We start from the raw sequence: 143,531 nt of genomic DNA, 5'->3' as shown, positions 1-143,531 counted from the left end.
TATCTGTCGTGAACAGGGTTCATGCGAAGCTTGCCCCTCGTTACTATGGGCCGTATCCCATCACTGAGAGAATCGGGGCAGCAGCGTATCGACTGAAGCTTCCTGAGGGCTCTCGTGTTCACCCTGTTTTCCATGTTGCGTTGCTCAAGAAAGCTGTTGGAAATTACGCTGTTGAAGAAGAGCTGCCAGAGCAGTTGGATGGCGATGAGTTCTCGAGTATCCAACCGTTCCACATTCTGGCTCATCGTACAGTGTTACGCCATGGAATTGATGTGGCCCAAGTTCTAGTTCAGTGGCAGGGCCAACCTCTTGAAGAGGCCACGTGGGAAGACAAAGTTACTATTCAAAGCCAGTTCCCCGCCTTCAACCTTGAGGACAAGGTTGCTGTTGAAGGAGAAGGTATTGTTAGGCCAGATAATACAATTGGGCCGTTAGTGCACAAAGGGAGTGGGCCTAAGGTTTGGCACGTATATTCTAGAAGGGGGAAAGGAATCTCCAAGGAGCCACCTGTGATACATTCCCAACAGATTGGGGAGTGAGAGAATGAGACGGTTAGTGAGCTGTTAGTGATTGTAAGAGAAGATGTATAAGAAGGCTAGGAGAGAGGTTGAGGGGTATCTTTTGATCATTGAATTCTGTGAGATGGATAGGAAGCTCTGAGCTTCCTATAAGGAGCATTGCTCTTGTCAGATTAGGGACCTTTCCCACTCTGTGTAAAAGCCAATTTCAATTCAATAAACAATCACATTTCTTTTCCTTTCACTGCAAATTACTTACTGTTTCATTGCTAGGAAATAGATTCCTAACACAAGTCCAACATAATATAGTGATGTTGCATGACAGTCAAACTCCAGAAGAGAGCTAACTCAAAATAACTAACGAACATTTAAAGATGTGTGTCTTTATCGAATAAATATGTTGCATTATTATTCTAACTCTCCCGCCCCACTCAATGCCATGTCAAAACACAAAAGAGTAGGTTACAGAATTTAAGATACATAAAGATCCAACCATACCAAACACCCTTTGGAGAGGAACCAAGAAGACAGAGGCAAGGTGTCATTAGATTGGCCACATCAAGGTGAGAGGAGATTGTGGCCAGAAAAAAGGACTTCAGGCATTTGCATGTGCAATGAAGAGCTAAACTTGTCAGATTTGTTGGTGTGTTAGGGCTTCAATGACGGTGTGCAACTTTAGTACCTGCTGATGTAGACATGCATGGGCTGATGACGAACCAAATATTTTAAAAGCTTAAGCTATTCGATGAAAGCACGTGAGTGATGTTTTATATAACACCCTTTTATGCAAGAACCCTTTGGCTTGTGCTGAAATTTAACTTCTTTTCTTTATTTAAAAGAATGGGTGTAACAAGGATTGGATTCTTGACCACTTTGTTACAGAGGCTTTGATACCATGTCGTGAACCAAAATTGTTTTATATTTATAAGCACGAGTGGGCCCAATAGCGAGGTATAAAGATGCACGCTTAAGGATAGATTTGGCAATCCAAGTTGCGCAAGAAAGAAACAGAAGTGACATCCTATGGAGTTGGTGGTAGAATTTGTGCACAGCCATAGTAAAAAAGAATGATGGAGATGGCAAGAGTTCCATATTTTAGGGAACTCAGCAACAATAGTGATGAGATAGGGCATGAAGTATGGTGCCACTTTGATACTGTGCTCTGAAATTATGAAAATGTAAGGACTATGGAATAATAATCTATTTTTTATAAACGTATCATACAAATACAGCACTAAGCTTTATTTATATTGATACTAGACTCTTATCCTAATCAAATAAGGAATAAATTGGGAAATATAATTAGATATGTGAATCATTGAAATTATCTAAGATAGTAAAATACTCTGAAGATGCAATCAAGATATTATGAGATATTCTAGGAGATATTATGCTGTATTTTTCATTGACTTCATACTTTGTGCTGAAGGTCCTTAACATGATAAGTTGTTTTAGGTATCAAGACCGTACAAACTAGCTGAATTTGAGATTATATTTGGAGAGGGAGTCAATAAGCTGGTGAGTGCTGCAAGCCTGCAACATAAAAGCATTTTTGAATTCTGACCTGAAGTGTTTATCATCATTATGACTTTTCATTTGAATTCAGGGTTGCATTTTAGATTGTGCGGAAATGATGGATATTGTCTTAAAGAAGGGATCTTGGTACAGCTATGGGGACCAACGGTAATGTCTCAACCTCTTTTTGAAGCTTAGTATTTATTTATTTAGTTATTTGATGATCTCTTTCATTATTTTGCTTTGCTTTTTACATCCTCCAAATTAAGGACCTGACAAGGAAATTTTGGTTCAGCTTAATGGGAATTTGATCAGGAAGTTAATTAGATTTATGCAGTTCTATGATCTGTCTGTGAGAGAATAAGTAATAACTAACAAGAGATCAATTGAAATAATTATTCAGAAAAGACAGACATTCAACTGCAGTAATGTGTGACTTAAAATTTGATGAGTAAAGAGATAGAGGGACTGGGGGACAAATATTAGATTTCCATCATCAACAAAAAAACTAATTTATTGTTTTGTCATGTAACTTTATATTGAAAAAGAAAAGAGAGAATATGGTGTAATCTGCTGTTAGGTTAGGAAATAATCCAACAGCAAATATAAAAAAGATAGAAGTGATGAAGAGAGATGATAGACGACAACAATCCTAATGGATTCAAACAAGGAGAACCTTCTTTCCAAGGGTGAAGAGAAAATCCCTTTACAAACTGTAATGCTCAAATCATGCTCTAATGTAAGGAGAGTACTCCTATTTATAATAAACTAACCCTACTAAGTTAATGACACTGGCCCAACTAAAATCAGAAAAGCTAACTTAATACCAAAGCAAACAGATAAAACCAAACCCAGGTCCCAACACAACAGGCCCACTGACTCTAATTTATAACCCTAACATCTGTGGTGTAACGTGTAACTACATAGCTGAGAGCAAACTGTATCGATGTAAAGTAATAAATAAGAAGACCACAGTTGTCCTAATTACCATCATCATGTGTTTATGGTTAGCTCATATACGACGAATCTTGTATACTAACACTCCCCTCAAGCTGAAGCTGGGTATATAGATCATATGCACCAAGCTTATTACATTATTAACTTATCTGGAGATCAAGGACTATGTGAAGACATCCTCGTCATTTGAATTGAGAAATGAGTGGTTGTCTCAACATTAGATCATCGCTCACATGTAATGGAATGTATTTCAAGTATTTAGTCCTCATGAAATGCTGGATTATAGATACATACACACAATGTAGATTGATTGTCGCAAATAAGTGTCATTTGTACAACTTTCCCGAATTTGAGCTCTTGAACTGATTGTTTGATCAAAATGAGTTTACAAGTAGCTGACAACCGTGGCTTAATGCGCATAGTATCCAGTCCCCAATAAGGTAGTTACCTTACTAGTTAGTTAGTTGGAAAACTTGGAATATTAGGTTGAGATGGTTAGGCCGTTAGGGAAGATAGGATATATTTATATAAATAACAGGCGGGAATGGAAGGGAGATCAACCAGTCATCTGAGTAGATGTTTACATTTAGGAAAAGTGCAAATCCTTGAAATTTACAACATCAATCGATATCTTTAACTAAGTGGCTTTCTATCAACTAGTACTAGAGCTATGGGTATTGCATCTTGAAGTTGATCCAGGAGCTGTTTAAGGGTTCAACAAGAATGGATAAGAAAATTCTTGAAGAACTGGGGAGAGAAGCTGCAACTTTCAGGAGAGAACTCAGGGAGCAATGTATAGGAATTCCCAATTCCCACGTTACCCTAGCATTAATGACCTCCCACTGTTGATACCAATGGTAGGCACAGTCTTCCAGTCCTTCCATAGTCAGTGATAGCCACCCTCCTTCGTATCTTTCATTATAAAGTGCCGCCCTTACTCATTATCCCCTTGAAATCCCAGAATTCCAATATGTTCCTCCTTCAGTTCCCTCCTGACAATCTCTCCGCAATTCCTCAAAAATTCACTAAGTGATGGAAGATGGCATTATACTTAAGAGAAATGGAGTAGTACTAGTGCTTGAAGCATGCACTGATATATATTATTTTGGATCACTAAGTGATGGTAGATCAATCACTAGGCACAGCCGCACAGGATACATCAAGTTTCTTGGGTGAAATCTTGTGACTTGAAGTAGTAAAACATGTAAGTGCTGAGACAGAACTTAGAGGAATAGCTGAAGGTGCCTGAACTACTTTTGTTAAAAACCATATTTGAAGATTTGAAGATCATGTGCCAATACCATTGGACTTAGTTTCAAGTGGCACCTGAAACAGAAGATATTGGAATTAAAACGTTATTAAATGAGTGGCTAGTTCCAGCAGCATTGGAACCTTAGTTTTATAAGGGAAAAAAATCAGCTTGTTTATTTTTATTCCTATAAATAGCAAGATGGTAATGTATGTATAAACCGAAGATGCTGTGTTCAATTGATTCGAGTGGTTCAGTAAATAATATTTTCATTTTCTTAATTTCTGAAACCTATCAAATTTGTTAGGTGAAAACACATTAACGGTTTTGTTCAATATTTTTAACATACCTCCCACGAAATGGCCTTTTGGGTTTGAAGCCTGGGATATTACCAGGCGCACGGCCTAACCAAATTGTGCTGAAATTTAACTTTTTATTAAATAATGAGAACAATTAGGATTGAACTCTGAAACTACTTGGTTGCAGAGGCTTTAATACCATGTAAATTTTGAGAAATTATGTGACTAATCAGTCTACAAAAGCATCTAGTTATTTCCTTACAATACTGAATGCAATTGAATGTGATGCTAAATCTAATCCATACAAATCAGTAATAGCTTATAATCAGTTACAACTAATATTTACTTGTGATTGATTCTAACATAGATGAAAAGTAAAAAAAATGCAAAAATCATAATTATCCTAATTAGTGTAAAAGCGTGATTATGTTTAAGCATGCATGTAATGAACCTTTGACACTATTTACATACATTTCAATACTTTCCATCTGATGTCATGTCACATGCTTTTAATTATAATGAACCTTCTCCCTTCTGTGTCTCCTTTTTATTCTTTTCTCATTCATGTTACACATTCTTCACAGTTCAGTTATGAAGGAAATTCTTGAATTGAATTTGTTTTTCTATGTCATCGTTGTCTCACATTTCTTTGTCTTTTCCTTTGTCTGTCTCTCTATGGTGGGTGGGGGCTGTCTTTACATGTGAGTTCTCACAATCATCGAATTTGTGTCTTGAAACAGGTTAGGACAGGGAAGGGACAAAGCAATACAATACTTGAATGAGAACCCACATCTTCTACACGAAGTTGAAAAGGTCTGGTGATCTGAACCTGCTATATTGACTGTGTATTAAATTTGATGTGATGCTGTATATTGTTCTGTTTCTTGCGTGCTTGCTCATTCTTGGGCTTTATAGGAATTCGTTCAATTGTCTGGACAAAACTGGAATACCATTTAAATGATCTTGGACAAAAGATTTCATGGTATAGGTGGTTTCCGATTTCATTTTGTGTTTAGTCTGTCATTCAAGTACATCTGGTCACCAAGCAATGGATACTTGGTTATAGCCCAACTTGAAGTTCTTCAATCTGACCCTAGCTATTACGCATTACCTGCATCAGTCATGCTAATGTCTTATTAAGAATCAGATCATGCTCATTTTTAGCTTGAAATAGTAACTTTTGAGTCCACTTAACCATGCTGTAAGTTGCCACTGGTTTTGGCTTCATATTTAGAGTTATTCTTTGGTGAGCACAAACCTAACACATCGTATTTATGCACATTCAATCAGAACATTACACTTCAGAAAATTAAAAAAATTGAAACACGTTTAGCTCTTCCACCGCTCCCTTTCCCTCTTCTGCTTCTCACACCTCTTTGCTTCCTTCTCATTGAAAATTACCTAGCCACCGCTTCCCCTTCACAAGTCATCGGCCAACCTCACACTCCTTCTTAACTTCACAACCTCTCAGGCTCGATCCCCTTGCGAGCCATCAGCTAGCCGTGCATGCCAGTATTCCTGGCGTGAGAAGCGACAAAGGGAACTGTAGCTGGTGACTGATTTTGACACGGGATGGTGGAATACTGATTTCTCATGCCTGGTTTCCTCCCTCATCATTTCTCTGCTTCTCACACCTCGTTTCCTCCATCCTTGTTGGAACCAAACACTGCTCCCCACCATAGTTGTGCTTGGCTGCTTGAGTCCGTTGATGAAGTGTTTAACTCTTTCTCTTCCACCACGTTTCAGAGAGGAACTGATATGCAGGAAGAGAAAAAAAAAAGAGCGAGTTAGATTGAGTAACAAGGGATCGAGAGTCTAGATGGTGAAAAAAGTGAGATTGAGTTGAGAATGACACTAATGCAATTTTGCAGGTTGAAGAGCTTAGGACAAGAGTTTCTGTCAATGTGTTTTATTTTAACTGTAAATTGCATTTTGCTGAGTTGTAATGTTTTGATTGGGTGTGCCTAAATATGATGTTTAGGTTTGTGCTCACCCAAGAATTACTCTCATATTTTATGGTTAACTGGTTTAAAGTTGCAGATTTTTTAGCACAATGGTTACTTGAGATTCACAATCTGTCATGTGTACAAGTTATGGGTGATGAACAAATTTAGCTTTTGTGAGCACAAATTTAACTTTTGAGATTTAATGTCATGACGAAATCTTCAATAAACTAATTTTCAGATAGTTCGTTCTTCATTGATTGATGGAACTAACCAAACAAGCCTGGGGTACATGAAGTTTAGTCCAACGCTCCATCAAGATGACGACGACACATTTGAGGAAGCTCAATGATAAGGAAATTGTTTTCTGATAGTTCGGGCGATAAGTCACGAGTTGGAAAAATTCTTTCTACAACACAACTTGAAATGGAGGTGGTTTTGATGATTAGATAATTTTTTTGGTTCATCTTGTTCCATTTGAAGTGTTGAAGAAATTGATGGCATGTGATTATGTGAAGCATGAGATATACTACAAAAAAAAGGGTGTAAGTGAAATTAAAAGGGGGTTTGAATTATTGTTTCTCCCACTCAAAATGTGCAGTGAATTGCCACATCATGTCATCTTGATTATTTGTATATTCGGTTCTCATCTAGTGCTTGAATTATTTTCCATTGCATGTGTTTCTGTTAGCTTTCTTTTTCTTTAAGGTCATTTTGGTTGCTGAGCAATACTGTTGATGATTCCTAAGGACCAGATTACCATATCAAACACTAATTAACGTGATTCATCAAGAGGAGGTGACATTGCAATGTCCAACTTGTAGAGTTTTATTATGCTTAATATGTAAACCTTTCCTTAAGTGGCTGGTTATGATGTCCTTTGATAATAAGTGATACTGAAATGATTCTCATGATTTTTGGTTATTGGATGATGATTCTTTAGGCCTCAACAAAAAGTAGCTTGAGTTACTGTGTCTCAAGGTTATAACATAAATATTAAGAAATATAATTAATATTTTTAAGTTATAAAAATTAATATAATTATCGTCCTAGTTTCATATATGAATTCCTCTAATTTTTCTTTCCTAAAAAAAGGAAGGGTAGAATTGAGAAAAAAAAATATCTAATTCTTACATAGTCATTTAATCACAACCATTTATTTCCTATTTTAAATATTATTAAATTTAAAATGGAGTGATGTGATTGAATGATTGTGTAATACTTATTTACACTGTTAGTGCATAGAAATTAATCTCATTATTTATTGGCATTACAAAATTGAGATTCAAAATACAAGACGGAAATGTTAAAACGTCATAAAATGGGATTGAAGGAGTATTTTGATGTCCAAATGTTGCTATGTGTTAAAAACATCAATTTCACTAACCAACAAAATCCTTCTCAACATGCCAAAATCTTAAGTAATCTTATGGTTGTGCAAGGTCCAAAATTCATTTATGAGCTTTGAACACATTAGAATTTAAGACCCTTGTCTTTTCGAAAACTATGTAATTAAACACAAACATATAATGACCCTGTCATAATTACACCGCTCGAAATCGAATGCAATTAAGTGAATGAGTGCAAATTCCAAATTACCCAATTAAAGCAACAATTTGACAATTTTCCCTTGCATTAAATGCTCCTACCTATCAATTTAAACGCTGACATCAAATGAATCGGTTCTTTAAGGATCCTCATAAAGATCGACTTCAAGGGATTAGTTAATCATGAAATTAAATTTACTCCAAATTCAATTTTCTTTATAGTAAAAATATTTTATTGTGCTCCTAGTTTCTCATTAGATTTTCCATTTGTAACCAAAAAAAAGTTTCTCATTAGATTATTTTTTTCAATTATTATTTTTAGTTTATCTCTTCATAATAATACTTCGATTCTTATTTATCTGTTTTTTTCTATGATGGTACAGATGAAAGTGAGTCAGATTGCCGACAAGAGCCTATGATTTAGCCTACATAAAACACAGATCATGCTGAACCAAATTAATAAGTAGATAAGACTTATATTTTTTTAAAAATATATATAAAAAGACTAGACTTAAGTCATTAATTTTTTTTAAATCTAATACGCCGACCAATTTAAATTAATATAATTGTATAAATTTATATATTTTTATTATTTCTAAATTATATTTTTATTATAATATCTTGACATTTATACTTATTTAATTATTTATAAATTTAGATATATTGACCTATATATTGAATCAAGTTTATAAATCTACTTAAAAATGAAATAATAACATATTTCAATACCTCATTATTCGGTACTCCCTCCGGTCCTATTTATAAGCAAAAAAAAAAAAATTCACATAGTTTAAGAAATGTAGTTAAACTAGGTAAAATGCATTAAATATGTCTTGAATCAAAATAAACTTCCAAAATTACCCTTTGTTATTAATGTTGGAAAGTGAGAAAGAGAGAGAATAATTAATGAGACACATTTTACAAGTTAGAATTAATAAGGGCATCATTGGAAAAAAATAATTAATATAGCTCAAACTTTCATTTGGTTCTTATAAAAAGGACCAAGATTTTTCTTCTCTTTCATGCTTATAAATAAGACCGGAGGGAGTATCATTTTAAATAAGTTCCATGTCTTAAGAAGTCTAACACCACCTCGCGTCAACTATTCTGACACTATCTATTACTAACACATACTCACTTTGTCCCTAATTATAAGACTCTATGACGACAATTACGTTTATTAAGAAATCATGTAATGAGGCTAGTTGACGTATTTTAAAAAAAAGCTATACAATCTTCCATATTTAATATTAACTCTTTCATTGCTTATAAAAAAAAATTCTTTCATCATGGTATTAATTGTATCTTACTGAGTATCTCTTTAATGTTATCTCATTCTTTCTTAATAAATGCAATGGGTATAAAGAAAGAATAAATTTTTTCTGAAATTAGAAGGGGATCTAATATTAAGAAACACCAAAAAAATTTTAAAGGGTTTTATATTTAGGGAAGAATTGAGTACATAATTGGGGGTTTATATTTTGAGATTGGTATTTTATATGAGAATAAGAGAGTAAATTATTTAAAAAGTCACATGACAAAAAAAAAGACACATGACTTCATGCTTTAATTTTGACCATTAATTATTAGATGAAGCAATCATGATTTATTTTTTACGCTCCCAAATAAAAAAAAAATTCTCATGATACATCCCCTATATAACCATGCTGACCAATTTTTATTTTAGCTCAATTTTATTTCTAAGCTCAATTATAAAATTGATATGAAAGTATTTTTTCTTTTTAAATTAATTGATATGAAAGTCATTCTTAAATGTACACATATTTTTCGGCTTCGGAAAATCTTAAATGTACATATTGAGATTAAGGGATTAAATTGTAACTTTTTATAATTGAAAAGGGAATTACTGATTTTTTCAATAGATATAATTAAGGGATTCGATTAATATTTTCAGTAATGAACTATTAATTGTTTCAAAGATTTTTACTTTCCGACGAATATTTTCCTTTGTAACAATTTTTTTTTGTTTTTTTCGAAGATGAAATTAATATACTTTGAATGTACTTGATGTTGATGGATTAAAATTTCCCAAAAACCAGAGTTCAAATATGCTGGTATATTTCCATAAAAAAAATGCTGGTATCTGAATAATATTACTTTTTTTTTTGAAATCTGAATAATATTACTTTGAATGTCATTAAATGATTGGAATAGATTCAAAATTAAAGTCTCACGCGTATATAATATAAATTAATGAAAATCACATTCACCAGCATTTTTATTGGTGAATAAATATTCACCAACATAATTATGAATCTCGCCGAATAATAATAAATAAAAACATGCATTTATTTTATATTTAATTTTGAAACGGACTATCTATCTATATACCAATCTCTATTCTCTATATATATAGAGACACACTCTTGTGTATATAGGAACGAAACCATTATCCATCACTCTTACATCTCTCTCTTTTTTCTATTTAAAGTGTTGAAGAACAAGTGAGAAACAAACATCCATCAATGGTTATAGAGCAGAATCAGAGGATGATGAAGAATGAATCAAACGGTGAGAAATCAAAGGCTCTGATGACTCGTGACTTGCTTGGTGGATCCTCCATTGAATCCCAGGAATTGGACCTTGACATGCGTGTACCCTCAGGCTGGGAGAAGCGCTTGGACCTTCAGGTGTGTGTGTGTGTGTGTGAATTTCTCTGTTTTTAATTCTTACTATTTTTTTTTGGTATATATGGTATATTTGTTTCTTAAACTTCAATGAAATGAAATTTGGTGGTGTTATGGAATGCTTGGTTTGGAAGTTCTGCGATTTGTTACCATGGTTCCGTGGTTTGGTTGATCATGATTCATTGATAATCAATTAGTTGTAAACAATCATTGCTTTCATAACTGCAATAGCTTATCCCTTTTGTTCTGACTCTCAGATATTTTAGCTTTTTATATTACATATATCAAGACAACAAATCAATTTTATCTACTCCAACAAGTGTTGGCCGCAGACTGCAGTGATTAAATGTGACTCTATGAAACTCTAGGTAAAAGCAAGACATTTGACTTTCACCATACTTAAGTTGGAGTTGCGAAAATAATTTAGTACATCGAAAGAAAAGAGTTGCACACACCACAAATTATAGGTCTCGGATATCCGTCACTATTAAGCGGTTCATCGATCATTTTTGTTATATTTTATTTCTCATAAAAAAAACAGAGTCTTTAAGATCTCGCTTTTCATGTGGGATGATAACAGTCATTTTAACACTCTTTTTTAACACTGACTCACTAATTTAAATTGGATGTGTGGCTCAGATAGTATGTTTTTAGTAGACTCACGTTAATTTTAATCAAACAATGATTGAGTTTTAAAAAAATAATATTAGAGTGTTAAAGTGACTGTTACTCATTATTTTTGTTCAAGATTTATGTGTTATGATACCAATCTCACAAATCTCTATAAGAGTAATTTTCTATGTTGTGATCTCCTCTGTACAAAATAGTCTTCTCTGACACATTGTACATTTTTGTTATTGAATTCACAGGAAAAAAGCAACCTAAAATGTTGACATTTCTCCCATATTAACGTGTTTTTGTTGGTAATCATTGCAAATGTTGCAGTCAGGGAAATTGTACATTCAGAGGCACAACTCATTAGCTTCACCTGTGTCTGAACACAAATGTCAACAGAATCAAGCAGGTCCACAACTTAAAGACCTAAAATTCACTCCTCCTTCATCAAAAATTCCCTTGAACCTTTTTTATGACACAAGCTTGGATTTGAAGCTGGTTTCATATTCATTGCCCTTATCAAACAATTATGAAAGCGTGTGCACTCTCGACAAGGTGAAATCAGCACTTGAAAGAGCAGAGAAAGAGCCGGCAATTTTAAGGAAGAGGGCATCATCATCATCATATTTGTCATCATCACCATCTGCTTCATTTTCCTCTTCATCCTCTTCAATAATAACCCAAGAAGAAGAAGAATGTGAAGTGAAGATCTTGGCTTCACCGGTTGCTACAGGGTGTCCTGGTTGCTTAACTTATGTGTTGGTAACGAAGAACAATCCCAAGTGTCCAAGGTGCAACACTAATGTTCCTTTTCGTTTGATGAAGAAACCAAGACTTGATCTTAATTTGTCAATTTGAAATTTTGATGTCAATTAGTAGTACTCCATTTTGTAAATTGAATGATGTGTAAATTTAGGCTGTTTAAGAATAGGGTGGATCGCTTGATAACCAACTTTATTACGCAATTGGAAATTTACTGTCGGAAATATACTGACATATGTAGCTGTTGAAAAACTTACAAACAGTTAAACTATCTGATAAATTACCCATAACTTTTCAAACAACTGTAGGTAATTATTTTTTATGAGCCTACAACCGAAGATTTTGAGTAGACAGTAGGCCATCGATAAATTAACATTAGTCACGTTTTTTTGTGATTACCAATAACTTATAGGCACAAGTAGTAATTGGCGTTCTTCATATACTCAGTATAATGTATAACAATAATTTAAGACTTGTTTAGCGCGCCGTATTCGGCAAGATAGTATAAGCTTATATAATACATCATGAATTTATTCATTGTTTGGTGCTAACATTGTATTGTATAAGTTTATGCATCAATTCATTGTTTTACATTAAAATGATGGATTATTTACTCTACCTTATAGATGATGAATAAGGAATGATAAGAGTGTGATGTATAAGTTACATGAAAACACTTAATCCACCACCACAACCACCATACTCCACCATCGCCACCACGACCCTCCACCTCTTCCACCACGACCCTCCACCTCTACCACCACCATCGCCTCTACCGCTGCCACTAATACCGCCTCAACCACTACCACCACAGTCGATGTTGTCATCATTATTTCTACTGCCACCATTGCTGCCACCCCCGTAACCACCATCGCCCTCCACCTCCACTGCCACCACCCTTCACCTTTGCCACCACCACCGCCTCCAGTAGCGTCACCACTGTCGCCGCCATCGCTATTGCTACTACTACCGTCGCTACCACCACCACTACCACAACTGCCACCACCATCACAACACCTTCAACATCACCACTACACCCACCGCCACTCGAATCACCACCGTCATTACCGCCACCACCACCTTATGAAACTGTCACCACCACAATACTCTCCACCAACACCATCATCCACCACCACTAGCTAGCACCACCACTCTCCACCATCGTTGCCATCGCCATCGTCACCACCACTACCATTACCTATCGCCATAACCACCACCCTCCATCACCGCCACCACTAGCACTGTTGTCGCTGCCCCCACCGTTGTGGTCGCCACTACCTATCACCACCAACTTCATTACCCAATAACACCATCATCATTTTATATTATCTATCACTATTCAATATCTCGCAAAACATATTATTATATTAATTTAAACGATATAATAAGTAATACAGTGTATGACAAAACATCTTATTGAATTAAACTTTTATTAGGTATTATCCTAGATATCAGACCTAATATTATCAAGTATTATACTGTCAGACCTGATACCATACAACATACCAAACAAGTCCTTAGGCTACGCATAAATACATTATGTATGATGCATTCATAAGTCACTTTTACCTAATCCTATAGGATTAATAAAAGTAGTTATTAGCAATACATTTGTAAAATATTTTATTTATTTTCTTACATTACTTATGAATTTCTCTCTCCAAATTATTATTATTTTTCAAAATCACGTCATCTGTTTCATATTAAATATATGGGTAAAGTGAGTATATTTTGGGGAAAAAAACTCTTAAAATGACTAATAAATGGAGACGAATGGAGTATTATGAAGGAAATCAGGGACCAAGTAATTTTTTCTAAAACTTGTAAATCAAGTCTCAAATTTATCTAAGCTATAATTATTTCTATTCGTTATGAATATTTGGATGTCCATTTGGGTTAGGAGTTAGGAGGCAATGAGTCCGGCCCACATGTATACTTGTTCAACACTCTTAATACAAGGGGGGCTACAGCTAGCAGAGCAACTCCATCAGACTATTTCTCTATCTCTCATATCTCTCTTCTCCTCTTTTTATTTACTTGTTTACTCTTTATTCATAACACTATCTAAATATGAAAAATAAAAATATGCCCCCAAAATCCTTCCAAAAAAAACCTGCAAAAACTAACTATCAGATAAACAAATTCAACGTTAGGCTACATAAATGTTCTTTTTCTTTTGGTCCAAGTATATGAATATGAATGCTCTATGGTGGCCTTTTTTCCTCTCCCAATAAATAGGCCTCCCCAATTTGTCATGCTGCCACTGAAAAACATGTACAGGTACGGACCTATATGAAGAACAAGAGGGCCCATAATTTATGGACATTGTTTTAAAGAATAGCTAGGTATTAGAAACCCATTAATTTCAGATTGTGACTAGTACTCAATTCCGATTTGATTTTGTGTATGAGTGTTTTAAACTTCAGCCATTTTTCTTGCTCGATCGATATTAATGAGGAGTGTTAACTCACATGATAAATTATTTCAATGGAGGCGTACAAAATGTAGTTGTGTTTTAAATGTTTTTAAAAGGATCTACCTACACCATATCAAACTTATGTTAAAGGATTGGATGCTACTGTTTGCAAGAAACTAATTCAGAGCATTTACTAGACCAATTAAATAATAGACCAAACAAACATTTAACTAATGGTCAGGTTAATGTATGGTACCCTAAATAAGTTAGCATAGTAATAAAGACTCATGTATCACATGAGTTAGCGATTGTATTTTCTCAATAATGTGTCTTAAGATTAATGGCTTCGATTAGATAGGTGTTAAGTCTCTTCCTTGATCGAAATCATGTCGCTCATACTCAATGTTAAGGTCGAGATTCACTGCAACCTTTACAAGGTCGTGGTGGACGTCAACAAAGGTCGTCGGGTGACAGTTGAGTTGCCCAACGAATGAGAGTACTATTAGGACTAGCATTATAACATTGAGAATTATAAATTCAATTACAACATGTCATTAGTCTACTGAATCACCTAATGTGGGTATCACACCCAAAAAAAATTGCGGGTACCATAGAATTCACCATTTATTTTTATGTGTAGAACCAATGACCTCTAGGGTGCCTGGGTGCTCGATGGGGAAATGCTCGGAGAATTGCTTTTTGGGTGGATGGCCTTGATGAAAGCGGCACTATGTTTGATTCAAATGTATTTTATTACTATATATTTTCATAGCTCCTAAGAAAGTGGTTGGGGAAGTTGAAAAAAATTCTTCGAGACTTTCTATGGGGAAAGGAAGATAATGGCCTGAAAATAGTTTGGATTCTGTGAGCTCTAATTTGTCAATTCATAAAAGGTTGGAGGGCTAGGTCTTGGTTTTATAGGGAGGAAGAACAAAGCTCTTCTCCTAACATAGGTTTGGCGCTTTGGGGTGGAGAATGACGGCTTATGGAGGAGGGTTATCACGGGAAAGTACGATAAATGATTTCACATCTGAAAAAACTAGAAAATTAATATAAAAATTTGATAATTTATATAACATATGAAATCTCTTTAAGATTCTTATCAAATGAAAATCATTTTAATGTTTTCATTTTAGGCCCCAAAATGTATATGCAGACATCTTAAAGAAATTAATTATCTAAATAAAGGTATTTTATTGTTTTAAAAAAACAAATAGGATAGGCTTGATTGACCGGCCGACTCTGTTTTCTAGCTAGTAGCTTTTTATATTTTTGGTGAAAGCTGAGATAAGCTTTAAAAAACATGCGAATTGAAAGAGGCATTTATCATACCAATTCTCATAATCAACAACCCAAAGTGAGATCTGATGACATTGCCCACCCAAGGAAGAAACATTATTGGTTCAGTTAATTGTTTTCAAATAAAAATAATACGATTATTATTTTAAATAAAAAATAATAAACGAATCGACCAATTTACGTAGAATAAGACCATCAAGTCGACAAGTCGCCATAGGAAATTAAGAATACAGCACCAACTTTGACGTAGAAAAAGTTACATTAAAGATAGTTTTTTTTTTTTTAAACTAAAAATAGCTATTCTATATCACATGATATTATTAATTATATGTTTGTGTTTATTTTTTCTCTACAAATATTTAAATGGTTTCTGCTCTTTGTTTTGTAACACAATCTCACAATATAAACATTGCCATGTAAAATAATTTTCACATCACCAAAGCTATTTGATTGACACACCAAATCAAAAACAAAAATGCACGACAAGTTAATTAGACAGTGGATGCCATCCATTGTGCCATCTAGTTTTTTTCTTTTCATCTGTATGGTATATATGGTCTTATATTCATAATTTCTTCACTATATTCGTTATTTCTTGATATTATTGAGATGCATAATCAAAGTACGTACTTTGCAACTTGAATATGTGCACCCTTTCCACCCTTTTCGTCTATCCAATAACAATGGCGAATAAATGTTAATTTACACAACAGGTTTAGGATGTATATGGAAACTGAGTCAGAAATTAGTTAGTCTATATCAATGTGTAAAGAGATTATTCCATTGTCGTAATAAAGTCCACCACGTGAGAACACTTGAAGTACTGTCCAAATGAGTGATACCAATATACTACCTATTTCTCTTAAAAATGCTTGTCAATGGTCAAAAGAATCATGCAATTCATAATCGTACCTAATCTTTTATATGAACTTCAATATCTCAGGCTATGATTATGTCTCCAAGAAAAAGTATTGCTTGCCACTCAGTTTAGTTGGCTTTATTTTATCTTTGTTATCTTTTAGACTTCATGTTGAATGGATATGCACGTTAATTTCTGGCCTTTAACAAAATTATTTCTTTTGATGTAAAAATACAAGTTGTTTTAGCATTTGTATTATGTCCCAAAAGATATGTTGTTTTGCAAATTCAAAGCTTTTTTTCTCATTTTCTTCATTTTATACCTTCATTTTTTTATTTTATCTCTTATCTATTCTCTCAATTTTCACCTATGATAGCTTTTTATATGCACTTAACCAATAATTCGAAGATGAATGCTATGAAAATGGCAACAACTGTGATCGGGGCAGGAGTGACCGAGACAAGAGCAGTAACCCGAGCTTAGTTAAGCTTAAGGAATTGCTTACTTATTTCAACTATAGTTTGCTTTGTATATAAAGTACTCCATCCGTTCCAAAATGATTGTTGTTTAAGATAATACACATAGTTTAAGAACTCATTAGTTGGTACAAAATTTACCTAAAACACCCCTATTTAAAGTTGAATTTTATTAAAGTGAGAGAATGATAGTTATTGGTTAAGTGATTTGTGAGAATTATGATTGGTGGGAAATATTGAAGGTGATATGTGAGAGATATAATATTAAATGAAAGTATATGGAAGAATATGTGATCATAATAGTTTTGATTTTCTAAAACAACAACCATTTTAAAAAATATGTGAGAAGTTAAAACAAAAACCATTTTTAAATGGAGGGAGTAACACCTAAGACTCATTCTAGCAAAGTTTATTCAATATTCAAAACAATTCATCACTTTTTGATATTTTTTCATCTTATACCTTATATTTTAGATTTTAATTTGTCTAACATTGATCAATAAAAATTAGCTCACTAGTTAAAGAAGCTTCTTTAGAAATCAATTTTAATAAATGAAAATCATATTATAAATAACCCATGCACTAAATGTTAGTAAAAATTAGTTCATGAAAAAGGACCAGATACTATTTCTCTATAACTAGAGATTCATGAGGTCCTATTGTTATCTACACACTTGCACTATTTCTCTTTATAGGCTAGCTATACCTAATCACGGGCCAGACCAAAGTCCATAAAAGATCAACACCACCTAACAAGCCTTCTATGAAATGGGCACCACCAAAATATATGGTGTTCTCAAAAAATAAAAAATAAATTATGTGAAAGCTTGTAGGATAAACAACAAATGAATGATTATTTATATAAGAGTTAATTTGGAATCAAAGTGTGAACAGTGCACAAATCCACCTATCATCTATTAAAATTCAACTTTATAAGTTTTATTAGATAAATTGAGGCAGCAACAATCAAATTCTAAGCTGCTTGCTTATAATTTCAAAAACTTATACTGTTAAGTTGAGTAATGACTCATGAATTATTATATTTCTAACTTATATAACCATATATACATAATACATGCAATTAACTGAAAACGGTTGTTAATTAGCTCTATAGGATAATAGGAATAGATATGGAAATATTTCCTTCTTAATTAGGTTGTCTAGTTAATTGACACGTATATCCTAAATGGTGTATCATACATCATGATTTGTAATAATGTACATAACCCTTTCAAAATTATTTCAAAATATTATCAGAAATATCTTTGACACAGCAGGATAAGAAATAGTACTATTCTGGTGAGGTTGGTGGTGGTCATTGCCATGCTCACCCATCGAATCAATAATATAATTATACGATACCAACTTACACGAAACGTGAATCCTGATCGTGTAAGTGAACTAAGCTAGACTAAAATGATGAAGTATTTGAAACGATACATGACGCTACGCACATATATAAAGTTCCCGTTTCGTGAAGTAATAATATACATATATATGTGGGTTCATATCCTCTATTTTTGTTTTTATCAGTATCTATAATCATATCTAATAGAGACTTTTTTTAAGGTTTACAACCAAATTAATTAGCTAGTATGAGAGTGAAGATAAGAGAGAGAAGTTGTACATGTAAATATGTAACATAAGATGTAATTAACATTTTATTGGTGTTGTGCAAAATGCCAATTGTGGAACCAACTGCATGATAGGTTTTGAAAATAGGTAAACAAATTTATCAACTCAAAATAGAGTAGTTTCACACAATTTACTCTAATTTGCCATGATTCCTGATCTGGGAGAGACCAAGCTACCCGCTGACCAGGGGTAGGTGAGGAGGGATCTGGACGTGATGAGGGGGCTCCAAGTAGGCAAGGTCCCGGGAGGGGCTCCTGCAAGACACTCCGATGCTAAAGTCAGTGAGGGAAGTTGTAAGAATGGTGAAGTTGGAGAGAATACGTTACCTTTAGATAGAATGAGTGTTCCCTTTATATAGGAGAGGCAGGATTAGGGTTGGAGCCATGCAACGTCATGCATGGCTCGTACATGAGGGCATGGATCACCGTTGGATCCCCTGCAGAGGAACAGTGATCCAACGGCCTGGGGGCCCTACGGACCTGCACCAGCCAACCTACCCCTAGGGTAGTTGGCCTAGGTCAACCCCTATGTAGTGGGCCCCGGGTTCCTTGTCCTCACCCTTAGTGGTGGGGCTCGGGAGTAGGGGGCTCTTGGCTTCCCCCAAACGGCCCCCTATCTGGGACTTTTGGTGGGTCTGGCTCTGTCCTAGGTCCCCTGTCCGTCCCCGGTCGGGGTTCCCGGAACAGTAGCCCCCTAGCCCTGGTCGGCTGTTCCAGCGGAGCGTGAGCTAATCGCGTCCTGGGCTGGTGGTGTCATGGAGGTGCTCGGGGTCGTTACGTAGAGGTCAAATATTTAAACTTTTATTAATTTATTCATTAATGGTGGGGCCGTTTGGCCATTACATTTAGTACCCCTAGAAAGGGGGTGTTACTCGCATGGCGTTGTAGCGGAGGCGGACGACCCTTAGGTCCCTGTCGAGACCCTCTCGTACGGCCAGAAGGGAGGCCAGCTCGGCTTCGATCTCGCCCATCGTTCCCGTCTCTTCGCCCCTGTGTTCTGCGGCAGACACCTCGAGGCCCCAAATTAGCATGTTAACCTCCAGGCGGCGTCGGTGCAATTCCCACATCTCCTCCGTCCGCCCCAAGAAGGTCAGCAAACCCGCCTTCAGTTGGGGGTCCAGATCCTCTGTCAGAAGCCTGCTGACCAGGGATCTGATCCTATCAGGGGTGGTGACCTGCGTTTGGTAGGAGTAGTATAGGTCGCAATCCAGAGCCTCGGCCCTGAGTGCCTTCAGGTAAGTCTCCGTGGAGATCATTTTGTCTTTGGGGTGAGCGTGAAGCCTGCAAGGGGGGTGGTTACTATTTATAAACGAAACGTTCGTGGGAGGTAACGCCCTTTAGCGTTTTCCCATGCGTTTCTCTTGGGAAATGAGAGGGGCATTAAATGCTGAGGTCGGTGGTCAATGCGTGCCCCCTTAGGTTGGATACACAGCCTCGACCGACCGGGTGGGGCTCGGTGTTAGGACGACCGGGTCTAGTACCGAGCGGGTTGTTGCATGGTTTGAATCTGAGAAGTCAAAAAGACGCGGGAGGATGGAACGGTGTGAGGTTTCGGGCCCACTGCATTTAATGCACCTGACTCTTGGGATGGTACGTGTCGTTTTCGGGTGGGTCGCGTCGCTTCGCGAGTCCTCTCCCACGTGCTTTTGGAGGCGTGTGTCGCTTCGCCGTCACTGCTCCCTTTCTGACGTGGCAGGGCTTGATTGGACGATGCCCTTTGGTTTCCCCAAGCGTCATGATTAGGGAACCTAGGGCTGTCGAAACGTCACGTCTCCCTCCTCATCTTCTATAAAAGAGAGGGGAGGGGGATTCATTTGCACTTTTGCATCTCCGAATTCTCTAAGCCCTCTCCCTTTTCTTCCTCCAAGTTCCGGCGTTTCACGGTGGTGTCTTCTTTCGCACGGTGGTCGTTTGGAAGTTTTTCCAGTTTGTTCTTGTAAGTTCTCGCTTCACTTGACTTTCCTTCTTAAGGTTTTAATTTTTTCTTTCTTCTAGCATAGAGGGTAGCTTGCTCCTGGGGGAGTTGGGAGTTTCCCCTCCCCTGGTGGCCCCCTCTTGCGGCGGGGGAGATTCTCTCTGAGGGTCTGCGCCGCCGCACGGTCGGGTTTTCCTGCCTAGGGCAAAGATGGACTCCGGGTGGGTCCTTCTTTGAGCCGATTCCAACGACCTAGGTGTTGATACGGCGTTTTCCCTTGTGCAGGTGTCATTATGGGGAAGCCTACCCAGAAGAAGAAAGGCAAGACCGTAGACGAGGCTTCGGGCGGGGCCTTAACTTCTAGGCCCCGGTCAGGGGCCCCCAAGAATAAGAAGATCGACCGGGAGAAGTACCCGCATCTGAAGGGGGACGAGGCCGTGTATGACAAGTGGTGCTGCACCATTCTCGCTCTCCCGTCGGAGTACGCAAACGAGAAGGAGGATTATTTCTGGAGTCAGCGTTTTATGTCGCAGACTCAGATCGGTCCCGGTCACATGGTGTATTCGCCGGGCAAGACGGAGCGGCTACCCCACACCTCGCCGTTCGGGGTGTACATGCATATCTACACCATGAAGAAGGTGAGGGTGAGGATGCCACTGACGGACTTTCAATGCGACGTTCTCCGCCATATGGGGGTCGCGCCGTCGCAGCTCCATCCCGGCGCTTGGGGTTCCGTACGAGCGTACGAGGTTGCTTGCGTCTTGTTTGGCCAGAAGCCGTCGATTCCGCTCTTTTTCCATTTGTTCGAGGTGGCCCACACTCAAGGATATGGCGGGCACGGGATTGTGACCCTGAGGTCGGGTAAAGATCTCTAGATCTTCCACCCGTTCGCAGAGTCTTACCGGGACTTTAAAGATCAATTCTTCCGGGTGGCGCCTACTACTCCGCCCCCTCACTGGTGGTTCGAGAGGGCCCCGAACGGCGGTAGTCGCGCCCGGTTCCCGCTGACTTGGAACGCCAAGCACTACGATGTGAAGATCAGTGCTGTTGGCTACGAGGCCGGGGCCTTGTCGGAAGCGGACTTGGCCTTCAAAAACCTCTTGGTGGCCGCCATACGGAAGGAAGTGAGGGGTAATCCACCCAAAGAATTCTGCATTCGGCCGTTGCGCTGTTACGACCTTTGTACTTATAGCGTTCGTAGGAACGCTTGCTTGCTGCGCGAGAGGGGTAGGTTTTTTTTTTATTACTATGTCTAAAGCGATGCATGTTTCTTTGTCTGACTAACTTTCTTCTTGTGATGTTCATGCAGGAGCTAAGATGAAGGTCAACGCTGCTTTGGTCGCCGCGCTGCAGGTTCCGATCGACGAGGTCGAGACCAACAGTGAAGCGGAGCAGGAGGTGTCCCGAGACGAGGGCGAGGGACTTGGCAACCAGGGGCAACCTTCAGCCGGGGCTAACCCCGTTGGGGCCGGTCAGAGCGTCAGCAGGAGGGCTCCCTTGAGGGGGGCAGGACCGGCTCGGAGCGCCCGGTCAAGAGGAAACGCCACTCCTCCGGCGAGGGGGTCCGTTCCCCTGAACGAGTGACTCCGATTGCTCAAGTGTGTCCCTCGGAGCCGATTTCTGTGTGGGGTCGAGATGCGGTGGACACGGACGAGCACAACAACCAAATCGATGATTTGGTGTACAATGAGCTCGACCAGTCGTTCCTGAACACAAAGGAACCCTACAATCTCTTGAACTTTGCTCTGAAAGCAGTGCTTCAGACTGCCTCCATCATTCGTCATGTTCAGCAGGGGCCGGTGCTCGACGTGGAAGAAGTCAAGGAGCAGTTGAACGCCGCCGAGGATAAGTTCGCTAAGGCGGACAAAGAGTTGGCTGACTCCAAGAAATCGGTTCAAGAGTTGACCTCCGCTAAAGCGAAGTTACAAGGGGAGGTTCACGAGGTGACGGCCGCGGCCAAGAAGTTTGCGGAGAAGTTGGAGCTGAGCGAGAAGGATAACGATTGGTTGCGCTCCCGGGCAGAGAAAGCCGAGCAGGCCCTGAAAGACGAGAAGGCTGCTCGAGAGAGTGAAGTTAAGGAGATGGAGGCTTTGAAAGCAAGCAATGCCGAGCTCAAGAAGAAGGTTGCCGATCTGGGGGCTGAGAGAAAGAAGCTGAGGTCGAATCTGAAGGAGATTCACAAGGCTTCTTTTGACAATGCTTTGTCTCAGCTCGAGGTGGTCCATCCGGGACTGGATGTGGGCCCTCTTCACTATCGGAAGGTTGTGTTGGGGGGAAAGATCGGGACTCTGGACGACCAGAAGCAGTTTACCCCGACCTTCCCAGCCGAGCCAGCTCCTTGAAGTTCTTGTCTCTTTATTGTATTTTGATGTGTTTAATGACCGTCCTGTGCTTGTTTAAACTTGTTGTTTTTAATTATTGTTCCGTCTTTGTAAAGACTCGTTGTTCCGGTGTTTGTAAGAACTTATTATTATATTTTCTTTTTGGGTTGTATTCTTCTTTCTTTACTCGTCTTAGAGATATTTAGTGCCTGAACGGTCTTTAATGTTTTTGTGCCCGACGGGTCCGTGTGCCCTAGGGGTCTTTAATAATTTTGTGCCCGGTGGGTCTTAGTGCCCTATGGGTCTTGGTGCCCTGAGGGTCTTAAATAATTTCGTGCCCGGTGGGTCTTAGTGCCCTATGGGTCTTGGTGCCCTGAGGGTCTTAAATAATTTCGTGCCCGGTGGGTCTTAGTGCCCTATGGGTCATTAATAGTTTGTTGATGCGGTCGTCTATATTGCTAGTTCAATTAATTCAAATTCAACATAGGAAACTGCTTCATTTCTGCGCTTGGAGCTCGTGGCTCTAGTCGTCTACAAACTTGGACGAGGTGGGTGTGTACCCTTGATTACAAAAGACTAAATTAAAAGAAAATGCTTGAACAGATAGCGGGTGCCTGGTCGGTCGTGGCTTAGCTATAGTATCTTCTCAGGTTGGCTGCGTTCCATGTACGGGGGACTTCCTTCCCTGCTAGAGTTTCCAGTTTATAAGCTCCCGTGCCGGTTGCTTCGACTACCCTGTAAGGGCCTTCCCAGTTGGCCGCTAGCTTTCCCCGTTCGGTTGATCGTGCTCCGACGCTGGCCTTCCGGAGGACCAAGTCCCCTGCGGTAAAGGAGCGGAGAACTGCTTTCTTGTTGTAGCAAATGGCTGCCTGCTGCTTTGCGATTAGCTCTCTGCAGTTGGCTACCGCTCTCCTTTCTGCCAGGAGGTCGAGGTCTTCCCCTATGAGTTGATCGTTCTGGTTGGGGTCGAAACCCGCTGTTCGAGCGCTCGGTTCTCCTATTTCAGCCGGAATCACAGCTTCTGTGCCAAAGGTGAGGCGGTAAGGGCTCTCCCCCGTAGTCGAGTGCGGAGTGGTGCGGTATGCCCAGAGGACGTGATCGAGCTGTTCGGCCCAGTAGCCCTTGGCGCTCCCCAATCTTTTCCGGAGGCCCCTGAGAATGACCCGGTTGGCTGACTCTGCCTGTCCGTTCGTCTGGGGGTGCTCGACGGAGGTGAAACGATGTTTGATGTGTAGCCCATCCAAGAGGTCTCTGAACCCCTTAGAGGTAAACTGGGTCCCATTGTCTGTGATCAGGACTCCGGGGACTCCGAACCTGCTGATGACGTTCTTGTAGAAGAAGCGTTGTATTCGAGCTGAGGTAATCGTTGCTAGTGGCTCGGCCTCAATCCACTTGGTGTAGTAATCCACCGCTACCACCAGGTACTTGAGTTGGCCGGGTGCGGTGTCGAACGGGCCCAGTAGATCCATACCCCACTGATGGAAAGGCCAAGGACTGACCAGTGATGAAAGACGGGCAGGGGGAGCGTTGTGCAGATCAGCATGCCTCTGGCAGGGGTCGCATTGCTTAACATGATCTGCCGCGTCTTTCTCTAGGGTTGGCCAGTAATAGCCGGCCCGGAGCACTTTCCGGGCCAGGGAACGTCCACCTGGATGGTGGCCGCAGCTGCCTTCGTGGACTTCTGCTAAGACATAGGCTGCTCTGTCTTTAGCCAGGCACTTCAGAAGGGGGGTGGAGAACCCCCGCTTGAAGAGGTCATCGTTAACGATGGTGTACCAGGAGGCGCGCCTTACCAACTTTTTGGCTTCAGCCTTCTCTTCGGGTAGCCAGCCGGATCTGAGATACTTGATGATCGGGGTCCTCCAGTCTTCTTCGGTACCGATCGGCATCATAGCTTGTCCCACCGGTCGTTCGGGGTCAGCCACATAAGGGAGGGCTAAGGTCCCCTGAATGACGGTTCCATTTAGGCCAGGTTTTCCAGTGCTGGCCAGTTTGGCCAGGGTATCTGCACGATCATTCTGGGCTCTAGGGACGTGGCGGAACTCCACTTTGGAGAAGGTTGAAGCCAGTCGCTTCAAATGGGCCAAGTACTGCTCCAGGACGGGGTCTTTTGCTTGGGCTTCTCCGTTCGCTTGTGAGACGACTAGAAGAGAATCGCAGCAGACCAGTATCTCTTTAGCCCCCAGGTCTCGAGCTGTGACCAGTCCCGCAATGCAGGCCTCATACTCGGCCTGGTTGTTCGTAGTTGGGAAGTTAAAGCGGAGGGATTGCTCGACCACCATCCCGGTGCTACTCTGTAATACGATCCCAGCCCCGCCACCTTCCTTGTTGCTCGAGCCATCGACGTTGACCACCCAAGTGATCTCAGCAGGGGGCTCTTCCTCATCGGTGAGTTCGACCAAGAAGTCTGCTAGGACTTGTGCTTTAATGGCTCTTCTGGGTTCGTAGCGGATGTCATGCTCGGAGAGCTCGATGGACCAGCTAACCATCCGACCGGCTAGGTCGGGCTTATGAAGGACCTGTCGGACCGGCTGATCGGTTCGCACCACGATGCGATGAGCTTGAAAGTACCTCCTTAGTCGCCGCGCCGTGGTCAGTAGGGTCAGTGCTACCTTCTCCAGCATCTTATATCTGAGCTCCGCACCCTTCGATGAACGACTAACAAAATAGACCGGTAGTTGGATTCCCTCTTCTTCTCTGACCAGGACAGAGCTCACTGCTTTTTCTCGCACGGCTAGGTATAGGTACAGAGTCTCCCCTGGCTTAGGGCTAGCCAGAATAGGGGGGAAGAGAGGATCTCTTTCAGCTGAGTGAATGCTGCGTCGGCCTCTGCCGACCACTCAAAAGTTGCTCCATTTTTCAGGAGGGTGTAAAGAGGTAGGGCCCGGAGAGCAGCCTTTGGCAAAAATCGGCCGATCGCAGCCATTCGACCAGCCAGTTGCTGGACTTCTTTGACCGTGCGCGGGCTCTTCATATTCATGATCGCCTGACATTTATCAGGGTTCAACTCAATGCCGCGGTTGGTGAGCATATACCCCAGAAACTTCCCGCTTCGAACGCCAAAAGTGCACTTGTCAGGGTTCAGGCGCATGTTGTGCTTCTTTAGCTGCTCGAAAACGACTGCGAGGTCAGCTGCGTGGTCTCCTCCCTTCGGGGTCTTGACAATGATATCATCGATGTAGACTTCGACCGATTTTCCCATTAGGTCCCCGAAGATTCGGGTCATCATCCTTTGGTAGGTTGCCACTGCGTTCTTGAGGCCGAAGGGCAGCATAGTGTAACAGTAGGTGCCCCGGTCGGTGATGAAGGCGGTTTTCTCTTCGTCGTCCCTATGCATGGGAATCTGGTTGTAGCCTGAATAGGCATCCATAAGAGAGAGGTATTCGTATCCCGAGGAGTTGTCGACCAGCGCATCAATGCTCGGTAGGGGAAACGGGTCCTTGGGGCAAGCCTTGTTGAGGTCAGTGTAGTCGACGCACATGCGCCACTTCCCGTTGGCCTTCTTGACCAAGACCACATTTGAGAGCCAGGTTGTGTACTTGACCTCCCGAATGATCCCGGCCCGAAGCAATTCTGTGGTCTGTTGCTGGATAACCTGCTGCTTCTCGGCGCTCATTTGCCTTTTCTTCTGAGCGACTGGTTTGTACTTCCGGTCGACTGAAAGTCTGTGGCTGCAGAACGCGGGGTCGATGCCAGGCATATCTTCTGACGACCAGGCAAACAGCTTCCCATTGGAAAGTAGTAATTTTTCCATCCGTTTGGAGAGGTCTCTGGGAAGACCCCGAGCTAGGTTGGTGGTGTTTTCTGGAAGAGGACCGACCTAGATGGGGTGGGACTCCCCGTCGGGTTTGAGGCGATGATCGTCTCTGGACGGGTCCACGCGGGGGTCAAGGTCGGTCAGGAGATTGGCGTGCTGAACGTGATAGTTGCCGTTCTGGTCGTGCGCTTTGGACTTCTTTCTCTTTCTTTCCTCCCTGGCCAGTCTGCAGCTGGAGTTGTAGCAGCTCCTCGCCATTTCCAGGTTGCCGCGTACGGGTACCGCCCTTCCTGCCCAGGGGTACTTAAGCATTAGGTGGTGGGTGGATATGATAGCCCTGAAGGTGTTGAGGCTTGGACGGCCAAGAATGGCGTTGTACGCTGTTGGACACTTCACCACCAGAAAGCGGGCCTTTATAGTCCTGCAAATTCTATGATCTCCCAAGGAAAGGCAAGTATCAAAATATCCTAAGGGTAGGACTCTGTCCCCTGTGAACCCGACCAAATCATGGTCGTAGGGGAGCAGATCCTTCACAGATAGTCCTAAGCTCTTGTAAGCATCATAAAACATAATGTCAGCAGAACTACCTGTATCGATGAGTGTCCTTCGGATCTTACCGTTGCCGATCAGGGCTTCAATGACGATAGGGTCGTCTTCTTCGCCGGTGTCCTCGCCGTAATCGTCCTCCGTGAAGGTTATGGCCACCTTCTGCCTTGGGGGGTGGAGGGACCCTGGTCGGGGCCGTCCAGCCGCGGACATGATGACGCGGGTACTCCTCTTCCGGCTGTTGTTGGTGGGCCCGCCTGCGGCCCATCCTCCTGCTATTGAACCGACGTCGACTATATTGCTTCCATGTTGTCTTCTGACTTCATCCCGGCCGTGGCGGTCGGGGCTTCTTCTCCGTTCTCGGCTTCGTCTGCGACGCTCGGGGCTCCGGCGACGCGGTGGAGTTCTGTCTCGTCGTTCTGCCGATCGGCGCTTGGGAGGAGTCTGGTCTCGGTGCCTCGGGGGGGTCGGTGTCCGCCTCGGGGGTGGCGAGCGCGGGCGCGGGAGGGCCCCCGTTGACACAGCTACATACCTGGACAGTCTTCCTGCTCTGATCAGTTCCTCCACCTTGTCCTTGAGGTTCAGGCACTCGTCAGTGTTGTGGCCCGGGCTGTCGTGGAACTCACAGAATCTCTTGGAATCTAGCTTGTCCCCCCTCGTCAGGAGTGGGGGTGGGCGGTCTCTGAGGTCGGTGGAGGCTTTCTCCCTCAAGATACGTGAGAGGGAGGAGTTCAGTGGGGTATAACTATCATATTTCTTCCGTTTCGGCTTTCGTTCGTCCTGACCCTTCCGTCGGGACTCCCGGGTCGAAGGTTGGTCCTTATGTTCCTTCATCTTCTGCGGTCCTTTGATTGCGAGTGTCTGACTCGCGGCTCTTAGGGTCGCGGCATCTTCCATATTTATGAATTTCTCTGCTCGAGCTAGAAATTCCTCTAGAGTGTTGGCTGGCTTGCCGTCCAGCGAGGTCAGGAACGGTCCTGGTGCAAGGGCTGCAGTAGCCAGGACCAATCTAGTGTCGGGGAGGAGACCGGTGATATCGCCGGCCTCTTTGTTGAATCGATTGAGAAATGCTTTCAGAGATTCCTTCTCTTTTTGTTTAACCAAAGCTAAAGTCTGCGCGGTCTTCGGTATGCTGCGCACCGAGGAGTACTGGGCTAAAAAGCAGGTCACGACCCCGTTCCAGTCGTGCAAGGAGTTGCTCGGTAAATTCTGGAACCAGTTCATGGGTCCTTTTCCCAGGCTCATGGGGAAGCATCGGCAGTATAAAGGGTCGCTTGCCCCAGCATACTGCATCGCGCCCACGAAGAAGTTCACGTGTTCCTGCGGGTCGGAGTCTCCCTCGTAGAGTTTCACTTTGGGCCGTGCCCACCCCTGAGGGAAAGGGAACGCCATGATCTCCGGGGATAGAGGACCTCCGATCGGCGCTGGATAGGTGACAAGCGCGTTGTTGGACCTGGGGCGGTTGTACGTCCTATCCCGAGTCGGAGTTGGGCTCCGGCGCCTGGATGGGCTCCGGCTGGGGGAGTAGCGTCTCCGTGGCGTATGGCTGGCCACCCGCTCGGCCGCGGGCGCCCGGTGGCGTGCTTCCCGGTAGTAAGGGGGTGGGATCGGGCCCCCGTTCGTCTCCTCTTCCTGGGAAAACGCGGGCGGGGGGCGCGATTGAGTTTCCTGCTCTTCAAGTTGTCGCAGGCGTGCTCGGAGCATGTTAATCTCCTCTTGAGCGTCCTGAATCCTCATACTATGGGCCTGCTCTCGCCCCGCCCCATTGTCCTCTTTCATTGCCCGGATGCGAGCTTCCAAGCGGCAGAGTGCCTCATGGGCCGCATGTGGGGTAATGGCCGCGGGTTCCGGCGAGCGAGGGGGCTGTGGTTGAGGAGTCGGGGGAGGAGGGTGTAGTGGAGGAGGAGGGGTTCTACGATCGGTAGTTTCGTTGACAGTCTCCACATGGCCTTCAGGAGTTGGAACAGGACGGCGTGAAGTCTGACGTGTCTCTACCATAGCTTGCTAGTTGATGACTTGAGGCGACGGCACGCGGTGCTGGGAAGAGTTTTACCAGATCCCCACAGACGGCGCCAATTGATCTGGGAGAGACCAAGCTACCCGCTGACCAGGGGTAGGCGAGGAGGGATCTGGACGTGATGAGGGGGCTCCAAGTAGGCAAGGTCCCGGGAGGGGCTCCTGCAAGACACTCCGATGCTAAAGTCAGTGAGGGAAGTTGTAAGAATGGTGAAGTTGGAGAGAATACGTTACCTTTAGATAGAAGGAGTGTTCCCTTTATATAGGAGAGGCAGGATTAGGGTTGGAGCCATGCAACGTCATGCATGGCTCGTACATGAGGGCATGGATCACCGTTGGATCCCCTGCAGAGGAACAGTGATCCAACGGCCTGGGGGGCCCTACGGACCTGCACCAGCCAACCTACCCCTAGGGTAGTTGGCCTAGGTCAACCCCTATGTAGTGGGCCCCGGGTTCCTTGTCCTCACCCTTAGTGGTGGGGCTCGGGAGTAGGGGGCTCTTGGCTTCCCCCAAACGGCCCCCTATCTGGGACTTTTGGTGGGTCCGGCTCTGTCCTAGGTCCCCTGTCCGTCCCCGGTCGGGGTTCCCGGAACAATTCCTTTTGTATTATATTTAAAAATACTGAACTATCTCATTTTTAAAGGTACCGCAAAGCAACTCCATTTCAAATAAAATCACTTTAGTAGTTGCATATGCTCTACAATTTCCAGGTTATCTCTCATGTTGCTGTTATTTTTCTTTGGGGGAAATCTTTGATGCACATGCCTCTAACATACCATTTAGCGGGGTTTCTAAAACATTAGCAGCGACGACAAACATTAGGAGCTAAAACAACACAAAATTGATGCAAAGAGAAAAAAAATTCACTCAAAGTTGACGTCAGCCTGGCCACAGAACTTAGTATCAGCAGCATAATTTTGCATCAACTATGGCAAGTATTAAAGCACCGACTAACTTATCGTATGCCCAACAACACATAGCGGCGACATAGGGCGGACACCATCGGCCTATTTTGCATCGATTTCAACTTACGCTAACTCTGCGTGTGTATGACCTACCTTGTGAGCGAGAAAGTTAGCGTCGGTTTGCACTGACGCAAAGTTCCGTAGATTTCTTTGTCTATGCTTCCTTGGAAGCATCTCTTTGTTATAGATCTAAACTTTGTTTTCACTCTTTTCTTCCTTGTTCGCGCATCTCCCATGTTCACTCCCTCTACTATCAATTTCTATCCTCCTCCAACTGCACGTCACTGTTAGAGTCTCACATTGGCTAGAGATGTGGCCAAGCAATTGCTTATATATGGTTGTGCAAACCTTAACTCTTGAGCTAGCTTTTGGGTTGAGTTAGACATCTTTCAGTCACCTCTCTCTTGTTCGCTACTCGTCCTCGTGAGTTTCTCTGCCGTTTTGAGTCTGTTCTCCTCGGCCAACCTTGTACCTCAAGAGAGCTAGCCGCCATTAAACTAATATGTTTTAAGAAGTCTAAATATGTACCAATTATGTTGAAGTTTGTTGGTTCTTTGTTTATTAATTTATGAATACTACAATTTTTTATTTTTCGAAAATTAATTATGAATTTGATATTAATATTATAAATCATCTATGAGAACATTAATATTATAAAGCTAGCGTTACGAAAGTTGGACATAGCAAACTCAGCCGTACGTTTGATTTTGCAGCGTTGGCGTTTTCTTGTGTTTATCTCAGAAGAAAATTCAAGAAACAAGCTAGCAAAGAGTATTATGAACTTTATATATATGTATTTACACAAATCCAAAAAGAAGGGGAAATTAAACAACAAAAAGTTACAAATGGATCTCATGAATGAACTGGTTGTCCGAGTCAAGACCGAGTCGGATCGCTTCAAGAACTCGTTGGAAGGCGACGACGTGGCAGGGGATTCGGAGGCCGCCTTTCTGTTCGTAACCGTATTCCTGGGCGGACCGGTTGAGAAGGTTGATGAAGACCGGGTGGTTGAGGAGGTCCGCACTCACCACGAACCGTTCCATCTCATCGCCGACGTACACCGGCACATGGCCTTCCGGGACGCGCCTCCTCCGCCGTGACTCTGATCGGAGGAGCGTGTACTTGGGTGAGTCGGCGACTCGGGAGAACTTGCGTATCAACTGTTTCATGGTTTTGAGAGAGAGAGAGTTTGAGTGAGAGAAGTGAGAAGAGAATGAAAAGCGTGGTGGGTGTGATGGATGAAGTGGAGTGGGGGAATATATATATATATATATATATACAGTGATGAGAGAGATTCCGTGTGTAGTTGAATAGAATAGAGTACGTAATAGTTGTGAATGTGATGAAAGTGGTTATGAATGAATGAAGGAAGGAAAGTATAGGATGTACAGGTAAGCGTACTCGGAAGGTACAAACAAGGGTAATGACAAATTCATATCAAAACTGATTATTGAACGATCAAAATATAATTCAAGGTGGATTTAGAATTTTATAAACAAATATTTATTATTTATAAATAATCTTATTAGTGTAATATTAGACTTAGGTACACTTCCCACATAAATAATTTAGACAATTATATTTCTAAATTCAAATTTAATTATAACATGACAAATAAGTGAATTTTAATTTGATAATCGAGAAATACTTTTGCATTGTTAGCGCAAAGTAATTAAATTTTTTAAATAAATTTTTTTCTTTTTTTCTCTTTCTTTTCTATAAAATCATCAATTCCAATCTTTTTAATTTCATTTTATCGTTAAAATAAGTGGATTTTCATTATTCTTGTTATCATTGTTTTCGTTGGCAGGATTGTTGCTGTTTTGTCAAAGGATTTGTATTTAATTTCAATTAACTCTTAACTTTTGAAACAAAAAACCTACAAAATGAGAAATACACATAATTATCTTTTTTTTATACAATGCTATATTTATTATTTGTTAGTAAGTAATATCTATATATCATTAGCTCAAAATTTAATCGTTTTTTATTGGAGGGGAGAGAGGTTAGTTTTCTTTTTAACCTTATCTTATCTTAATATCGAGAGATTAAGTGATGTATATTGCATACTGCTGGTAAGTTGAAACAAGTCTCATGCACACTACCAGTAAGCATATTAAAATGAAGAAGGGTGAAGGAACATGCGAAAAACAAGAACAAGGCAAAAGAGAGTGCTTGAATTTTTTATTTTTTTAATAAAAGATATACAATTACAAAAGTGTCACTAAGCAAACAAGTTTTACAAGTACAACTGTACAACTATTAGTGTTTATCAATGAATCCAATCCAGTAAAAAAATTGATCTGAACAACCGAAAATCTAACAAAACTTACAATTTTTATAACCGATCCAAATTTAATAGGACTTCAAATTTGATTTCAAACTAAATAAATCCAACCAAAATTGCTTGCACAGTCTTGCTGCGAATGTGGTAAAGTCAGAGTTGCGGCTCTTAGAATTTGAACTTTCAACTTAAAAGTTCCAACAACTATTTTTTGCCCATTAGGTAAACTTAAATTAAAACCAAAATTCAATGAAATTTAAGCAGCTAGATATTAGTGCGTTGACCGTGGGGCGAGGGATTAGTCTCACGACTGTGGCTTGTGGGGATACCTTGGTCAAGACAAAAAAAAAAAAAATCAGATCCGATGTAAACTCATTATATATGCTAAAATGATAATTTAACCCTACTCACAACATTAAGTATCTAAAAAAGATTAATTCTTTTATCGAAGAAATCAAAGTAACTAAAAAATGAATAATATAAAGTTATAAAGCAAGACAAGCGGTACGAAATTGAGACATTGCAAAATCAGCCGCCATATATACGTTGATTTTGTGTTTTCTTGCGTTTGTTTCTCAGGAAAAATTTCAAGCAACAAACAAAGTTTCTCCCATTCAATAGTACTAGTAGTATATACCGCAAGAAAGATAACAAATAACTAAAAACAATTGAAATTGTTTGCTGATCTATATCATATCCAAATTCATATGTATTTACACATAGAAGAAGAAAAGAACAAAAGTTACAAATGGATCTCAAGAATGAACTGGTCGTCCGAGTCATGACCGAGTCGGATTGCTTCAAGAACTCGTTGGAAGGTGATGACGTGGCAGGGGATTCGTAGGCCGCCCTTCTGTTCATAACCATATTCCTGGGCGGACCAGTTGAGGAGGTTGATGAAGACAGGGTGGTTGAGGAGGTCCGCACTCACCACGAACCGTTCCATCTCATCGCCGACGTACACCGGCACATGGCCCTCCGGGACGCGCCTCTGCCGCCGCGACTCGGACCGGAGGAGCGTGTACTTGGGTGAGTCGGCGACTCGGGAGAACTTGCGGAGAAGCTGCTTCATGCTGCTTTTGTGTGTAAACACGCCAAGAAAAAGAGGAGTTTTGAGTGAGAGAAGTGAGAAGTTAGCTAAAGATGTGCAAAGAATGAAAAGCGTGGTGGGTGTGATGAAGTGAAGTGGGGGAATATATATATAGTGACGAGAGAGAGAAAGAGAGAAATAGGGGATTTGATTTAGTTGAGTGGAGCTGTGGAGTAATAGTTGTGATGAATGAGAGCGGTTATGAATGAATGAAAATGAAGGAAAGTTTTGGAGGTACGTACAGGTAAGCGTACTTGCCATGTACAACTTGGCTCAAATAAAATATATGTGAAATTCATGCTTATTCTCTTCATCAGGTAACGGAAAAAGATCAAAACAGATTAAACAACAAACTAGTAACAAACTAGTTTGATATAAACTTATTTCAATTAAGAAATTATGCGAGATTTGTTCATTTTTTTGAAGGTGAGATTTGTTCATACATAATCACTATTTAATCGATATAAACTTATTTCAAATAGTAAGAAATTAAGAGACCATTATGCATAAGTATACTTCCATCAAGAGATTTGTTTATAATCGGTATTTTTTATGAGTTTAATTTCTATGCACTGATGTGCAAAATTTTTTTACACCGTCAACCGATCAGATTTTAAGAATGTGAGAAAATATATCTTTTTATTTAATTTCATTAATTGACGTGACATATCATTAAAATCTGATTGGTTGACGGTGTAAAAAAACTTTACACCGTCGTCGCATCATCTTTTTTCTCATTTTTTATACATAGGAAAACAACTAAACATGCAACAAGAGAAAACAAATGAAACCACTAAGAATAATCAATATTTATCTACGGGTAATTTTTTTTATAACAAATATAAATAATAAAATATAATAATATTCTCAAGTTGTAGTTTTTTTGTGATGTATTTCAAATTGTGTTATTACTCTTGTACCCTTATTGTTTATAGATAATGGAACATTATATACAAGGGTTAAGTGTCATATTGGTCCCTGTCTTTATCTCGCTGTCTGAATCAGGTCCCTCCCTAGAAAATTTATTGATTTGAGTCCTCATCTTTAAAATGTTTTTGGGGCACATCCTCGCCGGAGGGCAGAGCTCCGGCGAGTGCATGTGTGGCATGCTGACTAGGCTTAATGAAGTGAGGTGGAATAAAAAAAATAAAAAAATAAATTACACCTCAGTTTTTTAAACACAATTAACGTATTCCTAATTAAACCCTAACTTGATTAACCAAAATTAATTCCCCCCAAACTTAACCCAATTCACCTCACTTACCCAAATTTCCAATCCCCAATTCAATCTGAAGATTCACCCCAAAGAACCCTAATTTTCCTTCTCCCCTATCGTTCTTCAAATTTATTAAACCAATTAACTAAAATTACCTTAAATTAATCAACCCAAATTTTCAATCATCCCCCAAATAAAAAATTAATCCACCATCTTCATCCCCAATTTCCCCACAATTAAGCCAACGCCCATCACCACCTACCAACCCCAACCTCCACCCCCACCCCACTAACCCAAATTCATCTCCCTTCCTCAAACCCAGCCCCCAACCCCACAATCTCCCCCAACCTAGCTCAAACAACAACCTGGAACCAATAGCACAGCAGCAAAACCTCATCACTGATTCCATAAACCCCAAACCATACCCAGAAAAAAAAACCCCAACTTTGGCTCGTACCCAATTTTCTAGCAACCTACGACAACCCAGAGAAGAAGAACCATATAGAAAAAAATTCTCCGACCTCACCCACAACCACCGCGGAATTTCCGCCATAGCCTAGAACCACCATGACCTCCTCGATCCTCTCCCCACAAACCCCATGGCGCGATGACTGCAAATCTGGGATGATTTTTAGGGTTTGGGGTGGGTTCCATGGGGTTGATCGTCGGACCTCACCCTCGCGTTCTCTCTTCTCGGAGTTTTGCTCTATCTCTCGTGGTGGTGGCTTGAGGTTTCAGTTTGGTGAGGAAAGATGATCGGAATATGGTGGCTCAGGTTTTAGTTTGGTTGGAAGAATAAGATTATGAGGATGTTGAGATTTTGATGATGGTGGATTTCACTGAAATAGATGAGAGGTTGATTAGGATTTTTTTTTTGCACTTCCTGTTTGTTTTTAATTTTCTAGAAACCGAGAGGCTGTGATGAGCAACAACATTTCATCATCATTGTGAAGAATCAGATTTGAGAAATGTTTTTTTTTCAAAGTAAATTTGATAATGACCAAAGCAAATCTTTTGCTATTTGATGACAGTGTTTATGCGTATCTGACCAACGCAATTTTATTTGTAAATTTTGGTTTTTAATTAAAAATTTTGATTAAAAATTAAAAGAGGAGAGGAGAAGAAGAACTCAGATATGAACCCAAAAAATTTAGGGTTCTTTGCGGTGAATCTTCAGATTGAATTGGGAATTTGGGTTAAGTGAGGTGAATTGGGTTAAGTATGGGGGGAATTAATTTTGGTTAATCAAGTTAGGGTTTAATTATGAATATGTTAATTGTGTATAAAAAACTGAGGTGTAATTTATTTTTTATTTATTTTTAATTCCACCTCACTACATTAAACCTAGTCAGCATGTCACACATACACTTGTCGGAGCTCCGCCTTTCGGCGAGGGTGTGCCCCAAAAACATTTCAAAGATGAGGACCCAATATGACGCTTAACCCTATATACAAAGATAATTTTAGATCAGAGTAATTTGAGAACAATAATTAAGAAAAAATTACAAATTTATTACTATTAACTATTTTTTACAACTTCTATTAATTTTAGTGAATTACATCAAAATGATTTACTTTATAATACGGAATTTGTTCAAAATAAATACTTTATAATACGGAACAGAGGATGTGTTGTTGAATAATCCAAAATAATGTTTATTATATCTATATCTATCTATATCTATATATTATAGAAAAGAATAACATTGTGAGACCCACTTAGAACACTTGGCATTCCTTGACTTACTCTCACCAAACCTCCTTCATTAGATGACAAGTGTCAACCTCTCCTTCATTCAGACAACCTCATTGAAACCCATTTTTCTTGGACTTTTGTTTTGAGGTCCATCATTAACAACTCATTTAATGATCATTATAAATTTCATTAATAATTGATTTTTAAAATCAAATCTCCCTTATGAATTAACCCTTTCTAAATTAAAGCAAGAATGCAAGATAGGCCAGAAATTTATAGTTTCTTTTTTTTTCTCCCTTATGAATTAGTTTGCCTTTACTTTTTACTGCAAAGGTTTACCAATGAAAATCATTTATTTGACCTCTCTATTTTTTCCGTTCAAAAAAATAAATATTAACCGTATTTAAATCATATTGATCCGGCACAGCCTAAGAGATGTAGTATCATAATTTTTATGACAGCTACTATATCATAATTACATACCGTATCTATTTTTTTTTTTAACAGACCATATCTATTTTCTAATTTTTATACAAATATTTTTTTCTTATACTCAAATTCACCTATAATTAGTTTTTCCAATAAAAAAACAAAGATTCACCTACAAATCTCACTATTATTTGTTTCAGGTTAAAAAAAATCTACATCAGAGTTTCACTAAGGAAAATCAATGTGTCAAGTTTTTTTAAAAAAAGTTTTATACCTGAGTATCACATTAAAAATACTACCATTTTTTAAAAATATTCCAAATTTGACATTGTCAAAATTTGGTGAGTCTAATTAGAAGGAAAAATTAAAGTTGAGTAAATGCATTTTCTTTCTCAAAATGAAAAAATAAAAAATCAATATTTCTCATTTAATTTTATTTTATTATTTAATTTATTTGTCTTATTTCATTTAATTTCGTTATTTGAGTTAATAGTGTATATTTTAACTCAACACTCAATGTTTTTTTTAAAAAACAATTATGTGACATATTGAGTGTATATTTCTAAACATTATTAAATTATTCCCAAATTAATCACTGCATGAACTAATAAATACTATTAATTTTCAGTTTTAATTTCGTTAAAAAAAATATAGTGATATTCCATAAATTTTTAAATGAAGTTATGAGCATTAATTATTTATTATGAGTAGCATCATTCTCTCCATTATCAAATATTTTTCAAACTTATAGATCAATGAAAGCATTAAATGACTTTAAAAATAAATTAATACTAGAAGATTCATCTATATACTTTAGAAAAAGAGGAAGGTTGTGAGCCTCACCTCCATGATTTGACACTCCAAGAATGACTCTGGCTCACCCCCTCTTTGCATGACAAGTGTCACATTCTAATTGTTTTGGACCAAAATAGTAGAAGCCCATTTTAATTTAAGTTTTTTTATGAAGGCTCATTATTCAAAGTCATTTGAATGATGATTTTGTTTTTATTGTTTTATAACCCCTAATTAATTGTTAACATAAAAGTTTTATACATATACCATTGATTATCATTTTTCAAAAAAAATCGATTTTTTGGTAGGCATGAAAAAGGTAATTTAGTAAGGTGAAAACATTCTCAAATTCAACGTTTAGGCTGCAAAAACTTTTTTGTTTGAATCTGAATCTTCAAACTATTTTTAAAACGGATATTCACAGCCTTGAATTTGAGATTCAGCACCTGCACTGAATGAAGAATTAATGGTGTTAATTCTGTTAAGGAAAAGAAGTCAAGAATTAAAAGAGTGTTAATTCTGCTGAGCAAGTCACAGGTTAATTTCTTTCAAGCATTCACACCATGTTAATGCTGCTTTACAAGTCAAACCTTAAAAACTTAATTTTGAGAACCATATTAATGACCCGTTCTTGAAAGAAATACGCACTGTTTTTTTTTTGTGCGAAAATAAAGAAATTAATTCTTGAAAGAAATTAATATGATTTGCAATAAAAGTCAAACCTTAAATACGGTAATAACACCATGTTTTTCTTAATTCCTATTTTCCTTTAATTACTCATCAGAATGAGTAATTCACGTGTAAGGCATGGTATTTGGTCGATAATAATTAATTTCAATAGTGAAAATTGACCTGAAAAAAAATTTTACCTCCTTGCAATCAGATTTGTATTACCGTCCAACCTTTTTTTTTTCTTTCCTTTTTTAACATTCATTGACCAGTAACCCTAATTCTCAAATTCCTATATAAATCATCTCATCCTATTCTTTAACTTCATCATCCCTTCCCACTAACTATTAGCTTCGAAATATACTTTGTTCTAATGGCTATCGACAATCTCGCCACCATAGATGTCTCAAAGGAGAACTGGTCTATTATTGCAAAGGTGAACCGGTTGTGGCTTAGTCCGAGCTTATATGGCTCAAAGCTTCCATTTTCCATGGACATGATTCTTATGGATGACAAGGTAAATCACTTTTTCACATAATGACCATGTGTTACGTTCTTTTTTTTAAACTATAAATCTCAAATTTCCTCATTTTATTGAATTTCAGGGTTTTAAGATTCATGCTACGGTTAGGAAGACTCTTATATACCGATTCCAATCTTTGCTGAGTGAAGGACGTGTATATCAGATTTTGTTTTCTGGTGTTGGTGAAAGCGGTCGTGATTTCCGTTCAACCTCGCACCCATTCAAGATCAACTTTGATATTCATACATTTGTGCGCTTGGTTCCCAAACAGGCCATCAACTTAAACCCTTACAATTTTGTGCCAATATCTGATATAATGTTTAAGGACCTTTATACGTCTTTTCTTATAGGTATAGACTCTTTTTTAGTCTTTTGATATTTAAATTAGTGTTCTGGGTTTTGGATTAATGTTTCTATGATTTTGCAGATGTGATTGGAATTCTCACTGGTGCAAGTGCTGAAACTGAGTTTGAGAAAGATGGAACAAAGCAGAAAATGATTACTATTGAACTTGACCAAGATGGGTACACACAATGTTTATTGCTTATTCATATTTTTTCCATCTTTGATTATTGTGAGTAAGGTTTTATAATTTCTCAATTTTCTTAATAGAGTTCGGGTTGAATGCACCTTTTTTGGAAAGTATGTTACTGAAGTCGTTGGTTATTCTCTTTATTGTTGACAGCATAAAAAAGATAACAAGCAGTTTATTGATCATCTAATTTGAAAGTGTATTGACGTTTCTATAAGGTTAGTTTAACACTTTTAAATTATACACAATTTATATTTGTATTGGCACTGATAATTTTTTTTCCTTTCTAGGTTCTATAGCTCAAATATGCTTGATTGACAACAAGCTCGGTTATGAAGTCTTTATCATTAATCATGGACTATAATTTCGAATAAGGGTTCATGTTGCTGTCATTGTTATGTTTATCTTATTTCAATTTCAATGTAATGCATTATTTAAAAACTTGACTTTTATTACTATTCAAGTGTTGACACTGTGAGGTATCTACAAACTCATCAAATTAATATATTTACTGTGGTCCATTCATCTACATGTTTGTAACATATGTTCAGTTCTATATCTTTTATACTTACTGAAAAGAGGCTAAATTAAGTTAAAACATATTACTACTCATTCATCTTTACAATAAATTTAATCGCCGTGCAACGCACGGGTAAAGAACACTAGTACTTTAGAAAAGAGGAAGGTTGTGAGCCCCACCTCCATGATTTGGCACTCCAGGAATGACTTTCACCTAACCCCCTCTTTCCTTGACAAGTGTCATCATATTATTGTTTTGGACCAATATAGTTTAAGCTCATTTTGAATTATGTAATCTTTATGGAGGCTCATTATTTAAAGTTATTTAAATGATGATATTGACATTTAAAGATTAAGCATAAGAAATTTGAAATGCTTTTTAAACTGAATTTTCATTATGGTTTTTAGAACGGATATTTTTAAATGAAGTTCACTGAATTTTCTTTATGGTTTTTAGAACGGATTCCATTTTTTTTGAAACATTCCTTATTTATTTGAAACATTCCTGTCATCATTCCCTAATCAAAGAACCTATCATAATTTCTTTGCTTAAATTTCTTTGGTTTTTGGTTTTTAATTTTTATATGGCTAAACTCCACCAAACTCCTTAAAGAATCTATCATAATTTTAAAACGGACCTAATGTGCATATTGGCATAAGTTAAAAAGGACCAATTTAGAAGTTGGAGTATTTTTTAAAAAAAATTGGCACCTAAAGAATATTAAGTACCGAATGTGTACATTGGCTTAACTTATCAAACTTTGCTATTCCTTGCCTAAACCAGCTTTAATTCAGGGAAAATACTTTGGGCATTAATGTTTGATTGATTCCAACCCATAATAAAATAATTTGGTTATTAAATGTGGGATTTCTAATTAACCAGTATTTCCTTAATTAAACACCAATTTCGTATTAGTTATATTTTATAAAATAACTGGATTAAGGTTTTTTTTTTTAAACTAATCTCTGCTTGATTTATTTCTAATTAAAAAAAATGGAAAAATTGAAGGAAATAGAGCAAACTGAATTAATTCCTCCATTTTTTCCCAAAACCCATAACCGCTAAATTGACGGAGAGTTTAAATAAGGAATGATTAAAACCAAAATGCACATCGTTATTTCCATCAAGTTTTAAAAAAAGGAATGATGGCAATATTTTCCAAAACATATTTTCATAAATGTCAAATAATTAATAGTATCAACAAAAATTGCAAGAAAAACTGAATAAAATCTTAAGATTTAATTACGTTTTGTCTCATATTTTAATGGGTGATTCTTACTTATGGAAAAAAAATTATAATGAATTTTGATAAGGAATATTTAATAAGTTGGCAAAAAATTAAATATCAACGTATAATTATTTAAAATGTTCCTTATACTTTTAACCCTACCTCAATCAACCTTAAATGCACATTAAATTAATAGTTGTCCCTTATTTAAATGGAAAATATGCAACAACTGATACATTTTTGGTCAATGCATTTTAGGAAAAGTAATTAGTTTTTATTGGTTTCAACGGAAGTCAAGTAATTTGATTTTTTTAATCCTTATTTTGAGTTGAGATCCACGTTTTTTTACTTAATTTATCATTTAATAATTAAACAATACTAAATTTATGGGAATGATAGGCCCACGTTTAATTTTAAATGAAAATCTTTAAGATCATGGAATTTTTTGCTCCTAATAAACGTTTGAATGCAAACAAATGATGCAATTAATTTTCAAATAAAATATACTCAATTTTGGTACTATGATGTAATTAAGAAAATAATATGGAAGCTAATAAATTGCTTTCTTTCCATCACTACCTGATTTATTTATCACTTTTTCCCTTATATACGGTCTAAATTGCTTTTCCCCTGACATATTTCTAACCTTCTCTGGTCTGCTAAAAAATTCACGCACCATGAAAAATATTGAAGACTATCCATGGCTGAACTACAAGCGTTGGGTTCCTATCCTAAGTTACAAGTGGCGGGTATGTTTATAATCACAACTCCTATGAATTTCCCTCCCCTTATCGTATCTAAATAATTAACCTTCTCTTTTATTTTACTTATGCAGCTTCACTGAGTTATTTCGAAAAAAATTGTGCGTAATTTCAAGGATGAGCTCAGAGACCAATGGACGTTGATCGACCCTGTTGGGAATACTCATGTTGTTGTATACAACATGAATCCTTCGGATCCTAAACTGACAGAAGGATTTTATGCGTTGCGTGACTTCTACAAGATTGAAGAAGATTGTCTTTTCTCTCTCCGGTATGTTGGTGACTTTGTCTTCCATTTCCATGTAAAAGATTATCTGGATAAAGAAGTTCTCTATCCCAACACTGAACAACCGAAAAGCCCTTTGCATGTTGACAATCCTGGCATGAATGATGTTTCGGTTGACGACGTTTCTCAAGAGGGGCCTATTGCAGACGTTGGGTTACCAGATCATCAGAATGAAGGGCTAAATCCTGAGTCCGTGCTCATTCCAGAATTCAATGGACAATATGAATTAATATGGACTCACACCCTTAGCACATGTCAAGCTAAGGGCTACATGCTGGTGTGTTTAAAGTTACATTCAAATCTATTTATCTAACTTTGACAGTTTGCACGAATTCTTTTTTGTTAATGTATTAACTTCCATTCTTTTTCTGTTACATGTAGCATGCTCCTAAAAGGGTTAAGCAATACCTTATTCAAGCGGGTGTTCAAAGTTGGATTTTCATTGGGAGTTCCAGTTCAGAGGTAAAGTGTAATGTAATCATTCCTCGAAGTAAGAAGTATGCGAAGATAGGCAGTGGGTGGAGAAGCTGAAGCTTCTGCGATCTTAATAATGTCTTGCCGTTTAAGGAGATTACCTTCAGGTTTACCTTCAAGAAAGAGCGATCATTGCACCAACACTTGAAAGTGTAGAGGAAATCAACAACTTTATGTTAGCAATGATTCCTGGTGATGAAACAGAATATTTGAGTTGTGATACTCCGTGCAAGTCAGACGAAGATTCATGTGTCAATGCAGAATGATTTACATCTGAATTCTTAAAAGATTTCAAATGCTCTGGAATTCCAAACCATGCAATTAAACTAAAAGTTGATGTCCCTATCATGCTCATTCGAAACATAGACCAAGCTGCAGGGTTGTGTAATGACACTCGAATGATAGTCAATGCTTTGACTAAATATATAATTGTTGCTACTGTTTTAAATAGAAACAGGATGGGAGAAACAACATTTATTCCAAGGATGAGCTTAACTTCATCTAATTCTGGCATTCCATTCAAATTCTAGCGCTGACAATTCCCTGTTACTTTATGTTTTGGAATGACTATAAAAAACAGTCAGAGGCAATATTTATCTCATGTTGGACTATATTTGTCAATGTCTGTCTTTACTCACGAGCAGCTATATGTTGCACTTTCTAGAGTTAAATCTAGAAAGGGAAAAACTTAGATACAGTACCAATGGTACTGTTCACGAATAAAAAGATGACACATGTACTGATTTATCCACACCATTAACTCATGACTAACGCCGTTAACGTTTTTAAAAAAACTTAAAAAAAAACGTTTTTAAAAAAACAATTACTGTTCTCTGCCATCCTTTTCTATTTGTTTATTTTCCCAAGAATTCTTTTTTATAACTTCTCCATCTCTCTGAATCGTACACCAGTGCTTGAACCAAGGCATTCATGGTTGTTATTCATCCAATTTTTCAAAGGAGAAAAGGTTGCATGCGGAGCAAACCCCACGGGCAAGAGAAACGCTGATACAAGGGAGAACAGAGGAAAGAGAACATAGAAGAAGGGGAAGAAAGGAATTATGAACGAGTGAAGCGGTGGTGGCCTGGCATCTCCGGCGGTGCAACAGGCTTCGGCGACGGCTTCAAATAGCGATAACGATGGCAGATCTGCGGTGGATCCTTCCATTGACGAAGTGGTGTGTCACGGCAACGGCGGATCTGCAGTGGATTCTTTCATCGACGCGCGAAGTGGTGCGGCACGACATGGCAGATCTGCCATTTCTGGGTTGGGAAGGAGAGAAGAAAACCGTGGCAGAGGAAGGAAAAAAGAAGATACGCAAAGATCAGGAGGAAGAAGGAGATTGCAGGATTAAAGGCACGAATTGTTAAACGGAAAGATAACAGAGACATTTAATTAAAATAAACTAATCCATATGTCATATTACTATTGGAAAACAGTACCAACATGACTTATGGTACTGCACCTAAGTTTTACCCATCTAGAAAAGGGTTGAAGATGCTCATCATAGATGACGAAAGAGTTGTATCTAACACTACACGCAACGTAGTGTATCAAGAAGTCTTCGATAATATTTGACATGTAAGTGTTTATTTATCTTACAATTAATTTCAATTTAAATTTTAGAAATAGGAAAACTGATATGGTTATTCTCTTTATTATTTTACAGCATAAAAAAATACTAAGCAATTTATTGATCATCTAATTTGAAGGTGTATTGACGTTTCTATAAGGTTTGTTTAATACTTTCAAATTATACACAATTTATATTTGTATTGGTTACTGATTATTACACTAATAATTTTTTTTTCCTTTCTAGGTTCTATAGCTCAAATATGCTTTATTGACAACAAGCTCGGTTATGAAGACTTTATCATTAATCATGAACTACAATTTCGAATAAGGGTTCATATTGCTGTCATTGTTATGTTTATCTTATTTCAATTTCCATGTAATGCATTACTTAAAAACTTGGTTTTTATTACTATTCAAGTGTTGACACTGTGAGGTATTTACAACCTCATCAAATTAATATATTTACTGTGGTCCATTCATCTACATGTTTGTAACATATGTTCGGTTCCATATCTTTTATACTTACTGAAAAGAGTCTAAACTAAGTTAAAACACATTACTACTGATTCATCTTTACAATAAATTTAATCGCCGTGCAACGCACGGGTAAAGAACACTAGTTAATTACTCATTTCACATTGATTAATTATTCAAAACAATAATGTCACATTGACTAATCACTAATGTGTGTACGTTTAAAAATAAAAACTAAGACTACCCACAATGGTTTCAACATTCAACACCTTCAACACTCCACTTTTTCTCTTCCCAACACTCCACATCACCTTCTCTCTCCAGTTCAACATTTCATTCAACTTTTACCCACTCCAATGGTTTTTCATTCAACACCCTACCCCCTACCCCACCACTTTTATTTCATATTTTGATTTAATTTTATATTTTTCTTTTTATGATTTCATAAAATTAAAATTTACGATAAAAATTAAATTAAACAAACTATTATCGATTTAATTTAATTTAATATTTTTTTTATTTATTTAAATTAAATTAAATTAACGTATTATTTTTTTTAACGTAAATTAAATTAAAACACTTAACAAAGGGGATAGTAGAAAGATTAAGATGAATAAGATGATGGAAAACTTGGTTTTTTTTTCTGTGTCCAAATCAAACGAACCAAGTCTCTATTTATAGAGAAAAAAAAATCATGAATTTTGGTAAATTTTTTATATTTTTTAAAATTTTTTTTGAATGAAATAATTGAGTTGGAAAGATTAGGATAAAAGAAAATCGCCCGGACCAATCAACGCGTGACACGCGTCACTCATCAGACCGTCTCTCTCTCCTCTGACGCGTGGCACGCACGGTGCCCAACCGACGCGTGCCACGCGTCCCACCACCGGTCCGCCTGGGACCCGCCTGCTGCCACGCCCTGCCCATAACGCGCCTTGTCCGCGCGTGTGTGGCACGCGCCTGGCGGTCACCAGCCAGGCCGTGCCAAGTGTCCCATGCTGCAGGTTTCACAAGTGTTGAAAAATTTCAACACCTCTCTCCTCCCTCCAACTTTCAACACTCACTTTCAACACCATTAAACCCCACTTTCAACATTAAACTACCCACATTCAACACCATTGTGGGTAGTCTAATGTGTACGTAGAATACTTTTTTCTTTTTAAATTGTATGTTCCGGTATGCAAGCTGTTCTTCTGACATAGTTGCACGGTTTTAACAGTTGGTTTTACGCGGCACCGCGAATCGCCGTGTTCTTGAGCAATCATTGCTCTGAATTTCTGAGCAACCATTTATATCGTTGATATCTCAATAATGTTATGAGTAATATATAGTCACCGTCCCTCAAAGTGAATAAAGAATATTGCGAATATAAAGTGTAACATAATTTATAGATAACTAGTCCTTTGACGGGGATATTCATATTTTTTTATCGCGTGAAATTTTTTAAAATATGTATTATTTTTGTTATGTTTATTAAAAGATAATTTATGAATTAAAAGATCAAAATTAATTTAAATATATGAAAACAGAAATTTGAAAAGTTTTGAAAGTTTTTTTTGATAAATGTGTTTGTTTTTATTTTGTGGATGTGCAAAATGAACTTTATGTAAAGAAAAGTAATTTTATTTTATAGTTTTTGTATAATAATAAAACACATATATAAATGGAATTGTAGAAGTGGAAATGTTTTTCTCCCATTGATTAAATATTTTATTTTTGTGTCATCATTATGGAGATCTAAAATATCATATAAATGGAGTTTTGGTTGTTTATGTTTTAGCCATTACACTTCAATGATGCGATGTTTTTAAGATTTCTTTATCTTTTCATGATTTTCTATTAACGTAATAAAAATCTGTGTGGGCTGGGAATATAGAAATTAGAAAGTAATGACGAATGACAATATCACTATCTAGGGGAGTTGCAATATGCCCATTGTCTTTAAAAACGCTTTTCTTGTTAAGTTTGCTCGACGTTTTCCAATTGAGAGGGTGAGTTAATAGAAAGACTTTTAAATGTATCATAAATCATAATCATAAATTTTGAAGGTGATATGAGATGAAGTTCTTTTTCTCTATAAACCATTTTTATGTCTCCACCTCAAAGTTCATTGATCAAGGATCTGATACAAAGAGCACACTCATGAAATTATATTATTCAAGCATCTGAAATATAAAAGTCAACACTGAAAAATATGTAGATGACAAATAAACATGATGTTGTTAATTTTATTATTTATCATCATTAACACTGCAATCCTATTTACTGATCTCATTACTAATAAGCTCAGTCATGCTGGGTTCTTCAAAGGAGTAAGAACTGTCTTGCTTTGCAAACTACTTTTCTTTTTCTCTGCCCTGACCATTCATCTTGTATCCAACGAAGATAATTGCAAAATTTAAGAGCAAAGAAGCTAAGATAAAGGCAAGGATGAAACTTGTCTTCCCCATGGTATGAGGTGAATTTTAATTCAATATTCATTTTTTTCAAATCTAAGTTTTTGATAGAATGCTCCATAAATCTCTAGTGACCTATCTAAAATTCAAACTTCAATGTGTAAAGCTAGATAAACCACATCATTTATTTGCATAAATTAAGAGGCTTCCACCATAAAGAAGATGGCTGCATTAGAAATAAAGCAGTTTACTTAGTCACATGGAGTAATACAGTTTCACAATTCAATCACTGACAACTTCTGCAAGCACACAAAAGTAAAATGAGAGATGTTTCCAGAGACATGCTCAAATTCCAGGGGAGAGATTCTTTCACAACTGATATATCTTAGGGAATCAAGAGGGGGATGTGCACATTGAGAGATGTTTCCAAGGACATGCTCAATTTTCAGGGGAGAGATTCTTTCACAACTTATATGCCTTGGAGAAAGTCTTAGGAGGGGGATAAGTTGAAACATTATATCAAAATAGAAAGTACTGAGCAAAGTAAAAGCATTCTTATTTGTCCTTCCACTGCACGAAAGCCCCATTTAGCAACCTAACTTCTATAATTTAAGTCAACAAACAAAAGAAGATCAATATCGAGAAATAAAAAGCGTATGAATATCAAATTCTAGTAAAAGACTGTAAGCGACTAAGCGGATATATACATTTTCTTGTTAAAATTAAGTTATGGCATAACAGTACTATGTGGTATAAGCCTATGAGAAAAGGAACCATTTAAAAAGAGCAAAGGAATCATAACTTATCAACATTACTCAATTTATGATCTTTCTCATGGGTCTATCTACTTACTCTATCTCTTGAACTTTCTTTTAATCGATTTATCTCCCTTTCCTTCTCTCTAATTTTATCTTTCCCCTTGTCCTTCTCCCCATCTCTATAGCTTTCTGTCTTCTTTTCTCTATCTGTATGCTTCTCTGTATGCCCTCAAATTCTAGTAAAAGACTGTAAGCGACTAAGCGGATATATACATTTTCTTGTTAAAATTAAGTTATGGCATAACAGTACTATGTGGTATAAGCCTATGAGAAAAGGAACCATTTAAAAAGAGCAAAGGAATCATAACTTATCAACATTACTCAATTTATGATCTTTCTCATGGGTCTATCTACTTACTCTATCTCTTGAACTTTCTTTTAATCGATTTATCTCCCTTTCCTTCTCTCTAATTTTATCTTTCCCCTTGTCCTTCTCCCCATCTCTATAGCTTTCTGTCTTCTTTTCTCTATCTGTATGCTTCTCTTTCTCTCTTTCCTTTTGCCTTATCCCTATCCCTTTAATTCAACTAAACCAACACCTGAATTTGAGCAAATACTACTAATTACATAGAAACAAAACCATATCTCACATTGCAAAAAAATTAAAAAAATTAATGAGCCAAGCTAAAGCAACGGCTATGTCATACCTAACCTCCTCATCTCTCTTTTCAGGACAGTCAACTTTATCATCAACATTACTCAATTCATGATCTTCCTCATGGGTCTTTCTACTTCCTTTATCTCTTGACCTTTCTTTATCTTGATTTATCTCCCTCTCCTTCTCTCTATTTTTATCTTTCCCCTTGCCGTTCTCCCCATCTTTATAGTTATCCCTCTCCTTTTTACCGAATAAAAATAACGCAGAAATAAGAGAAAACAATCACAGCTGATACACACACACATTCCCCTCTTATCCTAAGCCACCAATTTACTCCCAGAATTATGTTATGCTACTCTACTTATTGTATAATTGCCTTCTCCAATACCTTGCTGCCATGATAACATTCTGTTACACCATCCACTACTATTCCCTTCTTACAATTTGCAACATTCCTATTTCTCCTCTCATAAACATGTATATTCCCCCCTCAGATGTGATAATAATTAACTATTTAATCGAGTAAACCCCTTCAAAAGAATAAACACCTACCAAGTAAACTTTGAAAGCGGTATATGCATGTGTTAGTGCTTCCTCCAGCCTAGTCTTCTCTGGGTTGGTTGTAAATCTTGGTCAAAAGATCCCATGATGTCTATTTCTTGATTCCCAGTTGCAGGATTTTCTGATTCTCCATATAGGCCCCCCTCATTTCTTGTAATCTTGTTGAGGGTTGGATCAAAAGCAAAACTATTATCCAGCACATTAGAAGCAACAACTGCTTCACTTTTATTAAGAGGCTTCTACACAAAATTATACTAAAAGTTAAAAGTTTCACCAAGCGAAATCTCATATTAAAATACATACATTCACCGCGTTTGGGGCTTCTTCTTGTTGGATGCGACCTGGGTCTTGGGCTTCATAACCAAAACAAATAATTAGCATTAAAACAATAATATAAAATGGAAATCAAAATAAAAATCGATGAATCTAATACCTCCTTTTTGAAAGGCTCTTCCTTTTTAAATAATATCAAATCAATGTGACAGGGAGATTAAATCTCAACCTTCAATAGAACACCATCTGGATCCCGAGCTACATAACCAAAACAAAGAATTAGCATGAAAACAATAGAATGGAAATCAAAATAACAAAAAGATGAGTTTGATATTAGTACTAACCAAATCAAAATTGAGTTTGTTATACTGTGACTAATGTCTATATTTTTTAGAAAACAATCATCTCCTTTAATATAACTTATTTATTATATATCTTTGTGAGTCTGATTAAAACATTGAATTTGTGACCAATTCTTATAGTGTGTCAGCGTAAGTTGCAGCAGTAAAATTACCTTCCAAGATAACAACATGTTTGAGTATTAAAGTGACTGTCATACCTCAAGTGACTTGAGAAATTCCATTGCCTGCAAATACAACATTAAAGTAACATGTCAGGAGTAGATATATACCATAGAAAATAACAAAAGCTTAAAAAGCAGTGTTTGCTTCCAAACATCTAAATCAAGTTTTCCATTATGGATATCCAATGACATGGATATGGGATTCTGGTGTATATTTCATCGAAGTTAACTCCAAGAGCTGCTTCTTGTGCATGTAACGTAACCTCCAACATCCAAGTGGCAGGATTATAACCATTCTTAATTTTTGGCACTCCATTGATTCCCTAGACCATGCACATCTTACTTTGATGTAAAAACGGATTGATAATACATAAAGTATTTAGTACTAATTCAGTAATTAGAGATAGTGCTGCTGACCTCCAAGTAATTGATCAAATGAGAACACTGCCTGCAGTCTAAAGGCCCCAATTATATTTTCTCACCTCTATGCTTTAAGAGAAGTATCTGTGACATCACAATATAGAAGTATAACCTTATGATTTGAATAAAAATGTTACAATAGCAGCAAAAGAGAAACAAATTACGGTTGCAAATGGCTAAACGAAAAATTCAAAATGATCCAGTTCACATAATAGTCATAGAGATGTTATGTTTAACCTGATTTCGTAGAAATAACAACATGCAAGTGCCACATAGAGAAGGAATTAAAAAAAAAAACTACCCAGCTAGAGAAAGAGAAAATAAAATAAAAAACAAACAAACAACAACAGAAGAGAAATAAACTAACAGTTCAAAATGGCAATCAATGCTGGAAGAGGTTAAATAGCAAGAGTGTTAACAACACTGAAACATCCTCCCTGAAAGAAATTGTTAGAAAAAAATAATAATGAAGTTGACATTATTATTACCACTATATGTTGTCCACAGATTAATATTATCATGAACTAACTTGCTAGATATGGTATGAAAAGCAAAGAATGAAAATAGAAACTACAAAGGGCTTTCAACATATGGTATCACAAACAACATGAAGCACTTACTTTCGCGAAAGCTTTTCCACCAAGTGCTTGTCCCAGCCAAAGGGTCACAAATGGATGGATTCCAATGAACTGTATTCTTACTTGTTCTTCCACACTTCAAGACAGAAAGAGAGAGGCGTAAGAGTAATGGTTTCGTTAAAGAAAAAGTAAGAATTCATAAAAAATTAAAAAGTTGGACACATTTAGGAATATCTCAACAGAACTTTCAAAAGCAAGGAAGATGGAAAACCACTGCAGCTACCTTATTTACACATCAATGGCAGTAACAAATTGAAATGGCAGAAAAGATGGAAAAATTACATATCAAAGCATGGCCTAAACGAATAATTATGTCCACTATGCGATAGAGGCATTGGACAGAGGCACAGAGCGTAATGAAATGAAAGAATGCCCCTAAATCTAGCTACAATTCATACTGATCTTAGCAATTCCTTGAGGGAGAAGAGAATTTGAATATGAAATTGAAATAGAAAACAAAAAAAATAGAACCTTTCGTATTTTGCTTAGAAGATAAGCCTTGCTAAATGTTTCCCGGTGAAGGAAGCCATATTCAGAACGACGCACGGGGGACGACAACCTTCACCCATTTAGCGACTCGAAACCTAGCAGAATGGAAACGAATAAACCCTAGCGGAGAACGGAGAAGACGTGTTCTGAAGCATGACTACTCCTCACTCCTCAGGATGCAAAATTGAGCGGGCTGACAACACCGTGGCAAACCATATCAGCGGCTCAGGCGGCTGCTCAGCCGTCATGGCGGAGAATATTGATGGGTGAAAGCAAAAATGGGTGCGTGGTGAGGGAAAAGAGTGAGGTTAGGGAGTTCAAGAAAGTGTAGCTTAAAACGGCGGAAGCGCAAGAGGAGAGGAAGTGTTGCTTGAAAGTTGAAACGACTGAAACGTAAGAGTGGAGATGGGAAAGAAACAGACGGTTGTGATTGCATATCTAGAAAATAATCAATGGTTAAGATTGATTTATTCTCAAATTTACATATATGTCCATGGAAAAATATTCACTCATGTGTATTACTGTATTGAATGACTGATTTGCCCTCAAGGCTGCAAAAACTCTCCCTTTATATAGTTTATAGATAGATATCTACCCGACATTGTGAATCAAACTTTCCTCTCTTTATTTTTACATAGCCGCTATATATACATGTTTCTGCATGTTTTTTACGTTTTCACTTCCGGCCACATACACTCTCGTCATTATCTACTCAAAAGTAGCTTGATGGCCACCACTTGTTGTTTTGTCATACAACAAAAGGGTCACTTTCCAGTGGCTCTGACCCAAAAGCTTTTCATAATCTGAAAAAGATTAAAACAAACTTATCTGTTAATCTTCTTTATCAAAACATAGATTCCTAATATATATTTGGAGTCTTTACAGCCGTAAGGCCCACTTAATTGCATGGCAGAAACAGTGGTAACATCACAAAGCAATAAACGAGTTAAAAATATAATATGGTACATTCCTATTATTTTTTCTTTGTAAACATATTCTCCACTAGCAAATCGAGCGGAATAAAAAATTATTATAAACGGAAAAGTTCCCTCTACCAATTATTTAATATATTTGTACTCACAAAAAATCAAACTTGAAATCTAAAACTTAAGTTAGAACAAATTCGCACCACTTGAAATATGTGTTAGGTTGTATATTCGTATTCTTTTGGGCTGCGTCTACCGTGAAACTGACATACGGTGCTTCAGTTTCATTTTTAAAGTAATAAGACAAAAATATCCTCTATTTCTGATAAAATTCCGTCTTTCTCTCCCTCATCATCTCCACAGTCCCAACACCACCATTTGCTCCTACACCACCCCCGCTTCTTCAACGCTTTGTGCTCAAACTTCATTTGTTTATGAAATCTGTAAGATAATTTCAATGGGTGATTTTCATTGATAAAATGCATTGTATATATAGATACAATAGATTGACCTAGGCTAGTAATTACAGAGAAATCTAAGCCTAATTACAGGAAAATCATAATGACATAATATTCTATCACACCCCGCAGTCGAAGCGGGAGGTTCACTGACGCTGAGACTGGAGCGAAACTCATCAAATAGAACCCGAGGAAGGCCTTTAGTGAAGATGTCTGCAATCTGGTGACGAGAAGGAACATGAAGGATACGTGCCTGACCACGGGCGACCTTCTCGCAAACAAAGTGAATGTCCATCTCAATGTGTTTAGTGCGCTGATGCTGGACAGGATTGCCGGATAGGTAGATGACACTAACATTATCACAATAGACCAAAGTAGCCTGAGAAAGAGGAATGTGAAGCTCTAAAAGCAAGTTGCGTAGCCAACATGATTCAGAAACCACATTAGCGACGCCTCGGTACTCAGCCTCAGCACTAGATCGAGAAAGCGTGGGTTGTCTCTTGGACGACCAGGAAATGAGGTTGTCGCCAAGAAACACACAGTAGCCAGAAGTAGACCGACGAGTGTCGGGACATCCACCCCAATCTACATCGGTGTATGAAATAAGCTTCTCAATAGGAGAAGGATAGAGATGCAAGCCAAACTGTAAGGTGCCCTGAACATAACGCAGGATGCGCTTCAGTGCAAGCATATGCTCGGTGCGGGGAGCATGCATGTGAAGGCACACCTGCTGAACAACATAAGAGATGTCAGGACGGGTAAATGTGAGATACTGTAAAGCCCCAGCAAGACTCCGATATAAAGTAGGGTCATCACACGGAGTACCAGCAGAAGTACTGAGTTTCTGCTTGGTGTCAACTGGAGTGGCAGAAGGATTGCACGAGGTCATACCGGCCCGAGCAATAATGTCACGTGCATATGTACTCTGACTGAGAAAAAGTCCACCTGCATGTCTGGTGACAGCAATGCCCAAGAAATAACTCAACGGTCCCAGATCCTTCATAGCAAACTCAGAAGCAAGAAGAGCCATGATAGATTTGCGAAGGTCATGAGAAGAGCTGATGAGTATGATGTCATCAACATAAAGCAAGAGGTAAGCCATGTCAGAGCCTCGTCTGTAGATGAAAAGAGAGTGATCAGAGGTTCTATGCTGAAACCCAATGGTGGAGACATAATCTGCAAAACGCTGGTACCATGCGCGAGGCGCTTGCTTCAACCCATAAAGAGATTTCCGCAGGCGACACACATAATCAGGATGAGTACGGTCACGGAAACCCAATGGCTGATGCATATAAACTGTCTCATGTAGATCACCATGGAGGAAGGCATTCTGAACATCTAGTTGGTGAATGGGCCAAGACCTGGAGAGGGCAATGGTGAGAACTGTGCGAATGGTTGCTGGTTTCACCACATGACTGAAAGTCTCATCACAATCAACACTTGCAATCTGTGACCTGCCATCACCTACAAGACGAGCTTTATAACGCTCAAAACAACCATTAGCTTTCGTCTTATGACGAAAAATCCACATGCAGCGAATGATATTAACATCACGAGGACGAGGTACCAGATCCCAAGTATTATTTCTAATTAAAGCATCAAATTCAGACTGCATGGCGGATTTCCAATTTGGGTCTGACAGAGCTAGCTTCGGGTTTTTGGGAAGAGGTGAGATGGTGGGATCATCAATGGTGACAGAAAGGTTGAAGAGCTTTCTGGGTTTGTAGATACCTCGCATGCTGCGAGTGGCCATGGTACGGATAGGGGGTACAGGTAGAGTCGGCAAAGGTGGTGAAGGAGAGGGTGGTAGGGAGTCAGAAGAGGAGGAAGAGGGCGTATGAGGTGGGGGTGTGGTCACGGGAGAAGGGACTGCAGGAGTAGGGCTAGGCGCAGGTAAGGTGGATGGATGAGTCCACTGGTGAAGAAAAGAGAGATGTATAGCATCGGAGAAGCAGTCATATGTGGAGGGAGGAGAGGTAAGCATGGTGGCAAAGGGAAACTAAGTCTCATCAAAGATGACATGTCGGGAGATAATGATTTTTCTGTGCGACAAATCAAAACACTTATAACCTCTGTGATGAAGTGGGTACCCTAGGAAGACACACGGGGAGGAGCGGGGTTGTAATTTGTTAATGGTAGTGGAAGGAACTAAAGGGTAACAAAGACAACCAAAAACTCGCAGATGTGTGTAAGACGGGTCACGACGATACAGAAGTTGAGTGGGAGAGAGATTAGACAGAGATTTCTGAGGAATGATATTAAGGAGATAGGTAGCCATTTGAAGGGCATGATGCCAAAAAGACGGAGGAACAGAGGCATGAGCGAGAAGAGTACGAATCATGTTGTTAATGGTGCGTATTTTGCGCTCCGCCTTACCATTTTGAGATGATGTATGCGGGCAGGAGAAGCGAAAAATAAGACCATTAGCAGCACAATAATCATGAAAAGATTTATTGTCAAATTCTCGCCCATTATCACATTGAAGGCATTTTACAGATTGAGAAAAATGTGTGCGGATTTGATTTGACAGAGGTGAACGTTTCAAGAACTTGAGATTTATTACTTAAAGGAAACGTCCACAAGAAATCTGTAAAGTCATCCAAAAATAAAACATAGTACCGATGACCGGCAGAAGATAAAACAGGCGAAGTCCATAAGTCACTGTGTAAAATGTCAAAAGGCATCACAGTAACATTATTAGAAGACACAAATGGCAACCTAACATGTTTGCCAAACACACAAGACTCACAAACTGCGCTAGAATTAAAATGCTCATAACTAATGAACTTATTACTACGAAGAGAGTGTAAAGCAGAAGAACTGGTATGACCAAGGCGACTGTGCCAGAGACTCTGAGCTAGACCAGCAAATGGAAAGGACGAAGTGACTGGGTATAGGTCGCCAAAACTGTTACATCTCATGAGTGGAATCCCCGTCTGAAAATCATTAACCGAGAAGCCAAATGGGTCAAAACAAACAGAAACATTGTTATCAGTAGTAAGTTGTCGCACAGAAATCAAGTTTTTAACAATTTGTGGTGTGTGCAAGACATGGGAAAGAGTTAAAGGCTTGTGTTTTTGGGAGGTGGGTAGGGTGGTGTGTCCAGAACCCTGAATTGGAATACCCTGTCCGCTACCGACATACAATTTCTGATTAAGATGACTCAAATTAGAATAAGACGTGAGATTACCTTGTGAAGCTGCTACATGAGATGATGCTCCTGTGTCCATATACCATGTGCTGTCGGGAGGAGCAAGCGTCATAGTGTGCATGGCAGTGGCAATGTCAGTGGGCACGGGTGAGGCCGAAGCAGCATAAGCCTGAGGACGCTGGCCCAGAATGCCTGGTTGGCGTGGAGGAGCAGAGGGACGAGTCCACTGAGAGGTTGGGTATGGGCACGGAGGCACAGCCCATGGAGGCGGGGCCCATCCCCAATGCTGGTACGGGAAGTATTGTGGCTGAGGTGGCATCGGAGGAGAGGAGCCCTGAGAGGTGCCACGGCGGGATCCGCCACCGTTTCCGCGATTCCCACCACGACCCTTAGAATTGTGGGAACGAGAACGGTTGGAGGACCGACGATCAGTGCTCTGGGAGGAGACATCAGAGGCACGCGACTGAGTAGCAACATAGGCAGTAGGAGGCTCAACAGGCTTCATCTTAGCCAAACCTGCTTCCTCTAGGGTAAGCATGGAGCGAGCATGATGAAAAGTGGGGAGCGGATTGCTCTGGCGGATCAATGTTGCAACGCCCTTGTAGGCATCAGTTAGACCAGAAATAACCTGCAAAACGAGACGGTGATTGTTCACAGGAGCACCCACATCCCGGAGCTGGTCAGAAAGCGTCTTCAGACGCTGACAGTAAGTAGTGACATTTGGAAAGGTCTCCACACGGACACTAGAGAATTCCTGCTCCAAAGCAACTGCACGCGCATTCTGATTGTCATGGAAGATATCAGCCAAACGCTCCCAAGCGGCCAAAGCTGTGGAATTGGGTTCCATGACTGTGGACAGCAAATCAAGGGAAATGGTGGAATAGATCCACTGCAGGACGATGGAATCCAAAGTAGCCCACTGATCATAGGTGGGGTCCGTGACGACTGGTGGTGGTTTGTCTGTGGATGGAACAATATGATGCAGAACCCGATGAGAACGGGCATGAATGCGAAAGAGTTCTGCCCACGTGCCATAGCGATCAGTTTCCATATCAAGAACAAGAGGAATGTGATTCTTAATGTTGGAAACGACAAGAGCAGGATGAAAATCCGCCTTGGCAAGCGTTGGAGTAGGTGGGGCAAGATCGGCCTTGGGAGGAGGAGGAGTCGCATTGCTACCGTCATCGGAGGTGGAAGACATGCTACTGCTGTTTTTTTTTTTTTTTTGGTCTGCCTGTGGGTTGAACCGGGTCTGGGTGGTGCTACCTTGTTGGTCGAACCGGTCTGAGTGAACCGTGCCTGGAGCCGGTTCACTTAAGGCCACTGAACCGGGCAGCAAAAGAAAAGAGACAGATCGTGGCAATGCACAGATCTGGTTGCAGATTGCAGCGACCTCGCTTGGAGTGGCGCGACGGCTGCGAGGACGTCCGGCGGTGCTGGAGAGAGGCGGCGGGACTGGAGCGGCGGCGGTGGCACTGTGCGGCGGTGGCAGGTGTATAAGGAGGAAGAGAAAAAACAGAGGGGGGGGGAAAGAAATTTGGTCTGAAGGGAAGAAGAGGAGATGCGCGAAGGCAGTGGGCCTAGAGCGCGGTGGTAGAGGGAGAGTGGCACAAGCGGCGGCGGCGGTGCTAGAGAAGAAAGCACAGGCGGCGGCGGTGCTCTGATACCATGTAAGATAATTTCAATGGGTGATTTTCATTGATAAAATGCATTGTATATATATATACAATAGAGTTGACCTAGGCTAGTAATTACAGAGAAATCTAAGCCTAATTACAGGAAAATCATAATGACATAATATTCTATCAAAATCAAACTTAATTTGCGTTTTTGCTTAATGCTTTGGGACTTTGGGTTGTAATCTAGCATTTTGGTGCTCATTTTCGTTTTGATTTTTTTTCTCTGCATATGAAAAGCCTCTTCATCACCTGCTTTATTCAGTATCTGAGAAAACAAAACCAAAGCACAAAAAAGCTTGAGTTTTTTTCATTATTAAATATCTCTGTTTCTGGATCTGGGATTTTGGTGGGGGAAACTCCAATCGAGCTTGAATTTTTTTTGCGTTTTTGAAAGTGGGTATTTGGAAGGATGAAGGGTTTGCATGTTGCTGAATTTTCAGATCCGGGTTTCTGGTGGGGGAGGCTTTGGGTGGAAGTTGTTGTGTTTATGGATCTGGTTTTTGGTGGGGGTGGCTCCGATTTGCTTGAACCTAGATGGCCTCCTTGGATTTCTCCACACCCTCAGCGGTCATGGGAAACTCCATTTGAAGAAAGTGAATGGATCGTTCCCTACTGTTGATTCACGTTCTCTTATGATGCTTAAGAAATCAAAATAGACACTTTTTCATTGAAATCAAAAGTATTTGTAATATCTTCCTTTCCCTTGGGGTCCATACAGGTTATGAAACCACACCACAGAATTAGGGGCAACTATAAATAAAAGAAAAATAATTATTAGTAATGTGGTGGGGGAAGGAAAAAGGGGTGGGGAGGGAGAGGAGTAGGAAAGTTGGTGGGGTGGGTCTGCACTCTAGAGAACGTGAATCATGGTCAAGATTGGGGAAGAAGGTGGGGGTGGGTTGGGGAAGAAGAAGGGTGTTTTTGTAAATTAAGATATAATTAACAAATGAATTGTTTTAATGCTAATTTATCTGAACCGTTAAAATTTAAAAATATCAGATCCAACGGTACATATGAAACTGAAGCACCGTGTGTCAGTTTTACCATTCTTTTGTGTAACGTTCATGATGTATTTAGCAAAGATAGGTGAATAAGCTAGTAAATACTTTTTTGGGTCAAGAACATTACTTCTAAACAGATTTTTTCCCCATTTTATATTGGAAGTGAGAATTGACTACGTGATTTTATTTCCCATTTTTTGTCAATTAATAAGATTTATACATCTTGCTCACGAAGTGAAATTTGGAAGCATAAAACTTAAGATCGATGGCTCAAGACCTGGTCTCTTTCTGAATTCAGGGTGAACATATCTATCATTCAAGGCCATTCACCCATATAAACAACTTCAACCATAACCTAATGCGCAACCCCTAACCACGTAACCACAGGTTTCCGTTAGGGGCGTAGTGTTAGCTTGACATAATCAAATAAAGATATCTCAATAAAAAAATACAAAAATAAAGATATCTCAAAAATACAAAAATCTTTGTGTACTTTACATGTCAAATCGCCTTCATGAATGCATATCTATCAAGCCCAAACAAAAAAACTTGCATATATTACCAGGCCCAATATCTTGAGGTTCGCCTGCTTTAGGAAATCCAACCGTCTTCTCTGGCCTAATATCTATATGAAGCCCAAACAAACAAAAAAAACTTCTAACTCGGATCATCCATGTCTAAGTTGCATATATTATTCCACGAGCTAAGGGTGACAATGGGTTGAGACGTAGAGTCCTCTATTACCCATCCTCATACTCAAACTTGTCCCCATATTTGCCTAGGTAACAACTTGAATGTTTGTCATTGTACTACTTTCTAGGTACATATATACTCTCGTACTCATATTCATTACCTGCAATTCAGTTAAGCAAAATTTAAATTTCACTATTTCTATTTCTTAATAGAAAGAAATATATAACTGCTATTATAGAATAAAATAGCAACAGGACATCAAGAACCATCAGCGGAGAATCCTGAAGGCCCCATATTTTGCAAGAAAATCCGCACACGCATTCCCCTGTCTCAAAATATGAACCACTGACACCTCCTATTGTCGAGAGAGCCAATCCTTTATGTCCTAGATGAGAGCCGCACACCTATGTCGTGGAAAAAACGCACCCAGAAAGAACCATGGAGTCAACCTTACAAACCACATGCCTACTCCCACCACCCCAAGCGAGTTGGAGTCCATGCAAGTGATTTCCCTGACATTGCCTTTTTTCGAAAAACCAGACATCTTGTACAAATACTTCCACTGGGAGAAATAATAATAATTCACCAAAGTTTTTTTTTAAAAAGAAAACCTATTCACCAAAAAGACTTTTTTTACGGCCCAAACTCTTTTTTTTTCCTCTCTTTCTCACAGCAGCCCTAATCCTTTCTCTTCCTGAAACGAATTTTGTCTCAAACTCTCCTCTACTCTCCTCTCAGACCTGCTCTCCCCTCACCGCCACTCTCTTCCGCCGCCGACCGTGTCCGTGAGGTTGGACTCCGTTACCATTGTTGCTTGCAGAATATCATTCATATTCTTCTTTCCACTAATATCATTCAAGGTTAGTGCTTATTGAATAGGAAAAATATTTGTACAAAGAATCAGTAAGCTGTGTCCTTTTTTCACTATTAATTATTCAGTTCACTCCCAATTTGCTTTAAGTTTCACTGAAAAACAATGTTTAGGTTTTCTTCTTCCTTTGTAACTCCACTGCTTGTATGCTCTAAATATCTGTTCTAGTTTTGGGTGCTTACTTTAATTTTTACTAGAACAAAGTTTGGAATGTGTGAGCTTGTATTGGGCAGGGTTGTTAATGGCGGATAGCGTAGTGTAGCGGAAAGCTCAAAAAACGCTATTTCGAGCGCTACTGCGGCAAATAGCGCAAATAGTGGAATAGCGTGAACCCCCGGGCGATACGCTATAGGCTATAGCGCGCTATTAACAAGCCTGGGGTTATATTCTTTATTTTACATTTTCACTTTTTTTGTGTGAATTTTGATGGCTTTATTTCCAGAACACACTGCATGTGTAAATTGTAATAGCGTAGTCAAATAGCGGTTATAGCGGCGCTATAGCTATAGGTAGCACTCTGAGGGTTCACCGCTAATACGCTATTGTCTGCTATGAGGGATTGAAATAGCGGATTTTTGGCTTTCTGTTATTTTCCGCAATTCGTGATTAACAACCCTGATGTGTATAATGCATTTTTCTTTGTTTTTTGGGTGGCAGATATTTGTTCTAATTAAGTGGACTGAAATATTTGAAGATGTTGGCCAGCGAATCTGCAAAAAGGATATCGTTTAATCGATCTATTAGCAATGGCGATTTGGTTATTGTTTATGAAAGGCATGACAGCATGAAGGCTGTAACAGTGACTGAAGGATCAGTTCTGCAGAATCGTTTCGGTGTTTTCAAACATTCAGATTGGATAGGGAAGTCATTTGGGTCCAAAGTGTTCAGTAATAAGGGCGGCTTTGTGTACTTGTTGGCTCCCACACCGGAACTATGGACTCTAGTGTTAAGCCACAGGACTCAGATTCTATACATTGCAGATATTAGCTTTGTTGTCATGTACTTGGAGATTGTTCCTGGCTGTTTGGTTCTTGAATCTGGAACTGGAAGTGGATCTTTAACTACGTCACTTGCAAGGGCAGTAGCTCCTACAGGACATGTCTATACGTTTGATTTCCACGAGCAAAGGGCTGGATCAGCTAGGTAAATGCAAAGGACTATTGAGATTCTCACCTTAAGTACTGTCTGTCCTTAACTGATATTTAATGCATGTTTTTTAGCTTTCTCAAATGCCTATGTTTTATTTTCATATCTTTGCATAGTGTTTTGTTGTTGTCCTATTGATGAAATTTCAAGTAATAGAGACCTGAAAATATAATGCTCGATAAAAGGGGATTTTATTGAATTCAAAGTCTTAGAATTTGGGTTAGGTCTATCGGGTTTGGCCTAATTCTGTCTCAAAAGCGATAAACGGGGTCTAGGATAGGCTCTGATACCATCTTAGAATTCTGGTTAGGCCTAAGCTAGCTTTTCGCGCAGAGTTAGGACTAACCTTAATTCTAAGCCAAAGGAATCAAAGAACGATTATGATGGTAGAAGAAAAGCAAACCAGACCCTAAGAGATCCTCAAAGAAGTATTCTCAGTCCAGCAAATATGCCTAACAGACTTGATCATAACAACTGCCTCACCTCATTTCCCCACTCCTTGTGCACGTGAATCCTTACTCCAATAGTCCAATGCGATCCAGCTGCAACCTCACATGGTCACACCTTCCATCAGCCCCCTTAAGGCTCTCCTCTTCTTGACTAACTAATCCACATCAGCCACAGTCAACGTTGGCAAGTTTAGCTTCCTTCTGAAATATACTTTCCAGATCTTCGAGCAGGGTTCAAATCAATAGCCTTTTCATCATTTGGCACATGTTCTGGAATTGGATCTCTATCGGTAAGCGATAGATTTGGTGAACTAATACTTCATTATTCAGAATGCCAACGCTTAGGTACAAGTTTATTTGTTTGAACTCCGCTTTTCATGGGCTAAATCATTCAAGACGCAACAAAATATGATTTACAAACCTTATCAGAATCGCAGTGTCTTTTTGTGTTTGTCTGTCTGTGTGTTTGAGAGGATGCACTCAAGATGCTCAATATGAAGTTGATTTGTGTTCCTGCTATTTGTTTGTCATGAGTTACTGAATAATTCCTTTCATATTGTGAACTTCTTTACTTCCATGTAGGGATGATTTTGAGAGGACTGGTCTAAGCAAGTTAGTCACTGTGGGAGTGAGGGACATTCAGGGTGAGGGATTTCCTGAAGAATTTGCTGGCTCGGTGGATGCAGTTTTTTTGGATCTACCCCAGCCTTGGCTTGCTATTCCTTCAGCTGCAAAAATGTTAAAACAAGACGCCACGTTGTGCTCATTCTCCCCATGTATCGAACAAGTACAACGATCATGTGAAACACTTCGAACCAGCTTCACCGGTACTTTACTGTTTTCTTCTTTGTCTCCATCCATGTTTTCCTTTTCAGACTCGAGCTTGTTGAATGGCTTTGTTTCTTATATTTTGTTGCTCTTTCTCTCATGATATTAATGCAATTAATGGTAATTTTATAATCACTGATGAATTTCATTTGTAACTGTGCTTTTCTAAAAGATATAAGGACTTTTGAGGTACTTCTACGCACATATGAAGTTCGAGAAACGAAGATGGAAAGATTACAGGAGAATGGGAATAGCTCTAATGTTTCACTTCCTTGCAAGAGGAGGCAGTGTTCAGATGGAGGTAATGTGCTCAGCAGTTCTATTTCTTCTGTTACAGCTAGACCATGCGGTGAAGCTAGAGGTCACACAGGCTATTTGACATTTGCAAGACTTAAATGTCTATCATGAAGAGTGTTATCATGTCCCCTTGTTTTTCTTGTAGGAGAGAAAATACTTTGTAATTTTATGATCTGTTCAATTTTGAACCTTGTGTAACAGTTTTTTTTTTTCTTTTCGTCTTCAACCAGAAGCATTCAAAGAAAATTTTGGCTATAAATCTGCTTTTCCTATTAGCTTTGATGTTTTTTATTTTATCCCTTTCTTCAAACTGTACAAGTAGCAGAATCGAATTCATGTTATTCATCTCCTTAGCAGTGTTGTATGTTTGGACTTTGGCTATAAAAAAGAACTTTGCCTTAGAATTGAGTTGTTAACTACTTTTTGCTTCTGTGTCCACTGGACTTTGAAAATAAGGTTTCGTTCATGTCCTTGTGGGGCATAGTTCCTAGATTCTATCATCTCCCACATAATAGGAGACAAGTAGGGGCTATGTCAAGGTCATATCACATAGAGGATTTTTCCACTTAGAACAAGAAGAGAAGATATGGGTGGGCAACTGGGCATGCTGAGGTGTTGTGTTTTCATGGCGACCGAAGGGGAATGACAATGCTCACAGAATAACATTGGAGATAGAGCTTCACCTCACATAGTTGGTCGGTTTAACCGTCGAGTCACCTTTTCATACTAAATCTGCCAAGTTGAATCGGTTTTCATTTGATCTTTGGCTTGGATCAATAATACACCCATTTTCAAATGTACTGGTTCAACTTTCCGGTTGAAGCATTTTTTTTTTAAAAATGCATTACAAAATGATAAGCTTGTTTTGACAAAAAAAATGATAAGCTTGCCCTTGAACAAAAATAAAATGATGAGCTTGTCGCTGACCAATCCCATTGAGAGGTGTACAATAGGGGTGTACAAGGGACGGGTTGGGACGGGTTTTGGTTAACTCTAACCCGGCTCTAAATATTGATCGGGTCAATTCATAGACCCTAACCCGTCCCTAGACCCGAAGCAACCCGACATTATGCGAGTCCAATTTAGGACGGGTCTATGTAGGACGGGACCGGGTTGGCCTGAGGGACAATAAGTTTAAGACTATTTGATACTAATTGTAAAATTTAAAGATAATAACATACTAAAAGAGTTATAAGTTGGAACTATTTTTTAGAAGAAATAACTTGAAAGAATCCAATTCTTTCATAATCTATTGCACTTGAAAGGTTTACATTTTGTTTGATCATTTCTTCACTTGTCCCACATATGCATAATACACACACATGATTTTCTCTTGTTTGAGCATGAAAGTGTCAATAGTTTGAGCAACGTTTATTTAATTCATAAGGTAAATGTTAAACATTTTAATTTCATCTACATGGAAGATAAATTTGAGCACCATGTATCACATTTTAATCATTATAACAAATTAAAATTTTATAAAATATATATGTGGGACGGGCAGGGTGATCCGAGTATCAACCCGAACCCGACCCTACCCGAAGTCGGGTAACTCAAATATCAACCCGAACCCGGTCTCTTTTAATAATCGGGCCGGGTTCAACCCGGCCCTAAAGACTTGGGCCGGGACGGGTTGGCGGGTAGGGCCGGGTCTTGTACACCCCTAGTGTACAATGTCCTACTTATCAAAGATGACCCATTGTTCGAACAAAAAGAAAAGGTGATCCATTGTCAAAATCATAGATCATTCAAGGACATCCTTATCAACTATTCTCCTATTTTGACTTTTTTCTCTTAAATTTTTATGATTCAACTACATCTAAAAGCAAGTTGACGGGGTCACTTTTCATTTCTTAATATTTGTACGATTCATACACATGACATGATGACAAAATGCTGATGTATATAATAGCGTGGATTTTAGGTCATTTGCACACTATTCATTATATATCAGCATGCTATATTCACCATGTTCAAGATGCATTAGAACAAGTCAATATATAGATCACATGTGCTTATCAAAAAAAAATATATATATAAATAGATCACATGTTTGGACATTTTCAAGCCATCATTAATGGTCTAAGTTCTCTGGACCGAATAACTCGGGACCAAATAACAAAGGTTTTAAGGTAGTGTGCGGAAGCGAAACCGAACAACATATGAATAATGGAACAAAACGTAATGGAACATAACATTAATGTTATATGTATTATGTTTTTTTTGTTACATGGAAAAATAAAATAAACGAAACTAGGGCATCCTGACACAGGATGAGAACAATATGAGGAGGAGGGAGACGCCAAATTGTCAGGTTCCCTCCATCCCTCGCCATGGTCTTCGCCAAATGGCATGAAGAAGAAGACTTAGGTTCTTAAAAAATTTATAAGTATGAATGTCGAAAGCATGTAGTTTCGGCATGCATATCTTTGGCATTAGAAAACGGTTATCGGCGTTACCAAAACATGTCTTCCAGAAGCTACACATAGATGAAGAAAAGCAGATCCCGCGCGTCAAGTTGAACATTTGCATTTTGGATTTGAATCTCAATATGTTTTTAATTATGTAGTTGGCGTTTAAACGCCGATACTTAGACAATTTTAGAATTTAGTGTAGGAAAGGCACCATCCAGAATTAGAGCTTAAAGGACCTATGATCTCGGTGTGGTGGTTATAGGTTGAGTGGAAGGTGGCACATAGAGTGTCAACTACGAGAGATGTATCTACAAAAGAAACTATGGTGCTTAATTAAGTCATCTTCTAGATCAAAGAGAGACTCTTAGATGAATATTCATAAGGAATATGAGTAATGCTTGTGTAATTAAACAATCAAACTTGTATCATGGAATGCATAGTAACCAGTGTTTGAGGTACTTTGCCTTAATAAAGTCATTGTGAACGACTTCCGAGTAAATGATCGCATCTAGCTAGGGCAGTGTAGGCTCTACTTTGCTCGTTTGACTTAGTAGATGATATAAATTTTACTCGTAGTTGTCTTGACTAGCCAACAGTACAACATTCACTCGATTGTGAATCTTTTAGACTATTCGAGATGAAATTAGATCTTGTAACCATTTGCACCTTGTAGATAGTTTATAAGTCTCCATTATTGAGGTTCATTCTTCTCTTGCCTTTTATTTAATGATAGTCACATCCACCAATGAGCAATATAATTAATTAACTAAACGCAGCCAATAGTAGCCAAGGTCAACCATTTTATACAGAGGTGGCTTTCAAAGAAGGACCCTCACCCAAAGTAACCATATATATATATATGTATGCTTTTCAACAAAGGTACGTACGCTCTATATATATTAGAAGTAGGTAGGCCTAACTCAACCCAAAAGCTAGCTCAAGAGTTGAGGTTTGCACAACCCTTATAAAGGCTATCTATGCTCTATCTCTAGCAAATGTGGGACTTCTAACAATATATACTTGGTCCATCTAGTGTGCCAATTTAGAATAGACATAAACCTTCACTGTGCATTATAAAATCAGCATATCATCATCACACATTCACACTTAACTTATATAATTACCTACTGATTTTGGTCAGAGACGCCAACTCTGGCTCTCCGTTTAATATTCTGCAAAATCACAGGGTCCAATTTTCTGTGTAACTTTGTTGCTTCACAAGTTTGTAAGCTGGGGTTGGTTTAATCAGAACTTCAGAACTTCATCATGCAACGGTGTTGTCTACCACAGATTTTCACTCTCGCACTTGTTGCTGCTCTTTGTGTTAACGTTGCACAAGCTCAAGATGGAAACGCTACTACAGATCCTTCAGAAGGTGAGTGGTTTCTCTATTAATTAATTCCTCTGTTTCTGTGTTTCTTCGTTTTGGATAATCATTACTCTGTCTGTCTTCTAGATCAGTGTGATCAATCTTGTTAATTTGTGGATTATTATGTTTTCATATTCTGGGAATTTTCTTTAGTTTTTTGGGGAATATCCGAATTATTCGTTAGAGACATATTTTAAAAGGTGGTAAAGATTAGTCATACTTGTTTCTGATACCTTTTTTTATTTTTGATTAATGAAATAGAGCCCCTTCTTGTCCTTTCTCTTTTTGTCATTTGCTGACTGCATGATTTTTAAAAGAGGTTGTAGAATTTTATTAAATGAGTGAAAGTCTAAGGATCGGATAATTTAGTACATAGAACAAGAAAATAGCCCAACAATTCTTGAATGTATATTGTCGGTTAAGTTAGTTTTTACAATCAGATAAAACATTGATTATGAACTAATTTGACAGATATTTGACAATAAATTAAGAACTTTTGATGACATTTTTCTGTTAGAAACTAATTTGTATGATTGATGAATTTGTTCATTCACTCTCTATTGAATTATCAATTCAAATAATAGAAACATAAGAAAAAATAGCACTTGAAAGTTAAAATATATCAGCACAATTAAAAATCCAAAATAAAAATTACAACATATAATATTTAACCTTTCAACTCTTAAAAATTAGAAAGTAACATAAAACACTTATGCAATAAATTTAAGAATTACAAGTGATGATGCAACTAGATCAAATTTAATATAGATATAGGATAAAGTTTAAATAACATTAAATACAATTTATCACACAATATGCGAAGTCCACAAAATAAAAAATATGAAATTAAAGTGCAACATTCAACTTATCCAAAATGTGAAGTCTAAAATCCAAAATATTCTCTTTAGTATTCAACCCATTCAAAAAGTGAAGTTTGTATCGTAGGTAATTTTATATTTGTAAGTGCATTATTGTATTTTTACTTATATATACAAAGTGACCCTACATGATCGAGAGTAATCCGCATCTCTGACTCCAAATTCATAATGAGGGATTTTCATACTCATCCTCAAGCGGAAAAATTCCCCATTGAAGCCCCAAACATGACAAACCCACTAGCTAGGATCCTCATCTTCACATGGAAATTGCTATCCTTAGAACCTAATGCGACGTGCACACACATTAATTGTTCTTTATAAAAAATGGGAAAGACAACGAAACAAAAATATTTATCCTCGAAGTATGCTCAAGTGGTAAGAGTTGAAGAGTCACCTTGAGAGAATATCTTTATTAAAAAATACCCCCTCCGTTCCTATTTATCTGTCCACTTTGAGAAAAATACTTTGTTCATAATTAATTGTCCATTTAAGATTTCAAGAGAAATTAAATGATGTTTTTACAACTAATACTTTTATCAGAATAATAAATGAAGAAAGATAAAATGCAATCTAAAGGGTAAAAATGAAAAACAAAATTAATTGCACTTCCTTAATAGGTGTATTTCTTCCCTTCCCGGACAGTTAAATAAGAAAGTTTGTGCAAAAAAACTTCAAACACAAAACCTGCATAGTGGGATGTCAATTGTGGCTCACTTCTAGTCCAAGACATGAACTTGAACGATTGAACGCCTTCCATGTCTCTTTCTCTCAATTTTTCTTTCTGTGTGTGATATCTTTGAAATGTGAATTTTTGAATGCAGCAAGAGTTTTGAATTCAATCTTCAGCAAATGGAGCATTTCAGCAAACCAAGATCAGTGGAATATAAGCGGTGAACTATGCAGTGGAAATGCCATTGATAGCTCCACCAAAATCGATGACACCGCTTACAACCCCTTCATCAAATGCGATTGTTCCTACGACAACAAAACCACTTGCCACATAACAGCACTGTAAATCTCTCTCAACTTTCAATCACTGTGTGTTAACTTTTCAGTACTAGTTTCTGTGTTACCATGTCAATGTTGGAAACTTTCTGTAACTTCGTGTAACCCTTTTTCTGTCTTGAATGTCACAGGAAAGTTTATGCAGTGGACGTGGTTGGAGAAATTCCTGAAGAGCTATGGACTCTTACTTACCTCACCAATTTGTATGCTTTCTAGTACCACATTCATCTTCCATCATTCATGGCATAAAAAACTATATTTTTAAGCACCCATATGAATTTTTTTGGTAGATTCTTATTAGTAGCATGTTGTTGGTCTAGAATTTAGAGCAAACTGTCCCCGAATTATAGCTCAAGTGGTATGAGCTGGGGGACATATGAGTTGGGGAGGGGGGGTCTAGGGATCGATCCCTAGAGGGTGCAAATTATCTTTCCGATGTCAAAAAAGCAAACCAGTTTTGTAAATTGCGGAGCGGGTCATGGCGGAAAGCCCAAATCCTGCCATACATGTTAGATAATGGTGGAATATCGCGGAAATGGCGGGATATCGGCCACGGCAGAAAGCCAAAAAACTGCCATGAGACTGCCAATTTTTTTGCTATACTAAGTTTCCCCAAATTATTACAAGCAGGAATCTTGGCCAGAATTACTTGACAGGTTCTCTACCTCCAGCTATTGGAAATCTGACTCGCATGCAATACATGTAAGGCTATTCGACTCAAGTGTGTAATGTTTTGTGTATTTTAATGTTAGGAGACATAATTTTCTAATGTTAAGGTTATTCTTTGTTAGGACCTTTGGCATCAATGCTTTATCAGGGGAGCTTCCCAAGGAATTGGGAAATCTTGCAGACTTAAGATTATTGTAAGTCATTATTTGAAATTTATATTTTTTCTGTAGTTAGTAGTTACTGAGGTGGTATCAGGTCAGGCTGGTGTTTAGAGCAGAGGATTGTTTTTTTTTTATGATCAACTAGTCTCCAAAAAAGAGTTGGTGTTCATGTTTCGAAAGCATTCTACAATTAATTCTGAAGATAAAATCAACTAATAGATGAAATCTATTTTGTTACGTGTCCTTTGCTATATTATCCCTAACAACCATATACTACTAAGTACTAACACTACATTTTTCTTCACTTCTACATGTGCAAATGTCTATATTTGATCTTCTTTTTATCTCTCTAGGTTATAGGTTTGTTCTATTTCCTTTCTTCCACTAATAGGAAAGATGTAATGGTAAATTAGATCACTGTTCTCTCCCCACCCTCCAACCAATTCATACAATGGATTTTTGTCTCACAACTCTTCCCCACCATTATAATCACTTCCCTCCCCTTCCCTTATTTGAACCAAACAGTTTGTTAGTAAGAAATGAATTGCATGAATGCGTGAGAAATGAGAGGAAAAGAAATCATATAAAAATCTGATATAGTTAAATATTCATTTACAGCTGTTAAACTTCAATTACTTATAATACTAATTAGCAATCTCCTAAATAATATTGTTACTTTATTCAAGATAGATTTTTTTATGACACTGTTCAGGCTTACTATTTGTTAAATTTGCAGCGCTTGTGGATCAAACAACTTATCAGGATCTTTTCCATCTGAACTGGGGGATCTGGTAAAATTAGAACAAATGTAAGTGCTCCTGCAGTCTTAGCTTCCATATTCACAGCATTTTCTCGCCAATGTATTCATCCTTGTATCTTGTCTCCCGAATATTTATGTACCCAATGTTAGTAAATCCTTTCTGCATCCTTTATATTTCCACTGTTAGTGAATTCTGTCTCTCAGGTGGTGTGGTCTTTTGAGTAGGTTTCTATATCCTTGTTTAGAATATAGATACTAAACTCTCAAGTATGGTTACTGGCTGCAAATTACAACAGTTTTTTGATTCGTCAAATACATCCACAATTATTTTATCATTCATATATGAGGTTTCTCATAAGCATACACTGCTGTGAATTATGGGTTGGTCCTGGATAGAGCGATGTATTAGGTTAGGTCAGTTTGTTCAAAATTACGGTCTTTTAAGAGTTATGTATCATTTTGCGACAACTTGAGGATATTAATAGAATATTTCCTTGCAGCTACGCTGATAGTTCAGGAATTAGTGGTCCAATTCCTCCCTCATTTGCAAAGCTTAAAAATATGCAGCAATTGTGAGATATTGCAACCCTCTTTTACCTCATTTTATAATAGATTAAGAAAAATAATTATTGAAAAAGATTTTCTATTCATTTCAGTGCGGCTTCAGACACGGAACTCACAGGCAATATACCTGACTTCATAGGGAATTGGTCTAAGCTTCAAACCTTGTAAGACAACCATACCAATCAACTTACTTTTTTCTTTTAATTTGGGTTAAGCAGGCGAATATATTTTGAGCAAAATCGATTGTATAGGATGTGCAATATATATTTTTGTTGTTTCAGAAGTATGTACTGACAGGTTCTTTGAATTGCTGTATGTGCTCACAGGAGGTTTCAGGGTAATTCTTTTGAAGGTCGAATACCGTCATCATTTTCCAATTTGACTTCTTTAACAGAGTTGTGAGTATCGTCATTACTTTCTTGTATGGTCTTTGTTGATTCATTAAAGCTAATATATTATCTGTGATAAAATGTAGGAGAATAAGTGGTTTATCTAATGGGAGCTCCTCACTGGAATTCTTACGGAATATGAAGTCTTTAACTATCTTGTAATGTCGCAACTCTGCTGATTATCATGCCTGGCTGTCTCCCAAGTAGAAAGAAATTTTTACTCAATCCATTTTGTCTGAATTTAATCTAAGAATCAATTGTTGCAGAGATCTGAGGAATAACAATATTTCTGGTTCAATTCCATCCACCATTGGTGAATTACGAAATTTGACCCAGCTGTGAGTATCATCTGTTTGTGTTTTATTTTAGATGCATTTGAACATATTAGGTAAATTTGTTTTCTAGGAAGCAAAAACTTTAAAAATGTTCTGTTGCTATTCCAGAGTATGTTTCCAACTCAGTTATTTTTTATAAGCTGAGTGATTTCTGATCAGAGCTCAACATGCTCATTACTGGCTTGGTATAAACCTTAACTTCAGCTTACTTTTTACAGTTTCAGTATTTTCATTGAGTCTTGATAGAAAGATTCAACTTCCAAGCTTATTTGTCATATAGATGAGATTATTATCTTTATTTTATTTATTTATTTTTGGTTTCCAAAAATAAAACAATTATCTGACATTATAGTTATGTTCTATCCCAAAAGTGAGTGTGAGGTAGTCATATGTTTATGCTGGTTCTTGCAGGGATCTAAGCTTCAATAACATATCAGGACAAATTCCTGGATCAATTTTCAACTTGAGTTCGCTCTCTTACTTGTAATATCTCTTTACTAAATTATCAGATATCGATTTGCTGATATGCTGTCAAACGTGGTATAAATGAAGTTTTGGTTTAATCCACTTCCAGGTTTCTTGGAAATAACAAACTTAATGGCACAGTCCCTACGCAGAAAAGCTCATCTCTTCGCAATATGTTAGTAAGCTTGACCTATATAAATTATGGAGGAGGATGGAGTTTTGATCCCCCCCCTCCACACACAGTCACATATATTGTATTATTTCAGTGCAGGTTGTCATTTTATTTCTTTACTGATTCAAAAAACAAGGACTAACGCATAGAGAACCCCTTTGTTCTTTGAAACTCACCAACATGACTCCATAAGCTCACCAAACCAAGTATTTTCTTACATGTATCCAAATTCCAACTGGAGGTCAATATTCATGATTTGGTGCTGCTGAGCTTCAAAGCACAAAGGGTTTTCTGCATTTGACCCATAGTAGGAGGGAGTTCCTTGCATTTTGCCTAAAATAATCAGCTATATACATTATTTATATTTATGATTTTCAAAATTACACCTGCATTTGAATTTGCACGACATTAATAAATCAAACTCCTTCCCCACTAGTAAAGATCAAGTTGAACAAAAACAGTGTTATCATACTGAGAGGCACGAATATGTATTTTTCGAGAAAGTTACTCAGTTTGCTTACTGTTTTATGTTAGTTCTATCATCTATGTCTATTTGGCAAATATGTATATGTATTGGATACTCGGACACCATAGGAAAGTACTAGCCTGCATATTGCAAAAAAAAGTTTTCCACCAATATGTATGGTATACTGTTGGATAAATGCTAGTGACTAAATACTGCTTCACAACATATAAGAGCATGTTAGTTTTACATTCCTCCAAACACAAAGGCCGATTGGAAAATGGTGGAAAGTTCTCCTTCCTTCAAACAAGTTCATCATTCGTGTAAAATAGCTTTTGTTGTTATTAATAGCTCAAATAGTATACCATAAGTTAATGCTCTTGTGACTTATCTCCAGTTTCCCCCCTCTATTTCAGAAAGACCTGACTATTATTTTATATTATGATGTCTTATAATGGGGTTTTTTTTGTTTTTGTTTTTAGTGAGATGATATTTATCATATTTTTCGTAATGTTCTGTTGTATATCTTGCAATAATTTTATCCATACTCATATGTATAATATGTCTTTGCATCACATTGATTTCTACTGGTTCATTACCTCTTTAGAGTACTTGTTAATGTAGCTGTTTGTCAACTCATGTTCATATTCAACTAAGGCTCTTAATGCTACACTAGTTTCAATTAGAACCCTTCATTAGTCGTTTATTGTCTTTCATTTTGTTTGAATTAATGTGCTTGCAGAGACTTGTCATACAATGACCTAGCAGGGAGCTTCCCCTCTTGGGTAAACGAACAAAATTTACAGCTGTAAGTATTGTGATTCTTTTCTTTACCCTTTTACATATTAATTTTCCATTGTTTCAAAAGTCTCCAGCATTACTTTTTGACAGGAGCTAGTGTCTTTATTGCTCAAATTAGGGAAAACTCCCTTCATAGCAAATACAACTAGCAGAAGTTCGAGGGTTGCCAATGCCCAAAAGCTCTATACTCTCTCAACCCCTCTTACTTTTTACAGATACTAACATTGGCTAAATAACTAACTATTTCTGATTTCATTATTGTGTGTGGTGTGTGTGTGTGCGAGCGCGTGATAAACTAATATTATGATATTTTTGGGCTATTGATATGCAGGAACTTAGTGGCAAACAACTTCACAATTGAAAATTCAAATAGCAGGTAATTTTATATAGGTTCTTTAATGTTGATTGTTTAAGTAGCTTTTAAAAGATTAATGAACATAATTTCATATTTTGGGTATTAATGTGATTATTCAGTCAAGATTGATAGGCTCGTTGCAACCCTTATATTTCCATTTTTGACAATCTTCTCATCTATTTGACAGATTATTCTTTCAAGTATAAAAATACTGCATCTTGCTATTGTCCGGTGTCCCTATTATTTCTCATCCTCTGCTATTGTCATGTTTCTATTATATGTTCATCATTTGCCCATTAGATGCAACTTAGCTTGCGCTATGTTTATGTTTTATGTTCATTGATTCCTGTATCAGTTGCTGTGTTCATTAATTAATTTATGCACATTATTTTTCCAATATTGATGTTGAGAAGTCCACATTGAATAGAGATATGACTAAATGAGTGATTATAAAGGGTAGAACAACCCTCGCCTCTAGATCGGTTTAGTGGAGACCACCCATATAAGGGCAACCCACAGACGTTCATTCCTGCAAATTCCCCACTTCAGATGTCTAACCCTAGGTGTGAGGGGTTGTGTTGAGAAGTCTCACATTGACTAAATATATGGTCAAATAAGTGTATAAAGGGTAGAACAACCCTCGCCTCTAATGTAGCTTTTGGGGGTAGAGTTAGGCCTAACCCAAATTCTAAGAATTGATATGACAACTGTTGTCACTAGGTGATAAAAGTAAAGAACCATTGTTATAATGGTTTACTATTTCAAACTGAATTTTACGATTTGGATAGTTAAAGGAAAGATTAGTCTCTGGTTGTCAATTTTGTCATGTCAACACAATTTTGTGATTAAGTATGAATTTCAGAATCGAATGAAATAAACCATGAGATTATACCTTTTTATCCTGTAAAAATGTTTCTCATTTTGTTACAATTAACTAACCACATGGTTAACTAAGTTAATACAAGATCACCAATTAACCACTCTTTACACTTTGTTAACACTTTTTTGGTTAATTTTTCTAAACTTCAAAGATTTCCTCACAAGAAGCCTGAATTTGTAGTTGTCTTAACTGTTTTGGGTAAAAGTCTTCTCACTGAAGTAGTTATAAATTATATATTAGTGTTTTGGAAAATTCATTGGTGCACCATCTTTTGTGGGCACAACTTGAATATCACTGAATTTTCTTCATTTGAAGGAGTTAATTTTTTTTATTGCCACCATCTATTGTTTAAGGCCATATAATTTTATTCTTGTCTGAAACACAACTTCTCTTTTGCAGCGGTTTGCCTACTGGGCTTAACTGTCTCCAGAAAAATTTTCCTTGCAATAGTGGTGCCGGAAGATGTAAGTTTAAGTTTTAGCTAGTTTGTTGTCTGAGGCACTAAATTGAGAAGAAATCATAATCTCAAATAAATTGTTAAGATTATTAGTTATTGTTGATATTCTAAATATAAGCCAAAATTTGAACTCCAATGAGACATAATTTGATGTTCTTTCTCATTCAAATTTTACACATGTTAATAGAAACATTCTGTCATGCTTCTCCACTATTTCTCACCCTCTTCCTATGAACATTTCCTTGCCTATCATCGCACAATTCTCCCACTCCAATATCTTTGCACCACGTCTACATTTTGTTATGCTGTCCTCCTACTCTTTCTTCATTATCCTATAAGTGTTCCTATTTCTCCTGTCATAAACATGTAAACTTGCCTTTCGTCCCTGCTTCTCCAATCCACCTTATTTTTTTCTCTAATAAAGGCCCATCAAATCATTTTCTGTTATGGTCAGATATCTGTTGAAATCTGTCATTTAACTTTCAAGCTAGTAATTGCTGATAAAACTAACTCTTATGTTTGTCATTCTTCTACAAGATAAAGATTCATTAAGTTAACTTCAATCCGTTTTTTACTCTGCCACCAGTCCAGCATCATTTGTTTTTTCTCTTTTATTAATTCCCTCCTTGACATTCATTGGACTTACATGAATAAACTTCTTATGAATTTCTTGCTTTATCTTAAATTATATGAACTAAAGCACCTTTTCACTTATTGATCAAGCTTTACTTATGATTTTATGCAGATTCCGATTTCGCCATCAAGTGTGGTGGTCCCCAAATTACATCCGTAGATGGAACTGTGTATCAAATGGATAATGATACACTTGGTCCTGCTAAATATTTTGTTACTGATACAGATAGATGGGCCGTTAGTAATGTTGGGTTATTTACTGGGAGCAATAATCCTCTATACAAAAGTTTTGTGTCTAATCAGTTCACCGGTACTTTGGACTCAGAGCTCTTCCAAACTGCTCGGCTCTCTGCATCATCACTAAGATATTATGGCATGGGGCTGGAAAATGGATTTTACAATGTCACCCTCCAATTTGCAGAAACAGCTATTCTGGATTCTACCACGTCCACATGGAAAAGCCTTGGGAGACGAGTTTTTGATATTTATATCCAGGTACTTGTGTCGTTATCAAAATATTTAAAAAGCATAATGATGGTGCGGGCATGTGTATCTTAAATGGGCCATGCAACAATCTAAATTAAGTTATACACAAGTAATTTACATAAGATATCGCTGAGTTTATTTAACCTGAATCCTAGTTTATCACTGTAAAGCTGAACCTTTCAGGTTTATTTGTTTGTTTCTTTGGTAATATCACATTGCAAAAAATATAAATTTTATTTCTACCTTAAAAAAAGAAATCATGATGTTAGATTTTTTTTTTTTGTTTACTTTAGTTATTCAAGTTGTTAAATTTCAAGTGGCATCTGTCTTCTCATTTTTATGCCAGTGTATTTTGTTATGCTGACTTGGAGCCATTTTCTAAGAGTAATAGCTTTTTGCTTTTTGACTTGTTATGCTGACTTGGAGCCATTTTCAACATTATATACAAATTATGAACGTATTAAAATTTCAACTAAAATCAATGGTCACAATCCTGTATTTTTCTGCTGTCCTACTGAATGATTGTTGGAATTGAATATTTTGAATCTGCACTGTGCCATTATTCCAGGGAAAATTAGACAAGTGCTTGAGAGCCACTATTTTCTTTCCTTCTATTAGCTTCATTTCTTTTTCCTTTTTCAATATTCCAGGGTACTCGTGTTTTGAAGGATTTTGACATACAAAAGGAAGCTGGGGGCGTCTCGTACAGAGCTGTCCTCAAGCAATTCAGGTCTGAAGTGAAAGAAAACTATCTTGAGATCCATCTCTTTTGGGCTGGAAAAGGGACTTGCTGCATACCTGGTCAAGGTACATATGGGCCCTTGATTCAAGCCATCAGTGCTATCCCAGGTAAAACCTCGAAATAGTTAGCAGTTCAGAAGTTTATTTACTGACTTTTCACAATGTAATATCTTATCAGAAAAAAATGTCATACTTCGTATTTCTAATAGTGTGCTTGTGCTGCATAGATTTCATCCCAACTGTCAGTAACAAACCTCCAAGCAGTGGAAATAGTAAAACTGGTCTAATCGTTGGTATTGTTGTGGGTGTTGGAGTTGTAAGCTTTCTGTCAGTTTTTGCTGTTTTCTATTTCATTCAGAGAAGAAAGCGCCTTCTTGATGATGAAGGTAAATAAATTTTATCAATATAATGTATATTATGTTTTTGTGACTATTTAAATTGTCTTCCTGCATAATATAGGGGGACATACCTTATTTATATTTTTATACAACAGAAGGTCAAATTTTCACTTTTAGCATTTATTTTCTACATGTTCAGATTTTTGTATCTTAACGAAACTAGAAGAAAAGCAGAAAGAAATGATTGTATTCCTCATAAAAATCCAATATTATAGACAATTTATGTGCCTTTCTGCTATCTGATTTCGTATGTTTATCTAGAACATTCTGATAAAACTGGAGGGTGTAAGTTTTCCAACTTGAATGAGTAGAAAATCACGCATCATCCCCAGCTTCAACAAAACAATTTTCGGCTTATCCAACCTTAACCATGTTAATGTTTAATTTTTCAGATCTTTTAGGTATGGATACAAAGCCATACACTTTTAGCTATTCTGAGTTAAAGAATGCTACAAATGACTTCAATATTGACAACAAGCTTGGAGAAGGAGGTTTTGGACCTGTTTATAAGGTGAATACTCTCTCTCTGAATTAGAAATAATGGTCATAGCTACTTCATAAAAGGTTATCACTGTCCACACAATTTCAAATGATACTCAGGGAAACTAGCATATTTAGGCTTCGTTTGGATCGGGGGGAAGGGGGTGAGATGGAGCGGAATAGAGGGGATGGAGGAAGAGGTCCCTTGTTTGTATTATTTAGAAGTGCATGGAACTGACTGGAACCCAGTGGAACACATTCTATTAGATACCACTCCTTTCCCTCGCTTTTGCTCCCCCAAATTTGGGAGGAATGGAATGGTACAAAAAGATGCTAAACCATTAAAATTATAATATTACTGGTTTGCCCTCACTGTAACCTCAACGATCATGACTTCTATCTATGTTCTCATAATCGGTTGTCAAATATAAAGCAAATTCACTATCATGCACACTCCTATATCTACTTCTATTGGATGTTCTCAATGGTAGGAAGCCTGAAAACGGTATCAAAGAATAGGTTCAAGTGGATGATTAGTTGATTAGTACTACTAGCTGTAATCTTTTAATCTGATATTGACACAAAAACCAACAGTAGAGAATTTTAATTCCAACTCAATGCTTGATTTATTTGATTACATACACGTACATATCACATTGGAATGGATCTTATTTAACATATTTCAGCGAATTTTAATTCCAACTCATGACTTCCATGATTGCTCTGTCCAAGAATGTGTAAATTAATATTTTTATAATAAGGGTAATATAGGAATAAAAATGTTATAATTCATTCTTTTCCATTAACTATCGAAGCAATGGGAGTGGTAAATTTATTTCATTCCATCATAAAATGTTCAAACAATGAAAAGGTACTTTTATTTCATTCAGTTCCATTCCGCTCCATTATGTCCAAACAAAGCCTTAGGATTTCAGCTTGTAATTTTATAGATAGATATAATTCCATCTCAAAAATACAATTATAGAATTTTTCAAAAAAATTTAATTGATGATAGTTGATTAGTGTTTATCTTTGATTTTTATGTCATAATGTTCTTAATTAATAAATTATATAACTTATAAATACTTTTTTTGTAAATTATATAATTTATTAATTAAGAACATTATGACATAAAAATCAAAGATAAACAGTGCTAGGTGTGTTCTTTCAAGGGGGGTTGATTAGCCTCAATTATGAGAGGGTTGTATGCATGAATTTTATTTCATTCATTAATAATGTTTTTTTGCTGTAAAAAAAATAATTTATAAATACTTGCTAGTGGTTCTTCTTACATCCTCTGCCAGTGCTAGTAGTTATATTTTGTTGATGAATTTGGCTAGGTTTCATTCTAATATGCAATGCATGAGCCTAAAACTAGAACTAAATCCATTTTCAAGAGAATGTAATTTTTCCGTTTTTTTCTTGCAGGGGATACTCAATGATGGAACAGTTATTGCTGTGAAACAACTATCACTAGGATCCCATCAAGGAAAGAGTCAGTTCATAGCTGAGATTGCGACAATATCTGCTGTACAACATCGTAATCTTGTCAAATTATATGGATGTTGCATTGAAGGGAGTAAAAGACTTCTTGTCTACGAGTATCTAGAAAATAAGAGTCTTGATCAAGCATTATTTGGTATGAGAAAATGATAATTTCATATGTATGCCTGCTTACTTTCTTTCTCATTTCTCTTTTTAATAACTAATTACATGTGTTGGCTCATTTGGACAGGAAAAGCATTATCCCTCAACTGGTCCACGCGCTACGATATCTGCTTGGGTGTTGCACGAGGTTTAACTTATTTACATGAAGAGTCACGACTCCGTATTGTACACCGTGATGTGAAGGCTAGCAATATTCTTCTTGATCATGAGCTGGTCCCGAAATTATCTGATTTTGGTTTGGCCAAATTATATGATGATAAAAAGACTCATATAAGCACTCGTGTGGCTGGGACAATGTGAGTCATCATCTAGACATCTACACTTGATCATCTTGGATTAGTTTCATGATCTTATCTATACTTCTATCTGTTTATGGTTTCGTTTTGTTTCTTTTATAACACTAAACGGTCAATAAACTCTAAACCTCATGATGTAGTGGATATCTTGCGCCGGAGTATGCCATGCGTGGACACCTTACCGAGAAAGCAGATGTTTTTTCCTTCGGGGTTATGGCTCTAGAGTTAGTTAGTGGGAGGCCAAATTCTGATGCAAGTTTGGAAGGAGAGAAGATGTATCTTCTGGAATGGGTAAGCAAAGCTGCTTCTGCTTCCTGTGAATATTTTTCGAAAAAACTGAATGAACACTGGTCAAAGTTAGTTCATATTCTCTGCAGCTCTCTGCTGCAAATTCTTGACCATTGACTTTTATATTAAATGGTTCAGATTGATTTATAAAAGGTTAAATTGGTCAAAACTTTTAAACACTTGCCATTTTGCTGTTGCACAGGCTGCAAGGGCAAAAGAGGATCTGAATTCGTATCCCGAGCATTTATCTTAATTATAGATATATTATACATATAAAATTATAATCCAAAATCCAAACAGTTTTTGCCTCTATTTTGGTATATCTAATCTCTCATTAACTATTAAATTAGCAGGGCAACTTCTAAATAAATCGATGCTGCGTTTAGTAGTATAGTTTCATCTAGCAAGGTTTGTTTATTGTTTAAAAAACCTTGCTTATTGTTATTAGTATTTTTGTTTCATAGGCTTGGAAGCTTCATGAAAACAACAACGTAACTGATCTGGTAGATCCTGGACTCTCCGAATTCAACAAGGAAGAAGCAAGACGCGTTGTGGGAATAGCACTTTTGTGCACTCAAACATCGCCAACTTTGCGGCCATCAATGTCGCGTGTGGTGGCAATGCTTTCAGGAGATATTGAAGTGAGCGCTGTAACTTCAAGGCCTGGATACCTGACCGACTGGAAATTCGATGATGTGTCCAGTTTTATGACTGACATTGCAACCAAAGGAACAGATGCAAGTTATTACAATTCAACAGCAAGTACCAGCGTGGTTGGTGGTGCAGGCTTTTCACCAATAGATCCTTCTACATCTATGCTTCATGATTTGAATGAGGGTAGGTGAGAATTGTGTGTATTCTTTAGTGTTCTTGACAGAGTGTACAATATGATGAGTGCTTCAAATATTTTTGTTTCCTTTTTTTAGTTTTAATTTTCCATCTTCTTTTGACCTTTATTGAATTGTAAATGTCACCTGATTTTGTAATGTAAGTAAATATCTGTTACTTTGCATTTTAATTTATAAGGTTGCATGGATTGTTACCATCAAATTGTGTTTAAACAACATACATATATGTGCACTGTAACAATAGTGTGGACCGCAAGCATTAGCCCGTATGGATATCCGTTAGAAAGTATGAAAACAGAAAATATCACATTTTGAAGCACTTTTTGTTCATACACACATCCCAAGTAATACAAAAGTTTCCCGAGATGTATTACTTCCGTTTTCATACTTTCTGATTGGTATCCAAACGGGCAAATCAAGTTATATGTGGTATATGAGGCCTTTGCAATGTTAAAAAGCAACTGCTTCTTTTCTTTTTCATCCACAAGCTTGGAAGCTTGTCAAAGCATCCTCCCTTTTCAGAATGATACTCTGGAGAATCTGGTCCTTGATTTTATTTTTCCAGAGTATGTCAATGTGTCCAACTGAAACTAACATGTTTGTCCAGCAGAAACTAGGATCACTTGGTATTTATTCTGAGGGATTTGAGAATTTACACAATCAATAGTCAGTTGGGAGCAAATGAGTGGATATTTTTGTAGTTTACCCAATCATGTGTATAAAGTGACGAGATAGGAAATTTAGTTAGAGCAATAGATTGCGGAAAATGAAGGAGAAGCTAGAATCATGGCGGATAGATAGAAGCAATTTCTCTTAGCTTTTGTGACTGTCCACCATGATTTTGATCTCACTATGGGTTTTCACATATATCCAAGCATGCACTTAACATGTATCGAGTGCTCTACATCTGCAAAATTATGAATACTTGGTGACAAGTGTGTTTGGATTAGCTTTTTTATCTGTTAACTTCTGTTGAGTCACATGTACCTAACATTTAAAATCGTGCCAACATGTTTAAGAGTTTAATTTTCTGAATGGAATATTGGCCTAAACCAAGTTGATTTTGGCCCCAACTTATGTTCGTCCAACTTTTCCGTTAAAAGTTGTTAAATTTTAGCATTTACTAACTTAAAAGTGCTATTGACTTATATCATTCAAACGAAATTCATTTTGGAAAACTACTTTAGAATAAAAAACATTTAAACATAAATCACATTACAATAAACTACTTTTAACCAAACTCAGTTTTCTAAACTCAAATTGACATAAACTCAACTTCCTAAATTTTAATCCAAACACACAAAGTTGTGATAGCTTTAACAGAGGCAAAACTCGTGTCTAACCAATCTAAGCTAATCTGAAATTCTAAATTGACAAAATGTCCATCACAAATCTTCTTCAATTGGAAGGTACATGGTAGTATTTCCCTTTACACATGCACCTGTAAACTTCAGGGCATGACTCTGCAATCAAGCACTTGTAGCTCACTATCACCCTCTTGCAGGGAAAGCATGATCCACACGCGTGTGAACAATCCGGCAATGTAGAACCTGTTCGGTAGAGCTGCATTCCCATGTCTTTCTTTTCTCCTTCCTACAAAATATACCAAGGAGGTAAATAAGCATTACATATTATGAGTATAGACCCAATTCATGTACACTGAAATTGTAACAACATCTACATGTATCACCTTTTCTCTTTATCTCTTTCTTCTTATCACATCACATTGCATATTATATCAAACACATCTTTTTCTCTTGGTATATCACTCTAAACGTCTACACCATGTTAGTAATCATTAAATGTTTTTGTTCTGAGTATCATGTTTAACTAATCTCTTTTAAAGAACACTAAAATGAGTTTAGACTTCAGATACCATACAAAAGATTGAATTATTGGAAACAAACCTCGTTAGTGGCAGCTTTCTCTTCTTGCAAGTTGTTCAACTTAACTGGATGGAAATTAAAAATAAAAGCACATGTAAATCCCCTACAATAAAAGCCCTTTAAGCAACAACATCGATAGTTTTTTTTTCTTTTTTGGTGAATAAACAATATTGATTGTTAGGTAGAAAGATTATCTCTTTGACTATTTTCCGGGGCCACTATTTTTTTTTAATACAAGTATTCTCCACGAAAGCAATTCTTTTAGAGTCAGAACATTCATAGCATGGTAGGACTAGCTCTTCGAGCGGTGGTTTTACATTTAAAAGACTTGAAATAAATCTAAACTCTGTTACTTGTTATATCAATTCTAAAAGTATATATAGCCGTCATTAGTATAGAGTAAAATTCAAATTATAATAGGGCTATTAATCAAGCTTTACATACATTGTTCATTCATTGAGACATTTACTTATGCAAGTTATGGGACAATGGGACATAGAAGTAAATAATGATATTACATACCATGATTCGGGATCACCTCAAGGCTCCAACTAGTAGAGAGTACCATGGAGAAAGACACAAGCAGGAAAACCTTGTAAGCCTTTGAGGAGAAAATCATCATATTTCCTAAAACTAAATAAACTGAAGTAACTTGGGATCAATTTTCATTACTAGAGGAAATGCATTCTAGTGCCAAGAAGTATGAAGGTGGAGAAGTAATTTGGAGAGTAATTTTTTGATGGCATAGAATTATTTATATACATTAAGATACAAAGGTCCTTTTAAATGTGTCATGAAGTACATCTGTAACATCTCTGCTGCATTTCACATGATCCACGGCATTCTTTTCAAAGCTTCACAAGTTTAATTTAGTGAGTCACACGAAATAAAACTATTACTATAACTAGTATTAGAAACTATAAATGAAGAAGGACAGTTATGAATTTCAATACTAAATTCCAGCTTTCTTGTTACTTGAGCCAAACAGATAGCAGGTTTCAGTTGTCGCATTCTCCGGTCTCACCTATCAGAGTAAGGAGAAGTGAGAGAAACTCAAAAGTTTGTTTGATTTTGAATGGTGAGTTATTTAATAGAATAGTTATTACACATACATAGACAATAAAACACTACATAGTACAAACACTTCATTTTTTATATTCATGTTTATCTTTTTATCACAACCTATCACATATTGCATCCATAATCCATTACTTCACTACTATCTTCTATTTTTATTTTATTTTTCATTTTTTCTCTCATAAATCACATATTGTAGTCGTGCAATTAAACAAACTCAAGTTGAAGGCACTTAGTTCCCAGTGATCGAATTTGAAGAGAACCAATGGGGGCATATAATGGATTAAGCAGGATGAGATGCAAACAGGATAGCAATTATAAAGGGTGTCTGACATAAACGTGAAGATCATGCTTTCGTTATAAATGAACTGCTTTAAAGGGTGTACTGAAAAGTGAAAACGAACTGCTAAGTTATTTTGAGCTTTGAATCGCGTATTAATTTCGAAAAATAATATATGGATAATAGGTTGGGATGTACCATGTGAGAAAATAGTTTTTATACGAGAATGTGAGAATAAGTTGTGACCGTTAGATTCAATTATAGATGGTTAAGATTAAATTAACTTAGTGGTCACATGACTTCATGTTTTAATCTTGAACATTCATGATAAGATCCAACAGTCATAATTTATTCTCATGCTCTCATATAAGAATACATTTCTCATAGGATACATCTTCATCCATCCTATTGGGATGTTTCATATGAGAAAGTCTCTCTTATATGAGAATGTTGAGAATATTTTCAGCCATTAGATTTGAATACATGGATCAGATTAAATCACTCGCTTAAATCATTCACGTGTCTTTCAACCTTTCTCTTTCTCTTTCTTTGCTCTCAGTCTCATGTTCGTTTCTTTCCTCTCTCCACTTCGTTGAAAATTGGGAATCTCTTATCTTCCTTTCTCGCCTTAGTGATTGATCTCTCTTATGATGAAACTATGTTTAATTTTGATTTATCCCTTAACCTAAATTGTCTCATTGCCCTATTTTCTTCTTCGCCTTTTGATTTTTCAATAATTCAATCAACTTGATCAATGAATTGACTTCGACGGAGTGAGTAGTTTGGGTGTTGCCTCTATCGCCAGTATCGACATGGCTGGCCATATCTCCGCCTCGATCGCCTTCATCTCCATATCGATGAGTTGAAGGCTGCGAAACATTCTTGGTGGATTTTGTCGACGATGTATGACGATCCTATCGACGATGTTATCCTTCAACGTTTGATGGTTAGAACAATGCTTCAATGTTTGACTAGTTAGCTATTGAACTGGAGTACTGAGTCAATGAGTGATGGGTCCAATCAATGAGTTAGTGGTTGGACTACACGATGTTAAGTCCAAATATAGATACCAAAAAATTCCTTTAGCAAGTTTTTATGATAATAATGTATAAGTCATAAGGGAATCATGTAAGAAAGTACTTAACCATAATGTTTTGAAATTTCATGAACAAATTGATTCAAGCACCGAGTCAAAGAGATCAAGAAATTGTGTCAAGGAAGACTGCATCTCACTTTGGAAGGAACTTTGTATTACCTTATGAAGTGAAAACTCCGTCTATGAAATAGAAGCAAGATTTGTCTAGCTCAATAACACATTACATCTATGGTAAAATTGTTGCTATATCCTTTGAATTCCCTCTATGAAGAAGAAGAAGATCGATGGTAAAACTGTTGCTATATCCTCCGAATTCACTCTCCGAATTATCCTACGACCCTTTAAAAATGTGAAAAATAGTTACAAATAGAGCATTAACTCACATTTAAACAGTGTTGTAGTGGCCATAAAATAGCTTCGGAGGATTTGTTGGCTGTCAATTTTGGAAGATTTAGCATTTTTCATTAAACTATCAGGTTAGATCAGACTTTCAAGAAGGTCAAACCAGACCTGAAAAACCCCTATGATAGGTAACATATCAAGCATAGGCCATACATTTTTTAAGTAATTTGGACATATTTTACCCAAAGTTTAGTTCAGTCTAGCCTATTACCACCTCTAAGTAGTGCCCACCAAGCAGCCTGCTGTTGTTTTCCTCCATAATTCAATAAAAATGATGTTGAAAGTGGTGTTTACACATTTTGTTCATGAACTCTTGCATGCCTGCGAATCAGCTAGAGGCAAGAACACGACAGTACTAAGGCAGGCCATTGGAACAATTTTACACTTTTCCTATATTTCACTTTGACACGTTCCAACATGTAACAAAGGAAGCCTATTTGTTTGTAATTGAAAATTAATTGCACAAAAGTACATTGTAAAAACTAAAAACTGTTTGTACTTACAACAGTCCAGTTCATGACTAAGTCAAAAGAATTGTTAATTTAAAAGCCGACCTTATCTCATACCACTCATCTCACTATGCTTCCATATGTCTCGATAAAAACAATTTACTAGTCCTATATATATATATAGATATATAGATCAAGTAGAAATGCAAATTGGTGTGAGTTATCATTAATTCAACTAAGAAATAACACTTGCTAGATTAGTACCTAGCTTTAACTCTCTCATCAGTTCAAATCAAATGGGTTCTGCTCGCATAGCCTTCTTTGCCATGTCAATGATTCTGGTTTCCTCAGTTGCCATGGCTACTGATCATATTGTGGGTGATGACAAGGGCTGGACTGTTAACTTTAACTACACTCAGTGGGCTCAGGACAAGGTTTTCCGTGTGGGTGACAACCTTGGTATGTAACAAAAACAGAATAATCCACTACTACTCTTACTTGTTTTTATTCTTTGCAGTCGAGTTAATGTTCTGTGTATATTTGTGTAGTGTTCAATTATGACAATGCGAAGCACAATGTGTTCAAAGTGAGCGGTGCATCTTTCAAGGATTGCACCATACCACCAGCAAATGAAGCACTCACCACTGGAAAGGACGTCATTCCATTAACAACTGAAGGGAGGAAATGGTATATTTGTGGCAAGGCTGATCACTGCATTGCTCGTCAAATGAAGTTTGTGATCAATGTTGAAGCACAAGCTGCACCTGCTCCTTCTGCTGCTCACTCTATGGTGTCATCTGTCCTTGGGGTCATCATGTCAGCCATGGTTGTCATCACAGCTTTCTTTGCATGAAAGAAATGCAACTTCTGCAGCTGTATTTTTGTTTTTGTTTTTAGAACAAGAGTTTGCACTAACTCACTAGCGAGATGCAGCCATATTTGTTTTAGCTTGACGATGAATTATGATGATTCTATTTCTACTTTAGTGTAATTTTAGTGTGATCTAAATTTCACATCTAAACTTTAGTTTGGAAAAGAAAATAAGAGTGTACCAAAAGCAAGGCACTTTTGCTATATGAGACTATCTGAGCCATTTCTAATCCCTGTCCTACCGAAGCTGCTTCATTTCAGTTCAGACGCTCAATTTTAGAGATATCATTTTCGGTTAACACTGACAGCTTTGCTTGTTTAAGTCCATATATATGAAGACTTTTGGAGCTTGCAAACTTGGTTCATTTCCTAGAGTTTGAAACCAATAGGTACAGTCACGTAAACCCCTTTGTTTAAATCCCCATATGAAAAAACATTGTTCACATTGAGTTAATACAAACACTAGCCCCTTGGCAGCTTCCAAAGCCAACACTATTCTAACGGTTGTTAGTTTATCAACAGGAGAAAAAATGTCTAAGTAATATAACCCATCTTTTTAGTGTGGCCTTTAATAAACAAACCTTATGAACCCATTTAAAACCTAGTTGCTATTTACCAACAAATAAATTAGCCATGGTATGATCTAGGTGTTTCCCTGATGCCAAGATAGATATGTTTCCCTAATCGAGTTTCGAATTTGTCTTGTACGTTTCGAGGGTTGAAGCATAAGCTAGGGAACCAAAAACACGAATGAGATAAGTCTTTGTGAGTACTATGCAGAAGAATAAAATGGTGAAACAAATTGTAATTTGACATATGGGAGTAAATTTATTAAGTGCACGGCATATGAAACAACAAAAGACCAAAAATGTACAGAAAAGTGGGATTGGAACATAAGTTTCTGATAAAATTTAAGACACAGATGATGTTTTCGTTCAAACACCATATTTTGTTGGGAAGAAATTCAACATAAGAAAACTAGAGAAGACTCAAGTCCTTGGCCTGCTTGTATAAGACTTGAATTTTAGTTGGAAATTGTCTCTCAACAAGAGGTACAAAGTGGATCAAATGGTTTCTGGTTTCAATTTTATTTTGCATCAATTTTACCAGTGTGTCGAGGTGCAAGGGCTTCTATCAACTGTTTGAAACTAAACCCGACACCAGGTAATAAGAAATTCAGTTTGTAGACATTCTTTCACAAAGCAAAATATTTGATCAAAGCAAAATATTTGATCTATGTTATCCACAATAATTCAGAAACTTCACTTCAAACTTGGTAATTTACATCATAAACTTCACAATAGACCAATAAGATACACTAGCTAGCTTCATTTGCAGCTAATGCTAGTTACTTTGACTTGAAAGTTGAAACAGAAAAGAAATTCTCATTTTGTTCCATGAATTCAACTCAGCACACCATCCTCAAATTACACAGCAAAACAGAACAGTAATTCTTTTACAAAGCCATTTTTCCTACTGTCTTGTTTGTAGACAACAATTTGAAAGCTTAATATCATAGATCAAGTTACATAACATAAAGTGCACAACACAATATACCACTACAAACATTAAAGCTTATAATCACCAAATTCACTGCTTATGCCAATCACTTTAACTTAAATCAAGCCAAAAAAATCAAAATGTAAGCATAAAATCAAAACACATCTTCAAATTGAAAAGAAACTATAATCTTATTCCTTGAATTCAACATAGTATTTTCCAAATCACAAAAAAACTCCAGTTTTCAAAAAAAAAAATCACAAAAAAACTAAACAGCAGAACAGTACATTCTGCACCATAGAACCCAATACCCATCCAACAATCTAATTATAGAAACCCCCTTTTCACCCTTCACCCCCAAACCCAGAAAATCAAACCCTAACTGCACAAGATGACCCTTGTAACAGCAAGTGACAAACAAGCCATGGAGAAGAAGAACAGAGAAACAAAATCCCTAGAAGACCATTTCCTAACCTCTTTGACCTCAACAACCTTCAAACTCTTAGCCCTCCTCAAAGCATCAACCTCCTTCAACAAATCAAACTCCAACCCTTTCTTCTTCAATTCCTCCACACACTTCCCCAACATCCCCTTATCCTCCTTCTCCCTCCTCAGCATCTTCTCCATGTGAGCCTCCACGTCGCTCTTGTACCGCACCGCCCAAATCGAACCCAGCGAGAACAGCAGCGAGCACAGCGACGGGACCCAAGACCTGTGACACGCCCTTGAAGTCGTTGAGGAAGATGAATTGTTGAAGAGTAGCATAAGGGTTGTGGAGTGAAAGAGGAAGAAGAAGATGTAGAGCATGGTGATCTCTTTGCGGATCGAATCGATCTGCGTTTCTTTCAGCGCGATGCGGCCATGGATTAATTCTTCTTCCTTTAGCCATTGCTTGAGGAGGAGCTTGTGGGTGGGGGTTTCTGCGATTTGGTGGAGTGGGTGCATCTGCTTCCACTCCATGATCGATGTTCTCGTCGTCATCGCGCCGGCGTCGTCGTTGGCCATTGCAGAAAACAGAGTGAAATCACAGAGATTGTGTTGTTGTGTTTTGCTTGGAATTTGAGAGAGAAACAGTGAGGGAGAAGAAAAGAGAGTTATAAACGAAATGGTTTTGGATTTTGAATGTAACGGTCGAATTTGGGAATTTTGTGAATTTCCAGGAATGCCCCTGGCTTAGGATACAGAATGTAATTAACTATTTCTGATACAGTAGAGGAGCGTCGTTGTAACGTGTGACCTTAACAGCTAAGTAACAGGAATATTTTGAAGTAAAAAAACACAGGAAAAAAAAGATAAAACTCTAAACATGTTTTATTTTAATGGGGAAAAAGATAGCTCAAGTGGTAAGAACTGGGTGACATATAAATTAGGGAGGAGAAGGTCCAGGAATCAATCTTTGGAGAGTTTAGTTTATCTTTTCACTAAATTAAAAAAATGGGGAATGATTGGTAGCCCAGAACCTACGAATGCATCACTGGCTTTTTCATGATTTAGTCTTGTTTTAATCTTTTCAATTTGTGACTTCCTTTGTTACTGTATTAATGTTGGTGTTTAAGGCAATAATGTTGCTTTCACATCCCTCTTTGGGGTGGAAAAAAGGTGGAAGAATGAGAAAGATAGGAAGAAAAGAAAAAATATAAGAGAGAAAGTCTGAAATGGGATAAATTATAAAAAAAAATAAAAATAAAAAGGCTTAATAGCATTTTTTATCTCTCACTTATCACAATTTGATAGTTTTTGTCCCCCAAGGAATTTATTAGCCTACAAGGTCTTTCACGTTTACTAACGGTTGTTTTTTTATAAGCAAAAGTACAAGGGATTCTTCAACCCAATACAAGTTATGAGAGAATGAAAAATAAAAAGCAACAACATTTACAAAAGCGGAGAATCCTTCCACTTTGATAACAATCCCTACTACACCTTGGAGAAAGACTCAAGGAAACATGTCTCATTAAAACCTTACTAGGAAAAACCCCATTGGGAAAACCTAGTGAAGGAAAAAAAGTACAAGTTCACAGGAGTCAAAGGAGATCCCCAAAGGAGAACTAAAACAAAAACAGGGGCCTATACATCCGAGATCAGTGCCAACTCTCAATTTATTTTAGACAAATATCTCCACCCACCAAGAGGTCACCTCCAAACTAGACAAATAATACTAACAGCCAAGAAGTCACCACCAAGAATTCCCCCACAAGCATGATATTACAATATTATCAAACCCCAATCCAAGTTTGAGATGAATAAAGGGTGAACAGCAGAAACCATATAGCATATATAAAGAGAGTGATTGGCCAAGTCCACCACTCATGACTCAACCAGTCTTAATTTACATCTTCTACAGATTAAATCTAAGAGCCTTCACCTTCACTACAGAGAGTCCACGCATGTTAAAGGATTATCAATCCACTCAAACATAGAATATTGAAATCCTTGTTCCTTTGCCTTGAACCACAGCCAAACTCTATTGGATCAGTTCTAGGAGCCTAGGCCATTCAATCACCACACCTTTAAAAACAGCATCATTTCTAGCCTTCCATAGAACCCCTACAGTAGCAATCCAGATTTGAATTAGAGCTCGTTTCCGCTTCCTGTTTCCTGGCAGGCAGTTAGCAAAGAGAGGGAAATGAATAGCACCATCAATTGGGAGAACCATTACAATCCCAAGCCAGTTCAGAATACCTGTCCAGACCTTCCAACTAGTCAAGCATATAAAGAAGAGATGCAGGAATGAGGCTACTTGCACAAAATCAGAAAATGCCATCAAAGTTGCTATGTTACATGCCAACTTGAATGAAGAATCAATACCAATTCTAAATTCAGCAACCAATAAAAAAGGATGATATTTGCGCAAAATATATAAAAAATAAAAGAGGGGAGGTTGCTGAAAACCAAGCCAGGAAAAAATGTCTGAGCCAAAGGGAATAGATTCATGCCAAGTGGTAACCAAGTCAAACAATTGGTTAACTATTAAAAATTGGTAAGCAAGCGTTATCATACAGCAGTTCCCTCTAAGTAAACATTTTGACTAGGAGTGCCTTTCCAAGGATTATCATTAACTAGAGGGGATAGGGGATAATTTAAAAGAAGCAACACTTTAACCGAAAGTAGACAGAAAATAATTCATACAAAGTTCCACCATGTCGCACCTGAGCTATATACGATCCCCAAAAGCAATAGATATGGAAGGAGTAGGCTTACTTATATCAATCGTTGGGGGGGGGAGGGGAAGGTTGATAGAAGGTGAAGGGCAAGGGATCAAACCCTGTAGAATGCAATCAAACCCTGTAGGGTGATATTTGTAATTTATTAACAACTAACATCTGCCTATAAACAAAACGTATACCAATTGTTTATGCTAAATGCAATCAAAGATGTAGAGGTGCCAATTGGAGTGTGACAAATGTATATATAGACACAACTTGTTCTCATTATCTACAATGGTATAACTTACCTAGGTTTGGTTTAGCATTGAATGAATTAAAACCAACTAGCAGACTCAAGTTTTTAGATAAAAATTATAAGTTCGGATCCTAATCCACATATTTTTTACAGAATGGATGTATCAGAACTAAACTAGTAGCTCCACTTAGCAGTTGTTACAGTAAAATAGCACTTGAAATAAACAAATTCAGAATGAAGAGAGTACTTTCAGCATTCCAAATTCCAAGTGGTGTTTGCTTGTGTTCTTGGAAACTGTACTAAGCATTGGCTTGAATAAATGTTATTATCAGTTTTGCTTCGTCCACAATAGAAGACAATAAAATACAAGCTCCAAGGTCAGTGAATGGTTAGAGGGAAAGCTGTATAATAAAACAGTATCTGGTTTCTGTATAATAAAAACAAGGCTTAAAAGCACTTTTGGTCCCTCACGAATGCGCTTTGTGCAAAATGAGTCCCTAAACTTCAAAAATAGCATTCTTGATTCCCAACGTTATACTCCGTCATTAGTTTTGGTCCTTTTTCTCTTTTCCGTTAAAAAACTAACGTTTTTTTGCTTATGTGGAATTTTTTAATGATATTTAAATTGATGAAATTAATTAAAATTAAAAAATCATGAATCTTCATCTCCTTCCTCTTCATGTTCATCATCTTCTCCAGTATTAAATCCAGAAAATAAAATAATTCATCATCACAATCCCTTCTTCCATTTAATTCACCAAAACTCTTAAAATCAATGCTTAGAAACTCATGCTGAGAGGGTTTTCTCATCCCAAATCACAACCCCCAATTCATGGACACACAGCAGCAAAACATCCCAAATTGTGGAACACAAACAGCAGCAAAAAAATCATAACCCAACCAGAAAACAAATCGGCAAGCATCCAAATCCCAAAAGATGATGCCAAGTGAGATTGTCACCAAAAGTCATAACAACAAGTCCTCGTAATGGAGCCCAAAACGAACCAGCAAAGCAGATTTGGAGACCCTCCCTCAACCTACACCAAACCCACCATCCAGATCTGAAAAGAAATTAAAACTCGAAATAAACACCATTAACGAGAGAGAAGATCACGATTTGGGTCGGAGGTGACTGAGTGAGGTCTCGACGGCGCTGGAAAGGGGAATACAGAGCAGCGGCGATGCGATTTGGACAGAGGAGACAGCTGTGGTGGTGATTCGGGGGAGAGAGAAGTGATCGTGGTTCCTATGAGAAGAGGAGCAGGTGCTTTGAAGGTTGGATGTAGAAGGCTGCTATGGGAGGAAGGAGAAGAGGACGTGGTGTGGTGGTTGAGGTTGGCGGGTCATATTTTGGATCTGGAGATGAGGTGGTGGCTCTTGAGAAAGAGATTTTGGGTTTTGATGTTGTTGGAGATTTTGGGTGGGTTATGGCTTTATGGATTTTGTTTTCCCTTTCTTTCTGGAAAAATGTTGAAGAACATATGAAGAGCATAGAATGATGTATGAAGGAGATAAAGTAGTGCATGAATATTTTTGGATTTTCCAAAAATCGTTAGATTTTTGATAGAAAAATGATAAGGATCAAAATTGGTAACAGAAGATAACGTGGAGGACCGAAAATGCTAAAAAAATAGTTTAGGGACTCATTTTGCACAAATCTCATTCGTGGGGGACCAAATGTGCTTTTAAGCCTAAAAACAACTGGTTAGAGGGAAAGCTGATAATGCTGATTCAAATGTCTCTATTTTGAATAGTTGATGTTCAAATCAACGAACACTCAACAACCAACTACAACGTCTTATCCCAGTTCCCAAGTGACCATGTATAAGGAGGGGAAATGTTCATTGGCAGTGAGATCACCATACTTCTATTCTTGGATTTTAAAGGAAGATCTTTTACTCTTTTTCCTTAGTCATACTCTGGTGCAGAACAGCAGATTTGGCCTCTCTTTAGTGTTCAGGACATTGTTTACTACTTTACTTCTAGGAATCTGATAGCTCCTGGTATTTACACTTGAGTTATAGAAAAATGTATGCTCTAATTATAGTAACAGAATCAAGAATAATAACAGATAAAAGAGGAAAAAATAGAGACTCAAAGAAGCAAAATGCTACTCTGCCCCAGAGTTACAGCACATTCACAGAGGAATACGAGATCGATTTTGAAATTAGTTTTGCTAGGGGGGTTAGCTTAGTTTCTGCTTGACCTCTAGCTTTCTTAAAAAAAATTCTTAGGATGATTCCTTATTAGTTATCACCACTCTTTCTACCCCTTCTTCTATTAAAAATGAAAACAAAGAAATCTATTCACAACCATTGATCTGTTAACTACTTCCTAGAAAGAATTGTGATATTCTGCATTTCCTTCCCAAGGAAGCTGATATGCTCAAGAAACAATGACATTCATACCTTTATATACACAAAGAAAACCCAACCATTCCAAATTCTGGAATCTCAATCCTCCTTTTTACTCATCCCTTTTCCTTTATGCTTTAACAATAAATTAAACCCTATTCCTAAGAATGAAACCCTTCTATTCATATTTCATAATCATACACACAATAACAATAAATTACCAATTACCTCCAATGGCGATGTAAGGAACACGATGCTGGCCAGAGATGTAGACAGAATCTGAAACGACACTGTAGAGGGGTTTACCAACCATGGGAAGATTGGCGGAATTCTGAAGAAGCTGGAGAGTGGAAGGTGCCAATAGACATATAAGGTGGCTTATGATGTTGCCAATTCCAAGATTGGATTCGCAGCTGGTGGCTGCCAGTGACCACTCGTACTACTTGTTCCCTGACTATATCAGTTTCAACTCAGAAATAAATCTGGGGTTGGATACAATTTATCAAATGTTGTTTGCAAATATATATGTTGTGATAAATACTAAAGACCTTCTCCTGCAAAGGCTTGTGCTGTCTAGCTATGCAGATAAGAAAAATGACAATTGAATACTCGGATGAAATCTGCAATTGCATTAGATTAAGGCAAGCTTTTACTATGAAAATCGCTCATGTCCTAATCCTTTTGAACTGATCTGTTATGATTATCTGCTCTTCTACTTTTCTTAATTGTCACTGTTGTTTAGCCTTTTTCTGCATTTAAGTAGGGTAGATAAATTATTTTGTACTATCAATCACACCTTACAATTTGAATGGTTTTAATATATTTTAGCTAAAATAATCCGCTTATGCAAACAAATAGGTTTTCAGTTTAGATAAACACAAAATAACTAACTATATGGAATTATCAACAAATTATGTGCTTATAAAAAAAAATCAACAAATTATGTTCTAAAAGTAATCACTTTTATCTAAGCATATGTCCAAATTATAATAACTAGCATCTTAATCTGCGACCTTTTGAAGCACCAAAGAAGCTTAACAACAGCCAATAAAGTCAGTGACGAATTAGTAAATTTATTAAAGTTAAATAACAGTAATCACCTCTTACATAACATAATAATTTAAGATAAATTGGGAAAAAACAAACTGTCACGGATGAGCTTAATCTTAACATGGTGAAACCAGACTCTCTACATAATCATTGGCATCCAACCAAAGTTTGTTGCTGGCAAGTTCAACATATTTGACACCATTATCACTTAGATTATATATGATAACCAATTTCTGTTTTTTGGCGAGCATAAAGATGTGTCCATCTCCACACAAGCATATGAGCCATTGATGAAGATAAAAACGACGATCCCATCGAAGATGTTGGTAACTGATAGTCAGTAAAGGAGTCCAAGACTCTGGAAGTCCATACTCACTCATTTTCCAGGCAACAAAATGGGTTCTCTTAAAGTCATAAAAAAGGCAAAGGCAATTCCCCAAAACCTGTATCTCAGCATAAGGCAGCTCAGAAGTACCCTGAGGTAGTGACAATAACCGGTATGCCTCTTGACGCATGTCAAGGGAAACAATCACCAACTGGTCCATAATCGATGATGGGTCCTCGAGCAAGCGAGGCAGAGAGCACGGAATGAAGGAGGAGTCAGAGGAGGTGAGGATTACGTGGTTGATTTTGAGCGATGTTCTCTCCAATTGCAGTTTGGCGAATGCTTTGTTGTGAGAGATGAGGGATTTCCATGACTTGCAAACGCACTTGAATCTTATCAAGCTCAACACAGGAAGCCATGACAAGATTTCTATTACGAGTTCGGAAGGGAAAACATCGGTTACGATTTCCATGCTTGGCTTGTGTTGGTGGCTTGGCTTGGTTGTTCCCAAATACCAAACCTAATCTTAATGTTCTCAAACTATTTATTTATATACAAGATTGATTATTTTTTCATGGGCCAAATTATATACTTTGATAGATAGATTAAGATAAGATTATCGACCAAAAAAAAGATTACGACATAAGATATAGTTTCAGTTTAATTTTAAATATCTCTCTCAACTTTTTTATTTAAATAACATATTTTAATTTATTTTTTTAAATTAACCAATCAAATATATAAATTCTAGTTACCTTTTAAAATTCCCTCATATATTTTGAAAACAGAACAGTGAACAACGTTATCTTTTGGAAGCCACCTACAAATGGCTAGAGCATGGTGATCTCCTTGTGGATCGAATCGATCTGCGTTTCTTTCAGCGCGATGCGGCCATGGATTAATTCTTCTTCTTTTAGCCATTGCTTGAGGAGGAGCTTGTGGGTGGGGGTTTCTGCGATTTGGTGAAGTGGGTGCATCTGCTTCCAGTCCATGATCGATGTTCTCGTCGTCATCGCGTCGGCGTCGTCGTTGGCCATTGCAGAAAACAGAGTGAAATCACAGAGAATGTGTTGTGTTTTGCTTGGAATTTGAGAGAGAAACAGTGAGGGAGAAGAAAAGAGAGTTATAAACGAAATGGTTTTGGATTTTGAATGTAACGGTCGAATTTGGAAATTTGGTGAATTTCCAGGAATGCCCCTTGCTTAGGATACAGAATGTAATTAACTATTTCTGATCCAGTAGAGGAGCGTTGTTGTAGGGTAAAACTTAGGTACAGTTGCTTACCTCCAGTTTGTCCTGTTTTCAAATAAAACTCTGCCACCTGTATTATTTTAATAATAATGGTTAACGGAGTGAGATTGTACTTGACTTGTTTTCTTTTCTTTTTAGTAGTGAACTAGTAAGTTACCCGTGCATCCGCACGGGTCGCGGTCGATTTTACTTAACAATTTTTAAATTGTTTAAATTTAACATAAATTAAAGATTAAATAATTTTATGATGTGTCAATTTTTTTAAGTTTTTTTCATAACTAATCTCTATATAATATAAAAAATTATTAAGTAATAATTTCAAAAAATTATTAGTTTTGTTAGCATAGATATTTTTTCCGTTAATTGTTGAAATTGTTTATGTAACCATTGAAAAAATAATATATTAGTTAATAAAATTATTTATTTATTCATTAAAAATGATTTTATATGAAAAATTAATGTATAGTAACTCTGAATAAATAACGATATAACTAATCTCTATATAATATAAAAATTCTAAGAATTTTTTAAAATAAATAACTTTCATTAGCATAGATATTTTACCCGTTGATTCATGAAATTATTTATTTAAACAATGAAAAATAAATTATTTAAATAATTATTTGTTTACCAAAATAGATCAAATATTAATTAAATTATTTAGTTAAAAACTAAAAATATAATTTTATAGTAAAATTTAATGTATATTAACTCTGTATAAAAGTAGATTTAAATTACCTTCATAACATATAAAATTTCATTAGGAAGATTTTTAAAAAAATAATAATTCTTGTTAGAAGAAATATTTTCCCCATTGATTTATGAAACTATTTATTTAAACATTAAAAAATAATTTATTTACAAACCAAATAATATAAAAATCATTTTATAATAAAATGTTATTTTATTTTTACATTTTCCCTCGAATGATAGCTCAAGTGGTAAGAGCTAGGAGACATATCGATTAAGCGGGATCAATATATGGACGGTGCAATTTATCTTTCCGATGCAAAAAAAAAAACTTTGTGTAAATGAAAATAGGACTAATCTCTATGTAATATAAAAGTTATTATGCATTATTTTTTTAAAAATAGTTAGCAAGGTTACTTTCCCCCGTTGATTAATGAAATCATTTATTTAAACGTTGAAGAATAGTTTATGTAAATAATTTATTAGTTAACCAAAATAAAAGTTAACTTTATTCTACTTCTGTCCTCGAATGATACCTCAAGTGGTAAGAGTTAAGAGACATATGTATTACGTGGGAAGGTCTAGGGATCAACATATGGAGGGTGCAATTTATTTTTTCGATGAAAAAAAAACTTTGTGTAAATGAAGATGGAACTAATCTCTATATAATATAAAAATTATTATGTAATATTTTTTAAAATTTGTTAGCCAGGATACTTTCCCCGTTGATTAATGAAATTATTTATTTAAACGTTGAAGAATAGTTAATGTAAATAATTTATTACTTAACCAAAATAATTTATATTGTAATGAAAATAAATATTTAAACTTTTTTTTGGTAACATGGTGGGGTAAGGTCTCGAAAAGCAAAAAGCTACACGATAGAAACTCTAAGGGAAGCAAAAGCCTCAACCGCATCCTGGTACAAGAGATGACAACATTTAATCAACAGAATATCCAGGATGTGCACTCCAAAACCAAAAATATGAGCCTATTTATTTAAACTTTGAAAAAATAATTTTATACTAAAACTTAATATAAATTAGCTATGTATAAATGAAGATATGTTAATCCCTATATGATATAAAAAATTATGAGATGAATTTTTATGCATTGACGGTGTAAATAAATTTTACACAATCAATTAATCACATCTCTCCATTTTGGTAACTCATAATTAAAAAAATTATTACTTTAGCTAGCATAGATATTTTCCCATTGAATATTTATTTAAACATTGAAAATTATTTTATTTAAATAATTTATTAATTAACCAACAAAATTAAATTATAATGAAATTATTAATTTAAACTTCAAAAAAATAATTTATAATTAAATTTAACGTAAATTAACTCTGTATAAATAAAGATATGTCAATCTCTTTATAATATAAAAATTCTTTATGCATGAGCTAAAAAGAAAAACTATTTTAGGTAGCACTGATATTTTCCTCGTTAACTTTGAAATTTATTTATTTAAATAATTTATTAGTTTAGAAAAATAATATGAATTATAATTAAATGAATTATTTCAACATTGAGAAAATAATTTTATAGTAAAAATTAATGTAAATTAACTTTTTATATCTAAAGATATAACTAATCTCTGTATAAGTGTGTGTATTGTTTAGATTTCAGTTTCTTCCAAAACTTTTAACTTGAAAGTATTTTCAACTCAATGAAGAAAATTGTTACTTCTACTTTTGAATTCTTAGAATGTGCATAAAGATGGTTAGATGCATTTATACTGAAATCCAAACATAGCCTAAGTTTAGCAAATAATTTTTTGAAGTAATACTATGTATATATGAGATTCTAGTTGTAAAATTTAAAAAAAAAATCATATAAAAATACACCATTTGACGATAATGAAAGAACTATGAAGTATTTTTGTTAAACTCAAGTCAGCTTTTTAAATAAGTTATTTCTAAAACAACAATTAGGGAAGAACCATAAATTAATGGTTCTACCATAACATACCATTATCTTCATCATCATGCCTAACAGTCTTCTTCCACATGCTCTCCATCTTCCTGCCATAAGCCCATAACACAATCAAACATTATAGTGAAACCAAAATCATCTCCACAAATAGATCAACCATTTTTTTTTCTTTTTTGGTAAGCAATAGATCAACAATATGATAGTTATATGTTAAACCATGGAATCCTGATTACGGAGTAGTATAACACTAATCAAAATAACTAAAAGAATAAGAAAAGTAGCATCACAAAGTTGAACCAATAATTAGGACCCAGACCATAATGCCAAAGAGATAGAGCACCCGAACATTCTCATAATGTGGGAGCATTTAGTTACTTCATGAACAAACTTCAAGAGGTAGACATTGTAATATGAACATAGTCCCACTAAATTCATCATTTACTATATAGAAACTCAAAGAACAATAGAAACAAAAGAATAGTCATCTCTATAACCCTAAAAAAAAGACTTTTGAAGCTGCCACTTGACAAATTAGAAGAGAGCAGCAATGACTTATTGCAAAAAGTGACAAATCCAAAGCTATCACTGATGAAAAGTGATGTGGAAAAACTAAAGAACATAGAAATAGAAACAAAGAGAACTAATTCTAGCTAACAGTAAAGGGATATAAATGTAGATTACAAGTAGCATCTAGTACACAATATTGCTATATAGCTTGGGGGAAATCCATCAAGAAGCATAATAGGAGGATGTTAACCAATGAATCAGCTAGATGAAGGCAAATTAAGTTCTTCATCACATCATTTATAAAATTAAGATCGATGAGTACAACCAACATTGGCATTCCACGTTTCAGAAGCAAATCCCGCAACTAATCACAAAGAAAAATTAATTATCAGTAGACTAAAGATTATAATAGGCATGTGGTGAACCTTTCATGGTCTGTTTTCCTCTTACGCAAATCTGTGGATCTTAGGGTCAACGATCTTCAGATTTAGCACCGAATTCTACTTCCCATGGCTCTTTCAAAAGCAAGCCTTCAGATGCTAGCAAAAAAGATCAAAGCATTCTTCAAAATCTAATAGAACAGAGAAAATATCAAAGCTTTGTATTCAAAGAAGTTGTAGCAAATTATGGCTCAAACACAAAACTGTGAGAGCAAGAGTAAAGCATTATCAGTTAATAGCACACAAATAAGCTCAAAGATGAAGGCTTCAAAATGGAAAAAGAGGAATAGCAGAAAAATTAAAATTCAAGAGTGACGAGGGAGAAAAAAGCGAAGTTGAGTTAAAAATTCAGAGGGTAAAAAATCAAAACCTTAATGCAATGAACATCCTTGATTAGTGAAAACCTCCAACGATTAAAAAATGAAGAGAAAAAGTAAGGCCACAAACACCAAAAGAACTCCATAGACAACCGAAACAGCACTAAGCCTACTCAAACAATACTAAGCCTACCAAAATAACTCAAACACCTTACGGTACCATTCCTTTAGGGATCAGGTTGGATTCAGTTTTCACAAAGAATCAAGCTACAAACAACAGTGTTCTGAAATAGCATGCAGATTCAATAAAAAATGTCCAACCAATTCAAAAACAAATGTGTTGACAAAGGGAAATATGCTACCATATAAATAAATTTGGAAAAATAATGAAGAACAACAGAGCAACGAAATAGCAGAAAATAATAAAAATCAAACCTTGATGCGTTGTAGAAGACTGAGATGAAGAGCAACACTTGATTTTCGTTTTCCTGTGAAATGGCAAGCCTTATGAGAGAGAGGAAGTGAAAATTAAAACTTTGAAGCAAAGGTTAGGAAAAGAGGAGATGGAACTAACCTGATGCAGAAGATGTAGAAAGAAAAGTGAAATAGGAAAATTTCAAGAGAGATGAAGAAGACGGAACCAAGAGTAAAGAAGTGAGAGAGAAAAATGAGAAGAGATAGGGATTTTTTTATTTTTTTTTAATATTTCCAATTCCAATTGATGGTGTGACTGACATGTGCAGCCTTATTTCATTTCAAAGTTTTTTGAAAATTTTCAGAAGAAGAAGAGCGGGAAATTAAAAGAAGAAGAGTGGCTACTTGAAATAAGAAGAAAACTTAAAATAATCCAGAAAAAAGGAGGAGGTGACACGTAACCCAGAAGGGGTTTCTTTTCTTAGAGTATATTCATATGGATTGTTTTTTCCCATTCAGTGTTGTTCCTCACATTGCAGCCTACACCGTGCCCTCGCCGAAGCCCACTTCGCTTGCTTACGGTTGCTCGCAGACATCGGAGTCGCTCATTGCAGATTCACTGGCCAGGACTTCTTCATCTCGCCTCCTCCCTTTTCTCAGATTTCCCCTTCGATCGATGAAAGCAAGCCCAAGAACTGCCATAGCCTCTCCTCTGATTTGTTGAGGGATCTCACCTGCACTTGTCTTTTGGATCCGAGTTCAATTTTCCTTCTTCTGACCAAGAAACCTCGGAGCCAAAGTTAGTGAGTGACAGAGGAACCCCCATATTCTTCTCCTCCTCCTTATGGTCATCAATATCACTATCAACTCCAAATTGGAACGTTTACAGTTACGCCTACCACACGAAGAAATCCGCGCCATGTTGGAAATCCATGATCTACAAAGAACCAGAGAGGCACTTTGCAGCAACTGTGAAATGGCCTCGATCCTCTATACGACTACCCAGTGCGATTATTAACAGTAACTTATTTGGGTGTGTCATAGCATCATTGCAGTTGTGGTTATAAGGGGTGGTGGGATAATGGAAAGGTTGGTCATGGGGTTGAAGGTGAGGTTTGTTCACAGGGGTTTCATGGTGGAGACATGGTTTAGCTTTGGAACAACACGATGACATAATGGTGGCTTCCAAAAGATAACGTTGTTCACTGTTCTGTTAGTTATAATTATATAATGTCCAGATGGCAATACCTAATTGGAAAACAGGATGAACCTGATATATGGTACTGTACACAAGTTTTGCCCGTTGTTGTAACGTAACCTTAACAGCTAAGTAGCAGGAATATTTTGAAGTAAAAAAACACAGAAAAAAAAGATAAAACTCTAAACATGTTTTATTTTAATAGGGAAAAAGATAACTCAAGTGGTAAGAGTTAAGGTGAAATATAAATTAGGGATGAGAAGGTCCAAGAATCAATCCTTGGAGAGTGTAGTTTATCTTTTCGATAAATAAAAAAATGGGGAATGATTGGTAGCCCAGAACCTATGAATGCGTCACTGCCATTGGTTTTTCATGATTTAGTCTTGTATTAATGTTGGTGTTTAAGGTAATAATGTTGCTTTCACACCCCTCTTTAAAGTGGAAAGAGGTGGAAGAAAGAGAGAGATAGGAAGAAGAAGAAGAAAAAAAATATGAGATGTGATAGATTATAAAAAGAGAGATAAAAATAAAAAGGCTTAATAACATTTTTTTGTCTCTCACTTATCATGATTTCACTGTATTTGTCCCTTAAGGAATTTATTAGCTTACAAGTCTCTCACGTTTACTAACTGTTGTAGTTTTAGTTTTTCGTCAACTTTCATCTAATATTTAACGGTTTTTAATTAAAAAAATAATTAAAAATAAGGTTTGAAGTACAATTTTATATTTTATGATTAACAACCTTGGCATCTCAAAGACCCTTGACCTAGGAATGTATTTAGGAGTCCCTATCCTCCATGACCAAGGGAAGTTTCCAATTCCTTGTGGACAAAGTCAGGAAAAAACTCTCTGCTTGGAAGGCTAAGACTCAATCCTTAGCTGGAAGTGTTTCCCTCACTCAATCTTGTCTCATGAGCATGCCCTCCTATATCATGCAAAACACCCCAATTCCAATTGGGATTTGTCAGAAGGTAGAAATTTTGTGCAGGAATTTTATTTGGCGATCCACTAGGGAGAAAAGAAAATGTCATCTCATTGGCTGGCCTACCATTTGCTCCCCCAAAGATCAAGGAGGACTGGGTTTTCGAAACCTCAAGGACATTAACCAGGCCTATATGTCAAAGCTAGCCTAGACTGTTATGAAAGAAAAAAGATTGCTTCTAGGCCTCTCTCTTCAGGGCCAAGTACAAATTTAATCCAGATTTGAGAATTCCTCCAAGCGCAAAAGCCAACTGCTCTCCAACATGGAGGGGCATTTGCCAAGCCTGGAATCTAGCTGAAAAAGGTGCCCAATGGACTATTGGTAATGGCAGATCCATTCTCTTCTGGAAGGACAACTGGATCTCCCATGAGGTAAACCTATTAAACCTTCTCCCTAGTAATGCCACCCCCTGGAATTGTGACCTCCCTCTCTCCTATTTTGCTGAAGGAAGAGACTCGAAATGGAGTCTCCATAGACAACTGCTCCCCATGGATATTGTCAATAAAATTTTCCAGATTTCCCCTCCATCAGACTCTCAAGGAGAGGACACTCTCAGCTGGAAATTGTCCCCTGATGGAAAATTCAAAATCAACACGGTGTATACTCGCATCCATGAGAACAGCAACCATCCTCCGGAGAAGTTGTTTGAGACAATCTGGAAATTCCCTGGGCCTCCAAGAATCATACACTTCCTTTGGAAACTTGCTCACAATAGGCTTCTGACAAACCAAGAGAGAGTGAAGAGACAGATGGACTCCCAAGCAACCTGCCCCAGATGTCATAGTGCGAACGAATCAGTCATACACGCCATTCGGGATTGTCCCTTGATCCAGGATATTTGGAACCACTTCCTTGATGAGAAGGAATGAAGTAGGTTCTACCGTCAAGGTCTCTCGAATTGGTTGGAACGAAATCTAAGGAGAAGAGTTGTCCATGCTTCAGGCTTTAACTAGGTCATTCTCTTTGGTGTGATAGCCTGGCAACTCTGGAAGGACAGATGCGACTTGATATTCAATAATCATATTACCATGCCTGGTAATTTGATCATTAGCATTACCAATTATGTGGCTGAAATCACAAGGTACCTTGCCGAGCCTTCTGAAGCCCATAATTTGCATAAAAAGGAAACTTTGATTCATTGGAAGAAGCCTGCTCCAAGAACTTGGAAACTCAACACGGATGGCTCCTTCCAACACAAGAACTACAACGCTGCTTGTGGTGGTCTCCTCAGAGATATTAATGGAAATATTCTCCAAGGCTTTGCCCATAACCTTGGCCAAGGCAACCCTCTAGTAGCTGAACTATGGGGTGTCCATAAAGGAATCCAACATGCATACAGCATAGGCATCAAAGACCTGGTGGTGGAACTTGACTCGAAAGTTGCTTTTGAACTAATAGTCATCAACTGCCCTATCCAACATGTCTGTGCCCACCTGACTGCAGAGATTTTTCGCATGACCTCCCTCAATCGGAACATCTCTTTTCAGCATATTTTTCGTGAAGCTAATGTTTGCGCTGATTCGCTTGCTAAATTTGGGCAAGTCATCTAGGATGTAGTCTTTGATAGTGGGGATATCCCACCGTTTCTTTTTCCTCTTCTTAGTCATGATGTAATGGGAGCTCCTGTTCCCAAAGTAGTCTAGTGTTTGTTTGGGGCTTTTAGCCCTCCACATTATAAAAAAAAAATCAACTTCATGTTGAATTGTCCAAATTATCGAAATACTAAGCAATAGTATGTAGCAAATTTTAGATTATAAAGAGTTGCATAGCCATAATAAAATTGAAGAACGCAAAACCACAGGAAGATAAACCACCGAAAACACTACTACCAAATGCAGTTGCATCTATGATCATTAGTTGTGATACAAAAAAATGAAAGCCTGCAAGTGCTACTGGAGTACAGAACAAACAGAGTGCTTTACATCAAAATCAATGTTTTACAGGGAGAAACAACAGTGAAATGATTTCGACTATTATATGAGATTTCGATCCGCAAGTGCAGCACCCCCGAAATGAAGAAGATTGAGTTTTCCATGATGAGCTCATTCCAAGTTGTCTGGAAAATATCTGGGCACCACGTTACAATATTTGAGGCAAATTTGCTGACAGTGGGTCCTAGAACAGAATATCCACGTGAGGGATTCATTCTGACCGAAAACTCCGCCCTTGTCGTAAGGTTAGCCAATGATATCATTCATAGATTGAGTCTAAGACAAGGATCACCATGCTCATTTGAGTGACGATAGACCTGCAGCGAAAACATCGTTTCCCCCAATGTAAATTGTGGCATCGTGATGCGGGCGTGAGGGGACATTTGCCCCAACTTCATGCGATCTATTTCAATGAAGACGACAGTGTGCTTCATTGGAGTGTGAATTGGTAAAACGGTATGGTCTTCTTTGCGGGAGTTGTTCTCTACCCAATTTGTAAAACATTGATTGAATTTGGGCATTGCTTGCATCGATCTCCAATGCAAGTTTTTGTAGATATTTAGGAGAGGGGTAAGGTAAACAAACATGAGGAGGAGCTGATTGATCAGTTTCCTCCTCTCATCTTCAGTTTTTTACAGTTCTCCCGTAGGTAGCAAGTGTCCACTTCCTTTAGTTTGGGTTTATTTTGGGTCGAGGTAAATATATAACAGGTGCAGCTTATTTAATTTGGATTGCTGCAATTAATTCCCTATGGTATTTTCGCAATAAGGCAATTTTGAGGGGAGAGGAGGCGGAGGTATAGTGGAATTGATTCAATTCAAATCTTGGCTTTGGTTGCTGCGTTCTTTTTCTGCATCAAGATGTTGTAACAAGTTTTCTTTGAGGAAGAATTGGTTGCTGCGTTCTTTTTCTTTTGTGGAGTTATATATTGGCAAAGCATGCTAGTAGGATGAACATCTTATTTTTATTTTCTTCTAGAATGTGCCTTCTGTCACAGGTTTGGCATCTCCTTCTTTTCCCCTTTCTTTCCTATTTCTTGTATCATGTTGATCTTATTTTGTGGACTTAGTCTTCTTTGACTGATTCTATTTTCATTGTATTTGGGTTAGCACCCCTTGTGCTACTTTGAATGCAATATCTTGGCTTATAAATTAAAAAAAAATTGAGATGATTTGGGGCGAGAGAGTCGGCGAAGAAAGAACTGCGCAAGAGAGAAACCGCTCCACCGCGAGTGAGAGAGAGTGCGGGCTCATCAATATGTATATAGACTATAGTTACTTGGGTGAGGGTAGGGCCGGCCCAACACTAAATGAGGTCTAAAGTCAATTTTAAAGTAAGACATTTTTTTGGGACTTTAGTATTAATGCTTGGTTTTTTGGGCCTTTTTTACTTAGTAAAAAAAATTGAGGCCTTTTTCTTTTAGTAAAAAAAATTATTTTTTGGAGGCCTAAAGCCTTAAAGTCCTTGCTTGGATGACTTTACCCTTGGCCAGCATTGGGTGAGGGTCCTTCTTTTGAAAGCCACCTACTTCTTTGTTGGGGAGACATTTTGTCATTGTAATTTGCAGTGCGCGGCCTTATCTACTATTCGCTGCGCTTAGTTGATTAATTGCTCATTGACGGTGAGTGTGACTATCATTAAAGAAAATGCATTAGAATTTCCATAAGATATTTCCCTCTTAAGACCGGGGTTTAGAATAGCCAACTGCTCAACAAATTTTCAAAGGCCATCGTTATCCCGTTTGAAACTATCTTCTTCAGGCTTAACGATCTCAGTCTTGTTGCATGGTGAAAATAACGTGGACTCGGATGTATACTGCAAAATTTGAAAACCACCCCTTGTCGACTACTTGTCGTGATTAAACCAAGCCTCACTTCTCAATCTAGTATAAAAATATGTGGCAGACAAGAGATAAGGGACATGATTGTATTATTCTATCATGGTGGTGCGACAAACAACATATTAAAGCTGTGTATGAATACATTATCATATTATGTCTACTTATCATGTTCACCAAATGGGTCCTAAATATTCATGTTATTCATCGATTTCGTTGTCTCTGCTTTTGGTACATACATTGGTCATTTCAATATTAATACTTGGTGATCTTCTGACTATCGTTTCTTCAAGGCCTAAAATCCACGCTATTATATACATGAGCATTTTGTCAGTATAAATCGTACCATGGTATGTAATATCATTATTTACTTCGATGTCCCATAACTTCTTGCATAAGTAAATGTCCTGATGAATGAACAATGTATGTAAAGCTTAATTAATAGCTCTACAATAGTTTGAATTTAACTCTATATGTCTCCTGTACTTTTAGATTTGACATGCTGAATGAATTTGGATATATTTCAAGTGTTATAAATGGAAAAACTAATCCTACCATGATGTAAATGTTCTCGCTCTAATAGGATTGTCTTCGTGGAAAATACTTATATTACAAGAAAATAGAAATAGTGGCGCAGAAAAATAGTCAAATAGATACTAGTTGTACCAAACAATCAATGTTGTTTTTAAAAAAAACTTATGAATGTTGTTGCTTAAAGGGTTTTTAGTCTAGGAAATTTACATGTGCTTTTACTTTTAATTTTCATTCCAGTTAATTGATCAACTTGCAAGAAGAGAAAGCTGCGACTAATGAGGTTTGTTTCAATAATTCAATATTTTGTATGGTATCTAAAGTCTCAACTCATTTTAGTGTTCTTCACTCTAAGTGTCTACACCATATTTAGTGTTTATCAAACACTTTCGTTCCGAGTATCATGGTTAACTAAATACCCATTGTATTTCAAGTTTTATTATATTTGGTTTATCAAAAAAAAAAACTAATCTCTTTTGAAGATATATGTGTTAGATATGATGTGTAATGTGATGTGGTAAGAAGAAAGAGTCAGAGAGAAAAAATGATGCATGTAAGTGTTGTTACGGTTTCAGTGTACATGAATCAGGTCTATACTTAGAATATTTCATGGTTATTTACCTCCTTGGTATATTTTGTAGGAAAGGAGGAAAAAAGAAACGGGAATGCAACTCTACCTAACTGGTTCTACCTTACCGGATTGTTCACAAGTTGTGGTGGAATCATTCTTTCCCTGCAAGAGGGTGATAGTGAGCAACAAGTGCTTGATGTCATGCCCTAAAGTTTACAGGTGCATATGTAAAGGGAAATACTACCATGTACCTTCCAATTGAAGATGATTTGTCATGGACATTTTGTCAATTTAGAATTCTAGATTAGCTTTAGATTAGTTCCACACGAGTTTTGCCTCCGTTAAAGCTATCACAACTTTGTTTGTGTTTGGATTAAAGTTTAAAAAGCTGAGTTTATATATGTCAACTTGAGTTTAGAAAATTGAGTTTGGTTGAAAGTAGTTTATTGCAATGTGATTTATATTTGAATGTTTTTCATTCTAAAGTAGTTTTACAAAATGAATTTATTTTGGACAATACAAGTTAATAGCAGCATTTTAAGTGATAAAATGCTAAAACTTACAACTTGTACATAGGGGATTCGAATTAATTTGGTTGAAGGTCAATATTTCACTCAACTGAATGTGAAAATTAAACTCTCAAACATTTTGGCACAATATTAAATACAATATTAAATGTGACTTGACGGAACTTAAACAAATAAAAAAGGTCAATCCAAACACACTTGTCACCAAGTATTCATAATTTTGTAAGTGTAGACACTCAATACAATGTTATTTGTTAAGTGCGTATTTTGATATTCGGTGAAAAATCACGATGGACAGCCACAAAAGCTAAGAGAAGTTGCTTTTGTCTATCCACCGTAATTTTAACTTCAGCGTGGTTTTCACCACCTATCCAAATATGCTCTAACTAGATTACCTATCACACGTGATTAAATAAACTAAAAAATGATCTACTCATTTGCTCCCAAATGACAATTGGTTGTGTAAATTCTCAAATCCCTCTTAATAAATACCTAGTGATCCTAGCTTCAGTTGGACACATTGACATACTCTGGAAAAAGAAAATCAAGGACCTGATTCTCCAGAGTATCATTCTGAAAAGAGAGGATGCTTTGACAAGCTCCCAAGCTTGTTGATGAAAAAGAAAAGAAGCAGTTGCTTTTTAACATTGCAAATGCCTCATATACCACATATAACTTTATTTGACTGTTTGGATACCGATCAGAAAGTATGAAAACGGAAGTAACACATCTCAGGGAACTTTTGTATTACTCGGGGGATGTGTGCTTGAACAAAAAGTGCTTCAAAATGTGTTATTTTTCTGTTTTCATACTTTCTAACGGATATCCATACGGGCTAGTGCTTGCGGTACACACCATTGTTACAGTGCACATATATGTATGTTAGTTAAACACAATTTGATGGTAACAATCCATGCAACCTTATAAATTAAAATGAAAAGTAATAGAGATATTTACTTACATTACAAAATCAGGTGGCATTTAGAATGCAACAAAGGTCAAAAGAAGATGGAAAATTAAAAGTAAAAAGGAAACGAAAATATTTGAAGCACTCATCATATTGTACACTCTGTCAAGAACACTAAAGAATACACGCAATTCTCACCTACCATCATTCAGATCATGAAGTATAGCTGTAGAAGGATCTATTGGTGAATGGTCTGCACCACCAACCATGCTGGTACTTGCTGTTGAATTGTAATAACTTCCATCTGTTGCTTTGGTCGTAATGTCGGTCATAAAGCTGGACACATCATCAAATTTCCAGTCAGTCAAGTATCCTGGCCTTGAAGTTACAGTACTCACTTCAATATCTCCTGAAAGCATTGCCACCACACGCGACATTGATGGCCGCAAAGATGGCGATGTTTGAGTGCACAAAAGTGCTATTCCCACAACGCGTCTTGCTTCTTCCTTGTTGAATTCGGAGAGTCCAGGATCTACCAGATCAGTTACGCTGTTTTTTTCATGAAGCTGCCAAGCCTATGACACGAAAATACTAATAACAATAAGCAAGGTTTTTTATGCATAACATTTTTTGAAAGATATGTGTAACATTACCAACAACTAACATTTGTCTATAAAAATGTATAATATATCTATAATTAAGATAAATGCTAGGGATACGAATTCGGATCCTCTGCTGCCCTTGCAGCCTGTGCAACAGCAAACAGGCAAGTGCATAAAAGTTTTGACCAATTTAACCTTTTATGAATCAATCTGAACCATTAAATATAAAAATCAATGGTCAAGATTTTGCAGCAGAGAGCCGCAGAGAACATGAACTAACTTTGATCAGTGTTCATTCAGTTTTTCGAAAAATATTCATAGGAAGCAGAAGCAGCTTTGCTTACCCATTCCAGAAGATATATCTTCTCTCCTTCCAAACTTGCATCAGAATTTGGCCTCCCACTAACTAACTCTAGAGCCATAACCCCAAAGGAAAAAACATCTGCTTTCTCTGTAAGGTGTCCACGCATGGCATACTCCGGTGCAAGATATCCACTACATCATGAGGTTTAGAGTATATTGAAAATTTAGTGTTATAAAAGAAATGAAACCAAACCATAAACAGATAAAAGTATAGATAAGATCATGAAACTAATCCAAGATGGTCAAGTGTAGATGATGACTCACATTGTCCCAGCCACACGAGTGCTTATGTGGGTCTTTTTATCATCATATAATTTGGCCAAACCAAAATCAGATATTTTCGGGACCAGCTCATGATCAAGCAGAATATTGCTAGCCTTCACATCACGGTGTACAATACGGAGTCGTGACTCTTCATGTAAATAAGTTAAACCTCGTGCAACACCCAAGCATATATCGTAGCGCGTGGACCAGTTGAGGGATAAAACTTTTCCTGTCCAAATGAGCCAACACATGTACTTAATTATTAAAAAGAGTAATGAGAAAGAAAGTAAGCAGGCATACATATATGCACACACATACACACACTTGAAATTATCATGTTCTCATACCAAATAATGCTTGATCAAGACTCTTATTTTCTAGATACTCGTAGACAAGAAGCCTTTTACTCCCTTCAATGCAACATCCATATAATTTGACAAGATTACGATGTTGTACAGCAGATATAGTCGCAATCTCAGCTATGAACTGACTCTTTCCTTGATGGGATCCTACTGATAGTTGTTTCACAGCAATAACTGTTCCATCATTGAGTATCCCCTGCAAGAACAAAACGGAAAAATTACATTCTTTTGAAGAATGGATTTAGTTCTAGTCTTAGGCTCAAACATTGCATATTAGAATGAAACCTAGCCAATTTCATCAACAAAATAAAACTACTAGCACTGGCAGAGGTTGTAAGAAGAACCACTAGCAAGTCATTAAATTATATAATTTACTAATTAAGTACATTATGACATATAAAAATCAAAGATAAACAGTAATCAACTATCATCATTAATTTTTTTGAAAACTTCTACAATTGTATTTTGTGAGATGGAATTATATTTATCCATAAAATTACAAGCTGAAATCCTAAGGATATGTTTGGATTAGTGGAACATAATGGAGCGGAATGGAACTGAATGAAATAAAAGTACCTTTTTCATTGTTTGAACATTTTATGATGGAATGGAATAAATTTACCACTCCCATTAATTAGATAGTTAACGGAAAAGAATGAAGTATAATATTTTCATTCCTATATTACCCTTATTATAAAAATATTAATTTACACATTCTTGGACAGAACAATCATGGAAGTCATGAGTTGGACTTGAATAGGAGAAATTGTATTATTATTTCTTAATCAGAATACAAAGGGTAATTACATTATATAGAAGAAGACTAATCCTAAATAATTCTTATATTAATTCCTTATTTACAACAGTTGGAATTAAAATTCGCTGAAATATGTTAAATAAGATCCATTCCAATGTGATATGTACGTGTATGTAATCAAATAAATCAAGCTTTGAGTTGGAATTAAAATTCTCTACTGTTGGTTTTTGTGTCAATATCAGATTAAAAGATTACAGCTAGTAGTACTAATCAACTAATCATCCACTTGAACCTATTCTTTGATACCGTTTTCAGGCTTCCTACCATTGAGAACATCCAATAGAAGTAGATATAGGAGTGTGCATGATAGTGAATTTGCTTTATATTTGACAACCGATTATGATAACATATATAGAAGTCATGATCGTTGAGGTTACAGTGAGGGTAAACCAGTAATATTATAATTTTAATGGTTTAGCGTCATTTTGTTCCATTCCATTCCTCCCAAATTTGGGGGAGCAAAAGTGAGGGAAAGGAGTAGTATCTAATAGAATGTAATCCACTGGGTTCCAGTCAGTTTCATGCACTTCTAAATAATACAAACAAGGGACCTCTTCCTCCATCCCCTCCATTCCACTCCATCTCATCCCCTTCCCCCGATCCAAACGAAGCCTAAATATGCTAGTTTCCCTGAGTATCATTTGAAATTGTGTGGACAATGATAACCTTTTATGAAGTAGCATATGACCATTATTTCTAATTCAGAGAGAGTATTCACCTTATAAACAGGTCCAAAACCTCCTTCTCCAAGCTTGTTGTCAATATTGAAGTCATTTGTAGCATTCTTTAACTCAGAATAGCTAAAAGTGTATGGCTTTGTATCCATACCTAAAAGATCTGCAAAATTAAACATTAACAATGGTTAAGGTTGGATAAGCCGAAACTTATTTTGTTGAAGCTGGGGATGATGCGTGATTTTCTACTCATTCAAGTTGGAAAACTTACACCCTCCAGTTTTATCAGAATGTTCTAGACTAACATATGAAATCAGATAGCAGAAAGGCACATAAAATGTCTATAATATTGGATTTTTATGAGGAATACAATCATTTCTTTCTGCTTTTCTTCTGGTTTCATTAAGATTCAAAAATCTGAACATGTAGAATATATGCTAAAAGTGAACATTTGACCTTCTGTTTTATAAAAATATAAATAAGGTATGTCCCCCTAGATCTTAAAATATGCCACCAATTAGAATATCATTAATGAATATGCAGGAGAATAATTTAAATAGTCAGAGAAACATAATATACATTATATTGATAAAATTTATTTACCTTCATCATCAAGAAGGCGCTTTCTTCTCTGAATGAAATAGAAAACAGCAAAAATTGACAGAAAGCTTACAACTCCAACACCCACAACAATACCAATGATTAGACCAGTTTTACTATTTCCACTGCTTGGAGGTTTGTTACTGACAGTTGGGATGAAATCTATACAGTACAAGCACACTATTAGAAATACGAAGTAGGACATTTTTTTCTGATAAGATATTACATTGTGAAAAGTCAGTAAATAAACTTCTGAACTGCTAACTATTTCAAAGTTTTACCTGGGATAGCACTGATGGCTTGAATCAAGGGCCCATATGTACCTTGAGCAGGTATGCAGCAAGTCCCTTTCCCAGCCCAAAAGAGATGAATCTCCAGATAGTTTTCTTTCACTTCAAACCTGAATCGTTTGAGGACAGCTCTGTAAGAGACGCCCCCAGCTTCCTTTTGTATGTTAAAATCCTTCAAAACACGAGTACCCTGGAATATTGAAAAAGGAAAAAGAAATGAAGCTAATAGAAAGCAAGAAAATAGTGGCTCTCAAGCACTTGTCTAATTTTCCCTGGAATAATGGCACAGTGCAGATTAAAAATATTTAACTCCAACAATCATTCAGTACTACGAAGTTGATTGGGACAACAGAAAAATACAGGATTGTAACCATTGATTTTAGTTGAAATTTTAATACGTTCATAATTTGTATATAATGTTGGATTGTAACTAGTCAAAAAGCAATAAGCTATTACTCTTAGAAAATGGCTCCAAGTGAGCATAACAAAATACACTAGTATAAAAATCACTTGAAATTTAATAACTTGAATAATTAAACAAAAACAAAAAATATTCTAACTTCATGATTTTTTTTATCTAGAAATAAAATTTATAATTTTTGCAATGTGATATTACCAAAGAAACAAACAAATAAACCTGAAAGGTTCAGCTTTACAGTGGTAAATTAGGATGCAGGTGAAATAAACTCAGTGATATCTTATGTAAATTACTTGAGTATAACTTAATTTAGATTGTTGCAATTTAGATTGTTCCATGGCCCATTTAAGATACACATGCCCCCACCATCATTATTCTTTTTAAATATTTTGATAACGACACAAGTACCTGGATATAAATATCAAAAACCCGTCTCCCACGGCTTTTCCATGTGGACGTGGTAGAATCCAGAATAGCTGTTTCTGCAAATTGGAGGGTGATGTTGTAAAAGCCATTTTCCAGCCCCAGGCCATAATATCTTAGTGATGATGCAGAGAGTCGGGCTGTTTGGAAGAGCTCTGTGTCCAAAGTACCGGTGAACTGATTAGACACAAAACTTTTGTATAGAGGATTATTGTTCCCAGTAAATAACCCAACATTACTAACGGCCCATCTATTTGTATCAGTAACAAAGTATTTAGCAGGACCAAGTGTGTCATTATCCATTTGATACACAGTTCCATCTACGGATGTAATTTGGGGACCACCACACTTGATGGTAAAATCAGAATCTGCATAAAATCATAAGTAAAGCTTGATCCATAAGTGAATATGGGCTTTAGTTCATATAATTTAAGATAAAGCAAGAAATTCATAAGAAGTTTATTCATGTAAGTCCAATGAATGTCAAGGATGGCATTAATAAAAAGATAAAAAACAAATGATGTTGGACTGGTGGCAGAGTAAAAAACAGATTGAAGTTAACTTAATGAATCTTTATCTTGTAGAAGAATGATAAACATAAGAGTGAATCTTTATCAGCAAGTAATAGCTTGAAAGTTAAATGACAGATTTCAACATATATCTGACCATAACAGAAAATGATTTGATGGGCCTTTACTAGAGAAAAAAATAAGGTGGATTGGAGTGGGGGAATTGTGCGATGACAGGAAAGGAGATGATCATAGGAAGAGGGTGAGAAATAGTGGAGAAGCACGACAGAATGTTTCTATTAACATGTGTAAAATTCGAATGAGAAAGAACATCAAATTATGTCTCATTGGAGTTCAAATTTTGGTTTGTATTTACGATATCAACAATAATTAATAATCTTAACAATTTATTTGAGATTATGATTTCTTCTCAATTTAGTGCCTTAGACAACAAACTAGCTTAAACTTAAACTTACATCTTCCAGCACCACTATTGCAAGGAAAATTTTTCTGGAGACAGTTAAGCCCAGTAGGCAAACCACTGCAAAAGAAAAGTTGTGTTCCAGCCAAGAATAAAATTATATGGCTTTAAACAATAAACAATTTATATTTTATAGTTAATGGCGGCAGTAAAAAAATGAACTCCTTCAAATGAAAAAAATTCAGTGATATTCAAGTTGTGTCCACAAAAGATGGTGCACCAATGAATTTTCCAAACAGAGAACAAAACACTAATATATAATGTATAACTACTTCAGTGAGAAGACTTTTACCCAGAACCCAAAATAGTTATGAGAACTACAAATTCAGGCTTCCTGTGAGGAAATCTTTGAAGTTTAGAAAAATTAACCAAAAAAGTGCTAACAAAGTGTAAAGAGTGGTTAATTGGTGATCTTGTATTAACTTAGTTAACCATTTGTTTGGTTAATTGTAACAAGGTGAGAAACATTTCTACAGGATAAAAAGGTATAATCTCATGGTTTATTTCATTTTATTCCGAAATTCATATTTAATCACAAAATTGTGTTGACATGCCAAAATTGTCAACCAGAGACTAATCTTTGCTATAACTATCCAAATCGTAAAATTCCGTTTGAAATAGTAAATCATTATAACAAAAGTTCTTCATCATCTAGTGACAACAGTTGTAATATCAATTCTTAGAATTTGGGTTAGGCCTAACTCTACCCCAAAAGCTACCTTAGAGGCGAGGGTTGTTCTACCATTTATACACTTATTTGACCATATCCTTAGTCAATATGAGACTTTCCAACACACCCCCTCACGCTCAAGGTTAGATATCTAAAGTATGAAATTTGCAGGAATGAACATTTGCAGGATGCTCATATATGGGTGGTCTCCACAAAACTGATCTAGAATAGCTTTGATACCATTTTAGAATTTGGGTTAGGCTTAACTCTACCCCCAAAAGCTACATTAGAGGCGAGGTTTGTTCTACCCTTTATACACTTATTTGGCCATATTTTTAGTCAATGTGAGACTTCTCAACACACCCCCTCACACCTAGGGTTAGACATCTGAAGTGGGGAATTTGCATGAATGAATGTTTGTGGGTTGCGCATATATGGATGGTCTCCACTAAACCAATTTAGAATAGGTTCTGATACCATTTTAGAATTTGGGTTAGGCCCGCCTAACTCTACCCCCAAAAGCTAGCTTAGAGGTGAGGGTTGTTATATCCTTTATAATCACTCATTTGGTCATATCTCTAGTCAATGTGGACTTCTTAACATCAATATTGGAAAAATAACGTGCATAAATTAATTAATGAACACAGCAACTAATACAGAAATCAATGAACACAACATAAACATAACACAAGCTAAGTTGTATCCAGTGAAACAATTCATGAACATATGAAATAAGCATGACACAAGCTAAGTTGTATCTAATGGGCAAATGATGAACATATAATAGAAACATGACAATAGCAGAGGATGAGAAATAATAGGGACACCGGACAATAGCAAGATGCAGTATTTTTATACTTGAAAGAATAATTTGTCAGATGGACGAGAAGATTGTAAAAAATGAAAATATAAGGGTTGCAACGAGCCTATCAATCTTGACTGAATAATCACATATTCACATTAATACCCAAAATATGAAATTATGTTCATTAATCTTTTAAAAGCTACTTAAACAATCAACATTAAAGAACCTATATAAAATTACCTGCTATTTGAATTTTCAATTGTGAAGTTGTTGGCCACTAAGTTCCTGCATATCAATAGCCCAAAAATATCATAATATTAGTTTCACACTCGCGCGCACATACACAATAAAGAAATCAGAAAAAGATTTAAGTAATCTTTATAACAGATTTAGAGCTAAACTTCAACCAAGCTATTATCTTATTTTTCAATATTTGAGTCCAGATATGAATTAAAATTTAGTTGACTTGACTATTAGAAGAAGAAAGAGACATGAAAGATTTTACTATTTTGGTGTAAGGAATGAACAAAATATGAAAGTTTCTACTGTAACCATGATATTAATGAATGAAAATACTAAAGAAATTAAATGTTACTTACTTGTTTTAGTACTCGGTTCAGTTTCCTCTCTTACAAATATAGTTGGTATTATGAACATTTTTGTTTCACAAATAAATTTCACATTTTCCTTCCTTTACTCACAGTGCTCATATTTAGTGCTTGAGATTGTGTTGCTGACTTTTAGGAATTATTAAAATGAATACTAAGAAACCATTAGTGTAAACAAGATCATTGTTAATAGAAAAACTAAATACAAAACAAATATTATTGAACCGTAACTGAAAGGACAAAGTTTTAAAATACAAATAATTCAAATTCAGGATATAAGGTTATCAAATTATCAAGAATAAATATTATGAAAACTGGTCTTAATTGTAAATTTCAAATAAGAAAATATGATGTACATAAAGAGTTGAATACATAAAGCATCTAGCTTACAGGAAAGTTAAAAAGTGATATAGTTAGTAATATTAGTTAATCGAATAATAGTTAGTTTGTTAGTTATTTAGTCAATGTTAGTGTCTCTGTACATAGGAAGAGGGGTTGAGAGGGATGGAGGTTAGTCGGTTGAGAGAGTATAGAGCCTTTGGGCATTGGAAACCCTCGAACTTCTGCTAGTTGTATTTGTAATGAAGGGAGTTTTCCCTAATTTGAGCAATAAAGACACTAGCTCATGTCAAAAGGTAATGCTGGAGACTTTTGAAACTATGGAAAATTAATCTGTAAATGGATAAAGAAAAGAATCACAATACTTACAGCTGTAAATTTTGTTCATTTACCCAAGAGGGGAAGCTCCCTGTTAGATCATTGTATGACAAGTCTCTGCAAGCACATTCATTCAAACAAAACGAAAGACAATAAATGACTAATGAAGGGTTCTAATTGAAACTAGCGTAGCATTAAGAGCCTTAGTTGAATATGAACATGAGTTGATAAACTGCTACATTAACAAGTACAACTAAAGAGGTAATGAACCTGTAGAAATCAATATGATGGAAAGACATATTATACATATGACACAGTGATATAAAACTACCAGCAAATTGAACTATGGATAAAATTATTGCAAGATATACAACAGAATATTATAAATATCATCTCATTAAAAACAAAAAACCCCATTATAAGACATCATAAAAAAAATAGTCAGGTCTTTCTGAAATAGAGGGAAAACTGGAGATAAGTCATAAGAGAATAACTTATGGTATAATATTTGAGCTATTAATAACAACAATAGCTATTTTACACGAATGATGAGCTTGTTTGGAGGAATGTAAAACTAAAATTCCCTTATGTGTTGTGATGCAGTATTTAGTCACTAGCATTTATCCAACAGTATACCATACATATTGGTGGAAAAAAAAAATTGCAATATGCATGCTAGTAGTTTCCTATGGTGTCCGAGTATCCAATACATATACATATTTGCCAAATAGACATAGAACTAACATAAACCAGTAAGCAAACTGAGTAACTGTTGTCTCAGTATGATAACACTGTTTTTGTTCAACTTCATCTTTACTAATAGGGAAGGAGTTTGATTTAGTAATGTCGTGCAAATTCAAATGCAGGTGTAATTTTGAAAATCATAAATAGCAGTAATGTATATAGCTAATTATTTTAGGCAAAATGCAAGGAACTCCCTCCTACTATAGGTCAAGTGCAGAAAACCCTTTGTGCTTTGAAGCACAGCAACACCAAATCATGAATATTGACCTCCTGTTGGAATTTGGATACATGTGAAGAAAATACTTGGTTTTGTGAGCTTATGGAGTCATGTTGGTGAGTTTCAAAGAACAAAGGGGTTTTCTATGCGTTAGTCCTTGTTTTTGAATATGTAAACAAATAAAATGACAACCTGCACTGAAACAATACACTGTGTGGAGAGGGGGGATCAAAACTCCATCCACCTCCATAATTAATATAGGTAAAGCTTACTAACATATTGAGAAGAGATGAACTTTTCTGCGTAGGGACTATGCCATTAAGTTTGTTATTTCCAAGAAACCTGGAAGTGGATTAAACCAAAACTTCATTTATACCATGTTTGACAGCATATCAGCAAATCGATATCCGATAATTTAGAAAAGCAATATTACAAGAAAGAGAGCGAACTCAAGTTGAAAATTGATCCGGGAATTTGTCCTGAGAAGTTATTGAAACTTAAATCCCTGCAAGAACCAGCATAAACATATGATTATCTCACACTCACTTTTGGGATGAACATAACTATAATGTCAGATAATTGTTTTAATTTTGGTAAAATAAAGATAACAATCTCATCTATATGACAAATAAGCTTGGAAGTTGAATCTTTCTATCAAGAGTCAAGACCCAATGAAAATACTGAAACTGTAAAAAGTAAGCTGAAGTTAAAGGGTACGAGGTTTATACCAAGCCATTAATGAGCATGTTGAGCTCTGATCAGAAATCACTCAGCTTAGATATTCCGTTAATTCATTTTGAAATCATTGATTCTTTAAATATATGATATCTGTTATATCGTGCCAATAACTGAGTTGGAAACCTACTCTGGAATAGCAACAGAACATTTTTAAGGTTTTTGCTTCCTAGAAAACAAGTTTACCTAATATGTTCAAATGCATCTAAAACGAAACACAAACAGATGATACTCACAACTGGGTCAAATTTTGTAATTCACCAATGGTGGATGGAATGGAACCAGAAATATTGTTATTCCGCAGTTCTCTGCAACAATTGAACCAAATTCTTAGTCTAAATTCATAAAAAAAATGGATTAAGTAAAAATTTCTTTCTACTTGGGAGAGAGTCAGCCACGATAATTAGCAGAGTTGCGACATTACAAGATAGTTAAAGACTTCATATTCCGTAAGAATTCCAGTGAGGAGCTCCCATTAGATAAACCACTTATTCTCCTACATTTTATCACAGATAATATATTAGCTTTAATGAATCAACAAAAACCATACAAGAAAGTAATGACGATACTCACAACTCTGTTAAAGAAGTCAAATTGGAAAATGATGACGGTATTCGACCTTCAAAAGAATTACCCTGAAACCTCCTGTGAGCACATACAACAATTCAAAGAACCTGTCAGTACACACTTCTGAAACAGAACAAAAATCTATATTGCACATCCTATATAATCGATTTTGCTCAAAATATATTCGCCTGCTTAACTCAAATTAAAAGGAAAAAGTAAGTTGATTGGTACGGTTGTCTTACAAGGTCTGAAGCTTAGACCAACTCCCTATGAAATCAGGTATATTGTCTGTGAGTTCCATGTCTGAAGCCCATCTGAAATGAACAGAAAATCTTTTCCATAATTATTTTGCTTAATCTATTATCATATGAGGTAAAAGAGGGTTGCAATATCTTACACTATCAACAAATTCTTAAGCTTTGCAAATGTGGGAGGAATTGGACCACTAATTCCCGAACTAGCAGCGTAGCTGCAAGGAAATGTTCTATTAATATCCTCAAGTTGTCGCAAAATGATATATAACTCTTAAAAGACTGTAATTTTGAACAAAATGGCCTAACCTAATACATCGTTCTATCCAGAACCAACCCATAATTCACAAAAATGTATGCTTATGAGAAGCATCATATACGAATGATAAAATAATTGTGGACTTAACTTCCAATGGCCACTGTTGTAATTTGCAGCCAGTAACCATACTTGAAGTTTAGTATCTATATTCTAAACAAGGATATAGAAACCTACTCAAAAGACCACACCACCTGAGAGAAAGAATTCACTAACATTTGAAATACAAAGAATGCAGAAAGGATTTACTAACATTGGGTATATAAATATTCAAGAGACAAGATACAAGGATGAATACATTGGGGGGAAAGTCTCATAAATATGTTCAACCTTGTAGTGTGTTTGGCGTGATAAAATTTTACTTTGGTCCTAGCACTTCTGATGCTACCAAAATTTATGCTAGACGGATATGCCGAGAGTCATCGAATATGTATGTGAATCTACGTAAAAAAGCGACAATAAATGACCCAATATAACTTTGGGGATAAATTTAATTTGCATAAAGGACTGAATTTTCGTTTGTTAAGTTTTGGATGACTAATATTACTCCATAAACAAGTCTTTGACATAGGTCCCAGTTTCAAAGGTTTTCATCAAAAGCATTTTAAAATCTTATCCCAAAAATACTTCACGCTGCTCTTTTCATGTTAGGATCACACTAATTCAGTATATCTGAACTATGGATTATATTTGACCTCAAGGAGAAAGGCCATAGATTTGAATTTGTGATAGAAAAAATCTAATTTTTGAAAAGTAGAGACAAGTTTTGAACCCATTGTATGCATAAGCTTCAAAGCTTAAGACAAGTATTGAACCCATTATATCCCCATTACAATGCTATCCAACTATTGTCAATTTATTTGCTCTCTCTTTGATCTTGTAGACTTATATTAATGATCGCCAGATTTGTCAAGTTCTACTTCTAGTTTGTTTCCAAAATATTAATGACTGCTGCCATATATCATGCCAAGTTCCATAGGAAAAATACAACAACAACAACAACAACACAACAAAGCCTTATCCCACTAAGTGATATCGGCTTCCATTGGAAAAATATCCAACAATTTATAGCTTGACTTTTACAATTGGAGAATGTCAAACTTCATAAGAAAATGCTGTGAATATGGAAGCTAAGACTGCAGGAGCACTTACAGTTGTTCTAATTTTACCAGATCCCCCAGTTCAGATGGAAAAGATCCTGAGAAGTTGTTTGATCCATAACTCCTGCAAATTAACAAATAGTAAACCTGAACAATCATAAGAAAATCAATCTTGAATTAAGTATCAATATAATTTAGGAGATTGCTAATTAGTATTATAAGTGATGATGAGTGATTAAAGTTTAACAGCTGCAGATGAATATTTAACTTTATCATATTTTTATATGATTTATTTTCCTCTCATTTCTCACGCATTCATGCAATTCATTTCTTACTAACAAACTGTTTGGTTCAAATAAGAGAAGGGGAGGGAAGTGATTATAATGGTGGGGAAGAGTTGTGACTTGTGAGACAAAAATCCATTGTATGAATTGGTTGGAGGGTGGGGAGAGAACAGGGATCTAATTTACCATTACATCGTTCCTATTAGTGGAAGAAAGGAAATAGAACAAACCTAGAACCTAGACAGATAAAAAGAAGATCAAATACAGACATTTGCACATGCAGAAGTGAAGAAAAATGTAGTGTTAGTACTTAGTAGTATATGGTTGTTAGGGATAATATAGCAAAGGACACGTAACATAGAGATTATTATAAGATCAATTGGAATTTGTACAAAAACAATAACATCACACTTAAACAAACAAGGATCTACACGTTGCATACCCATTTTTCTATTTGCAACCTGAATCTCTTTTTAGAAAAATAAAAAGAAGATTGAGGTGTGAAACACACATGAAGGAGTAAAATGTGGGTCAAATATTATCTCATTTGGCCCTAGAAATAAGGAACTGCTGCTGTTTGAGCAGCCCATTTGTCCTTTCTATCCCAACCCTGGCCCAGGGGGAAGGGGCTATTAAAAGTTTGGGACAGACTCACTTTCGCACCTCTAATTAATGTTTTAACTATGGTCCCAGACTCGCAGCATAAGAGCATGTTTGGATCAGTTTCTCTTTTGTCATAATCAATTTTGTCACCCAGAAACTACCCATGAGCTTCTCCTCATAATTGATTTTACTTCGGAATTAATTGTAGAATGCTTTCAAAACATGAACACCAACTCTTTTTTGGAGACTAGTTGATCCATAAAAAAAACAATCCTCTGCTCTAAACACCAGCTTGACCTGAGGCCACCTCAGTAACTACTAACTACAGATAAAATACAAATTTCAAATAATAACTTACAATGATCTTAAGTCGGTAAGATATCCCAATTCCTTGGGAAGCTCCCCTGATAAAGCATTGATGCCAAAGGTCCTAACAAAGAGTGACCTTAACATTAGAAAATTATGTCTCCTAACATTAAAATATACAAAACATTACAAACTTGAGTCTAATAGCCTTACATGTATTCCATGCGAGTCAGATTTCCAATGGCTGGAGGTAGAGAACCTGTCAAGTAATTCTGGGCAAGATTCCTGCTTGTAATAATTTGAGGAAACTTAGCATAGCAAAAAAATTTGGTAGTCTCATGGCTGTTTTTTGGCTTTCTGCCATGCCCGATATCCCGCCATTTCCGCGATATTCCACCATTATCTAACATGTATGGCAGGATTTGGGCTTTCCGCCATGACCCGCTCCGCAATTTACAAAACTGGTTTGCTTTTTTGACATCGGAAAGATAATTTGCACCCTCTAGGGATCGATCCCTAGACCCCCCCTCCCCAACTCATATGTCCCCCAGCTCATACCACTTGAGCTATAATTCGGGGACAGTTTGCTCTAAATTCTAGACCAACAACATGCTACTAATAAGAATCTACCAAAAAAATTCATATGGGTGCTTAAAAATATAGTTTTTTATGCCATGAATGATGGAAGATGAATGTGGTACTAGAAAGCATACAAATTGGTGAGGTAAGTAAGAGTCCATAGCTCTTCAGGAATTTCTCCAACCACGTCCACTGCATAAACTTTCCTGTGACATTCAAGACAGAAAAAGGGTTACACGAGAGTTACATAAAGTTTCAAACATTGACATGGTAACACCGAAACTCGTACTGAAAAGTTAACACACAGTGATTGAAAGTTGAGAGAGATTTACAGTGCTGTTATGTGGCAAGTGGTTTTGTTGTCGTAGGAACAATCGCATTTTATGAATGGGTTGTAAGCGCTGTCATCGATGGTGGTGGTGCTATCAATGGCACTTCCACTGCATAGTTCACCGCTTATATTCCACTGATCTTGGTTTGCTGAAATGCTCCATTTGCTGAAGATTGAATTCAAAACTCTTGCTGCATTCAAAAATTCACATTTCAAAGATATCACACACAAGAAGAAAAATCGAAAGATTGAAGACGAGAGAGAGAGACATGGAAGGTGTTCATCCCATGGGTACTCTAGTTTGGCCGTCGTGTACCCAAGAAGAAAAATAGAAAGATTTACGCCCCTCTAATATTTCAATGTTTGGTCATATACTTATGACTAATCATTTTCGTTTAAGTTATTATAATCATATGTTTCGTGAAATATTAAATAATAATAGATAGTATAAAAATGAGGATGGTGTGAGTGGGCAGTGAAAATAGCGGGGCGGTAACAATGGAGGGTGGTGGTTGTCGTGGTTATAGAGGTGGCAGTGGTGATGCTGAGTTGTGGCGGCGATGTAGGAGGTGACTATTGCGGTGGTGGTGGGTCGTGGTGGTAAGTAGTGGTGGTGGCAATGGCGATAGAGGTGAAGGTGGTGACGGTGGTGGTGGATAGTGTTGGTGGAGAGTTTTGTGGTGGTGGTAGTGTTATAGAGCAGTGGATGTGGAGGTTCGGGTGGCGGCGGCGTGGTCGTGGTGTTGGAAGGTATAGTAATATTGATGGTTGTGATGGCAGTATTAGTGGTGGTGGTGATGACGATGACAGTGACAATAGCGATGGCGGTAGCGACGATGGTGGGAGTGATGGTGGAGGCGGCGTTAGTGGTGGTAGTCGAGGCGGCTGTGGTGGTGGCGGAGGTGGAGGGTAGTAGTGGTGGTTGTGGATAAAATATTTTCATGTAACTTATACACTACACTCTTATTTGACATTATCCATCATCGATATAGTAGATTTATAGATTAAATACTCCATCATTTTATGTATAAGAGTTGATTGATGACTAAAGTTATACAATACATTGTTAACAACAAACAATTGATAAATATAATTTATTGTATAAACTTATATTATCACGTTTAATATAGTGTACCAAACAAGCTCTAAGTGGATTGGCATTCCTATCATTTCAAAATTCTAGTCCCTCGTGGCAAAGGAGTCATTTAAATTCAAACACGGCTTTAATTATAGGGTTAATCATCTAATAGGTCCTTGTCTTTGCCTCACCGTCTGAAATTAGTCCCTCCCCGAAAAATTTGCAAATCCGGGTCCTCTCGTTTGCAATAAGTCTGGAGCAGGTCTTCGCCGGAGTCCGGAGCTCCGGCGAGTGATGAATTGGCATGGTGACTGGATAAATGACGCTTATGTGTCAAGGGAAAAAAATAAAAATAAATTACATGTCAGAAATTTTAATTTAATTAAAAAATAAAACTAATTAACAAATGTAATCCTAATCCAAAATTAGTTAACAAAATCAAATTCTCCTTTTCTCTTCTCTACCACCATCATCAATCAAACCCAGAAAATAATCCTAAACCCAGGAAAATAGCTCACATCAAACAAGCCTCCCTTCTTAATTTTTTTCCCAGAATCACCCTATGTCCAAAATCTTCATCTTTGTCTTCAAAAACCCAACTTTTATGAGCAAGGCAGTTTTGGACGAAGGGGTAAAAAAATCAAACGAGCTTAGAATTGTGGAAGCTGTGAACAACAGTGTGAGGAAGCTCACCAAATTAGACATGAAATTGAATGATGCCCTTCCACAAATCAATTTGGACCAAGAAACCTTCACGTCCACAACAAATGGAGGGATAGAAGCCGTGAATAGCACCGCAGCAGAGGAAGGGAACACTCATACCAAAATCCCCATTAACGAGATTGAAGCTCGAACTCCACACCATTCTCTCCATACTCCACCGATTCCCCACCTTCAAAACGGAAACCGGGATCGACAGGAGATCAGGCAACCGAGAAACTCAAATCCTTAACCAACAACCACCAAAGCTTCAAACCCAGAAACCCAAAAATCCAAACCCACAAACTCCAGAAGATCGCGCAGCTCCAAACCCAACCTTCAAATCCAAACCCAGAAACTCAGAAATCAAACCATCGTCCAGCCACCTTCAACTCTAAAAAACTAATCGAACCAGTCCACCTATACATGTAACAATGAAAAAGAAGGACCTTTGTAAGGAAAGAAGAGAAAGGCTCGAGCTTTGTTATGGGTTTTGACCCGCACTCTCCTCATGCAGCGGCGAGCCTCCATCCGACCATCCCTAACCAACGACCACCCCAAAACCAAATCCCAGTACCCTTCCCTTCTTTCAATCTACTCCGATTCGAGGGTAGTGAAGCGAAAGCGTTGCGTGCCGTACAGGGTGGAGGATCGGGGTGTAGAGGAAATTGGGATCGGTGATGAAGAAGAAGGAGGTGGTGTCGATGAAGGAGGTGTTTGGCTGGTGTTGCGGGGTGGTTGGAGTCGGGTGAAGGAACCATGAGTTAGAGGAAGGGTCAAAGGTGAAGGATTGGTTGTTCTTGGAGGAGATGTTGCTGAATCCATGGATGAAGAACTAGGGTTGGTGTTGGACTTGTAAACGGTGTGGAGGCTTGGGGTTAATTTGGGAAATTTTGTTTTTGTTATTTTTAAGGGTTAATCATTAAGAAGGTTTTTTGTTAATTTTATTTTATTTTATTAATTAAATTTCTGATGTGTATTTAATTTTGTTTTTTTCTAATTTTTTTTAAATCCACATAAGCGTCAATTATCCAGTCACCATGTCAATTCATCACTCGCCGTAGCTCCGGACTCTGGCGAGGACCTGCTCCAGACTTATTACAAACGAGAGGACCCGGATTTGCAAATTTTCTAAGGAGGGACTAATTCCATACGGTGAGACAAAGACAGGGACCTATTAGATGATTAACCCTTAATTGTAAGGGATAAGAAAAAATACTAAGTTTAGTTTGTGCATTGATCAATAGAATATTAGTTAATTGATATCCTGACAAAGACCAAACCAGCATCGAAGTTCGAGAAGCTTAGAGAAAACTCAATTGTTAGCAGCAAACCTAGCAGTAAAATATGATTTGTTTTTAGTATACATTGATTAATTAATGTTTCTTTCTAATTTCTAAGAGGAAATAAGATTAAATATTCTAGGTAGCTATTTTTCTTTTGAACTTTGTAAATGTGCTGATACTTTAACTTTTTTTTACAAGAGAATAAAAAAAACACAAACACAAAATACCTGTGAAAATGAAGCACAAAAAAAGTTAATTCTTATAGCATAGGCCGAGAGATGAGGAGTAAGATCTACATAAGGATCATGAACAATAACAAACACGGAAAAGCTAGTTTCTATAACACATGTCAAAAAATGAGGAGTAAGATCCGCCAGAGGGGTCACTTCAACTTTTAAAAGCTCTAATATTTTTTTTTTTCATGTCTGTAGTATTATTTTTAAACTGATAATTCAATAAAGAGCGAATCACCAAATTCGACTTTATTTTCTCACAAATTAGTACCTTAAAAACATATATCGTTCAAGTTAATTCTTGACTGATGTTTTATTTAACTGTAAAAACTAGCTTGATTAACAAGTTTGCCGGTTTAGGGATTGATAGAGTATTTTTCTTCTTTTATAGAGTAATTTGTGCAACGTTTAGAGCAATTTCATCCCTGATTTTTAGAAATGAGTTCTTAGGTAAAGAACTAAAAACCAAGTTCTTAGAAAATATTGATGCAGAGTTCTTGGCTCTTAAAGAACTAGTTTTTTAAGCTCATCCCTAATTCTTAGGCTAAGAATCAGGTTCTTAAATATTAGAGAATGTTGATGTGGAGTTTTAGGGATGTCAATGGTAAGGGTGGGTATGAGTAGTATATATTCACCACCCGCTCCTCAAGTAAAAAATTGTACCTGTACCCGCTTCATACCCACATGCAGTGGCGGAACTAGAAAAATTAATATGGAGGGGCCAAAATAAAATTTTAAACATAAATTAAAGTATTTAATTTTTTTTGGTTCATCTTAACAATAGACACACATATACACAAAAATAATTATTAAATTAATAGTAATACATATACTCATTGGAAATGAAGTCTGAAACAAATTTAGAAAATAAGTTTTAATTTTTAATTTTACACCTATATGAAATGAAATTATAATAATAAACCTACTTTAAGGAGAGAAAGAGAGACCAACCATTGGTTAAAAAATACATTTATTTTTGTCAAAAATGGTTGATATGGGAATCGAACCCTTGCTATGGAGATCAAAACAAGAAAGCCTCAACCGCTGGAACAATGCTTCATATTTTGCATCATGTGCACGGTTATATATATAACAATATGTGAGAAATAAAATACCTACTACTCTTTATAATCTATAAGAATTTTCTAGGACTTGGGGGGCCATGGCCCTCCCCTGTCCTAACCTACTACCGCCACTACCCACATGAATATTCATCCAGTGGATTTCAAACGGATGTTAAAAGATTCGTGAATATATGTGGATACCCATGAACATATATGCGTTCATGTATATATTTATTCAAATGAAATTTATATTAAAAATAAAATTAGTTAAATTCAAGATTAGAGTCACGTTCCATGCATGAAGACAAATACATATTTTCTTCTCTCTTTTTGAGTTTAAGGACTTCTTTTTATCATTACCGTTGTCAGGGCCGGCCCAAGGACCAAGCCACCCAAGCAAGAGTTTTAGGCCTCCAATTTTTTATTTTATTTTAGCAAGTTCAAAAAGGCCTCGAAATTTTTTTTACTAAGTAAAAAAGACCCCAATTTTTTTAATAAAATAAATATTTCTTTAGGTAAAAAGACCTCACTTCTAAAGTTTGTTTTAGACCTCGTTTAGTGTTGAGCCGGCCCTGACCGTTGTACAAGTTTACTTGAAAGAGAACCACAGTCCAAGGCTCAAGACAAAAAGTCATTAGAAATTAAACTCAATATACATCTATTGCTATATATATATATATATATATATATATATATATATATAGGGGATGTATCATATGAGAAAGATGTTCTTACGTGAGAAAATGAGAATAAATCATGACTGTTAGATCAAGTCATGAACGGTCCAGATTAAAACAATTTAATGCTCAAATTATCACTTAAAAAAGTCATGTAACTTTCTTAAAAACTCACATGACTTAATGTTTTAATCTGGAGTATCCATGGGTATGAATACTTCAACACTCGTACTCGCTCCATTAATGATTATCCAAAACGAAGAAACAGATGAATTAATTAATAGAGAAAGCACTCACCTTCATAAGGATCTGTAGTAGCGTTTTCATCTTGAGCTTGCGCAACGTTAACACAAATAGCAACAACAAGTGTGAGAGTGAAAAACTGTGGTAGACACCACCGTCCCATGATGAAGTTCTGATTAAACCCCAATTTACAAACTTGTGAAGCAACTAAGTTACAGAGAAATTGGACACACTGTGATTTTGCAGTATATTAAATGGACAGAGCTAGACTTGGCAAGTGTGATATAATACTTGGATGAGGGTCCTCCAAGTAACTAGATAAGGCTTTACGACTATTCTAATTGGCACACTAGATGGACGAGGTATGCGTACGGACGTATATAGTCACTTGGATGAGGGTCCCTTCTTTGAAAGCCACCTGACTCTTTGTTGGGGAGACATTTTGTCATTGCAGCCTCATCTACTATTGGCTGCGCTTAGTTAATTAATTGCTCATTGATGGTGAATGTGACTATCATTAAAGAAAAGGCATTAGAATTTCCATAAGCTATTTCCCTCTTAAGACCGGGGTTTAGAATAGCCAACTGCTCAACAAATTTTCAAAGGCCGTCGTTATCCCATTTGAAACCATTCCATCTTCTTCAGTTTAATGATCTCAATCTCAGTCTTGCTTAAAGATGTAGTTGAATCATAAAAATTTAAAAGTGAAAAGTCAAAAAGTAGGAGCATACTAGTTGCCAAGGATGTACTCCAATGACAGTGGATCTTCTTTGATAAGTAGGACCCTGTGCCCCTCAATGGGATTGGTCACGTAGGAATCGAAAATTAATGGGTTTGTCGTGTTGAGTCAACCCGAATTGTCAGTTTTTTTTTCCAAGTTGAGTTGAGACTTAACTTGGAAAAATGGTAAACTTAATTCAAGCCTCATTTTTTCGGATTGAATTAGGTCGGTCTGTCAACCCATATTTTCTCTATTGTAGGTTATGTTTTTGTTTAAAATTTTAGTAGTTAACTAAGTTTTTGGTTCCTAAACTTTAAGCGAAGTCTGATTTTAGTCTCTCGTCGGTGTAACTTCTAATAGTAGTCCACATCGAATGGTGGCTCTCGCCAACTTGCTGATTTGACGCCACCACACTTACCGTAGTGCCCCATCGGCCATCATTTAATAAAGTGATGTGTAATTGTATTTTCTTTTCCACTTAAACTTAGACATTTCCACATCATTAAAAATAAATAAAAAATTAATTAAAGTAAAACATAAGCACAAAAATTCTTTTAATCTTCCTCCTTTGTTCTTCGTCTTTCTTATTTGTTCTTTATCTCCACCCTCTTCATCTTCATCATCCTTCTTTTTTTTCTTCTTTCATCTTCTTTTTTCTCTTTTCTTCTCCTTCTTCATCTCACTCCCATAAACTAAAAATCTTCAACCCAAAATCAAAAAATTCAACGTCTTCTTTTTTCTTCGCTACCATCATCATCGATCAAACCTAGAAAAAGTAGGAAGCTTGCATCAGCTTGCAAATCACACTGGCACAAGTACTTGTTCAAGCTGCTACCAAACAAATAAAATAATCTAGCACCATCAAATACAAATATAACCTTCAAATAAGAATAATGGAGAATCCAACAAGATAACCTGCGCCAGATTCCCCTGCCGCCAAACACAATCTCAACATGGTATGGCTCCACAAATGCTTACTGGAAGAATATAAAAGGAGAATCTGCATCGTAATATTGTTCCATATCAAGGAAAAATCAAAACTTTTGTTTCTCCATGTACTGAATCGCCATCCGTGGATATATCACAAAACCTTTGTTTCTACTTCTCCTCTTGATTTACAGAACCCCGTAGCAACACCGGGGACTGTGGAAGAAGAATAAGAGGATGATGGCGATGGCGGTGGCGGTGGATCTCTTGATGATGGGTAATGGGAGAATAAAAGTTGAAGATAAAGATAAAATGTTTTAGTATTTTAATTAGGTTTAGTTATAAGAATCAGGTTATTTTTTTTGCTACATCCGAAGAAAAGAATCAGGTTATTGAACGTAAAAAGAAATCAGGTTAGATGAAAGAATTGAGTTTAATTAGAGTTTATTAATGATATAATTAAGGATTTTTTATTTTTTATTTTTTAATAAATAATTAAATTTTATTTATTTTGTACACAAGTGTAATTTAAATATTAATTAAAAATTACATGTACGTGTGCCATGTCATTGTCGTCCATTTGGCAATGTTGGCTGAAGCTGCCTCTTAGGTGAGGACTAAAGCCGGCTATTTCCCTAGTTGTGGAGACTACTTCCGGAATTTACGCCGGTGTTCGACTAAAATCAGCGCTCACTCAAAGTGCAGGACCAAAAACTTTGTTAACCCTAGAAAGAAAGTGGAGAAGGGACTTGCCCTTTTGTGTTCTTTTCAATATCATTATTAGGACATTGTTCTTTACTTAATCTATCTCCTCTAGCAATTGAAGTATCTCTCCATGTTTACGATTTTTCATATTAAAAGTTTTATAGACTCGATCAATATAAGCCCTTTGAGATAGACTTAAAAGTTTCAAATTTATATGTATGTGGATCTCAATGCCTTTGAAAAATGAGACTTTAACGAGATTCTTTACAATAAAATAAGTGGAGAAAAGAAAAATAAATTTGCACTCACATATCTTCTGGTATATATACAAGGATCCAACTCAAGTCCTATATGACAAAATTTCAAATATTGCTAAAAAAATACTTAAATTTTGAGTTTTCTGATAGAATCAGTGACTAATTCAATTTAAATTTAAATTAAGGTCTAGATTCTTATCCTAAAAAATTTGAAATCAATCAAACTCCATGGCCAAGATTTTGAATTCAAAAGGTCATCCAAATCAATGACTTGATCATCAAGAAACTCATTTTCCCTCATTTTCTTGTCAATTTCAAAATATGTATATATATATATATATAATAAGTGAATAATTAAAATTTTCTCAAATGAGTATTTTATCTTTCCCTAAAATAATATCATCTCATTCATTCAGATGTATTTTCAAATTTACAAAAATAATTCCCTTTCCTTTAAGAGTTTAATTTCTGTGCACCGACAGTGAAAATTTACACTGTCAACCAATCAGATTTCAAGAATGTGAGAAAATCTCTCTTTTTATTTAATTTCATTAATTGACCTGACACATCCTTGAAATCTGATTGATTAGTGGTGTAAAAAAACTTTACAATTTACACCGTTAATGCATCATCCTTTTTAGAAAATAGAATGATCTTTTATATATTTTTAGTCAATATTTTTTTATTGGCTTAATTCCACTTTGGGCCCCTGATGTTTCAGAAATGAGCGATCGGGGCCCCCCGTGTTTAAACGTAGCGGTCAGGCACCCCAACGTTTCAAAAACGTGCGATCCAGCCCCTTCTGTTAAACTCCGTTAGTTGACCAAACGGTCACTCTCATCTCTCTCTCTCCCTCACGCGTTCACTCACTCACGCTCTCCCTCAACCTCTCGACTCTTTCTCTCTTCCTCTCCCAGACCCATTTTCTTCTTCTTCTGATTATTTTCCCTAAGGTTGCAGCACTACCAACACCTTCTTCTCCTCCTGATGACAACCACCACCGCTTGGTCACTCTCCTTCCAGAGGCTACACCATCACCACCGTTCCTGTCCTGATCTTTCTCTTCTTCTCCTTCCATGTGCAAACCACTCTGGCACAACCCAAGCTAGCCACCACCGCCAGCAGCCACGATGACGCTGCCACCTCCTTCAGTCCCGCGAGCATCATCATCACCAACATGATGAGAAACAACCCTAATTTCAGCCACCACCTCCACCTTGCTCGATCCATCTTCTCTCTTGGAAAATCCCCAAATCAACAACCCTTTCGACCCTTCTTCAGTACTTCTCCGGATTCGGGGTTTTAAATTGGAGTTTCAGTTTTCTCTGGATTTGGGGTTTTGGGGTTCAACGGTTAATGGGTTGATTTTTTGGGTTTGGGTTTCTAGGTTTGGGGCAGATCGATTTATGGGTTGAATGGTTTTTCTGGATCGGAAGAAGAAGAAGAAGAAAAGCGGAAGAAATCTGGAGAAGCTTGCATAGAAGAATAGAGAGGAAGAAGAAGATGGGGATCTGTGGGCTTTGATTTCTGGGTTCCTCACTAGATTATAATTGTTGCACAGAATCATCGTGTTTTTGTTCTGGGCTTTGATTTGTGTTTAATTGTTGTTATTGAGTAGAAGAATGAGAAATGAAGCTCCGTCTGGTCAACTAACGGAAACAGACGGAAGGGCTTGGATCGCACGTTTTAGAGATATTAGGGGGCCTGACCGCTATGTTTAAACACGGGGGGCCCCGATCGCTCATTTTTAAAAGATCAGGGGCCTAAAATGGAATTAAGCCTTTTTTATTTTATAATAAATATGGCTATGCGGTTATGACAATGGTTCCTTCTTCTAAACCCTAGCCATTCCCAGCCCTAGTTGCGTTGCTCCTGTGTTCGCTGATACACGTTGCTCCTTCTCTTCTTCTTCCCTCACTCGCTCTTCGATTTCAGCGCGAAAATTGGCATCTCTCTCATTGAAATCTTCTGTTAAGGTAAGGGTTTTTGATTCATGCAATTACCCCTTTACGCTCTTCAACTTCAACCTTGTTCTACTATGATATTTTTCAAATTTTTGAGATAAACAATCATATTTCTAAACTGGGTTTTCAGCATTTGTTACCCTTTGTGTTGAGGAAAAAAAATTGATGAATGGGAACTGTTAAGAATTTTTTTGGATGATTAATGGAATTTTAGGGTTCTGGATGCCTTTGTTACATGTATGAACAATTGGGTATTCATGAAGCACACACTTTGTGTATTTAGATTATCAGGGGTTTGCTTAAGCTTCTGAAGCTAGTTCTTTTGTTCCATGTTGGAGTAAATTGGTTGATGGTGTAGGAGTTATATTCAAATGCCATGTCTTTGTGAGTGACAGAGAAGCGTGTAGATACTTAAGAGGGGCATTGATGGCAATGGTATAAAAGGATAAGATTTGCGTGTACCCACTTTCAGTGAGGGCATGTATTTTATTAATTTCAAAATTGGCTATCCTAGTGTGGTTGGCATCTATGTTAAGAAGAAGGAAAATGCTAGTTGTTACGAACAGTGTACCAAGCGAAACTTCTGAATGTGCGTTGTTAAACTTTTAACTTTTCTCTCTCATACCACTACTCCCAATCATTTATTTGGACAAGTGCTGTGATTGGTAGAAATTTGTTTTCGGCCATTTCGTTTCGTACTAGGTAGTGCTCTAAGAAGATTCTATCTTGGGAGTCATTGTTATTTATCTAATAAAAAAGGTGGAAAAAAAACATGATTAATAGTTTAATACAGTTTACTGGCTTGCTTATGTTATGTGGTAAATCAGTGAGGATTATATTTTGTTTATTTGCATATTAGCACATTGCCTCTTTTGTTTATCATAATTGTATTTGGTTGACAGGGAACTATTGGATATCAGTGATATGCATCTATCTCAAGTCAAGCTGAACTAAATTGAATCCACTCTGATCATCATGGCTGGATTGTTGCTTGGTGATACCTCTCATGATGGAACACATCAAAGTGGTTCACAAGGATGCTCTCAGGAGAATGGTTCTCGATGGTACCTTTCTAGGAAAGAGATCGAAGAAAACTCACCTTCCAAACAAGATGGTGTAGATTTGAAGAAAGAAGCTTACCTACGCAAATCATACTGTACATATCTACAAGATTTAGGCATGAGACTTAAAGTGTAAGTTTGTATGCCCTTTTATCCCATCATTTTCTGGTGCATTAGTTCACTATCTAAACTGTCTAGGTCCTTGTTTTTATTATTTTTCAGTGTAAGACTTCATTTGTTGTAAGTTTTCTAGTTTTCTTTATTTGTTCTACTGATATAAATGTGTCTGGTGGAAAACTATTTAAATTTAGAAGGTTTGGCTGTGTAGCATTGATTTTTGTCTCTGTAAGTGCTGAGTAGCACATCAGCAGCAGCAGCAGCAGCAGCAGCATCTTTATATATTTATGTTGCTGGCAACATATGAGAATTTTTATTATCTCTGATCATATTGAAAGCAGGAATACATTGACAATAGCTTAATATATCATAATGTTTATTCCAATTTAATTGTGATGCAGACCTCAGGTAACTATTGCCTCTGCAATAATCTTTTGTCATCGGTTCTTTCTTCGGCAATCCCATGCAAAGAATGACAGGAGGGTGAGTCTGTATTTTGTAATGACAACTTGCATATTATCATTCTGGTTGGGGAAAATTTATCCATGTGTGTGGCTGACTGTGCCTAAAGGGATATAACTTGCAGATTATCATGAATGGATAATTGTTCTCTTCTCTGAACTATGCATAAATCTCTGATTTATATGAATTTCGATAAGTAGTGGTAGCAAATCCATTTGTTGGCTGGTGTAATATCATACGGTATGCTTCAGCAGAATTGTTGACACTGTATTTAGATCCTTCTAGTTCGAGGACCTTAGCTTCTCATAATTGGTTTATACTATATGCCATGCCTGAATCATGAATCAGACTTGGGTCCATATCTTTTTAGAGGAAATTGCAGCTCTGTGAATTTTGCAAATTAAACCCTAGTTTGCCATGCATGAGTAGACTCTGCCTAGACACGTACATGCAAAAGACTTGCAAGAACTACTTATAAATTATTGCATGCTGTCTTCATTTTTCTCCAGATCCTATCTTATCAATTGATTTTTTTGAATAATTACATTTTTTTTTCTCTTTGAATGCATCAATGATAGGTTGCCCAATCACAAGGTTATACCAACCAGAGGAAGAATAGGAAAAGTGTAGTGGATAATAACCCTGTAGTTAGTTGGGATAGTTTTATAACTGTTGTAAACTGTCAGAGGAAGTTCATGTCGCTTTAGTTAGAAGTGAGCTGTCGTTTTCAGTAGCTTGTTGAGAATAAATTAGAAGAGATTAGAGGGAGGGTATCACTTGTATTCAGTAACACACTATTCATTTACACTCAATCTGATCCAGTTCACAATCAATTGGTTATATTCTCTTTTTGTTGAGAATACGACATCCCATAACACTCATAAAACACATGGCTAGCACTCTCTTGGATCGTTATTTATTTATTTGTGGATAAAATAACAGCACAACTAATACAAATCTTAATCATCAATCCTTGCTAACGGCTTGGAGTGTCCGACCCAAAAATGATAGTGGTTTTCATGATTTCATTATTGTAGTAACTGAAATCAAAATGAAATGTATTAGGTTAGCTTGGGCCCAATAAGACTGTAACAGTCCAACTGTCATACATGATTATCATTCTTATGACAAACTGTATTTGTAGGATTATTATATGCTGGTCATGAACATGCTGTTTTTCTTGTCACTTATTTGTACTACCATGTAAAGCAATTATATGCTACAGTTAGCACTCCTCCTATTTTTTAACAAATAAGTCATGTGGGGTTTTCAGTAAGCCTTCTATTTCTTCTTTTGAGAAAATGTTTATGGATTTCATGCTATTTTTCTCACTCTTTATGCCTATTTTCCTCTTCTTTTCAGCACTTGTTTGAGTTCATGCAAAAATCCATCCCTATGTCATTGGGTGCATTGTTATAATTTTTATCTTTTACACGCTATGGTTGTATGGTTGGTGTATAACACATTAAATTTGACATATGATTGATTATTAGTAACTTGACATTTTTTACAGATCATTGCTACATCGTGCATGTTTCTTGCTGGGAAGGTTGAAGAAACTCCTCGCCCTCTAAAAGACGTTATTCTTGTTTCATATGAAATTATACACAAGAAGGATCCTGCAGCTGTTCAGAGAATCAAACAGAAGGTATAGCATATGCCCCTCACTAACCTGTGCTTTTCTATGAAGCAATTTCTGCTCCCATCATTGAATTACCTGTTGATAAATTTTTTTTTAACATTTAATCGATTTAAATTGTGTTCAAGTTTCGTATCTTTCATCCTACTTTCGTTCTAGTTGAAATGTTATATTTCACCATGGAACATTTTAGTCACTGTTGCTAGAGGCTGGTGCATGCAACAGTTTTTTTTTTAATTTTATATTTTTATGCGATTTACCTTCTGGGGATTTATTTAAAAATCAAAATTCATTTGAAATTTTCACTTTGCTCCCCGTTTTCTTTTCTAATATGAATTTTTGTTTTGCAATTTTTTTTTATTTCAAACTGTGGCACAGGAAGTGTATGAACAGCAGAAAGAATTAATTTTACTTGGAGAGAGGGTTGTTCTTGCAACTCTTGGTTTTGATTTTCATGTGCAACATCCTTACAAACCTCTTGTTGAGGCAATAAAGAAACTCAAAGTTTCTCAAAATGCTCTTGCTCAAGTTGCATGGAATTTTGTTAATGATGGGTATGAAGATTGCTCCATTTCTGCTTTGGCCAATGGCCTTTGATTTTACTTTTCTGACATAAGGATGTGGTATGCAGACTTCGGACATCTCTTTGCCTGCAGTTTAAACCCCAGCACATTGCAGCCGGAGCCATATTCCTTGCTGCAAAGTTCCTCAATGTGAAGCTCGAGAAGCTTTGGTGGCAAGTGTTTGATGTCACACTCACTGCCCACCAGTTGGAGGGTTGGTGTCTTCTTTTTTAGTACTATATAAAGAAATGAGAAACAAAAGTACTATCTCTTCGTCATACATCTATTTCCTCTGCATCTGTTCTTATTGCTTAGTTCTTTTTCTGAATGTGTGCTGATATCTTACGAAGAATCTAATTGTTGAACTTTTGTGGAGTATAGGTATTAGGTAATAGTCAACATCATATTATGTATACCTTTATTATTATCTGGACCTGGACTGGAAAGACCCATCACTGTATCTATATTTTCTGCAGAAGTTAGTAATCAAATGCTGGAGCTATATGAACAAAATCAAATAGCGCCATCAAATGATGTTGAAGGAACTGCAGGAGGTGGCAACAGGGCAACGCCAAAAGCATCAACTAGCAATGATGAAGCTGCAACCACAAACAACAATTTGTATATCCGAGGTCCAAGTCCAAGACTTGAAGCATCAAAACTCGCAATATCCAAAAATGTTGTATCATCTGCAAATCATGTTGGCCCTGTATCAAATCACGGCACAAATGGAAGCACAGAAATGATACACTTGGTGGAAGGTGATGCCAAGGGAAATCAACATCCTGAGCAGGAACCTCCACCACATAAGGAAAACTTGCAGGAAGCTCAAGACACGGTGAGATCTCGATCAGGTTATAGTGAGGAGCCTGAAATCAACATTGGGAGAAGCAACATGAAGGAAGATGTTGAATTGAATGATAAACATAGCAGCAAGAACCTAAACCATAGAGATGGTACATTTGCCCCGCCGAGTCTTGAAGCCATTAAAAAAATCGATAGGGACAAGGTAAAAGCTGCATTAGAGAAACGAAAGAAAGCAGTTGGTAATATCACTAAGAAAACGGAGCTAATGGATGATGAGGATCTGTTTGAGAGGGTTAGGGAACTCGAAGATGGAATTGAATTGGCTGCTCAGAGTGAGAAGAATAAACAGGATGATGAGGATCTGATTGAGAGGGTTAGGGAACTCGAAGATGGAATTGAATTGGCTGCTCAGAGTGAGAAGAATAAACAGGACGGACAGAAAAGCTTGTCTAAGCCCGTAGACAGATCAGCTTTTGAGAATATGCAGCAGGGAAAACATCAAGATCATTCAGAAGAGCATCTCCATTTGGTGAAGCCATCACATGAAACAGATTTAAGTGCTGTAGAAGAAGGGGAGGTGTCTGCACTTGATGACATTGACCTGGGACGCAAGTCAAGCAACCACAAGAGGAAAGCAGAGAGCTCCCCTGATAAATTTGCGGAGGGGAAAAAGCGGCATAATTATAGTTTTGGATCTACCCACCATAATCGCATTGATTATATAGAAGATCAAAACAATGTCAACCTGCTGGGACATGCTGAGAGGGACAGCAAAAGGCCTGTACAGGAAAACCATATTTGATGCAGTGTTTCATTGTTTGTTTTTTTGGTTCTGTGGATTTACCATGTAGAATTGCGCTTTTGAAAGCTACTATTTGTAGCTTCAACTTTAGTGACTTGCGCGACCACTGTGTTTCCAAATACACTGTTAGTGTGGCTGAGACTGACTCAGATATTGTTTTCAAGTCTTGTCTGGACATACACATGCTTCTCAGAAAAGATCCTGGAATGCTCTCAACTCTAATAATCCAACTTCCTTAGCTGCCACCAAATCCCCCTGGGCATGAGAGTTTGACTAGATAGAAGGTAATTTGAACTAATTTAGTTCGGTTAGTAGGATCAGTTCCATTTCATGGATATATGTGAATACTAGTGTCGTGGAAAGTGATCAGGTTTTGGTTAAATTATGGATGGACTTATAATAGAAGGTCATTCTAGAGTTCATTGGTCTTGAAGCTTGAAAATTCAACTTTTTATTAGAATGATGATGGAAACAATGATCGAACTCTCGATCACTAGTCATAAAGGTTTTGATACTATGTAATGAACAATTGTTCCAAAAGCTTATGTCATGAGTGCAGATACATGAGATGTTTTGTATTATATTTTTTTAACAAGAGCAATAGGTGGATTCCTTGCTCATACCATCATTGTCATTTGTCAAGTGCGAGTAGGAGAGCAACACTACCAGAAAGGCAATTTGAGTGTTGTTTCGTCGAGCTCCTACCTTTACATGGTCACCATTGAGCTCATTTCACCCCTAGTATTTCCTTTGACTTCTTTGTTGAGTAGGTTGTCGAAGATGCGACCATCATGCATGATGAAGTGAGATGAGATTTTTTCTTCATTACTGTTCCTTTTAAAAAAAAATTGTCAGTCAAATTTTGTTTTTTGGACACTCGTGTCAACTCACTTATTAATTTTTCACCCGCTCATTCCGCACCCAATCAATCCAAAGGTCCATCTGACCGGGAATGGTTGAGAACATGAAAATTAAAAATACAGTTATTTGATAGTATGTTGAGGTTTTTAAAAAATAAATAAAATTGATGTAGCTCTTATGGTAGAAAATAGTAAAAGCTCATCTTATATGTAATTTGGGTATGTGCTGGAAAAATCATATTAGAAGATTGGTTAACCATATGGGAAAGACAAGTATTGTCTGATTTACATAAAGAGAGAAACTAAGAAAATTATAAGCTAGACAATTAAAAATATATATAAATAATTTATCTTGAGTTTAAGATATGACATTGCATTACATGGTGGTGTGATCCATATATTTAGTCTCATCTATTATAAGAAAACATAATTGTGACAGGTGCCGGTACTTTTATATTCTACTCAAATTTAAAAATATAGATACATTATACTAGTAGATATTATTTAAAATATATTCATGATTAATGTTAATGCTCATTTTTAAGCATAATAATAATGCTAGTTTTTTATGGGAAACTAGTATTTATACCCGTGCGATGCACGGGGATATTCATTTTTAGTTATGCGTTTTTTTTCTTTCTAAATTTAGTTATTTTTAAAGAAAATGTATGGATTAAAAGAAAAAATAATTATAAAATAGGGAATTGGAAAGCTAAGAAATTTAATTAGATTTAAATAAGCTAATAAATAATAATTTATTGCTTAATTTAATTTAAGAACTTATAAATTATAAAATATATTGTAAATTTTGTAAAAATCTTTTAATAACTAACAAATTGAAGAATTAATGGAATTCATATAAAATTTTAAAAAAGACTTGTGTGGCATTGTTCAAAACAAAACAAAAAGACACATGAATAGGATAAGTAGAGAACAAAAAGAGTTAGTAGAAAATTAGTACTTGGAGGGTATATCAAAAAAAATTATTCATTTATTAACTACATTTTAAAATCTTTTTTACAAAATTAAGTGAAAAGCTGCTGCCTATGGCAAACTGAAATTTTAAATTGCATGCTAAAGCAAGGGGAATAGAGGAAGCGCGTCTAAATACCAAATTCATATTGATTTATGGTATAGCACCCGTAAAATCATTCTGTTAGTTTTTTATGCGGATGGAATTCAAAGGCTGTAAAGATAGGAGAAGCCACAACCACCCCCCTAAAGTGTAAATCAAATTAGAATAATGTACCCAAAAAAAGTCTAAGCATAAAAAGTAAGACAAATAATTAGAATCTGAACTACAATTTTCTTTATCAATGGCCAGACTCGGGGCTCATTTATGTAAATCGTAGCAGAGCACCAACCTTCATGAGATTCAGTTAAAGAATCCAAATTTTTTTAAGGTCTACATTGATCTCATCAAAAAATGATCGTGCCTATAAAAAATCAGCAAGCTTCAAACCGTATGTGTCTCTCTGCCAGTATCATATATACAAATCCTTTAGTATGCGTCCCAAGAAAGAAATCCTTTGGATGTTCCCCGCAAATATATTTCACAGCACAAAATACTGGCACAAACCCAATTGCTGAATGCAAAGACACCCATCAAAGCCACATTAAGCTCTTAAAGTTACAAACTCATTGTAGCGAATTTTATGATTTTGGGAGCTGGCCCTGAGGATGCTGTTGGGAAGCATGCATGTTCGGGGGCGTGTTGTAGTGAGCGAAAAAATGAGAGAAGAGAGAATTCATCTGCAAAGAACCTAGAAAATTCGTTGGAGGGAAGAGTTGCAGTGTCAAATAACTTGAAAAATCAAGCTTGTCAGTAAAATAAGGGATAAAACAACCACATCATTTCAATTTTAAGCAATTATTGTTCTAATTATGCACTTTTATAAAAAAAAGTTGGAACTATAGGAAACCTAAGATTGAAGAAGGTTAGTGTAACACCCCAATTTCTCAACTGAGGAGTCACATTAGTAACCTAACAAAGTCTAAGGACCAATCTGCAATCCCTAAAAACCAAGGGAATTTTTTTCTGTAAAACAACTAAACACTTCGGCTAAAAGGTTGGAAACATACCATAACTTTATTTAGATAACTTGTTTCCCGATATACAGTAATAATAGTTTACAATACCATAAGTAAGGTTCAGAATAAACATGCGCACTTTAACAGTGGCGGAAGCAAGACTTTAATAACAGAGTTCTCATAAAGTAAAAGAGACTCCAACATAATCCACAAGAAGAGAAGCAAAGCTGCTTCTCATACCTCTACTCCACCGCTTACAACTCGATCTCCAACTCGAGTAGCTATGCCTCGGCGGAAGGATCTCCATCGCCTAATAGCGTTAAGCGCCCAAACAACAAGTAGCAAATAGAAAGGGTTAACTCCATGCAATTACCATGTATAAAAGAGAAAAATCATGCTGTTCGAATTTAATTACCTGGCATGGTAAATAACTAGCAACATAACTCAACTCATATATCAACAACTTAAACATAAATCGGACTCAGATAATAATAACCTCAACAATGTAACATCAAATCAGATATCAATAAACCAATACGAAAATCCAACAACATAGGGTCAGGTGTTAGTTCCCTATAATGCAACTATATGCTGCTAACAAAATGGATCGATCAATATCGTCTCTCAAGACGGGACAATGATAGGACACACCTCCTCATCGCCACTTATAACGTCATACATGACGGGACAATCATAGGACACACCTCCTAATCGCCACTTAACGTCACACAAGACGGGACAATCATAGGACACACCTCCTGATCGCCACTTAGCATCTCGCAAGATGGGACAATGATAGGACACACCTCCTCATCGCCACTTGACTCAAGCCCTATATGCCAAGTCAGACAATAACAAAGCCCACCCAAGGACCAATCCAAAGTAACCACATGTTCCATCCACTAGGAAGCAGTAACGACAGAAACCAGTAAACGGCCGAAGCCTCTCAGAAAACATTTTCCAAATTCAGCATAATAATCATAATCATCTGCCAATCAATATAAACATCTTCATCTCAAACACAGGCAG

At 36.8% G+C, this 143,531-nt stretch overlaps 12 protein-coding genes and 2 long non-coding RNA genes across 14 annotated transcripts in view; 8 read left to right on the top strand and 6 right to left on the bottom strand.

The window, feature by feature from the left end:
- Positions 1–7,153, top strand: part of LOC130745456 (DNA repair protein recA homolog 1, chloroplastic) — a 15,978-nt gene extending 8,825 nt beyond the window's left edge. The window contains exons 10-13 of the mRNA XM_057597732.1: positions 1,974–2,036; positions 2,125–2,201; positions 5,279–5,351; positions 6,723–7,153. Of these exons, the coding sequence (XP_057453715.1) occupies positions 1,974–2,036; positions 2,125–2,201; positions 5,279–5,351; positions 6,723–6,833 (324 nt within the window). The 3' untranslated portion in view covers positions 6,834–7,153. The remainder of the gene's footprint in view (positions 1–1,973; positions 2,037–2,124; positions 2,202–5,278; positions 5,352–6,722) is intronic.
- A 3,265-nt stretch (positions 7,154–10,418) lies between these two features.
- LOC130749874 (uncharacterized) lies at positions 10,419–12,277 on the top strand. The gene is made up of 2 exons (XM_057603237.1): positions 10,419–10,679; positions 11,622–12,277. Exons 1-2 carry the CDS (start codon positions 10,515–10,517, stop codon positions 12,147–12,149), a joined length of 693 nt encoding a protein of 230 aa, XP_057459220.1. The 5' UTR covers positions 10,419–10,514; the 3' UTR covers positions 12,150–12,277.
- An 18,742-nt stretch (positions 12,278–31,019) lies between these two features.
- Positions 31,020–31,511, bottom strand: LOC130748054 (auxin-responsive protein SAUR72-like). The gene has a single exon (XM_057601141.1). The coding sequence runs from the start codon at positions 31,424–31,426 to the stop codon at positions 31,097–31,099; it is 330 nt and encodes a 109-aa protein (XP_057457124.1). The 5' UTR covers positions 31,427–31,511; the 3' UTR covers positions 31,020–31,096.
- A 1,690-nt stretch (positions 31,512–33,201) lies between these two features.
- LOC130748055 (auxin-responsive protein SAUR71-like) lies at positions 33,202–33,798 on the bottom strand. Its single transcript, XM_057601142.1, has one exon. It carries the CDS (start codon positions 33,611–33,613, stop codon positions 33,284–33,286), a length of 330 nt encoding a protein of 109 aa, XP_057457125.1. The 5' UTR covers positions 33,614–33,798; the 3' UTR covers positions 33,202–33,283.
- Positions 33,799–38,806: 5,008 nt separating this feature from the next.
- On the top strand, positions 38,807–39,638 carry LOC130742698 (uncharacterized). Its single transcript, XM_057594799.1, has 4 exons — positions 38,807–38,869; positions 39,039–39,306; positions 39,384–39,480; positions 39,569–39,638. The coding sequence occupies exons 1-4, from the start codon at positions 38,807–38,809 to the stop codon at positions 39,636–39,638; spliced, it is 498 nt and encodes a 165-aa protein (XP_057450782.1).
- A 3,864-nt stretch (positions 39,639–43,502) lies between these two features.
- On the top strand, positions 43,503–44,755 carry LOC130748900 (uncharacterized). The gene is made up of 3 exons (XR_009022799.1): positions 43,503–44,338; positions 44,427–44,490; positions 44,577–44,755. It is a non-coding gene; the product is annotated as an uncharacterized LOC130748900 (long non-coding RNA).
- A 15,356-nt stretch (positions 44,756–60,111) lies between these two features.
- LOC130749439 (uncharacterized) lies at positions 60,112–63,296 on the top strand. Its single transcript, XM_057602793.1, has 4 exons — positions 60,112–60,290; positions 60,959–61,444; positions 62,479–62,723; positions 62,897–63,296. Exons 2-4 carry the CDS (start codon positions 60,996–60,998, stop codon positions 63,130–63,132), a joined length of 930 nt encoding a protein of 309 aa, XP_057458776.1. The 5' UTR covers positions 60,112–60,290; positions 60,959–60,995; the 3' UTR covers positions 63,133–63,296.
- A 3,246-nt stretch (positions 63,297–66,542) lies between these two features.
- LOC130745218 (probable LRR receptor-like serine/threonine-protein kinase At1g56140) lies at positions 66,543–81,198 on the top strand. Its single transcript, XM_057597374.1, has 24 exons — positions 66,543–66,810; positions 68,504–68,693; positions 68,819–68,890; positions 69,318–69,389; positions 69,479–69,550; positions 70,254–70,325; positions 70,778–70,849; positions 70,934–71,005; positions 71,168–71,239; positions 71,317–71,388; positions 71,497–71,568; positions 71,977–72,048; positions 72,140–72,205; positions 73,408–73,473; positions 73,798–73,842; positions 75,101–75,165; positions 75,904–76,286; positions 76,928–77,126; positions 77,246–77,404; positions 77,809–77,927; positions 79,325–79,535; positions 79,632–79,860; positions 80,001–80,151; positions 80,613–81,198. Exons 1-24 carry the CDS (start codon positions 66,702–66,704, stop codon positions 80,991–80,993), a joined length of 3,093 nt encoding a protein of 1,030 aa, XP_057453357.1. The 5' UTR covers positions 66,543–66,701; the 3' UTR covers positions 80,994–81,198.
- A 1,032-nt stretch (positions 81,199–82,230) lies between these two features.
- Positions 82,231–83,687, bottom strand: LOC130749160 (protein EPIDERMAL PATTERNING FACTOR 2-like). Its single transcript, XM_057602459.1, has 3 exons — positions 83,405–83,687; positions 82,904–82,947; positions 82,231–82,589 (listed from the first exon to the last, which is right to left on the bottom strand). The coding sequence occupies exons 1-3, from the start codon at positions 83,502–83,504 to the stop codon at positions 82,395–82,397; spliced, it is 339 nt and encodes a 112-aa protein (XP_057458442.1). The 5' UTR covers positions 83,505–83,687; the 3' UTR covers positions 82,231–82,394.
- A 2,720-nt stretch (positions 83,688–86,407) lies between these two features.
- LOC130749058 (blue copper protein 1a-like) lies at positions 86,408–87,286 on the top strand. Its single transcript, XM_057602334.1, has 2 exons — positions 86,408–86,645; positions 86,735–87,286. Exons 1-2 carry the CDS (start codon positions 86,483–86,485, stop codon positions 87,037–87,039), a joined length of 468 nt encoding a protein of 155 aa, XP_057458317.1. The 5' UTR covers positions 86,408–86,482; the 3' UTR covers positions 87,040–87,286.
- A 1,251-nt stretch (positions 87,287–88,537) lies between these two features.
- Positions 88,538–89,635, bottom strand: LOC130748113 (uncharacterized). The gene has a single exon (XM_057601258.1). The coding sequence runs from the start codon at positions 89,559–89,561 to the stop codon at positions 88,935–88,937; it is 627 nt and encodes a 208-aa protein (XP_057457241.1). The 5' UTR covers positions 89,562–89,635; the 3' UTR covers positions 88,538–88,934.
- A 9,742-nt stretch (positions 89,636–99,377) lies between these two features.
- Positions 99,378–102,480, bottom strand: LOC130742550 (uncharacterized). The gene is made up of 4 exons (XR_009021194.1): positions 101,407–102,480; positions 101,268–101,320; positions 100,501–100,614; positions 99,378–99,657 (listed from the first exon to the last, which is right to left on the bottom strand). It is a non-coding gene; the product is annotated as an uncharacterized LOC130742550 (long non-coding RNA).
- Positions 102,481–109,719: 7,239 nt separating this feature from the next.
- Positions 109,720–129,870, bottom strand: LOC130743300 (probable LRR receptor-like serine/threonine-protein kinase At1g56130). Its single transcript, XM_057595490.1, has 24 exons — positions 129,641–129,870; positions 124,308–124,497; positions 124,110–124,181; positions 123,610–123,681; positions 123,449–123,520; positions 122,256–122,327; positions 120,934–121,005; positions 120,779–120,850; positions 120,543–120,614; positions 120,394–120,465; positions 120,206–120,277; positions 119,668–119,739; positions 119,511–119,576; positions 118,325–118,390; positions 117,249–117,293; positions 115,529–115,593; positions 114,529–114,911; positions 113,694–113,892; positions 113,416–113,574; positions 112,857–112,975; positions 111,307–111,517; positions 110,960–111,188; positions 110,677–110,827; positions 109,720–110,305 (listed from the first exon to the last, which is right to left on the bottom strand). The coding sequence occupies exons 1-24, from the start codon at positions 129,747–129,749 to the stop codon at positions 109,925–109,927; spliced, it is 3,093 nt and encodes a 1,030-aa protein (XP_057451473.1). The 5' UTR covers positions 129,750–129,870; the 3' UTR covers positions 109,720–109,924.
- Positions 129,871–134,016: 4,146 nt separating this feature from the next.
- On the top strand, positions 134,017–140,173 carry LOC130745335 (cyclin-T1-3-like). Its single transcript, XM_057597519.1, has 7 exons — positions 134,017–134,172; positions 135,063–135,353; positions 135,740–135,821; positions 137,314–137,448; positions 137,818–137,993; positions 138,071–138,216; positions 138,479–140,173. The coding sequence occupies exons 2-7, from the start codon at positions 135,136–135,138 to the stop codon at positions 139,609–139,611; spliced, it is 1,890 nt and encodes a 629-aa protein (XP_057453502.1). The 5' UTR covers positions 134,017–134,172; positions 135,063–135,135; the 3' UTR covers positions 139,612–140,173.
- Positions 140,174–143,531: the final 3,358 nt, after the last annotated feature.

The sequence above is a fragment of the Lotus japonicus genome, chromosome 3 (genome assembly GCF_012489685.1).
Source record: "Lotus japonicus ecotype B-129 chromosome 3, LjGifu_v1.2".
NCBI classification, from domain to species: Eukaryota; Viridiplantae; Streptophyta; class Magnoliopsida; order Fabales; family Fabaceae; genus Lotus; species Lotus japonicus.
Note: the sequence above shows the minus strand (reverse complement) of the source record. Positions and strands in the feature narration are given on the sequence as shown.

What these genes read in the sequence shown, in the direction of transcription:
- LOC130748055 (XM_057601142.1), bottom strand. Translation starts at nt 33,613, where the DNA reads ATGAAGCAGCTTCTCCGCAAGTTCTCCCGAGTCGCCGACTCACCCAAG.
- LOC130742698 (XM_057594799.1), top strand. Translation starts at nt 38,807, where the DNA reads ATGGCTATCGACAATCTCGCCACCATAGATGTCTCAAAGGAGAACTGG. An exon ending in ACTGGTCTATTATTGCAAAG is followed by an intron (nt 38,870 to 39,038) that starts GTGAACCGGTTG and finishes ATTGAATTTCAG; the next exon opens with GGTTTTAAGATTCATGCTAC. An exon ending in ATTGAACTTGACCAAGATGG is followed by an intron (nt 39,481 to 39,568) that starts GTACACACAATG and finishes TTTTCTTAATAG; the next exon opens with AGTTCGGGTTGAATGCACCT.
- LOC130749874 (XM_057603237.1), top strand. Translation starts at nt 10,515, where the DNA reads ATGGTTATAGAGCAGAATCAGAGGATGATGAAGAATGAATCAAACGGT. An exon ending in AGAAGCGCTTGGACCTTCAG is followed by an intron (nt 10,680 to 11,621) that starts GTGTGTGTGTGT and finishes CAAATGTTGCAG; the next exon opens with TCAGGGAAATTGTACATTCA.
- LOC130749439 (XM_057602793.1), top strand. Translation starts at nt 60,996, where the DNA reads ATGTTGGCCAGCGAATCTGCAAAAAGGATATCGTTTAATCGATCTATT. An exon ending in CAAAGGGCTGGATCAGCTAG is followed by an intron (nt 61,445 to 62,478) that starts GTAAATGCAAAG and finishes ACTTCCATGTAG; the next exon opens with GGATGATTTTGAGAGGACTG. An exon ending in ACTTCGAACCAGCTTCACCG is followed by an intron (nt 62,724 to 62,896) that starts GTACTTTACTGT and finishes CTTTTCTAAAAG; the next exon opens with ATATAAGGACTTTTGAGGTA.
- LOC130749058 (XM_057602334.1), top strand. Translation starts at nt 86,483, where the DNA reads ATGGGTTCTGCTCGCATAGCCTTCTTTGCCATGTCAATGATTCTGGTT. An exon ending in CCGTGTGGGTGACAACCTTG is followed by an intron (nt 86,646 to 86,734) that starts GTATGTAACAAA and finishes ATATTTGTGTAG; the next exon opens with TGTTCAATTATGACAATGCG.
- LOC130748054 (XM_057601141.1), bottom strand. Translation starts at nt 31,426, where the DNA reads ATGAAACAGTTGATACGCAAGTTCTCCCGAGTCGCCGACTCACCCAAG.
- LOC130745335 (XM_057597519.1), top strand. Translation starts at nt 135,136, where the DNA reads ATGGCTGGATTGTTGCTTGGTGATACCTCTCATGATGGAACACATCAA. An exon ending in TTCAGAGAATCAAACAGAAG is followed by an intron (nt 137,449 to 137,817) that starts GTATAGCATATG and finishes ACTGTGGCACAG; the next exon opens with GAAGTGTATGAACAGCAGAA. An exon ending in TGGAATTTTGTTAATGATGG is followed by an intron (nt 137,994 to 138,070) that starts GTATGAAGATTG and finishes TGTGGTATGCAG; the next exon opens with ACTTCGGACATCTCTTTGCC.
- LOC130743300 (XM_057595490.1), bottom strand. Translation starts at nt 129,749, where the DNA reads ATGGGACGGTGGTGTCTACCACAGTTTTTCACTCTCACACTTGTTGTT. An exon ending in CTTACTTACCTCACCAATTT is followed by an intron (nt 123,682 to 124,109) that starts GTATGCTTTCTA and finishes TATTACAAGCAG; the next exon opens with GAATCTTGCCCAGAATTACT. An exon ending in ATTGAAAATTCAAATAGCAG is followed by an intron (nt 115,594 to 117,248) that starts GTAATTTTATAT and finishes TTTCTTTTGCAG; the next exon opens with TGGTTTGCCTACTGGGCTTA.
- LOC130745218 (XM_057597374.1), top strand. Translation starts at nt 66,702, where the DNA reads ATGCAACGGTGTTGTCTACCACAGATTTTCACTCTCGCACTTGTTGCT. An exon ending in CTGGTAAAATTAGAACAAAT is followed by an intron (nt 70,326 to 70,777) that starts GTAAGTGCTCCT and finishes ATTTCCTTGCAG; the next exon opens with CTACGCTGATAGTTCAGGAA. An exon ending in AGCTCATCTCTTCGCAATAT is followed by an intron (nt 72,206 to 73,407) that starts GTTAGTAAGCTT and finishes ATGTGCTTGCAG; the next exon opens with AGACTTGTCATACAATGACC.
- LOC130748113 (XM_057601258.1), bottom strand. Translation starts at nt 89,561, where the DNA reads ATGGCCAACGACGACGCCGGCGCGATGACGACGAGAACATCGATCATG.
- LOC130749160 (XM_057602459.1), bottom strand. Translation starts at nt 83,504, where the DNA reads ATGATGATTTTCTCCTCAAAGGCTTACAAGGTTTTCCTGCTTGTGTCT. An exon ending in TGAGGTGATCCCGAATCATG is followed by an intron (nt 82,948 to 83,404) that starts GTATGTAATATC and finishes ATTTCCATCCAG; the next exon opens with TTAAGTTGAACAACTTGCAA. An exon ending in AGAAAGCTGCCACTAACGAG is followed by an intron (nt 82,590 to 82,903) that starts GTTTGTTTCCAA and finishes TATATTTTGTAG; the next exon opens with GAAGGAGAAAAGAAAGACAT.